The following is a 144,179-nucleotide window of genomic DNA, read 5'->3' as shown; positions in this document are numbered from 1 at the left end:
ATCTGCTCTGCAGAACATCTTTCTTTCTTTTCCCCCTGTTCAGAATGAACTTTAAACAGCTGTGATTAGTGGGAGGAACAGAACATTGCAATATAAAATTAATTGCTTCAACCTACATTGTTCTCTTCAAATCCACAGCTCATTTTCTGCTGGGCCAGGCACCACCTGCTCCCCCCAGCTCCCAACTTCACTTCCCACGCAACCAGCAAGATCAACGTAGGAGAAAGGCAACCCAATCATTTTGGACCTTGTTTGAGAACTATTATTCTGGCAGTAACTGAGCTAAGAAGGATGGGAACATGTCATTGCTGAGCTCTTCACAAAGATAACCAGGGGAAATGTGTCATAAAATGAATATGCTTCATTCCAGAGCTTCGCTTTAAATCAAACTATAAAAATCCTTTCTTTTAAATCACTTCAATTCATTCAGTTGGGGGAAAGTGCAAAGAGGTAAATAAATTCCCAGCAATAAAAATGTCCCAAAAACTCTCTTTGTTTAATTAAAACCTTCCAGTGAGGCTTTAAAAAATAAAATAAAAAATCTATTTGGCATTTTTTTGTCTGATTTCCCAACTTTAGGTAGTTCAAGTTCAGGATCACATCTCAGTTTTCTGAATTTGTTCTACATCTCAAGCACAGTATTTGGTGAATAAGTTCCACTGAATAAATGAGAACTCAGCTGGGTGCTTGCTTCCATGTGGTTGTCCTGATCCTAGACTGCAGGTGAGCAAAAGCCACCTGGTGGAAACCTGGGGTTACCTTGACAGTTATAGATCCGGTGTTCAGATCCAATGTGCCTGTGCGGGTTGGGTCTCTTAGCTGAAGTGGTTGGGCATCCTTCCTCTTTGATTTCTCTCCCTAAACTAAGGATGGGTCTATCTGTTCCCATTGCTTTATACAGCTGTAACTTTTCAAAATATGTGGCATGTTGTGTGACATCATGTTGAGTGAGGGTTTTTATTCCCCCATCCCAACGATTTATTTATTTCATTTATATCCTGCAAGGGCCCATGGACACAAACACATTAATAATAAATAAATATTTTTAAAGGACCCAAAACAAATAATAAAAACAGTCACTTCAGGGTTGCTGGAAAGAGTGCCTTTCAGCCCTCAAATGCCTGAGTAAACAGGAGTGCTTTTATGTTCTTCCTGAAAATCAATGAGAGAAACGCATGCACCTTTAGGATTCCACAAATGTGGAGCTGCCTCTGAAAAAATCCTGTCTTAGGTCAACCCCAACTGGGCGGCAGCAACATCCCCAAGGCTGAAGCCTCCATAGGCTATTGCATCACATGATGATACAATATGGGTAGGAGCAAGAAGCACTTAGCTATAGATTCTCTTCTACCCATTTTCACAGTTTGTTACTTCTTCCCACCAATTTGATATACATGTATGTATTTTGAGCATTCTGTGGGGTGTTGACAGTTGAGCCTTGTTATTGTTCCAAAGCATTTGAATTGAATTTTTGCAGAGTACCTGCCCAATAATCTCTGTTAGGATACTTCAACTGCATACTTAGCTGCTCTTACTCAACATCTTTCCCTTTGCATTATTGTGCATTGTTTTTGGTTCCCCGTTCTTCCGGCTGTATCACTATCTAATCTGATGTTGTCGGACACCACCCTTTTAATGGTTCCCTTCCATTATATTGATACCCAGAAGGTATCAATGATTTTCAGCTTACATTGCATCACTGTAACCCAGCACACATTGCTTTGAATCAAAGGAGCCTGGACTTGAAAGGCTCTGCAAAGTGGAAACAGGTGCACTCAACTGCTTAAACACTTTGCAAATTGTTTGACACGTTGCCACAGTAGCTTGATTCACAGTTGAAATTTGAACATTTGCATAACCAAAGTGAGTTCATAAATCATTTCAGACAGCAGAATTGTTGTCTTAGCTCTTTTCAGACTGATTGAAATGAATAATGGCAAAGTATTAACTACGGACAAAGCACCGCAGAAAATATACTGAGTTCATAAGTATATGCGATCATGAGAGCAATGTTAAGACTACAAATAGATTCTCTCATATTCATTCATAATCTAAAAAGACTTCTTCCAGCTATGTTTGTGTCTTCTTGTTATGTTTGTCCCTGCGTGGGATGGACAGTTTTACAAGTAATTGGTGGTTGTGGAACCAGTACGGGAGAGAAAAGAGAGATCCTAATATACTACGTCCAGAAAGCCCACATACATACAATGGCATCCTGTCCCTAGACAGTCTAGTCTTTAACCAGGGATAAAATATCAGTGAATGACTAGAATGGTCTGGGACCACCTCCTTCCACCTTCTGTTTGCTTCTGTGCAATCTGCTCAACATCTGAGGTGCTCCTCTTGGTTTCTCCCCGTCTGGCTGATGCCTGGCAGGTGGCCACACAAGATGGGTGCTTTTCAGTCATGGCTTTGTTGCTCTGGAATGCCCTTCTAAGGGAGACCTGCTTCACCCTATCACTGTTGATGCCTTCTCTGGTGATGAAAAACCATTATGGGGCCTTTCAGTAGAAAGTGGGTTTCACTGTTCTGATTTTCTGCTTTGCTTTTGATTTGTTTAGATCTTACATACAACATGCCTGCTGTTTTTGGATGTTTTGTTAGCTGGTGGGTCCTCTGTCTATTCCTCAGATGAGGATTGGAAAGAGCAGGTTGTATTGCTGCTGGCTAGCTTGTTGCTTGATACTGTTGGTTCATTCTGTGGGTTTTCCGGGTCAGTGCTTTATTTCTGGGGGGATGCAGGGGTACGCATACCCCTAAACATTTTGTGAATCTAAGTTTGGCCTCATTGAGGGGCATTATTTCAATATGAGTAGGAAAATGAAACTACCCATAAACACTGGTCCTGGTTATAATGCAAGTGCTTCTGTCTTGATTTCTAACATTTCTTTAATACTGCAATACCTGTTGCATTATGGAACATTATGGCTTTTATGCTGCCTTGTTGCACTAAATCTTAAATGGTGGGAAAGAACTGTATGCCAACATACCATGTGTTATTACATTGCAAAACTCACATGATTTTCTAAGGTAATGAGGTTGCAACCAGATATTTTTTGGAAACTGTTAACACAGAAATAAGTGGCAAATTTCCACTAGATTCCAGAAAGTGGAATTTATGTCATGTGAAAGATCACATAAAATGTGGAAATTATCAGGTAAGGAAGCATCAGGAAAATGGAATAAAGTGCTATAGCTGAATGTAGCCTTAGCCTCCTTTAGCAAAAAAAGTGAGACAGAATTTATTTTAATGATTGTATGAAATAATGAAATAATATCCATAGCAAATTTACCTTTTTTAATCTTTTAAATCTAGTTATTGGTGGAAATTTGTCATGAAAATAGGTGCACTTGTCAACACAATGTCTGTAGATACATGAAATGAATAGTTGGATACAGTCTCATCCTATGCATGATTACTCTGAAGGAGCAAATTCCACAGTGTTTAGTGAGACCTTCTATTAGTGGTGGAATGTCCTTCTCAAAGAGGCTCACTTCTCACTTACTTTGTATTTGCTCTATGCCAAGTGGCAGTGGGGAGTCCCCAAGTTTGTTAATATGCCCTTTGAGGGGTTTTTTTGTGAATTTTAAGGCTCTGATCTAGTAAAACAATTAAGACCAACTTGAGTTTGATTCTATTGATTTTCTCTGCTCTGATCTGCTTCATATTAAAACTGTATTTTTTCTTGTTTACACTGGGTATCTGGCATGTCAGTTTGCCTGCAACAGAACTTCTCCCACACCATCAAATCTGCTTCAGAGTTATGAGGGATCATCAAAAGGAGATTGGGAGAATATGGGAAGTGCAAAGGGTAGCTGAGGAAGAGGAAGTCCCGTCATGTTTACTGGTGTGACATTTAGTACCGTCCATTGTATTGCAATCATTTATTATTATTATTTGTTATGGGGGTTTTGGTTATGGGGCAGCTTACCATTAATAAAAAATGTGAAATAAATAAAAACAAAGTAAGTGTGTGTGGGACTACAGCTTTATTGCTATGTTGCAGGCATGTCAAATTGATTTGACCTGAAAATGGCAGGAGGAAACTCAAAGTTTACATTAAAGGCCCAATCACCAAGGAAGCAAGTTGTTTCTTGCCTTCCTTCCATCCCAGCAGCTGTTTAGCAAGCAACATATTCTCTCTTTTATCTCTAAGATAAGAAAACTATTTCTGACAATCATTTACTAATTTCCAGAGCCCTTTAGATCCTCAACTGTACACCAATGCCGAGTTTTATTGAAAAAACTCATGCTCCTTTTGCCATACTTCAAAGCTTATTTAAATGCAAATAGCAACCTTAAATACTTTCCACCCAAAACCTGATTGTCATTTGGAGGCCCGAGTGGTTTCATAAAACTGAGCAGATATGCAATTTAATAACTTGGGATATTCTCTCATTTCATGACCTTTATGAAACCAGTGATAAATCAAATACACAGTATGCAATACAAATACCTACAAATTTATTGTCAAGGAAGAAGCAATGACTCACCAAATCTGTGGCTAACTGGCATATCATACTACACTCAGTACAATGAGGTTTCCATAATTCCAATCTAATGGACTCCTCTTTTCAAGGAAGGATGAGGAAAAGCAGTTTGCCTTACAGTCTAACCCCATGACTTTCTTTTATTAAGTCTCAGCACCTACTGTCCTAGGGTCTGGCAAAAGCTACCTGCTCTTTCCCTGTCACCTGTCTATGATGGACAAAGGGCTACAAGATTTACTGGAAGAATGGTTTATGCGGAATTAGGGCAGCACTGTCTGCAGAAGTGTCTCTGTTTGCAGAGTAGACAATAGAACAAAAATGGAACCACAGGTCAGTAAGATTAGGAATGGATTTGGCTTTGATTTTTTTCTTTTTTTACTGCTTTTTAAGCAAATGTGGTACAGTTGCATATCTAAGAACATAAGAAGAGCTCTGTGGATTGGGCCAAAGGCCTGTCTACTCCAGCATCCTGATCTCTCAGTGTTCAACCAGACCTGTGGGAAGTCTGGAAGTAGGACCAGAGTTACAACAGCAACCTCCCTGTTTGTGATTCTTAGCAACCGGTATTCAAAGGCATGGTGCCTCTGACAGTGGAGGTAGAATGGAGTCATCATGGCTAGAAGTCACAGATGGCCTTATTCTCCGTGAATTTGTTTAACCCTCTTTTAAAGCTATTCAAGTAGGTTGCCATCACTACATTTTGGAGGAGTGCATGCCATAGTTTCACTAGATACTGCGTGAGGAATTAATTCCTGTTGTCTTCCCTAAATCTTCCAACAGTCCACTTCATACATGTTTCCCACTTGATAGGTACAATACTAGAATCCGTTGTACCTTCTGTTCTTGCGCTGCAGCACAACACAGACATTAATAGTGCTAGACATCAAGAAAAGTTAACCTGCAACATTAGCTATTAACAAAGTTTCTCCTAAACATAATGGAAATAAGGCCAATATTCTTCTAATTATTTCCCCCCTCCTGAAAATCTCTTCTTTACACACACACACACACACACACACACACACACCCCTACCTACCTTTCAACATAAAAAAATGAAACAAGACAGTGTTCAGTGCCACTCTAAATCACATGTGTTCGGATGAAAAACAGAACAGATTTTGTTTTATGTCTAGACCACTCTTAGATTAATGGAGATGAAAGCACAGCAGACAGTTTCTTTTGACATTTCATGTCCAGAGAAATGGTTGTGGAATTTGAGTTTATTTAAGTATGTAAAAAAAAGTGTAGTAAACATTGTATAATAAAGGAACTTCCCTTCTTCTGACAGGCCATGGGAAAACCATCTACATACTTTTATTCTGCGCCATAAGATCAGCTTAGTTAAAAACCTGCAATATTTTAAACAATTACTTGCTCCAATTGCATATACGTAACTTCAGCTGTTTTAGTTGATTCAAATAGTCAGCTAGTACAACACAGAGGCAGCAGAGTTAGAAACTGAGATATGAAAGCTAGGAGCTAAATGGCACCTTAAACCTAGGTTATGGGCACTGCAATGGAGTGTCTAGGCACACTTTTTTATAACAAGAATACAAAGCTGCAAATGAATGAACTGCAGCTAAAATCTTATGTTCATTTTTCGCATGGTCTCATCTGAAGACTGCAAAAAACAAAAACAAAAAAAGCAAAGCCATACTTCCCCTCCTTCCCCCCTAATATTCTTATTAGGATCTCTTTTCCAGTCTTCAGAGGGTGGCTGGAAGTGGGGAGGCAGAAAAACGTCCTTTTCTTCCAGCAGCGGCAGTTTTAATCTGAAATTTTCAGCTCAGTACCGCGCCCAGAGCTCAGAAACTGCTTGCAATTGATGAAATTCCCTATCACAAAACGTGCCTAAAACCACTGGAGTTTTGAAGGCTGAGAGGGAATTGTTGGTTTGAAAGCCCCCCTTCTGTAAATATGGCACAGCATATTGCAATAGGCCGACAGGATAGTCCTAAGCGCCTAGGGTTATTTATTCAGAAGTAACCCCGCTGAAATCACAATAAATTCCTCCCAAGTAAGTGCGCATAAGACTATAATCCTGTTCTGTAGGATCAGAACTTCTATCAGTGCTATGAGGTTAAGGACAGAGCCAGATGTTAAGGACAGAGCAACATCTGTGGTGGAGCTAGCAGCCTAGTCCTGGTCCTTAATTGTGTGTAGCTGCCTCACATGGACTTATGAGTGAAATGGGCTCAGCTCCCGTGTCTGATGCAGAAATCACTGGGGGCAGTCTTTTGAATCAGTCCTTGGTTATTCCAGTAGGGTACTGTTCTGTTTGTTTGTTTAATTTCTATACCACCCTTTATCCAAAGATCCCAGGGAGGATATACCCCTCGCTGAGCAGAGGGTTGGGCCCAGGATAAATATAGCTATCTCAAAGCAAAACAAGATAAGTGAATGTTGTTGTAGTAGAATGATGGATCACAAGTGGCTTTGTTATTCCTTCCTCAAGCCCAAAGTCAATTGTATTTTTCTGCTAATAACATTCATAAAGCCTCACGATGATGTATAGCTCCTGGCTAAATTTAACTTGTCCATTGGTGTATTTGTCTTTAGCTGTAACCAAACAATTGATGTCCTTACAACTACTTAATCTCTTGGTTTGACATTTTAAAAAATGAATCTGTAAAAAGAAAAGCTTTTTTTGCATATGACTGGATTGTTATAGCTGAGACCTTCTTGATATCCCCCCCCCCCTTTCTCTATATGGGATATATGATCTGCTTATGAAAAATATAGGCGTGACAGAGCATGAACATGCACAGCTAATAAATGAGCCCCTCCAAGAAATAAATATTTCTGGAGCATTAATGGGATTCTAATGTACCTCACCATAGCTTAATCTTAGCCAACACTAGCAAAGAATTTGGAAAAGTTAATTCATGGAAAATAAATTGATCAGGTTCTGGCCAAGGCCACATATATATTATACATAGTTGCCTGATACACTCACACTGGTGCTATTTTAATAAGAGAGCTAGTTTGAACCTTAAGCTAATTCAGAGGAGGTGCATTTTTTAGTTAGAAAATAATAAAACCAGCGAATCATGTTTTTGGAAGTCTATAAGATAAGGCAGGATGTGTCTGGGAAAGCCCAATGGCAGTCTGAGTTGTGGATTTGCTATTCTGATTTATTATAATGTCTCCTTGTGTCTCTTTTAATGTATGTGAAAGTAACAAATTAGTTATATGTAAATAAATAAATAGTGTCATTAAAGTGGTTAGGGAAATAATGCAATTAATCCATTAATATGGCTTTAAAGGGTATTTGTTTTGTCAAATATCAGCTAAGATTGTGGCACGGGTGCTAGTAATTTACATGCAATCAAAAGAATGCAAAGATCATTTTAGTCGCATGGATATGAAAGTAAGCTTTGCACAGAGTTAAGCACTGATGTCTAATTGTAATTAATGGGAGTTAGAACTGACTTGGACACGTGGTATAAGAGAACTTTGAAGAAAAGTAAGGGCTGGTGCTTTTGATCTCTCACTTCTGGTGTGGAGCTAGTACTCGAGGATCTCATTCATTTTTGACATCTAAATTTTGTTTAATGCATTGTGCCTTTTCATATATGTTTCCTCATTTTGACTCTTATAAAAGTTGACTTTGTCACCATTATGTAAATGGTTTCCTCGGAGCAAAGTGCCCTATGAACTAAACAAAGAAGAACCACCTGCCTAAAGATATTGCCATGTGTACACTCTGGTCTGAAGCATATTAAATCTATGATGGGCAGCCTTTGTAAGGGGTCTAAAAAAAGATAGTATGCCTCAATCACTTTGGAGAATGGCATCAGGCACATTACTTCTGGAAAAAGAACTCTCTGACACCTAGTTATGTGGGAGCCAGGGTGGTGTAGTGGTTAAGAGCGGTGGACTTGTAATCTGGTGAACCAGGTTCGCGTCTCTGCTCCTCCACATGCAGCTGCTGGGTGACCTTGGGCTAGTCACACTTCTTTGAAGTCTCTCAGCCCCACTCACCTCACAGAGTGTTTGTTGTGAGAGAGGAAGGGAAAGGAGATTGTTAGCCACTTTGAGACTCCTTAGGGTAGTGATAAAGCGGGATATCAAATCCAAACTCCAACTCCTCCTCCTCCTCTTCTTCTTCTTCTTCTATGTGCATAGTGAGGTGCAGGTTCCAGTGAAATGCACCTACATATAGTAGTATGAAGCAGTGGGTTGTTAAGTTAATAATAACAGCTAATTGATGGGGAAACATTTAATCAATGAACATCCCTAAGATGATGCTTTGAAGCTTGTGCCATCCAAGAAATTTACATTGGGCACAAGTGAATAGAAGGTAGATCCTTCCTTGTATGAGAAGCTCTGCAGGTTCATGGCAGGTGGCTTCCAGAACGAGTCTAAGCTCTCTCTGTTCTCACCTCCTAGAAGAAACAGTCTAGAATCTGGACTATGACAATTACCAGATATAATACGGGGGGGGGGGGACAGAATAGCCTACTTCAGGTGTTTGTCTTCTTTGTTCAAGGGAAGGGGGGAAGTCCTATATTTGTAGAAGTTCCCTCCACAATGTAGAACACTGATTTCTCAGGTTCTGTGTGGTTAAGGGAGTCCTCAGGGATAGAGCAAGTTCCCAGTTCAGACAATCTGCTTTTGCACATTTTCAGATATTCTTTAAGGGAAGACTTAAGGGAAATGGCCTAACAATTTACTCCCAGGGAAACACATTGCTAGGTTGATCGCTCCAAGGTTCAGGTGATGTATTGCTTCAAGTCAGCCCACAGGATGATCCTATTCAGAGAATACAACCTTTATCCAGTTGCACATAAGGCTGAGTGGCGTATTTTAATAGAAGCATCCCAGTTTAATGGATGCGGCCCTGTGAGTAAGAGGAAGATAAAAATTTGTTTAATGTAATATTAGGACATAATATTTCCTAGTCCCATCTTGCGCAGCATCCTTTTCCCACAGTTAGCAACCAGATGCCTATGGAAAACCCATAAGCAGGACCTGGATGCAACAGCAGTCTACCCACTTGTGGTACCCAGAGACATACCACCTTCCAATACTGGAGACAGGACACATCTATCATAACTAGTAGTCATAGATAGCCTTATACTCCATGAATGAATCTCAATTCCTTTTAAAGCCATCCAGTCTGGTGGCCATCACTACATCTTGTTATAGTTTTAGTATGTGCTGTGTGAATAAATACACACAGAGAGGCACATGGAAGGGAATTAACAGGTACCACATTTGCCCACAACTTGGTGGTCTTTTGCAAACTTGGTAAATGAGAAATGCAAAATGATTCATGCTTATAGGTTTATGGGGAAAGTATTCTTCTGCATCCTTGATGATGGTATGCCAAGGAGAATTCTCTCTCTCTTTCATATTAAAACTGGAATATTTCCATTCAGCATATATTTTATTTCACACTCATTCCAGCTTTAACGATGACAGAAATGAGAGGATATATATATATATATATATATATATATATATATATATATATATATATATATATATATATATAATCCTCATAGTTCCTGTCAGAACCTGTGTAATTTTTTTGAAGATTTGAAAAGCTTTAAGTCAAGGGTTTGATGGAAACAGCTTTTCATGACTTGCTTTCACAGGAAAAAGCCTTACAAGAAAAAAAGGAAAAAAATTGGGGGATATCCATCCAGTTGGGTGGCTGCTAGCCTCCTATTACTGAGTACAAGGCTGTATTGCAATGCATTATAGATTCATTTATTCATTTTTAGATCTTTTGTCCTTCTGCTGATTTACTGAGTGACTCTGTTTCAGCAATGTGCTGAAAAGAGAATATTCTGAAGCAAGAGTCACAGTTCTCAATGTAGCACTTTTTTATTCTTCTTATTAATGGTGTGTAATGAACAGGAATTTCATTACACTGGCCTGCAAGAAAGTGGAGAGGAAATGTGTAAAAGTTTTTTTCCTCCTGACTTTTTTCCACATTTGAGCCACTGCTCCATTCAACCTCCTCCTTCTACCACAGCCTTGTCACTTCCCCTCTCCCCTGCCCCCAACCTCTTATCTCCAATCAAGGCAGGGAATAAAACCAGAAAGACCATAAGGTTCCTTCCAGTTCTACAAAGTCATATTTGAATATGTCTTTAAAAAAATTTAAAGTTCTACACACACAAAGACATGCTAGAGAACGAGAATTAAACTGAACTTGATCGTTCTCTCAGTTACAACAGCGTGAATCTTTTCAAAATGGCGGTTCAAATCCTTACCACCCTGAGCTACACTTAAATCTATGGAGTCATGCCAGCAACGATCATGGCCTGATGTTCCAAATAAAATCACCTTTTTCCAAAGATGATTAATATTGTAGTTTTCAGTATAAGCATTAGCTTTGCCAGATACAAAGATGGTCTTGGAGGCTCGCAAACATCTGGGAACGTTTTATAAAGTGGATTAGAACCTGATGAGAATTGAAAACTTGTCTCATGTTTTGTCCAAAACTTCATCTTAATTAGGTTCATATTCCCTGCAAGCAGCCATATTTTATGTTTGTTTTGACATCACAGGCATCTGGTTAATTAAATGTCAGAGAAAGCAAAGGTGGTGGGGGAAAAGACTGACACAAATAAAATATGTACGAATGAAAGTGTATGTGTGTACGTGTGTGAGCGCATAGCACTAAGTAGCTTTCTTTCCTCTCAAAATCTTTCCTTTCCTCGTCATAAATGTCTTCGTTTTCATAGACAGCACCGACGGAGGTTACCTTGGGGAGTTTAATGAAAGAATAAATTAAATGAGTTGAAAAGCAGAATCTTTGTGCCTCGAATCTGTGGCATCTAATCTAGCTTTGCTTTCTTTCATTCTGAAGGTCAAAGGCTTAACTTAATCTATCCCATTTTATATCAGGGTTATTTTGGATGTATTTTCTGCATTAGTTTCAGTTGTTTCTAAAACACAGTTGTCAGGAGGGGAAGGCGGGGGGAGAAGCCTGGTGTATGAGCGAGATACAATAGAGAGGGCTGGCTGTTAATTCCATGTCAAGATCGCAGCTTGGCTGACCTTAACAGGTGTGAACGCTTAGCTGCAACCAGCTATGGGCTAAACTGAGTTAAAGCAAGATACACCATTAACCCCTTTTAACCTCATATTGTTAAATGTACTTAGAATCATGACAAAATGTGACAGGGTGCACACACACACAAAGAAGAGATTGTGTTTCCTTTTATATTTAAACAAATCAGCATCTAAATAATTATACAGACTTATCACTTCTGTAGATAAGATGCAGCTTAAACATTTGAAGCGACAAGATTAAGGCCGATGCTTTCCCAGTGAGAATTTAGTAGACATAGCAGTTAATATCGATAAATATATCAATGCAGGTATACATTCCCAATGCTTCTTGCAAATGTGATCTTGGAATGCCAGGGCCGGTCTATTTCACATATTATTTTACAGCACAAAGCATATAACGAAATCTGGCATTGATAGAGAAAAGCTGATGACTTCAACATTTCTAGAAAACGTATATCTTTCTTTCTGGGTTCCATACTAGCAAACAGGCTCTCTCGTCAGTGGCTGCCTTCTGATGTCTCAATGAAGAGTCAGAAAATGACAAAGTTGCTTAATCCCAAATATCCATCTGGCACAAGAAAATCCTTTCATCTGTAAAACAGCATTTTTCAGGGCCCTGGCAAGTCTCAAACTTGACATCGAAAACTTCAGGCCCTGAAATAGAACAACTTTTTTTTTCTATCTACCTAATCAATCAGTTCCATTTCAATATTTTGTCCACATTTACTAGCACAGCGCCTCAAAAACCTCAAAACCTCCAGATGTTTTCTTGTATTTGTATTTATTTACTCCATTTATTCATCCACTTTCACACACAAAAGTGTCCCGAGTTGACTTGCAAATAAGATGCAAATACATGAAAAAAAATTACAACAGCATATTAAACAATGGTAATAATAAAACCAGGTACCTAAAAATGCTCACCCATAAATATTTATAAAAAAGGACACAAGATGAGCACAACAAACAGGCCAAAAAAGTAACTCACTATACTCCAGATTAACAAACCTAGGCGAGCATTCTACATGAAAATAGGGACATTCTAATTTATTTTTAGAAATGTTAATAAGAACACCCAAATGCTTCCCAAGCTTTAGAATGATTAGCACTATTCTGTTTAACTACATACATTAGTAAATATTTCTTTCTTTCTTTAGCTAAAACACGAAGGAAGAAAATAGGGAGGAAAAAATTATCAAAGGCTTGCTATTCATTTTCTCTGTTATCAGCATGGGGATTCCTGAACTATGCAATAGCTTATGCAATTAATTAATAGGCAAATGTGAGTATTGTCCACACTGGTTTCATTCCAGACTGAGGTCACATCCACACAAGTGCTCTTATGTGACTTTAATCATCATGGATTCTCCCAAAGAGTCCTGGAAATTGCAGTTTGTTCAGGGTGCTGAAAGTTGTTAGGAAACCCATTACAAAGCTAAAATTCCCAGCACCCTTAACAAACTGTCCCCATCCTGATTTGCTTGTGAAGTGTTTATATGTCTTCCCATTAAATCATTCACCAATTCAACACTTTTCAATGCATTTCCCTATCCTTTTCCTAACCATGAAGTCTTCCTTTTTTTCAAGTGGATTTGTTGTGATAGGGTGACAGAGTGCTTTCATCAGCTTTAATTGCACAAACCTACATCTCCTAGTATGTGGTTTAATTTTCCCCCCAAAATGCCGATAGTCTGGATGTATCCTCAATGTTTACACCTGAAGCTAAGTTCTCTGTAACTTGAAAAATCATTCCCAATATTTTCAGTATTGGTTGGTCCAAAACAAGCTGTCCTTCAGCTGGAACAAACTAAGGATGGGATTCTAGAGTAAGTCTCATTGAACTTAATGAGACTTATCTCTGGGTAAACACACACAGCATTGGGTTGCATGAGACACTGGGATGATTATTAACAGCTTGCCAATAAGCCATTCTGCAGACATTACACTCAGCATGCAGTGTGGTTAATGCAATGTAACAGATGTTGCAGTGGCAGCAATGGAGGAACCAGTCTTAAATAAATCCTCCTAGTCTGGTCTTGAATAAATTCAGCTAGAATTAATTGACAAGAGCAACATAACGAGGAAGAAAAAGAACCATCAAAGTATTTTCTTGAAGGCCTCCTACACGTAGTATAAGCAAAACTGTGTCCTTGCACCTCTGCCATGATTTGAACAATTTCTGCTATGTCTGAAGGGCGTTCACAGGTTTGTAAAGAAGCAGTAACCATATCCCTAGTACCTATGATTAGGGACGCAGGTGGCGCTGTGGTCTAAACCACTGAGCCTAGGACTTGCTGATCGGAAGGTCGGCGGTTTGAATCCCCGCGATGGGGTGAGCTCCCGTTGCTCGGTCCCAGCTCCTGCCAACCTAGCAGTTCGAAAGCACGTCAAAGTGCAAGTAGATAAATAGGTACCACTCCAGCGGGAAGGTAAATGGCATTTCCGTGCACTGCTCTGGTTTCACCAGAAGTGACTTAGTCGTGCTAGCCACATGACCTGGAAAAACTGTCTGCAGACAAACATCGGCTCCCTTGGCCAGTAAAGCTAGATGAGCGCCGCAACCCCAGAGTCATTTGAGACTGGACTTAACTGTCAGGGATCCTTTACCTTTACTTTTTAGTACCTATGATTAGTGAATACTCCTAGACAAACATTCACCATTTAGGGCTGACTATTAGAAGTTACAGTAGCATAGCATCTTCCTAAGAGGTTTTTTCATTCCTGCCACTGCAACAGAAGTCACTGTGTTGGCAGCCCGGCCATCATCTTGCATCCTCCACACCCTAACCCAGATTTGATGTTGTTCTGACCCAAGGATGGTGGACCTCAGGCATGGGGCTGAATGCAGCCCTCCAAGCTTCTCCATATAGCCCTTGGGACCCTCCCTAGGTCACACACCTCTCCAGCCACATTCCCTACTGGCCCTGCTTTGCAAACTTCTTAGATGTTTTTGCCTGGCTGGGATGTGTCCTTGAACTCTGATAAGGCCTCTTGCTTGCCTTGATGGAAGATAGAGAGGGGTGTGTGAGCGAGAAACTAGTCCACTGTACCACAGTAAACTTTACATTAATTACTCTACCCAAATTTGCCTCTGACCCACCAATGGCATAGAATCAGAGAATTGTAGTGTTGGAAAGGACCATGAGAGTCATCTAGTCCAACTCCCTGCAATACAGGAATATTTTGCCCAATGTGGAGCTTGAACCCTTGACTCTGAGATTTAAGCATTATTCTTTCCTCACTTTTCTATCTAAGGCAAAAGTGAACTTCTAGCAACAGTATCTTTTGCACACACATGCACACACACACACTCACGGTGTGAAGGAATAACTTGGGGGGGGGTGTTTTTTCAGTCCACTGCTAACAACGAGTTTTTCCTTTTCTTCTTTCTCATGTGTGCCAGCAGGTGCGACCTGACATTCTTCAGGGTGGGGGAAAAAACCTTCACCTTTTGTGGCCAGAGAAAAGTACTGGCACATTCTTATCCTTTGATATGATGCATACTTCTCAAAATTCGCAGGAGAATAGAATTGCCACTCGGAAGGAAATGCTTATTAGAATACTGGGACTCTGTAGTATGCTGTGACTTAGATCTATTGCTAGTAACACATCAGGCAAAAAAATGTTCCCATTATGTCAATTGCAAATGAAAGCTACGCACATAGATTTCACAGAAATCACAAAGCAAATGTCCATCCATCATACTCCGACTTTGTTGTAATCTGCATCCATGTCTCTATATCACTTTAATGTCTCCGGGTTTTTTGATCTGAAATTGTTGACAACCTGGGAAACTAAAATAGTGTTCTATTCCAACCATTTCCTGTGAATGCTACTTTTGCATTTACTTAGCAATTATGGAGCACTTGGCAGAGTACAAAACAGAGACATGATTATATAGTCTCCGCTTACGTTCCAGGGGAAATATAAGAATGGCAGCTCCATTCTGTTCTTTTTCTGGAAAGGCAGACACATTTTTCCCCAGGACGACTCCACATTGACAATGGGGAAATGACTGTGTGGACTGCGCAGCCTGTATATGCCCCACCATTGACCCCCATCAGTGTCCTTCACTGAATGTACCAGTGGATACACCAGGCAGCCTAAAGCAGGTCTGTAGTCAGGATTATTATGCCGAGGGGGCCTGAGGGACTGAGGATGAATTGCAGGACATCCAGAACACACACACAGCTGGGCTCTTTTATGTAAAGTTCTTTGACTGTATTACATTTTAGTGTGCAATTGCATAGAATGCTGCATAACTCTTCCCTTTATCCTCCCAAATAAAAGGGCAAAGGATTACTTTTTAAAATGGAAGCTGAATATTGAGAGAAGGAGTCTTGAATATCCCTGGGGGCTAAAATGCCCCGGAGCTCTGGTTTCCCTAGTCTGAAACATTTAGGATGTGAAAACAACATCAAGTTTTATTAATAATATTTTCTGCAACAGAGCCTAGGGTGCTGTAGAACAACGGATGACAACAGAATTACATCAGTGGTTAAAATTAACATAGAACTTAAATATTCATAAAAGCAGTGTTGTTGTTTTTCTGGGGGGACGCATACCCCTAAACATTTTGTGAACCTAACAGGAGAAGAAACTAAAAAAAATATTTTTTTTAGTTTCTTCTCGATCATGGTGAGTCGTCAGTTCCGTTGAACAGCACGGTGAATCGTCAGTTCCATTGCTACCCCTGATAGCAGCCTCATTTCCTTTCCCAGTGTTTCCTGAGTCTCAGATGGAAGTAAGCATTTAATGTGTGGAGTAGGAGTTGGAATCTAGCATGGTGATTGGTCAGTTTCGTTGTTACCACCTCCGATGGCGGCTTCATTTCCTTTCCCCGTGTTTCCCGAGTCTCAGACAGAAGCAAGTGTTTAATGTGTGAAGCAGTGTGGAATGTGGATGTGTGGAATCAGGAAGATGTTAGTGCACACAAGCTCATGCCAATGTGGAAGTTACTGTGAGCTGTCAGCTGTGTAATATGAGGTAATGCATGTTCTTTGTACTATAGTCCATTTCCTGTATTTATTTTTCCCAATTTTAACTATAAAATCATGATTTTCTTGAGTCAAAATGAGAGTACCCTTAAACATTTTTTTTAGAAAAAAAGCATTTGCATAAAAGACACGAATCCATGCACTGGTGTTCAGGGCAGAGTTTACAAGATCCTACTGAAAAAGCTGGGTAAACAGAAACTATTATAGCTGATTCCCAAATCCAAACAATGAAGGGGACAGACACAACTCCAAGGAACAAAGAGTTGAGATCCAATAACAAAAAGGGATATTCACAACTACGTAGGTAATAGTTGTCCAGTACCTTTGGATCCCGGTAGGGCATTTTTTTGGGCAGGGCCATGCTACCCTCTCCTTCAAGGTGAAAGATACCATTCCCTCTCACAGTGAGACATTAACCAGACCCAGGCAATCCCTCATGGCTAGGTTACAGGAGCCAAGATGGGAGAGAACGTAGCAGTTATAATAGATGCAATGGATGAGCACATCTGAGCTCTGAGGTAAACATTGCACTATGTGGAGACCCCCTAGGAAAGAAGCACATTGCATGTTAACTGACACAGCAATAAATGGTTGCATTGGTACTTTTCCTACTTCAAGGCCACAAGTGAAGATGAACTTGCAAACACAAACACAACCTGCCAGCAAGTCACATATGTGTGGAATTTGCCACAAATTCTCCACACACGTGTCCCTCCATGTCGGCCTCCCATCTCCCTTTGATCATTACATAGAAATCAGTAAAAAAAAGGGGGGAGTAGACTCTATGGCCTTTCTCTTCAGACTAAAATTAAATAGCTAAGCTTGAAAAGGTCACAAAAACATAATCCTTCCCTGGGCCCTCAAGTGAGCTGCTACAATGCCCCATAACATACCTTAGGTTTGCACAGTGCCAACCTAACTATCCCCTCACCACATCTCCTCTCCCTCCCTCCCTCCCAGGATGCAATAAGAGCTCACCTGCCACGAAGCTAGTGACTAAATCTAGCAACCAAATAAAGTATTTTAAAAGACAGTTAACTTTTTGTTTTGTTTTAAACATGGTGCAAAATCCTATATTTGAAGGATAATGCATTCAAAGGCATGCCTATGGACTAATATTTCAATCTTATGCCTTGCCACAAAGTACAAGAACAACACCACTAATGTGTCAGATATCTCCAATTTCATGTCATTATGCATTTACCATCTCATGCTAAAATACTTATTGAACTAGCTATCCAATGTTATTTAAAAATGGGTTAGGAATGGAATGCCTGGCACAATGGAACACATGAGCGATCCCAGAGTTATAAATGATCGTTGGAAAGATGGATAATTCTTAGCTATATACAAAGCAAATGGTACCAGCTATGATCATTTATCGGAGATGACATCTGCAATTCATTCTGCTCTGTGCATATCTGAAAATCAGCTACATTTTCATTCTAAGTGTGGGGCAGCTCCACAGAGACGCAGTCTCAAGTCTCAGGAGAACAGGCTAAGTCTACTTAATATGGGGACGAATCTGATTTCCAGGATGCTATTTGTCAGTCAACATAAGAATTTAAGATATAAGATATATACACTTTGTATGAAAGTCCAATTATGGTTGCACATCTTCATTGCGCTTCAGCCTTGAGGTCCCAGCTGATGTTGAACTGCAACTCCCATCATCCCTGACCACTGGCTAAGCTGGACGGAGATGATGGTAGTTGTAGTCCGACAGCATCTGGGGATCTGAGGATGAAGAATGCTGCGCCGGATAAACTTGTAACTTTTCTATAAGCTTCACTGCTAGACCCACATTCCCTCCCTCTCTGTTTCACAGGATGAAATCTGTCAGTCCTGTCTGCAAGAATGTGCTACTTTCTTCCTTTCCACGTCCCTTTTGTCTTTTTATTTCATACCTTTTGTCAGCCAGTCCCCTTCCTTGCACTCGCATGTGCAATCAGACGAAGCTTCAGAACTGACATCAGCAGACAGAGACATGGCAGAGCAGCGAGGGAAAAGTAAAGTGTGAGAGGCTGAGTCCAGAAGCCCTTGGAGAGATTTTCTGTCAGGCTGTAGTGAGGAAATGCAAAGTACAGCTCTATTCTTTCTTTTTCCAAACGTCCAAAGGGCTTCCCTGCCCTCCAGATAGAATATGTGATGAGGCGGGTGGGGGACAAGTTGGACTGGGCTCCCATTATGTAAAATAAAGCCAGTTTTCATTGACATTTTCAAGACTGGCTCCAGGCCTGGGTTTGCCCTGGGAACAGTGTTGTCTGGTAGGCTGCCTCCTACCTCAGTGGTACCTGGGGACAGAGGTAGTGAGCCACCATTCAAATTTTGCACAGGCCACCTGAGATAGCATATACCTGAGTGACACTATGTCAGAGGCATTCTGGGAAATTTAAAATAGTGGGTTACAGTTCCAACACAATAGGGCGACAGCAGGCATCAGCTGCAGTGGTTCTGCTGTAAATTTGGATGGCATGGGCAGAATGCTACTACTACAGTGGTACTTTGGTTTTTGAATGTCTTGGAAGTCGAACGTTTCAGTTTTTGAACGCCGAAAACCCGGAAGTAAATGCTTCCGTTTTCAAACGCACCTCAGAAGTCAAACAGCTTCCGCTGAGTCCCCCCCCCCCGCCAATTTTCTCTATTGAATTTGCAGACCACCCTTTGTTTCTTGGTTTTTGAATGTTTTGGAAGTCAAATGGTCTTCCAGAACAGATTACGTTTGAAAACCAAGGTACCAATGTACTCCCCAAATCTTGGACCTCTTCTGGTTTGGACAGGCTCTTCCATATCTCAGCTTTCTCAAAGAGGCCAGCCAGCTTCCACTTAATAGCTTCATGCTCACATTATCCTTTATCAAGCCCAGTCTATGTTGTTATGACCACCATATGGAATTTTATGAAACTACCAGTAACCTGCCCCTTGATCAGTGGAACAGTAGGTTTCCATGGGAGTATGTAGTTCTTCAAAGGGAGGTGAGGTGAGAAAGTTGTGACGGTTTTTTTAACAAGGAGGGAGGAGATATTGCTTGCAGTGTAATATAACACCGTTTTCTTCTTCCTAAGTAAAATTATTTAGTACATCTTAGCTGCATTTCCTTGCCTTCTTTTGATTTCTGTCATTTTCATGCTACATGTCCTAACGATGTCTGGGAAGGCATTTTCTGGTATGCACTTCAATCCCCAGGAATAGAGGTCATTTCAGGCCATGGAAAAGGCAACCTCGGGTTTATTTCCTGCAGCTCGTGTCTGTTTTGAAGATGGTGTAGAATTCTGTCTTGCTTATTTTATCACAGCCCAGTGGCCAGAGCAGGATGCCTTCCTCCCAAACTTAGCCACTGTTCACAAATAAACTAACGGTCCCAAAGTATTTGTTTTTCAAATGTGTAACTTATTAGTGAGCTCGTTTATAAACTGCTGCCGCTGCTGTCCAAATCATTTGTTCAAAGGTCATGTTCCCGATTAAAAGAATAGGGATCAAAGTTATTAGAAGAAATTGTGATATGTGGGTGTGGGTGTGTAAATGAATCATTAAATGAGATTTTTTGACAGAGTTCAGAAGGGATTGTGGACTTCCTGTCTGACATCAGCACATTAACACCATGTTAAGTGGAAAATATATTAGGCAATGAAAAGCGTGGCAGGAAACCTCGGATAGTTCAGAGCTGAAATGCTGTTTGGGCGGGGCGGGAAAATCCACAGGTCAATGGGCAGATCTTTGTTTGAGAGGGGTAGCACTATTAACAGTATTAAGGAAGGATCCATGCTTAGCAAGGCTTAGAACAGGAGTGGGAAATTTGTGGTGCTCTGAATCTTGTTGGACTAGAACCCGTATCATCCCTGACCATGTGCCATGCTGTCTGCAGCTGATGGGAGTTGGAATCTAACTCTAGAGGGTCACAGTTCCCCTACCTCTGACACAGAAGATGCCAACATCTTGTTTCTCCATTAGGCAGTTGTAACATACAAGGACCTTTCATTGAAAAATGGAAATCATGAATAAAGATGGCTGTGGACAAGAAATGGAATGATGCTTAAGATTCAACTTTATGCACTCCTTACTTTATAGCAGTGCTTCTCAGTGCATCCTGAAGTGTTACTGAGTGGGACACACAATGTGGGTGGCTTTCCCCCACCCATTTGCCATGCGATCTTGTTGTGAGAACCCTTTTAAGAAAGATTCCTTTCCTCCCTATATGTTGTACTTAAATTCTATTCAAATACACAGTGCCTATACAGTGGTGCCCCGCAAGACGAATGCCTCGCAAGACGGAAAACCCGCTAGACGAAAGTGTTTTCCATTTTGGAGGTGCTTCGCAAAACGAATTTCCTATGGGCTTGCTTCGCAAGATGAAAATGTCTTGCGAGTTCCTGCGGGGTTTTTTCCCTCCCCCCCTTTTTCCCAAGCCGCTAAGCCGCTTAACAGCTGATCCGCTAAGCCGCTTAACAGCTGATCCGCTAAGCCGCTAAGCCGCTTATCAGCTGATCCGCTAAGCCCGCTAAGCCGCTAATGGGCTTGCTTCGCAAGACGGAAAAAACCGCAAGACGAAGAGACTCGCGGAACGGATTCTTTTCGTCTTGCGAGGCACCACTGTATATACCTTCATTCACTACCTCAATTAATATTTAAAATGAAAAATAAAGTAATCTTAACTAGCAGCCTTGTACCCAGCATTGCTTGGGAATAATAATAATAATAATAATAATAATAATAATAATAATAATAATAATAATTTATTACGGGCGGGCCTCCCCAGCCACTCAGGGAAGCTTCCAGCAGAATATTTAAAACACAATAAAAGATCAAACATTAAAAACTTCTCTAAACAGGGCTACCTTAAGATGTCTTCTAAAAGTCAGATAGTTGTTTACTTCCTCGGCATCTGGTGGGAGTGCGTTCCACAGGGCGGGCACCACTGCCGAGAAGGCCCTCTGCCTGGTTCCCTGTAACCTCACTTCTCACAGTGAGGGAACCACTAGAAGGCCCTTGGCGCTGGACCTCAGTGTCCAGGCTGAATGAGGGGGTGGAGACACTCCTTCAGGTATCCTGGGCCAAGGCCGTTTAGGGCTTTAAAGGTCAGCAGCAACACTTTGAATTGTGCTTGGAAATGTATTGGGAGCCAATGCAGGTCTTTCAGGACTGGTGTTATATGGTCTCAGCGGCCACTCCCAGTCACCAGTCTAGCTGTCACATTCTGGATTAATTGTAGTTTCTGGGTCACCTTTAAAGGTAGCCCCACATAGAGCACATTGCAGTAGTCCAAGCGAGAGATAACTAGAGTATGCACCACTCTGGCGAGACAGTCTGTGGGCAGATAGGGTCTCAGCCTGCGTACCAGATGGAGCTGGTAAACAGCTGCCCTGAACACAGAATTGACCTGTGCCTCAATGAACATCTGCGAGTCCAAAATGACTCCCAGGCTGTGCACCTGGTTCCTCAGGGGCACAGTTACCCCATTCAGGACCAGGGAGTCCTCCACACCAGCCCACCCTCTGTCCCCCCCCAAACAGTACAGTGTTACCTCAGGTTACATATGCTTCAGGTTACATACGCTTCAGGTTACAGACTCTACTAACCCAGAAATAGTGCTTCAGGTTAAGAACTTTGCTTCAGGATAAGAACAGAAATCGTGCTCTGGCAGCACGGCGGCAGCAGGAGGCCCCATTAGCTAAAGTGGTGCTTCAGGTTAAGAACAGTTTCAGGTTAAGAACGGACCTCCGGAACAAATTAAGTACTTAACCCGAGGTACCACTGTACTTCTGTCTTGTTAGGATTCAACCTCAATATGTTAGCCACCATCCATCCTCCAACCACCTCCAGGCTTCAAAGAAACCCCCGATAATCAGTGCAGTTTTGAAACCAGTGGTTAACATCAGTGGAGTTTTGAAAGATTCAGTCCACCAGTTTGATTCAAAATGGCATTCAATTGTATCTGAAGACAGAAGAAAACCTGCTCTTTGACCATACAGAATTTAGTTATGATATCTGAAGAGGTGTCCAAATGTGTAGAGAGCAGATGGGCAGATAGAGAGAGAACTTTCCAAAATATATAGTAGCAGATAATAATAACAACATATTTTTATGGTCGGCCATTAAAATTCCCAATTAAACTCCCAATGTGGCTTATAAAACATAACAGATAACTGCTGATGTGATATTATAGCTGGGGAGCAGACATTCTGGAGACTCTCCCACAGGGACGAGCCAGGCTGGGAAGAAAACTTCAATTTAAATTGGACATGGGCTGTGAGATATTTGGGTTTCAAACTCAGTGACTAGCCACAGTGGAATATAGAGAATATTGAAAGAATCTTGTAGGTAGGGGACTGGAGAGGGGTGCTTGAAGGTCACTGTCTGCTAAAGAAAATACAGTTATAAACAAAATCTTTGCTCCAAAAAGTGATGAATCACTGCTCCAAACCTGCTAACCAGGAGACAGGGTCTCACTGTACTTCCTCTAAAGTAAGAAGTAAGTGTGGGACTCAGAGGATTTCCAGCTCCGAAGGGATATCTGATACAATAAATAAATTAAAATAGAAAAAAAGTCTTGAAAATGCAGTTGTGACCAGCTAATGGGGAAAAGCAAAGGAGCAGCAGTTATAAACTAAATAGAATTTAACGTTAAAAGTATAGTTAGGGACATAGCGTCACAAGTTAAGGTAACTATAGCCAAGGTCAAAGGATCTGAATCAACATCTGTAATGATTGCCTCAGCCAAGTTTCCTGATGTGTTCATTTCCAATGGATAAGAACGGAGAGTAATCTGGGCGACCAACTTTTTGCTTTTGTTTCCCCCCCTTGTTTGAAGTATTTCTTTTCAGTGTGAGATACCACATCCTGATTACAAGTGTGCTCAAGGGGCATGTGATGGATAGAACTGCTTTGCTTCAGAGATCCCTGGTGAAGTTCCAGACAGACAGAAAACTCCCCTTTCCCTCCCTCCTTCCCCTCCCTCAAGTCAGGGAGACCTAAAATAATAGTGAAAAGGTTAAAAGGAAGCATACAGCTCCACATTTTACTCTAATAAAGCTGTCCAGTACCTGGCCAACTAACAGAACCGTTTGTTTAAAAAAATCAAATGGTAACTGCTTTGCTATATAAAAGCTGGCTTCAAATGGATGATAATAGTGTGGCTCTAATACATAATACTGTAGTTATCTAGATTAACAAACAAGACAAGGTTTTTTTAATCAAGTATATATCAAATATATTAATAAAGCTTGCAGGTGACAGGAGCCTTGAGCTGTTTATATAAGTTTCTATCAATGTAGGGAGGATTTTGATAATCAAAATCTTGGATAACTTTGGATAACTTAATAATAATAATAATAATAATAATAATAATAATAATAATAATAATAATAATTTATTATTTATACCCCGCCCATCCAGTTGGGTTTCCCCAGCCACTCTGGGCAGCTCCCAACAGAATATTAATAATAATAATAAAGTGACAAAACTAAGATATGGATTGGATAATAGATGCCCTAATTGTTTGTTTATAAAGATGTAAAGAATGAAAATGAAAGATAAGGAGAAGAGGGATGGGCTTAAGTTTATAGGAAATAGTTTAGTGCCCAGATGAATGATTATTTGAAAGAGAGGACATGCATCAAATTCTAGCCACATTTACACTCACATTAAATTTAAGTGGATGCATAAGTTTGACTCTGGATTTATTGCTGGAAGTTTATGGAAACTGTCACTTAAAAGACTGTGGTTGGTTTTCAACTAAGTTTTACTCAGAATAGACCCATTAAAATTACTAGGCCTAACTTAGTCATGTCCACTAATTCCTAGTCTATGTTACTAACACTCTGTTTCCTCTTCTTTTCCTGGACCTATGTTCTATGAAACTGGTGAGTCTACAAAAAAATTGGACACAGAGACATAACTAAGCAGATGGGGAAATATTCAAATGCACAAGTTTTGCATTTTGGTTTTTTGGCCATAGGACCATGTCCTGCAAATGGCATTTGCAGTAGCCATTTTTTTAGGATAGAATTTGATCTAGAGCTTGTCACAGCTCAGCCACCAAACCTACATTAGCATCACCATTTAGGATTGCCCACCTAGGTGTGGTGGGCCACACCCTATCCAGGGCCCAATACTAACGTCATCCACACTCAAAGCACTCTCGTATCTTTTTTAACAGTCATTGCTTACCCCCAGAGAATCCTGGGAACTGTAGTTTGTTCAGGGTGCTGTGAGTTCTTAGGAGACCTTTCAGAGAATTACAATTACCAGCAGCCTGAACAAACTACAGTTAACAGATTCTTTGGGCGAAGCCATGACTGCTAAAGTGGTACAGTCCTGGGCACTATAGTATGTTAAGGGTGCTTAGAATTATAACTTTCTGAAGAGTAAACTACAGTTACCAGAATTCTTGGGGGGGGGGGAGGCTTTGAATGTGGTTTGAAGGTAGACCATGAACACAGCCAGTATCTTGGTATCTGCCATTTTGTTGCACTTTTGGATGGAAAGAGCCAGATTGTACTTTTACAACTGAAGTAAGTCCAGTTGTAAGTCAACTTACATCCAAGTCAGGCTTAAGATTGTTTTGCACTGCCATACTGTCAGATCTTAAGCACAATAAAAGGACTTCTTTATTTTTCCTGTAGGGTATCGTTGAACAGGCCGGCTTAAGCCTAACGCTCGAATAACGAAGTAATGTTCAGGCACCAACAATTTATAGGCTGTGACTTCACCCCTGACATAATAAATGTTTCACTGTGCTGTTTCATTGCAGGACACTGATTTAAGACACCTCGACTCTGTTAATCTTTGGCTTTCAATTGTAGGAGAACAAATTGATTAAAAAGGTAAATAAATGCCGTGGGAGTAACCAAAGGGCCAGCCGTTACTTTCCAAGTCAGCATTTACGTGACTTGGGTTCATTTTGATGAGAATAATTTACAGCAAGATGAATAAATAATAGCAGCGTGTTCTCACTGTCTAAACACAATACATAATACCCTGGGATTTATTTATTTTTTTAAAAAAACCTCTGCTCTAATGACTGATGGTTGGCTTTTATGTCGTGAGCAACTGTGACAAGTAAATCATCTGAAAATAACAGACACGCTTAGCTTTGTGTAAACCACACTCCTCAAAGGGCATCCCAAGTCAATTTGGAGAGACACTGTGCTGCAGTAAACCAGTGTGATCTCTTTTCTCCCTTCTTTATCAATAGAGAGCCCCGCAGATGGTTTGCTGGGCTCACTGTCAGCTATTTACTACTACGTGGTTGGAGCCATCTCTTCAAAAGACAGGTGTATGTATCATGAAGGAAGGTGTACTTCTGGTTCAATGAAGCACAGAAATGTGCTGCATTCAAGCATTTGGAAGACGGAAACCGCCTTGAGCAGTTTCTGGGCTCACCACTGTCCTAGCATATACCATGTTTCCTACCACCATAACAAGGTGTGTGTGTGTCCCCTAAACAAGGACACCTCGGCTCTTTTTAGGTGACACCACTTCAAATATCCTGATGACAGCTCCCAGGGGCGTCATTTGTTGTTGTTATTTAGTTGTTTAGTCGTGTCCGACTCTTCGTGACCCCATGGACCAGAGCACGCCAGGCATGTCTGTCTTCCACTGCCTCCTGCAGTTTGGTCAAACTCATGCTGGTAGCTTCGAGAACACTATCCAACCATCTCATCCTCTGTCGTCCCCTCATATAGATATATAAATAGCATGGGGAACAAGATGGAACCCTGTGGGACACTACAAGGCAACTTGCTCAATACGGTGGTACCTCGCAAGACGAAAGAGTTTTCTGTTTTTTGAGTCGTTCCGCAAGACAAATTTCCCTATGGGCTTGCTTCGCAAGACGAAACGTCTTGCGAGTTCTTGCGAGTTTGTTTCCTTTTTCTTAAAGCCGCTAAGCCGTTAATAGCCACTAAACCGCTAAGCCGCTAAGCCGTTAATAGCTGCTAAGCTGCTAATAGCCGCTAAGCCGCTAATAGCCATGCTTCGCAAGACAAAAAAAACGCAAGACGAAGAGACTCGCGGAACGGATTAATTTCGTCTTGCGAGGCACCACTGTATTAGCCTTGCATGACTACTTTCTGGAAATGGCCCTGGGGGTAGGAGCAAAACCACTACAGTATGGTATTTACAACCCCCTCAGAGGTCCCAGAAATATACTGTGCTCAACAGTGTCAAAAGTGGCTGAGAGATCAAAGAGAAGTGCTTTTAGTTCTTGAATGAGGCTCTTTCAATCCCAGCCACTGACTTTTGAATATCGTCATGTCCCAGTCAACAAATGCCTCATATCAGCCGTTGCCAACCTGGTGCCCTTCGGGGGTTTTGGACTCCAACTTCCATTGAGCCCAGACAGTTCAGGAGTTGTAGTTCAAAACATCTTGAGGACATCAGCATGGCAACCCATGACCCAGATAGTTACTCTGAGATCGAAGCCTATACAGATTTGAGTCAGCAGGAGACAACTCTGGCTGGCTTAAGAAACTTTATGAGGAAGGTAAGAAAGAATACTACATCCTTTCAAAGGCATTGCTCCAGAAATGTTCACTTCTTGTTTAAAGTATCATCTTATTGTCATCAAGCAACAGGCCTTCAAAGCAACGTTAATATTTCCTCTTTCAATTGTGATCCTCACTACCTCATGTCTCAGCTATTTCGTACCAACATTTGACCTTCCTCTTCCTGCTGAGCCCAATATGGGGTGTCTGCAAACATCCCTGAACTTTCACTTTGGCCTGGATTTTCTTTGGACCCTGAAAAAGGTTCATTAATTTGAAACACATCAACGTGCATTCGGGGAAGGATTAACTCACTCAGCACTGGTGCTTGGAACAGTTCTGAAGAACATGATGTAACCTCTTGATCCAGAGATCTGCAGGAGATTTGAAAAATGACATTAAAGGCTTTCCACCCCCTGCCCCCGGTAGAAATACATCTAAAACAAACAAACAGAGAACTGCATCAAACTTCCAAATAATATTTTGGGCCAAGATTTTCAAAGGACCTCAGCATGGGGTGGATTTTCAAATGAATCCAACTCCCTCTGCAGCATGTGTTCTTCTGAGACTTGTGTACAGAGCTGCAAAGGGATTTGTGGCCCTTTAATAGCTCCTAGAATACTTATTTTTAAACTATGTGTGCAGATTGTGGAATATACTGATGTTGCCCTTTATTAGAGCTTCAGTGCCACCTTTTGTGGTGTATGGTGTGTTACGGGAGGGGTATTATTCCTTCTGAGGCAGTTTGTCCATTTTGGCCCCCACCTAGCACTCAGATCTCTCAGATCAGCTTTAAGACATGAATAAAAATGCGTAGTGTTATGCTCAGTATTTCTTTGGAAGAACCATCCAAAATCAAAATTGCAAGAGCAGCCAAGGCAATATGCTGAAATAGAATAGCGTCGTTCATTGAGAAATCATGAATTTCCAATATGCACTTGAAAGGGAAAGTAAGGATAGACTGAATGAAGGCTAAGCAATGGGCAATAGTGCAAAAACAAGCAATATTAGTACACAATAAAATAATAGCTTTGTGCATTATAATTTTGTGCAGTCTGGAGGCCAAGATGATGCAGCCACCCATTGAGTAAGAGACATTTGGGACTGTAAGCACAATGACAGCCCTAACTACTATTTCTAGCTGGAGATTCCGAGGATTGAACCCAGGTACTTCAGTGATAATGGTCAAAAGGACATTGAATCTTTTCTTCTTCTTCTTCTTCTTCTTCTTCTTCTTCTTCTTCTTCTTCTTCTTCTTCTTCGGCTGTAATTTTCAGACCCTACCTTAATATGTATTTTTGTTCGGTTCCTACTTCTCCTGTGTTCTAATGAATTAGAGATGTCAGCTTTAATGCATTGCAAAGGGAGACTCAGTGAGGATTCCGTTTGCAAGGGGATTTTTACCAGGTTGGTTCCTAAGAAAAACAATTTAGAATGAAACAGAGCATGCTCATTTAATAAAGAAATAACCATTTCATCTATAATTCAGTATGAATCCACCTACTGGTGTGTGTGTTTGGGAAACAAATTAACAGGACAAGTGCTGCCAAATCTAAATTAGCTTAATCCCAAAAGTAGATTGATTCATGGCTTATGTGCAGCTAACTGCAGAATGCTAAATGGCCCCACCTGTGCCTATATCCTCAGGCCCAAGCTTAGTCATCATTTCAAATGTCTTCCTGTTATTTACTATCTTTTAAATATAGGTATAGGAGCTTGATACATTGAGATGATAGGGGGCTATTTCTTCTCCTGAACCTAAAACTGCAATCAAGTTTAGATATACATATTGAGAGCAATGGATTACACTTGGCACTAAGGGACGTGAGATGCTGCCTTATACCAAGTCAGATAATGGTTCCATGATAAATATTAGCATTGTCTTCACTTACACACCATCCAGGCTCTATGGTTCCAAGCCAGGGGTTTTCCAAGCCAGCCCTAAGTGGAGATGTTGGGAGTTCTGCAAGCAAAGCAGGTTCTCTACCACTGAGCTATGCCCCTTCCCCCAAATATTTGGGAACCTGGGACCCTGCAGCTACTGTTAGACTCCATATCCCATCATTTCTAGCCAGCATGGCCAATGGTCAGAGTTGACTCTGTGAAAAAGTACTTCCTTTTATCTGTTCTGAAACATTGAACTTTTTTTGAATGACCCCAGGTTCTAGTATTATGAGAGAGGGAGAAAGACTTCTTTCTATCAACTTTCTCTATACCATGCACAATTGTATAAACCACTATCACATGCCTCCCTTACTCATCTTTTCCCTCAAACCTTACAAATGAAAAAGCCTCTAAAATTGGTCATGGGGACCAAATTGTTCAACTGTGCAGGAAACAATATAGCTGCAAAAATTGTCATTGGGTGAATTCCAGATAAGCCTGAATGATCGCTCCAGGTATTTGCACACTTTCCAGAAAAGGGGGGAGGGAATGGCCCTGAAATCACAGATAGGTAAATATTCACATTTTGTCCCATGAATATTTGAGAAATCAACTACAGTATTTCTTGTTATCATGACCAAGCAGTGAATGTAGGGAGAGTTAGGTCTCAAACATCATTGAAGTAGGGTTGCCATATTTCAAACAGTGAAAATCCGGACAGAAAAGTTGAGCTTTTCTTGGCCAAAGTTGTTGAGACAGCTGGATTTCAGGTATGTCCGGGAAATCCCATATGTATGGCAACCCTTAATGAAGATTCAGCCTCCAACGTCAAACCATCTATCTTAAAGATCAGTAACAGATGGCAAATAATTGGTCATGGATAAGACCCATGTCAGTTTTCTCCATTGGTTTTGGCTGTTAAAAATCTAAAATAAAACGACAACAGAACATAACTGGAGTGACTCAGGGGGGGAAATAAGGTCAAATAAGAGGCTGGCCCAGAGTTTGCTGGAAAATGTTCAACTGGTTTCCGGTACAGAACATGTTACCATAATTACCAGACCACTGGGCACTCCTCCTTATATTTAACTTTCTTAGTGACTTAAAAATAATAATAATCTAGGCACATGGATATGAAGCTATGTACCTTACTTGATTCGTATTTTCTTTTACTTCATCAGAGGCAGCGTAATACCCAGTTCCCACAAACGACAGAGGAAACAATTTCTTGGTGTTCCCTCTCTTGGGCAGTAATTACAATTTGCTTGGAATGCAGTTTATTGTGATTCATTAAGCACACTTCCCAAGGGCCTAATTGAGTAGCACCTACATAAATATCTGATCCGGTTAAATTCTTGGAGACGATCACAATGAAAATAATAGTAGATAGAACATTAAAAATGTATGGAGATAAAATTAACAGGATATCAAAGTTTTCACCGTATATCACATCTCAATTCAGCCCTTATTAACGCCTATGAGAAGACTTTGACTTGAAAGATATTGAATAAGTTGTTGAGTGATACTTCCATTTTTGCACAGGTATGGTGAATAGCAGGCCAGCTCTACTAGAAATGCAGGGTTCTGGTGGGTGCAGTGAAAAATTCAGCTAGAATCACCTTCCCTAATGTTTCATGTTCATTTAAGGCAATTCCTGATCAATATATCTGCATTCCAGGCTGTATAATAGAGTTGTTGTTTCCAGCCTCCAGGAGAAAACCCCCAGATATGTTATAGACTGAGGTGGGGAACCTGTGGTCTTCCAGATCTTGATGGACTGCAGTTCCCATCATTCCTGGCCATTAGGCCTGCTGGCTCCAGTTGATGGAAATTGGACTCTGAGAACATCTGGAGGGCCACAAGTTCTCCATCCCTCTTATAGACAAAGATAAGGAAAACCTGAAAATGAAACCAGTTTCTTCATTTTATTTACTTGTTTGTAAGTTCATTAAGTATAATTATGCCATATTTCTACAAATGATATTCAAAAGAGATAAGAACAAATAAGACATCATAAACATAACATGCAATATTGTAAAAGTCACAATGTACTGCCAAAATGAAGAGCGATGAAAGTAAATTAAGCTAGCTGGTAAGCAAAAATAAGTTAAATATTAAAAAGTCAGCAAAACAGAACAGGGTGTGCCTGGTACCAGAAGAAGAAGAAGAAGAAGAAGAAGAAGAAGAAGAGGAGGAGGAGGAGGAGGAGGAGGAGGAGGAGGAGGAGGAGGAGGAGGAGGAGGAGGAAACCATGTATATCAACCACTGAAGCCTCCTTCCCAACAAGCAGTCACCTGATAAATGGATGTGGTAGCATCTGGAGAAGGGTTCTTTAACAAAGATTGCAGCTGCAGTTTCACAAGAATCACTCAGGTATATGGACATCTACAGGGTGGTTGTATGATACCTCAAGTTTCACAAATGATATAAATGAACTCTTCTTTAAAATGAAAGTTGGAGCTCTGATGATTATGGTTCACATTAGGGGGCAACTCCCCCTCCCCAATGTGAATGCCCATGCTCAGGCACCATGGTCCAAAAGCATTTGGGCTTGGTAGCTCAGAAGTATCACCTTTATATGCACCTGGACATACTGTGAGCTAGTGAAGTTCTTAAAAAAAAAATGTTTATAATGACAACCCACCCCATCAACAGGTTCTTTGCCAGATTTTTCACTTTTTAATGGTAGCCCTGTGTATCACACATTACGACCTCAGCCCAGCATCTCCACTCCCATTGCTCAGCCCAGACACCGAGGTCCAGTGCCAAGGGCCTTCTGGCGGTTCCCTCATTGCAAGAAGTGAGATTACAGGGAACCAGGCAGAGGGCCTTCTGGGTAGTGGCGCCTGCCCTATGGAACGGCCTCCCAGCAGATGTCAAGGCAATAAACAACTACCTGACTTTTAGAAGACATCTGAAGGCAGCCCTGTTTAGGGAAGTTTTTAATGTTTGATTCTATTTTTAACATTCTGTTGGGAGCCGCTGGTGATAACCACGGTCAGTTCATTCAGTTCCAGGAGAAAATGCAGCTGCTGTACAAACTTAAGTTGGAAAAAGTCAGTGCAAGCCTGTCTTGGCCATCCAGCAGCAAATGTAGATTGAGGACTACCAGCAAGCTGCCCCCTTGATTCCTGCATTGCAGGCTTTAGATGACGCATGGAGTTTTCTGCTGCTCCAGAGAAGCGGACACGGAGCAATGGATCCAAACTACAAGAAAGAAGATTCCACCTAAACATTAGGAAGAACTTCCTGACAGTAAGAGCTGTTTGACAGTGGAATTTGCTGCCAAGGAGTGTGGTGGAGTCTCCTTCTTTGGAGGTCTTTAAGCAGAGGTTTGACAACCATATGTCAGGAGTGCTCTGATGGTGTTTCCTGCTTGGCAGGGGGTTGGACTCGATGGCCCTTGTGGTCTCTTCCAACTCTATCATTCTATGATTCTATGAGTCCCTCCCAGCTCTACAATTCTAAGAGTACAATCCACTCTGTACAGGTTTTAGTGTCTGAGGACTTCCTGTGACCAACTCTTGAAGGTTTGTTCCTTTCTCCTTTGTGTGTGGGGAAAGGGTACTGTGGTTGATTGATGGTAAGGGAAAGGAACCTATTCTAAATCCCTTATTGTTATTGCTACCCCAGGATCAACACTGAAATAAAAAAGAGATTCTAGTGAGGAGGAGACCATCTATAATTGAGTCAGACCATTGTTATATTTAGTTCCGTCTCTTCCACACCAGGGGTAGCCAATGTGGTACCCTAGCCAGCATAACTAATGACTAGGAATTATGGGAGTTGTAGTCCAATATCAGGACGTGGGTGGCTCTGTGGGTTAAATCACAGAGCCTGGGACCTGCCGATCAGAAGGTTGGCGGTTCAAATCCCTGCGACAGGGTGAGCTCCCGTTGCTCGGTCCCTGCTCCTGCCAACCTAGCAGTTCAAAAGCACGTCAAAGTGCAAGTAGATAAATAGGTACCACTCTGGCAGGAAGGTAAACGGCGTTTCCGTGCACTGCTCTGGTTTTGTCAGAAACAGGAAAAATGTCTGAGGACAAATGTCGGCTCCCTCGGCCAGTAAAGCTAGATGAGCGCCGCAACCCCAGAGTCGGTCACGACTGGACCTAATTGTCAGGGGTCCCTTTACCTTTACCTAGTCCAATATCAGAGGAGCACCACATTGGCTATCTGTTGCCTATACAGACTGGCCCTGGAAAGCCACAACCAGTCGGTGTAGACAAGACTAAACCAATAGTGGGAAACAGTTAAAAGGAAGCTTTCTATGTTCTTTTCCAGTTGTGAATCCTCATGAGCATTTTAAGCTCTGATGTGCATGCTGCCACAGACCCACGTCTCTCTCTTTGCAATGTTCTTTTATAGTCTATTTATGCATCATTGTCAGGTACCAGACACACAAAGTTTTGTGTGGTGCTGTCTTTTCTTCTCTTTTTGCCCCTTGTTCTGCCTGAGTTTGGCCTTTTGCATTATTATTTTTTTCTAGTTATCTTGGGTTATGCTTCTTGTATGTGCAAGTTTAATTGCATGAAGAGCCAAACGTCAAGGCACTTTTAATTAATGCCTTAAGAAAGGTATAAACTGGAGCTCAGAAGATGAAAGCTCGGCATTTGACTAATTTAACTAAATCACACATTCAGGCATCGCCATAGCTATAAGGACAAGACCCTTTGCCAACTGTTTTTGCACACTTTGAGAATTATTCTCTTTTCTTCAGAGAGTCTTATAATATCGACATTAAAGTAAGCTCCACAGTGGACTTTCATGTTCAAAGTTCTTTTCATTTTCCCCCCTTCTTCAGATCTGATTAAAACCTTCAAACTTGCAAGTTGACATTCTTCTGCATATTGGAAAGGAGCGGGTAGGGAAGAACTGATAAATCTTTCTGCCTTTTGGGATCCCCCTGCATGAAAGATATTCTGCAGTGCTACAAAATATGCTATGGTATTCACCTAGAAAAGCGGGTGGTGGTTTTAGTGGGGAATGTGGTTGAGGCAGACAGACAGCATTACACTGAAATTTATAGTATTATCTTCTAGGCACTTAAAAAAAAATCCACATTGTTGTAATATGGAATTTTCCATGTCTCATGTCACTTGATTCCCAGTATAAGAACTGCTCATGTTTAACTCAATCAGATTGAAGGATTTCATTGGTTATATTAGCCAGGCTCTTCAGAATGCAAGGATTCGAAGACTCCATTAAACCATTATGAAACTATTAATCTTAGGGTTGTAGGTTAGAGCCCCACACTGGGCAAAGGATTCCTACATTTCCAACTCTACAGTTCTATTATTCCCTGAACAACAAAGCTGAAAGGGTTCTGACCTAGTTTTTAAAAAAATCTACCCTGCCTTTTCTCCAGGCAGCTCAAGATGGTAAACATGGCCTTCCCCACCAGTCTTCCATTTCATCTTCACAATAATCATGGGAAGTCCTTAAGGTGGGAAGACAGTGAGTGGCCCATGCGTGCCCTGTGAGCTTCATGGCTAAGGGAGAATTTAACCCTGATTCTTCCTGGCCCTAGTCTGATACTTTAACCACTTCAGTACATGTATAGGGTCATACATATAACCTTATGCTACCTTCCTCCCTCATGAATGGGTAAAGTTTTCGTAACATGTGCATTTTAGTTATAGATATTCATGTTTTACTACTTACTTAATTGGTTTGTGTACTTGTAAAATAGCAAAGAAGCCTATTTTGCCATCAAGCAGTATATAATTAAATTGTTACCACCATTATTATCTAATAAAAGGTAGCAGGAAATTCTTGTTTGTGATGAAAAATGACCCATGCTCTTGCCACATGTAAAGTGTGGTTGTGTGAATTCACCTTGGCTTTCATGTTGGAACTGAAGACTGCCTAGGATCAGTTCTTAGAAGCTTTGCTCCCTAATCCTAAGTAGGTGAGGACTGGATATTTGTGCATACTTACATATTCTGGGACACTTTTCTTCACTGCTACTCCACATGTTGCAGAAATCAATGGCAATTATGGGTCCTCTTGAACACATTAAGCCCAATTATGCATCCCACAAAGCTATGGTACATTTCTTTCTTTGTACATGAATGTATTGAGTGTTTTCCTCCTCTAGTTTATTTAACTGTTCAGTTTAAAAGGGTGTATATGACCTGAGGCATCCTGCATAGTACATCATAAATGAAAGTTCCAGTGCAAAGCAGAACAACCTTAGCTAGAAAACACAAACTCTTGCCTGATGAAAAACAAACTAAAAAATGTGTTGCACAGTAGTTAGGACATCTTGGCAGTGACAATTCATGTACCACTAACAGCTTATGTGGTTTTGAGGCTTTACAGCCTTTGGGTAAAGAATTGTTCTGAGTTCTGCTGGTACTGCTATTGCTTTGAGCGTCATCACACATACTTTTTCATGGCATTAAATCATTCTTTTATAAACAATGGTTTATAATAAAACTGCTTCGTTACCATTGGACCCATCCCAAGCTCCTTGACTCTAAAATAAGGGTAAAGCTGGGACAGAGATCAACTATACAGAAATATACAAATACCAGAAGGTGGGCCGTATTAGCTGGGGAAAGCTAATATTTTGGCCCTGGTTTTATTTTTCTGTTGGAGGAGGACTATTTAGCATCCCCATTATACTCTCTCTAGACTCACCACTGGTGATAAGATTCTTTCACAAGCCACTGTAAAGGACTTCTATTAATGGAAATAGAAGTGATGCAAACTGTAATTTTCTAGCATCAAGAATGAATAGGAGAATTTCTTCCCTCAGCTAAATATTCTGATTCCTGCAATGTGAGCACCAGCTATGAAGCACATATTTGAAGTTTAGTCCATATTTTCCATTCTGATGATAGGGAATTTTTTTAGAAGGGCATTAGCTCAGTGCTAGAGTATCTACTTTGACCACAAACTTGACATGAGCCAACAGTGTGACGCGGCAGCTAAAAAAGCCAATGCAATTCTGGGCTGCATCAATAGGAGTATAGCATCTAGATCAAGGGAAGTAATAGTGCCACTGTATTCTGCTCTGGTCAGACCTCACCTGGAGTACTGTGTCCAGTTCTGGGCACCACAATTCAAGAAGGACACTGACAAACTGGAACATGTCCAGAGGAGGGCAACCAAAATGGTCAAAGGCCTGGAAACGATGCCTTATGAGGAACGGCTAAGGGAGCTGGGCATGTTTAGCCTGGAGAAGAGGAGGTTAAGGGGTGATATGATAGCCATGTTCAAATATATAAAAGGATGTCACATAGAGGAGGGAGAAAGGTTGTTTTCTGCTGCTCCAGAGAAGCGGACACGGAGCAATGGATCCAAACTACAAGAAAGAAGATTCCACCTAAACATTAGGAAGAACTTCCTGACAGTAAGAGCTGTTCGACAGTGGAATTTGCTGCCAAGGAGTGTGGTGGAGTCTCCTACTTTGGAGGTCTTTAAGCAGAGGCTTGACAACCATATGTCAGGAGTGCTCTGATGGTGTTTCCTGCTTGGCAGGGGGTTGGACTCGATGGCCCTTGTGGTTTCTTCCAACTCTATGATTCTATGATTCTATGATTCTATGATACTTTGCATGCAGAAGGTCCCAGGTTCAGTTCCTGGTGTCTCTGAGTAGGGCTGAGAATGTCCCCTGGAGAGTCACTGCCAGTCAGATGAATCAATGGTCCTATGAGTGTAATCATAGGGAGATTATCCCTGTATATGGATAATCTCCCTATGGGCTGTTGCTGCCATTTTGTGGCTGGACTTGCCCTCCAGCTGCCATTACATCATTTGCCCTGGCTGATGGGAAACATCGTTCCATTATAAGTTTGTTTATTTTTTTAGTAGATTCCGTAAACCTGACATTGTCCTAATTAGTTTATTTGAAATATCTGGTTGGAAATTTGCAGCATCTATCTATCTATCTATCTATCTATCTATCTATCTATCTATCTATCTATTTTATATATTGCCCTTCATCCAAGGATCACAAGGCAGTTTTCAGTGTAAAAGCACAAAAATCCATAATATAATAAAAGACAAAACAATAGCGTCCCCCAGTTTCAAACGGCATAGATTGTTTAATTGGCCAAAATCAACCATTGTAAGATGGTTTTGTAACAGTGATAAATCTAAGGTAACATGCTTTGTATGCTACTGTCAGACAGGCCCTCTTGGTATGCAACAGCGGGGGTGAAGGGAAGGTGATAACACTTTCCCTGAAATTTTAATGTCTGTTCAATTTGACCCACAGATTCTAACCTGTAGCACATTCCAGTATGCATAAGCAATTCCATACTCTGGCTTGATTAGGTGGAGGTCCTGAAAGGTAAAATGAAGGTTAGAAAGGGGCCTCACAGAGCAAAATATGTGAGAAACACTGGTTTGCTTGGCCAATCTTATGGGTGTATTCCTTCTGTGATAAGTAATGGTCAAGAGCACAAGCAGTGACTCATTTCTTCCAGAAGAGTCATCCCAAATGAATTTTTATCCCAAATGGCTGTTATCTATCTATGAAAGAGGGGCTGTTTAACTATCTCATATACAGTTGATTTATCTTCGTAATGTGGAACCTCTTAATGACCTCTCCTTACTTACATTGTTAAACTTTTATTCAAGTACAATTTGAAGCCAAATAAATAATTTTAAATATTTTTAAAGGTCTGATATCACTATAATTCTACTATAGTGAACTCTTGGCTTCATTTATGGGGTTGAATCTAAATTAATATTAATATTTCTTAATCTTTTCCCCCACACAGCGCTATGCATGTTTGATCAAAAGTAAGCCCCTCTGGAACTTATTCTCCCTGAGTTCAGTGGAACTTACTCCCAGGTAAATGCATACAGTGGTACCTCGGGTTAAGAACTTAATTCGTTCTGGAGGTCCATTCTTAACCTGAAACTGTTCTTAACCTGAAGTACCACTTTAGCTAATGGGGCCTCCCGCTGTTGCCGCCGCACAATTTCTGTTCTCATCCTGAAGCAAAGTTCTTAACCCGATATACTATTTCTGGGTTAGCATAGTCTGTAACCTGAAGCGTCTGTAACCTGAAGCGTCTGTAACCCAAGGTACTGCTGTATTGGACTGCAGCCTTCATATTTTCCAGTATTTACAATGAGAGTGAATCTGAGGCTGTGTAACACAATGTTTCATTCTAGAATCAATGGAGATGGAGTACTTGTCCACACACAGCCTAGATCTATTGTATTCTTTTTCCTTTTTGCCCTTGAAAAGTGCTTCTTGAGAAACTGGCTTCATTCCAAATATGAAATATCACTGCATATCGCTTCTTGCATTACCCAACAGTGTGCTTATTTGAAAATGTATGTAGGGGGTCTCGGCTATTGGAGTTGTATCCTCAGCAGCCCAGAGATACTTTGGGTGGATGTATAACAAGATTGTAATCACTCCTTATTTGTTCACCTGGAGCATTTTCAGGGAGACAAAAACAATGATAACCTAAAGAAGGGAAGGGTTTTAAAATACATTTTAAGTACTCACACTCACCCTTTGGATGGCAGGATCGAGAATCAATCTAGACTGAAAACAGCATGTTGAGGACAAGCATGAACAACTCCAGATTGAGAAAACCTGGTTTTGTGCTACACAAGTGTGCATGTGCTCAAAAATGTTCCAGAATTCCTGTGCTCCAAAACAGCATAGAATAATAATTAAAAAAATCATTTCATAGTCTCTGGCAAAGTTATTTATTTGTTTCTGTCATGCTTAATTTTCAACCAGTGTTTGAATTTTTGGAGGAAAAGTGGGGGCCATTCATAAGACTTCCCCCCTCTTTTATCCCCATCATGGCTCCTTTAGGCTTTTAAAGACATAGCTAAGGGGACTGCAACAAATGTTAAAGGGATGGCACACCCTCACACACATATTATTTAAACACTGCTTTCAGCCACTAGTATATTGCCCTTAACTGGGCTTGAATCTTTGCATTTTTGGATGCTTGTTCTAAATCCTTACAACTAAGGGAATCAGTTCCGCCACAGTTTTTCCATCTGCATATGAAGAGTAAGACTGCCAATCAACCAGACCCAAGTTGACCGATTTTTGCTTTTACGATTGTTACTAGAAAAGCAAAGGAGCAAAACTGCTGAGTGTGTGTTATCACCCAGTGATAGCCTGGGCAGCAAGGTCAGCAGCCAGCTCTGAGTGCTGATATACATTGAGCAGTTTGATACTGACACAGTACAGAAGTAGCCAATCCCCATTCTGCTACTTCACGAAACTGTCAGGGAAGGTTCTTGGGTTCCCTTCCTTTGCGCCTCAGCACTCGGAAGCTCAAGGTGCTGGGATTCAGATATGGAAATGTTAAATTCGAAATTATTTTGCATCCTATAGTCCTGAGAAGCATCAGAAACCCATCATTAGCCTTTCTGAGTTCTGAGTTCAAGCTACCACTAGTGATCTGCTAGCTGGTTGCTGGGGAAGAAGAAGAAGAAGAAGAAGAAGAAGAAGAAGAAGAAGAAGAAGAAGAAGAAGAAGAAGAAGAAACAGCATCAGACAAAAGTGTACATATGAGGGTCAGCAGTAAATTCAATAAATATCTTAGGAGAATAAAGTCATTCCATATAGTTACTCTATACAGGTCAAGCAGAGTTCTTGGGTGAGGAAAGTGTACAAGTGCATGAGGCCATCAGTGGAAACAGCCTGACCCTTGTATCCACCAACTTTATAAATCCTAAAGAGTGGGGTCTCTGAAGCTGCTCTTAGGACCTGGGCGTATGGCTTTAAGAAGTCATTCAAGTGACTGGGTCCCAAACGGTTCAGGGTTTTAAAGATTAATATTGAAATTTTAAATTGAGCCTGGTAATATATAGGTACACAATGCAACTGTTGTGAAACTGGTGTGTTAAGATTAAACTACCTAGGTCCCACCAGCATTCTGGCAGTAATCAACACATGTGTAAAAGGTAAAGGTAAAGGTACCCCTGCCCGTACGGGCCAGTCGTGTCCGACTCTAGGGTTGTGCGCCCATCTCACTTAAGAGGCCGAGGGCCAGCACTGTCTGGAGACACTTCCGGGTCACGTGGCCAGCATGACAAGCTGCATCTGGCGAGCCAGCACAGCACATGGAAACGCCAGTTACCTTCCCGCTATAAAGCGGTACCTATTTATCTACTTGCACTTAAGAGTGCTTTGCTTTCGAACTGCTAGGTGGGCAGGAGCTGGGACCGAATGACGGGAGCTCACCCCGCCACGGGGATTCGAACCACCGACCATACGATCGGCAACTCCTAGGCGCTGAGGTTTTACCCACAGCGCCACCCGCGTCCAACCAACACATGTGTAGCCATGGCCAAACTGATTTCTCCAGACAGGGTCTCATCTGGAGATCCAACCTAAGCTGGTAAAAGCCATGAAAGTAAACTGCAAAGAAGACACATTGTGAAAATAAGCAATTGCAATCAATAAATCATTGCAATCAATAATTCCCTGAAAGAAATAATAATGGCACAATATTGTAATGATGCGCCTACATAGCTCCCATATGCTTGAAAAGGTACATTTTCAGTTGTCTGGGCCTTTAAAGCAAAGGAACCCCCAAAATAACATGGTTTAAGTCCATAATCGCCATTTCTGAATATCCAAACAAGGATGTTCATGGTGAAATGCCAGATTTAAAAAATGTATTTTGGATTTAAATAAAAATCTGCTTTCTATTTCTTGGATAAGAAAGAGTCCGAAGTGTTCAGTGAAATGATCTTTCATAAGTTATTAGCATCATTTGAACTGAATTATTGCAGTCACTCAGCTCCATCTTCTGGTCTCCAAATGCACAACACCAGTTTTTTAATATGTACATGGATGGAGTGGAGTTTGGTTTTTGGTCTTATGAAACATTAGCAATCATTTATATTGCAGTGTTTAGTGTGCAAAATGCATGAATAGTCCATTCTCCTTTCTGAATCATTATCCCCCTTCCCTGTAAAGAAAACCAAGGCTAATAGATAGATGGATATATAAATAGTTTGTTCCACCCTTCCTACAAGGAGTTCATAATGGCTCGCTGCAATTATTTGAAACAGGTTAGACTCAGACGGTGACTTGCTTAAAACACCACACTAGAATCATAGAATCATAGAGTTGAAAGAGACCACAAGGGCCATCGAGTCCAACCCCCTGCCAAGCAGGAAACACCATCAGAGCACTCCTGATATATGGTTGTCAAGCCTCTGCTTAAAGACCTCCAAAGTAGGAGACTCCACCACACTCCTTGGCAGCAAATTCCACTGTCAAACAGGTCTTACTGCCAGGAAGTTCTTCCTAATGTTTAGGTGGAATCTTCTTTCTTGTAGTTTGGATCCATTGCTCTGTGTCCGCTTCTCTGGAGCAGCAGAAAACAACCTTTCTCCCTCCTCTATGTGACATCCTTTTATATATTTGAACATGGCTATCATATCACCCCTTAACCTCCTCTTCTCCAGGCTAAACATGCCCAGCTCCCTTAGCCGTTCCTCATAAGGCATCGTTTCCAGGCCTTTGACCATTTTGGTTGCCCTCCTCTTGACACGTTCCAGTTTGTCAGTGTCCTTCTTGAGCTGTGGTGCCCAGAACTGGACACAGTACTCCAGGTGAGGTCTGACCAGAGCAGAATACAGTGGCACTATTACTTCCCTTGATCTAGATGCTATACTCCTATTGATGAGGCCCAGAATTGCATTGGCTTTTTTAGCTGCCGCGTCACACTGTTGGCTCATGTCAAGTTTGTGGTCAACCAAGACTCCTAGATCCTTTTCACATGTACTGCTCTCAAGCCAGGTGTCACCCATCTTGTATTTGTGCCTCTCATTTTTTTTGCCCAAGTGCAATACTTTACATTTCTCCCTGTTAAAATTCATCTTGTTTCTTTTTGCCCAGTTCTCTAATCTGTCAAGGTCGTTTTGAAGTGTGATCCTGTCCTCTGGGGTGTTAGCCACCCCTCCCAGTTTGGTGTCATCTGCAAATTTGATCAGGATGCCCTTGAGTCCATCATCCAAGTCGTTGATGATGGACTCAAACCACTCACTAGCCACAAACCACTTTGTAACATCTTTTGATTTGGCAAACCCACCCAATGGAAGTGTGACTTTCAAGCTACATGCTGTTTGTTTGGGGAAGGGCTGGGCTTAGTGGTAGAGTAGCTGCTTTGCATGCAAAAACCCCAGTATCTCCAGGTAGGACTGGGAAACACCCCAGTCCGAAATGCTGGAGATCTGCTTCCAGAGAGTGTCGACCAAAGATTTGACTTGGAGTAAAGTTGCTTCCTAAGTTCCTGATTGTTCTCTGGTCCTGACTCCTGGCTGGTTCTACCCCTTCTGCATTCTTGTGTTGTCCTCTGATCGCAATTGTTTTCCAATTCTGATTTACAGCTCCCAGCTCCTAACTCACTCTGGACTGCTGCCCATAGCCCATCCTTGACAGTTAAGCAGGAAACTGGTAATGTTTAACTGTGGGTAACAGTTGTGTGTATGCTAAAGTCTGCTGAAGGGTAGTGAGACGAATGTTTGCAATGGAGGGAGCAGATGTTCCAGACTGAAAGGTCGACCCTGCTGTGAAGGCATAGCAAAATACCTATCTGTGAGGGCAGTGAGAGAGTAAAAAATAAATATACTATTTAATAATAATATTCACAATTGGAAATAATAATAATAATTTTTAGCAATGAGAAGAAAATAGAAGTATGTGCCACATAATTAGACTATTGTATTGCTCGCTGGTTGGTGGCTGCTTAGCACTTGGAAATAATAGTCATAATAGTAATGTATTGGACTGTGTACAATGTGATCACAAGAAACAAAATACTGATAAAGGCAGAAAGAGAAAACTGAACACAGTTGTAAAAAAGCCTAAAAACTAGAGACAAAATTGGCAAAATCCTGTTCAGACTTCAAAACCCCTAGGCAAACAGTTGACTCAATTATTATGATCATTCCTGCTCAGTATGGCAAGAGTTAGAAGAATAATAAGACATACCACCAGAAACAATAATATTAATCTCTTGTCGCCATACATGGCACCATGAAAATAACCAAACATAGTACAGAAATGGAACTGGTTGTATTTCACTAAAAAGGACACATCCAAACTTATTTCCCCCCCCCCCCAAAAAAAGAGAGAGCTTGCTTCATGATTCAACGAAGATGTTAAAACTTAGTTATTTAGCAGCTGTTCCCATTCCCTGTAAACTGCACGGCTTTTCGTTTATATTCCTCAGCTGAGCATTGTAAAGAGTTCATAGCTGAGCTATTAAAAAAGACCCCCTGGTGCTACTCCAGCTAGAATCTGAGCAGCCCGGATGGGCTAAGACATGCTTTCCTGTCAAAGTGACATCTCTGTTTCAGGCTGAAGAGAAATGGCAGAGTCACCTGCTTCTTGGGTTCTCACCAGCTGAAAACTCTCAGTGGATCTTGTAAGCTTGACTTCGCTACGGTGCTACATTTCAGACAGTAGGCAAGAAAAATGTGGGGTGGGGTGGGGGAGAGAAGGAGAGATGGCAGCTGTAGCACCACCTGAGTACCAACTGCATGAAGCATATAGGGTTGTTTATCTGTGCACCCAGGTAAGATTGAGTGCCTGTGCTGAAACTGCGTTTTGGCATTGTACTAGGGACAGAAGCCTTTTTTTCTCAATTGTGTGCATCAGGGGTTGACAGCATGACACCCTTGGGTGCCAACATGCCCACCAGTACCTCCTACTGCATGTGTGAAATCTCTCAGTGAATATTCCCTGAAAAATCCACAAAGGATACAAGACTGTTTCTTCTTTGCATAGGGGCTCACCTCTCCTACATCCTGAACAAGCCTGCATTTCTCTGGGGTTTTTTTCCATTGATGGGAGGAGAGGGCAGCAAGGCTGCACCATTTTGTGATCCTTATTCTTCCTGCTCTTTTTGATGCGGCAGTCAGTTTGTGCTACTTCACGCCCCTCCCCCAGTCATTTCACAACTGGGATCCACACAGCAATTCCTCAAAATATCAAATGGCCTCCGAAAGGTTAAGCACCCCTGGTGGACTGGTGCAGAGAGAAAGCCTACAAGGCTGGCTGGCTTCTGCTTCTGTCTCTTGCAGGAAAGGCTATATCTTATGACAAATAAGAACGAAAGCAAAATATTAAAACAGACATTCGTATGAATAGTCACAGTAAGAATAGCAGTGAAGATGCTTTCAGCAAATGTGAACAAAACTACCCAAAACTCTAAATCAGTGTAGAAGATGTGCTTTTATATTTGGAGAGGAAACACACATTTTTGTCTATTTCTAGATTGTAAGCCTCTTGGGACAGGGACCAGCTCACTCATTCTTTGTAAAGTATAATGTACAGGGATGAGGCTACATTATTAATAATACTAAAGCAACAAGCATAGGGAAAGAAAACAAAAGGTTTTTGTTTATTTTTTATTTTATTTTTTGTTAAAACAAAGCAGCATATACACTTTGGTGAAAAACCCACCTCTGTAATTTACATTACAATATCCATACAGAAAAACAAAATAGAACTCAATTAATTGGTTTTGCAAACTTCTGCAGCAATATATCTGCTCAAACAGATCTTATTCTGCAAAATAATTACTGTCCACTACACTCTATGACTGCTACTATTAAAAAGACTGATATTTTTAAAAATAGGGGAAATGTTTGTTTGGTGATTTGTTTATCTGCATTTAACTACTACTTACATTTAGTTTTCTTAGAAAGATGTCATTTACAAACAAAACTATACCAAAAAAAATCCTCTTTCCATGGCACAAACTAGCAATCTGCACAAGACTTGCAGAACACAGTAAACCAAGGTTTGGCATAGCAAGTTGTCTGAACCCACTCTTGTGACTAAACTTTGTTCTCACTAGCCACAAGCTGTAACCATAGTTTGCTCTTGCTTTAGCTCAGCATGGTGCTAGACCAAAAGGGAGCTTGCATGTTCATGCAGGCTTGCTAAGCTGTAGTTTGGCTTGCTGTTGCGTTGAACAAGACCAATATGTTGAGTATGGCTCCAGTGCTGTGAACTGTGGCAGCATGCCAGAAAACCCAAACAGGTAGGTGCAAAGAAGTTATCTGACTATCCGGCGTCACTGCACCCAGGAATTCAGCCTGCCAAATCATTTTTAATACATTTATTTAGAGCCTTTCTATATCACGTTCTCCCAAAGGTGACCTCAAAGCCACTTTGCATATAACAGTCACAGAATTTCAATGCAAATCATAAAAGGCAATAAAAACACCAGCCCTAAACAATGAAAACCAATTCATCAAGAACAGTTGAGTGTGTAAAGCTCTCGAAAGGAAGCAAACAACAGAAACTGGGCGTCTTCACACATTTCTTATGCTGGGCTCTGTCCAAGGATGCCAGGTGCTGATATCAGCCCTCTTTGCCATAATTACTCATACTCAGTGCTTTTTCTCTAAATAAAATAAAAAATGTTCTGGGGTAATCTCATTTTCCTACTCAGACTGAAATCCTGCCCCACAATGAGGCCAAATTTAGATTCACAAAATGTTTAGGGGCATGTGTACCCCTGCGTAACCCCTCTCCCAGAAAAAAAGCACTGCTCGTACTATTACTTGAGTTAGGTTGAAAAGCTTTTACTTGGTTCTTCTGAATTACAACCTCAATTATGCAAAAATAAGTTCCATTAACACTTACTGTAAGCTCTAGGCTCTTGAGACTGTGATCCTAAGCGTACTCACTCGAAAGTCATTCCTGCTAGCAACAGTGGGGATGTGTATCTTTAAATACGTATAGGGTAGGATCAGGTATCAAAAATAAGGTTTGACTCAGATCTAAGCCATGATCCTAGGCATGATTCTGCAGGGATTGGGGATCTCAGTTGCGCAGAAAATCCAGTAGGCTGAACTTCCCCCCTTCCCAGATCAAATGATGAACCATTCTTCCTGGATGGATAGACTGTGTGAACTTGGTTGCTGAGCCAATCCAGCCACATATCTACCTACCCCACATCTGATGTCACATATGGATGTGATTTGGAGGAAATAGCCTTGCAGGCCAAAATGGGCCCAGATTTGGCCCAGAGGCTGGAGGGTCATTACCCCTGACATATAATTGACTTCTATTTGAAACTGCAGGTTTCCATTTGGAATTAAGGTGCCAAGTCATGAAGTTCTGATGCACTGGAATCATGATTCTAAACACATTCCCGTGGTTGATTTCATTGGACCTACTTAAGTGTGTCAAGGATCAAATTTGTAAAAATTATTGTATTTTAATCCTATTGGCATCCAAAGTTCCTTCAGCAGCATATTATGTTTCTGAGCTACGTTCTAGCCATGGCTAAAAATATAGTGCAGGTTTCAAGCCTTATGCATGTTTTCCACTTAGAAATGGGAGGAGCATACTCTTTCAGCCAACAGAGGTGTTATGCTATGAAGAAATCTAAATGGGATGCATAGGAGGCCATTACACTGCTCGCTAATAAAACATATATAGCATTCTTCCTAGAAGTGAAGCGCAAAGCTGGGATCCCTCATGGTGAATGGACAACATACTTTAATATCCATACAGACTTTCAACCTGTCCAATAAGTCAGATATATCGCTTTCATCATATCTTCCTCTATGAATATCATAACTTGAAATATATAGTACAATGAGATCTTCCTGGCTCAGAATGTTTTATAAATGGAATGTCAGGTTACTCTATTATGGCAACTTTTTGATAGTAGAAGTTGCAGCCTGGTTGCTGCTGCTAATAGATCTGCTCTGAGAAAGAGGTTGGACCCATTTAATATAATCACTTAAAAATAGTAAAAATGCGTTGGGGTGGTCTCATTTGTAATTTTCTTCTAAATACTTGTGTCACTATTATTTACCTGGGACCTTTGAGACAGGATCTTCATATATACTTGATTTGCTCTACCTCTGTAGACCTGAAACACTCTTTTCGTAGGATCTATGTCCAATATTATTCTTTAGAAAAAAATGAAATGTCTTGGTTCAGTTTATTCAGTGTGATTATTTGCAGCCACAATACAATATATTAGAACCAAAACATTAAACTGAGTGCAGATAGATGTTTCTGGATTTATTCTCCAAGGTATAAAATATGAATGGTATAATTGTTGAACAGCAAACAATTCAACTAAAAACTCTTGAAATGTTATAACTGAAACTATTTTGATGAAATATTAATCTTGGTATAGTCCCTTTATTTTGAAAAAGGATGCAATTATTTTGTTCTCAAAACACATTATTAGAAAAGGAGAACCTTTACAGTTCAATTTCTGTCCTTATTCATGTTGTGCAAAACAATCTGGATTTTCTCATGAGAGATTAATGAACAGATGGGAGATCAGTGGCAGCAACACTCAGCATCTCATCCATAAGCAATGGGCATGAATGCGATCTAATGTCATTCTTTTTGGAGATGGCTTCATCCAGATCCAGCTGTTTGTCATTGATCTTCACCTCCATGCAGCCATTATAAAACACTGTTACAGGGGTTGCCTCAAGAGGAACATCTGCATTAAAAAAAATCAGCACTCTTTATTTAAATATTGATCCATGCTTCTTTTTATTTTTTGACATGTATGCATGCTAAAAGATGTATTCAGTTGTGTATCTCGTATTACGCATATAGAGACACACACATATTCAAATAAATGTAGAAATCAAACAAGAGTGAGGAATGTCACACACAGAGATTAAACAAATAAAATAACATGGAAGACAAACATTTCAGCTATTGGAAATGCTCTGCATACTCCTGACATTGGGCTCCAATCCTTTCTGCAAAACAGCGACAGTCTGTAGGTACCCATTCATAATGTGTTCATCACATTTTTTTGTTTTGTTTTTGTTATGGGTTTTGTTGTTAAGCCTCATATTGCCACAGAAAGGCACATGAACTTCAAGCTGGTACACTTCTCAAGGAGGCTAATGGGGTGGGGAGTTAATCTTACTAAAAAGGTCCTTCTCTTTATCCAGCCATTCCCAATCTCTTTTCTTAAAACATCTCATGGTTAAACTGTAGCCACATGGCTCAAACTATGAGGGAAACCTCCCTTAGGTGGCAAGTGATGGTAGAAGATTGAGATTTTCCCAGAGAATTTCCCATTGACAAAAATGTGACTCTAGGTGATGTGCCCTTTGACTGTCTGTTGTGTTGATTCATGTACCTGGATTATTTCTTTGTGTGTGCTAATTCTTTTCATGGTCCTTGAGAACTATGAAGCACGTGGTGGTTCCATTTGATTCTAATTTGCTCTTTTCCCATTACTTCTATTGCCAAGGTTTAGATCATCAGCATTATTTTTCTCAGCTGATCTCCCCTTTCTCAAATGAGAGGAAAACACCCAAAAGGGCGACTACTGACCACTGGATAGCAAACAGTATAAAACTTCCATACAATGTGCTGAAGCTGATTCCACCCATAGCTAATCTAAACTCAAAGCTTACTTGCACCAGCTAGGTAACATTGTTTATTAATGTTACCTCAGTGAATTTCAGTAGTAGATAGGTAGCCGTGTTGGTCTGCCATAGTCAAAATAAAAAAATTCCTTCCAGTAGCACCTTAAAGACCAACTAAGTTAGTTCTTGGTATGAGCTTTCGTGTGCATGCACACTTCTTCAGATACACTGAAGATACACTTCTTCAGATACACTTCTTCAGATACATGTGTGTATCTGAAGAAGTGTGCATGCACACGAAAGCTCATACCAAGAACTAACTTAGTTGGTCTTTAAGGTGCTACTGGAAGGAATCAGTGAATTTCAGTTATTCACAATTTCCAGGTTGATTTTTACACACAGCATTTTTACACACACAAGGAAGTTCACCAAATCATAATAGCAGGTAGCATTTTGGATGGCCTCTCATAAAAAGGCTTTCCTTCACACATCTCCAAATTATTAATATAGAAACAATAGGTTGCAAAATACACTAGCTTAGTTACATTTCGTATGTAATTCCTCAGACTAGCCAGTAGAGGACACTTAAAGTATGCTGTAACAGCTTCATAAGATTACAGAGTGGGGGAAACATAAAGGAGTGGGCAGGGAAGGAGGGAAAATAGGTCCCCTAGGGTCATGTCCAAAAATAGACTTTGTGAGAGAAAGTCCTCTTCTATTAGTGCTAGAACTAATGCAGTTTTAACCACTATTGCAATACCAGGTTCGCTAGAAACTATGCAACAGTGTTTTAAAAGAAACAAAAGGACAAATAAAATTGAAACAAAAAAGTATTAAAGCATAACTTAATTATTCTAATCAATTAAATTAATTAAAGGGAACAACACTTACCAGGAATGCCACCTAAGTAGGTATCGATAGAGCCATTCATTGCTTGATCAAGGGCAGAGAGCTCCTGTTCCAAGGAGTCAAGCAGAGTGTGTGAATCAGCTGTAAGTTCAAGCTGCTGTCTAGTCACTCTGAGTCTCAGCAGCATTCTTCCTGAGGTACACAATCGCTTTGACTCCAACTGGGCCACAATGACATTCTCAACTGATACAATAATATCCTATGGACCGGAAGCAAAGAATGGCCTTGTTAATTGAATTTATTTATTTATTTATTTATTTATTTTTCTATCCACAAGGAAACTCGAAGCAGTTGACAGTAGAACAGTAAAACAAAGACAGCGATATAAAAAATCCACAGAAAAACATGAAAAAAGTTACAACAAATCAACAAATGCTCTAATACCCTATAAATAAAATACCCAAGAAAAAAAATCACTTACCAAACAATGCACAATTCATAAATATTCAATCAATGCATCCTGACAGCAAAACCATGGTAATAAACAACAAGGGGACATGTACTTTGGTGGAATATAACCCCCAGCTGAAAATATACTGAAAATATTGCGACACACCATTAAAGCAGGCAAATCCACTCTAGAGCCAGCAGGAGCTAAACAAAAGCAAAAGAGGAGCCCTGCTGGATCACACTAAAGGCCTATTTAGTCCAGCATCCTGCTTTCACTGTAGCCATCCAGGTGTCTATGGGAAGGCCCCAGGCAGTTTAGTAACAGAATGGCCAGGCTAATCACAAGATCCTCTAACCAGGGTGGCACCCATTAGTACTCTTTCATCATAGGGAACTGAGTGCCATTATACCCCAACAGACCTTTATGGCAAGCCTGATGGCTCACACCAGGGGCTTCTCTAGACAACCTGTTTATTAAGCATTCAGCCTAATTTACTTGTACAAAGCTTACATAGTGGCTAGACAAGGTTCCAGTCTTTACTGAGCATTTGTTGTGATTTGTATGTGGGATGGATAACAGTGAGCACTCTTTCTGATTTGCGAGTGTGCTGGTTACACATTTTCCCGCTAATCATTCATTCATCCTATATTTTTCAGCGCCTTCAGTGATAACTTCCCCAATTGCAAAGTCTCAGTTGTTGCTGTTTTAAAGTGGATTTGATGCACCAGGGCAAGAGAGCGCTTTAACTGTGCAAACCTAGATTTACAGTCTGTGCTTGAATCCCTCCCACCGGAAAAAGAGAGACTGGGAAATAAGGAGAGGCAGCCTTCTCCATTCTCCAAACTGGCAACATAAAGAGATGAGCTGCTGGAGGCAACTGTCTCCAGTAATGGTTGTGACTGCAGCCCAGCCTGGAGAGTCCTCACAAGGTGACAAAGCTGTACTTCAATGCCAAGGGAATCTCTGGTCTACTACCTTTAGTTGTTACATGTTTTATTTTCATACTGTAGCACATGAGGAACCAACTGTAACAACGTTTTCAAATAACTTCAAGCTCAGCTTCATTATTTCTGATGAGGTAAAGCCCCTTTGCAGGACTGCACTAACTGTACTATCATCCAGAGAAGAGTTTGCTTTAAAGAATCAGGTCGTAAAAATTCTGCACATAGTAAGCTAGCAGGTCAAGGAGAGATTTGCCACAGCAAACTTTCAAGCACACCATCTCCCAAGGGCATTCTGGAGTGGTGCAGTCGAGAAAGGAAAGCTGCCCCATTGAGTCACCTCAGAGTTCACCACTCTCAGTGGAAAAGCTCCATTCACAATTCCAAAACCAGCCTAGTCATTCACAAGCCCTAACATTAGAACTGTCCCTGGAGTCTTCACCTTGCTTTAAGCCTCTGTGGGGTGGCGGGTGGAGGAGGATACCGAATTTCAGTCAGATCAGATGCCATGGGAAAGGTGAGGGCTAAAATAGTATCCACACTTTCCCTCAACAAATTACGCCCCCCCCCCACTCAGCAAAAAAAAGAATCTGGCCAGCTCTGTCCACCATTCACAAAGAACTACCTGTGTGCCCTTGGAGTTGGAGTCAACTATGGACAAAGCAAGAGGCACCGTTTCACCAGAAACCAAGGCAAGCAGGACTCCAGTGCCTGTGGATGGTCGGATGGCCAGGGTCATGTTTATTAACCAATCTTCGGCGTTGTTCAGGCTGCTGTCTGTTTTATTTTAAACAAATAAAAGAAGAGAAAATTGTCAATTTAGCAAGCCACAAAAGAATTGCTTTCTAGGTTTCTTGGAAAACTTGACTCTCTAACCAAATATTTAATACTGGGGTTTTGTCCTTCCTGAACTTTTTTGTTTAACGACCAGTATGTAATTTCCTCAGAGACCCCCCTTTTGATGGTTATAAGCCTCCCAGGAAGCCCTGATAAAGAACAGGGTCAGAGTGTGCCAATTGCCCTGACATACTTATTCTTGGTTATTGGTCAAACTGTATGATTGCAATGTTCACAGAAAATAGGTAGCTGTTGATCTACAGCACATCACAAGAAGCTTTTCACCCGATAATCTAGTTAGAATCACATCCTGACAACAATTTAGGCCGTCTAAATCTGAAGGACTGCCTACTTCCTTTTGCCTCCCTTGATGGTATGGTTTACAAGTGTTTACCTATATATGTTCCAAAAAAATATGTCCCACCTCTCAGGGCAAAAGCAATTATATATAAAAAAACCAGAATGCTGCTTCTTAAATATTTTGAAATGAAAAGGTGTCTTGAAAGATGGTAGGGTAGGAGCCACTATATATCTCCCTAGGAATGAAAAGGGGCAGGAGGCCTGTACTAAAAATGTGCTCTGACATTTCATCTGCCATACACAGAAGCAGAGCTGAGGTCTGGGAAATAACTCAAACTAAATACAGTGGTACCTCGGGTTACATACGCTTCAGGTTACATACACTAAAGGTTACAGACTCCGCTAACCCAGAAATAGTACCTCGGGTTAAGAACTTTGCGTCAGGATGAGAACAGAAATCATGCTCCGGCAGCGTGGCAGCAGCAGGAGGCCCCATTAACTAAAGTGGTGCTTTAGGTTAAGAACAGTTTCAGGTTAAGAACGGACCTCCGGAACGAATTAAGTACTTAACCCGAGGTACCACTGTAGAGGACACTGCCTCCTACTTTGGGTATTCTGGTACCACATCAAGCCTACCACCCACATGGTTAGATGGAGAACATTTTTATAGTTCCATTAATTTCACTGAGGGCAAAGTGAAAGGCAATGCCCTCCCCTCTCTGTGTGCTGTTCCTTAAATATAGTAACTAAAAGGTAAAGGTAAAGTACCCCTGACAGTTAAGTCCAGTCACAGACGGCTCTGGGGTTGCAGCGCTCATCTCACTTTACAGGCCGAGGGAGCCGGCGTTTGTCCACAGACATTTTTCCCGGGTCATGTGGCCAGCATGACTAAGCCGCTTCTGGCACAATGGAACACTGAAACCAGAGCAGCGCATGGAAATGCCATTTACCTTCCCGCCGGAGTGGTACTTATTTATCTACTTGCACTTTGACGTGCTTTCGAACTGCTAGGTTGACAGGAGCTAGCACTGAGCAATGGGAGCTCACTCTGTCGTGGGGATTCGAACCACCGACCTTCTGATCGGCAAGCCCAAGAGGCTCAGTGGTTTAGCCCACAGTGCCACCTGCGTCCCAAATGACGCAGCTACCCCAGCTGAAAAATGTTTTCAGAGAAAGTGCAAGAATTACTTACTGTAGTTAATATGAAACTTTGCTGCTCCAGTGCCAGGATAGTAAGATCCTTTCCCAACGCTTACTAAACAGTGTTTGCTTTCTTTCTGTTGAATGATGTCTTTTACACCAGAATTTCCCTGATTCAACAAGTTCCAGGCACGAATACACCCATCCAGGCGTGGGTTAATCTGAAGAAGAAGTTGCAGCATTGTTTGTGGCAATCCACAATGGTCCAGAAACATATCCCATACTACATGTTACCAAATGTCATCTAGACACCTTTTTCTTTCTTTCTTTTTTGGAAAAATTTAATTAGTAAGTTTTATAAATATGCCAAATAGTATAATTTTATATGCTAACAAAATTGTAAATGGTATATTATATGTTGTTAAATTAGGACATTGAGGTTTAATAGGAAAGTAAGCATTTTTTTTCAATTTGCCCAAATATTTCACCACCAACCACAAAAATAGAGAACACGGGCTCTCTATTTCCCACAGAATTCCCACAGACTTTATATCAGTACCCAGGATTTCCCAGATCATGTACTTAGCTGCAAAATGAATTATGTTCCTAACTTGCCATAAATCCAACAATGTATACTATAGTTTCCGCCCTCTACAAGAATTGATAAATGTCACAAGGTTGGCACGTCAGCAGAAGAAAAGAATTATAGGTGAGACAAGATAGGTTCATGATTCTTTTTCTCTTATTCTAAAAATGCATAGTCACCCTGACACAGCAATTGCAATGAGCATGTGCAGTGCTATTTGAGAAGGGTCTGCTTCCACCCCCATCACAGTTCAGGAAAGAAAGAAAAATCTGCTTGGGATCAAGAGTTTTTTGTCCATCTCTGAAGTAAGATACAAAATGTTTTTTTAGATCACACAGTGAGGTTTTATCCAGCTAAAGAACTGTCAGTGCCTGTGTGGTGCAGTTCAATTTTGCTTTCTGCTCTTTCTTCAAAGAGGTGGATTTTATTTTTATTTTTAGTCAACTGGACAGCAAGCTATACAAGAGCGATGAACAAAAGGACCTGAATTCTAATTTTTGGACAAGCCAATTTCCATGTAACTCTCGTAAAATAAGAGCTTGCAGTATGGAGACAGCTTTCTGTGGGCTGACTGGTTCTCAGAAAGAAACTTTAATTATATGCCCATCAAGCTAGAGAGCCCTCAATTTAAATGTTCCATAGGGCCAGTGTTCACACTTATAAGGTTTTTAACCTGTGTGCTGGTTTCTTTATGTGCAGTGTTCCCACACCAGGACAACTTCCATTGTGACCACAGTTTGCTTGTATGCAAATGCTGCACAGGAATCTAAGAACCCTTTAAATTCCTTTCCTTTCTACCAATGTTGCTGCAAGAGTCCAGGGGATCAGTGTATCTGGCTGTTAATCAGAAGGTGAGGGGCTGAGCCCACCCAGGGCAGGATTCCTGCATTGTGTGTGCTTGGACTAGATAACCCTCTCCAATTCTATGATGCTTGGAACTTAAAAGTGCTTCTTTTATCTGTCCCTTGTTTTAGGGCCTTTGCAGGAGTGGGTTCAAGGATATGGAATGGCTGGGGAAACACAGCCAGATGGGTGGGGTATAAATAATAAAATTACTACTACTACTACTGTGGAATGTCCTTCCTTGGAAAACTCAGCAAGCTCCTTCTCTTTCGATCTTTAAGTCAAAACACTTGAATTTCACTGGATTTTTGGACTGTTTCTAAGTTGCATCCTGCTGCTACAATTAGTTTACTGTTGCTCTGATAACCTGCACTTTGTTTCCTTTTTCTTGCAGTAGCGTATATTTATTATGATACATACATATATATAGAGAGGGAGAGAGAGAGCGCAAACTGCTATAATGTGGCCAAATGGCAGGATACAAATCTTCAAAATAAATAAAACTAGCACAAAACGGCTAGCACAAATTGCAAATCTGTTGCAAATCTGGTGTTTCCAAGCCCTATTCTAGTCCTCTCCATTACAACACTCAATGAGCTGAACCACTTTTTCTTCCATTCCAGGATGGCTTCCCCTTTTTTTGAAGTTACATGAATCTGCAGGAGTAGACACAATTAGTTGCATGCATCCTTGAATACTTGTTTCTGTTCAAAGTTTCCCCAACTTGAATGCCTTTCAAACTAATGTGTTTACTTTTTTCTTTTCTTTTTATCTGGGGTCTGGAATTACCTGGAACAAGGAAGGCCAGACTTGTAGATTAATCTACAAAGTGGATGTGTGTTCTAAGAATAAAACTAAATAATGAAATTCACAAATCTACCTGAAAGGATAATCTCTCACTGGCCACTTAAATGCAGTGGTACAAAGCTTCGTAAAAGATCTCAGGAAATATTGTCCATGATGATGTTTTTAAGGGGGGGGGAATGCATTAACTCTAATTACAATAAAGGAGATAACGCAACACTTGATGTGTGACATTGGCACTGAAAACAATTACCGGTTTAATGAGAGTGTTGTCCACTTTGCGAGGTAGTCCTGCAATATACACCTTAGTCTCCAGAAAGCCATTGGAGGGCTTAAAAAGATTTCTTGGGCTATTGATGCTCATAACTGCTTCTTTTGCTATTTTTACACTGATGCTGTGCTCTAGTTCTTCCACAGAGATCTAAAGGTAAAAGAAACAAAGATACTTATGAATGTTGAGAGAAGTCGTCCCAAACCAACAAAGGGGATCTGTATTCGGAAAGCATTCTGCTTTGACTGGCACAAGAAAAAAGGATGTCAGTTTGGTTAAAAAAAAAAAAAACCTGTGTCCAGCACCCAGAGTGTGTGCACACTGATAGTATGTGGATACATCCATATACAGATCCATATACAGAAGTGTTGGGAGCATGGACTTCTCCACCCCGAAGCCTTGCACATGAAACAATATCCACACAAGTGCATGTGCTCGCAAAGGACAGGATCTGCTAGAAGTGAATTTTCCAGCTTTTCCTGCCATTCTTTAGAAAATGCCAGTATGAGCTCCTCTTGTCTGAATGAAGAATAGGAACTGTATCGAATCTTAGACTCAGAGCTCCAACGGAGGGTTCTTTTATTATGAAGACATGGAAGTATTTTGAGGACATGAAAGTATTTTGTGAAAATGACAATCTGAAGCTAGTATTGCATATTCATCAAGGGGCTTTAAAAGTGGTGTCTTCTTTTATAAGCAATTCAATGTTCAGTTTCCTAACTCATGGGGGAGGGGGCTTACCATGTGCCACAAACCATCGTTAATGGCTTTGCCACCGCTTGTTACTTTGGCTGCCAGTTCATTCTTGAATTGAATTTCAATCTTTCCATCACGCAGTGCAAGCAAAAACCATTCTGTGTTGTCGTGGGATTCGGCATACAGTATAACACCCTCATTATCGTAAGTCCGGAAGTCAAATTCTGCAGAAAATCTGGGTTGTTAGGAAGGGGGAGAATGAAGTATGACTGATAAAGGAACTGGATCTGTACTTTAAGAACTTTGTAACAGAATGACAATACAATTAATAAATGGTACTGATAGGAGAGCTGCACACTTTTATTCAACAGCCGCTGATAATAGAAGTAAATGTGCATTCATACTGCTATCTACTTAAATGTGCACTCATACTGATATATACTTACCTTGTAACTTCTGGCAATCTGAACCTTAAATACAAAACAGGGATCCCTGAAAATTGCTCTGCCAGATAAAGCAATTCATAATACTTTTCAAGATTCAGGGCGAGACAATTCTGCACAACCTAGACATAACAGAAAATGAAATATTACATTATGGTTTGATCAAGTGAGTCCACATTTCTGTTCTGAGCCAGTTTTTTGTAATTTATTCCTAATCAATAGGATGAATTCAAGCAACTACCCCCTCCCCAACTATCTCCATGTATGTTGGCTCTTGCAGTCACCATGCAGTGAGGAGGTTTTACACATAAGCAATACTATTGATTATACTGGAATGATATTTAATTTAACTGGTTCCTGGTACTGAATTTCCCACACATTAGATTTGGAAACAGTTTCTACCCACTAAAGGGAAGACTGTTAATAATCCTGCCCAGATTAACAAAGACTTCTGCTTATTCTGCCTAGTATTAAAAAATAAACCTGTGAAGCTGAAATCTTCTAGGGCAATATTTACTCGGAAGATAAATGGCCTGCTTGCCAGTTCCATTATCTTCAGGGAAAGGAATCACACCCCAGGTTGCCTAATCATTAAATCACAGTTAACTACCACTCACTAGGTTCTCTTAAGTATGTTCAAGTACAATAGCAACCTTTGATCTGTGAACTATTTAAGCCCCACTACATTGAACTGCGTCAAAGCTTGTTTTAAGTGGTAGCTGTCTGAATACATTTCAACATGCCCAGCCTTGCCAAAGAAGTATAAAGGAAGCTATTCATAGAGGAATGTTTTCATTGAAATCATGCACAGCCTCATGGTTTCCTCAGCAAGAAGTGTGCATGTTAAACTGCTTTGCCCACTTACTACACCTCTTACGAATTTGTAGCTTGCTGCGAGAGAATTAAATTATTTTTGAAAAAGTGGAGCCACATGTTAACGTTATAAAACAACTATACTAGTGATGGATAGTACAAACACAGGCTTTGAACCCATTATTAAACACTTACTTTGGAGAACTATCTGAAGAAGTGTGCATGCACACGAAATCTCTTACCTATAACAAACTTAGTTGGTCTCTAAGGTGCTACTGGAAGGAATATTTTTATTTTGGAGAACAGAGAAAGAGACAATCATTTGCAGGAGTATTGAAAGTGTTATGATATGGACATGCCATTATTAATTGTTTTCCCCTTGTGTTGTCTCCGGTCAAACAGGATTTAGAAGTTTTTGAAGTGCTAGAAAACCCCTGCAAATTTAATTTTATGGTTACACTCAATGAAGGGTCTCCATCAATGACCTCAGGGCACAGGTAGGTATGTATGAGATGAGACGTTCCTTTAGGTATTGGGGTTCCAAGCCATACAGGGTTTTATAGGTCAAAACCAGCCCTTTGAATTGGGTCTGGAAATGAACTGGAAGCAACTGAGGTAGGGAGCAAGGACCAGCTATATGTGGACCCAGTTTACGTTCCTCTGCCATATTCTGGACCATTTTGGATAAGTGGCTGGTGCATGTGTGGTTTTTCTCAGCATCATTGGGGATGAATATTACTTTCCAAGGAACGTAAGGAGGGGATACTTCACCTCACAAGTTTTCATGTCCTTAGAAAGCTTGAAGCCCTTCTTGCCATCACAATAGCAGGTGTAGCTTCCAGGAGTATTGACACACATTTGGGAACAGGCATTTTCAGCACATTCGTCCACATCTGCAGTGAAATGGGAAAAGACAGCTTGACATTTGCACTTATCACGAGCCCAACCTCCTGGGAAGCAAACTGACACTTAAGTGGCATGAAGCTCAGGCAGTGTTGGGATTGCTCAACACATCCACTGTTAAGTTACATGGCATGGAAGTTCCAGGTAATGGCTCGATGGTTCCCGTGCCTTTTTCCAAAAATGAATTTGGCATTCATCTCCTGTAAAATTGAATGGTCTGTGGACAACAAACCCAAATGCAGCCTACCAGTTAGGTATTGTGGCTTAGCAGATACTTCACCCACACTCCAGTTTTGTAATCCTAGACTACCACCACCAACTTCATCAAACTTTGTTACAAGTTTTGCCAGGCTACTGCACGTATATTTTCATGCATCTTAAGGTGCAGCATGCATGAAATTTCACATTATGTGTAAAGGACTATAGGCAAATCTAACTCCCTTAGTCCATGTTTAGCTGAAAAAAGAGAAGGTTAAGAAGAGACATGAGAGTGTCTTCAAACACCCAAAGGGCTGCCATGCAGAACATGCGGCAGACTTGTCCCTTTAGATGGCAGAATGAGAATGAATGGGTGGAAATTGCAAGGAAGCAGATTTCGGCTAAGCATCAGGAGAAACTTCCTAATGGTAAGAGCTGCCTGACAGTGGAACAAGCTGCCTCGGGCGGTCCTTTGCTGGAGGTACTTCAGTGCAGAGGCTGAGTTGCAATCTGTCAGGGATGCTGCAGTTGCATCCTGCATTGAAAATCCTGCACTGAGCAAAGTTTTGGATTTCAATGACTTCTAGAGTCCCTTTCAACTAGTGGAGGCGGTCCATTAAGATGAATGAAGCACTCCTCCACCAACCTCAGTCTGCCCTCAGCCAGCCATCACCTGCCTGCCTTCTTATTCCAGGGAGTTGGCACTGACTGTCTGCTTCCTTCTTCTAGTTGTGGTTTTGCCCTTGTAAGAATCAGCAGGGAGGAGGATGGGGAATAAAAGCAGAATTAGTTGGCTCTGCCAATCCTTGGTTCTGGCTCCACCTAGCTTTGGCCACCTTGCCTTCTGCCCTACCACCCTTAATGGGAAACAGCCACTATTGCTTCTAGCTCTAGGCTTCCAGTTTATGTGGCTGTCTTTCTCAATCACGGCAACTCAAAAGCAGTTTCCCCAACCATCCACACTCCATTCATACAAATATGTTCTTGTTGGCATCCGTCTGTCTCGGGAGACAATGTAAGCACCTAGAAAATGTCTATGGTGGCTGTGAACTGCATAACCATGACTAACCGTTGGAGAAAAATATTCACAGAAATGAGCTGCAAAGCTAAAAAGTAACAACAATAATAATCAGAGCGTAAATTGTGCGAGCAAGCTCAGACCAAGGTGCCTTAACCATGATATGATATATTGCTATTTTTTAAAAATGTAGCATCTCAAAATGGTCCCTATTATATGCTCAAAACACTATGCACTGCATACATGCATGCTACCTTTGTAAAGCAAAAATCAGCTCGGTACAATTGCAGTGAGAGATGAGTGTGCGTGCCAAATTGCAAAGCCCAGGGGGCTTGGGAAGCATTCATTCAGAAAAGAAATGTGGGCTGACCAGGGCAAAACACATTTTGTCCTGACTGAGCGAAGCTGACTCCGTTCTCTGCTTTGTTGGCTAAGCACAATAAATAATTTAGAAGTGCAAGGCTGTGTGAAAGACAGCATTAGTAACTTGCCTTCTCTGAGAGTAAACAAGACTCCCACTGCCTGAGAAGATCCCACTGGGATCAAGCCCAGGAAATCTTGCAAATCCTGTTCCTAAAATATCACGCTTGCATGATAAAGACTTATCATGCCCTGAGATGTATAAAATTTAAGTTGCAGAGCTTGGTTTTGCAGCAGCCTAAGCATTTATGTGCATTGTCTGACTCGGAAAGCTAAAAATTTCCAGTGTATTCTAAACTGCAAAGTAGCTATAACCCTTCCACAGCTGCAGAAAAATATTGCTTTTTGCAATATTTCTGCCTCATTTTGGGTCACATAAACATGGTAAAATATAGTTTAACTGACAGAATGGAAGCTACTTAGAATTTAACTAGGAAGATCTCATTTACTTAGATAATAAATTCATTGACTAAGGGTGGTTTTACACTTTACACAGCAGGTGCCAGTTCTGTGAATACATGAGCATTACACCAGTCTTTCTGCAGTAGAACTTTACAATGTGTGGATGTCGTACCAATAGCTTTAAAAGCGGGTGATTAAGCCTTTTCAAGCCAGGTATGGCACTCACCCATCAGCAACATGCGGTTGTGGTATAGGGGGCAGAGTCAAAATGGGTGTGCCAATTTGTATTTTATAAATGGGAAAATGTGGAGTTCCTTTTGACAACACAGAATCATAGCAGGGGACCTGCTATGAAGAGTCTTCTTTTTTCAATAAAAGTTTACAGAATTTTGGGACGTCCCAGAAAACCCTTTGGCATGATGGTACCACAAAGGAGCTTTTGCGGGAGAGGCAGGTGTAGCCTGTGGGCCACAGCTTTAAGCATTCATCATGGTACCATGATTGGAAATATCTAGCCTCTGAGTGGCCATTGCAGCAGACTCCAGTGTAATACTTGGTGTACTCAAGAAGGTCACATCTGCCACATGAAGTATGAAACTGCTTTAACCAAACCAAATTAGTAAAATGTTCCAAGAACTTTGGAAGGAAGTTTGCATGGCAATCTGTGTGGTGTGATGGCTACTGGTTTTGGGTCTGGATACAGAAAAGGCACGTCCAAACTCCTACTCAGTTTTGAAGCTCAGATGGTGCTCTTATAGTTCAATTCTCATTATGTCTACTCAGAAGTGTGTCCCACTGAGTTCAAGTTTGCTCGTTTCTTTCTTTCTGGCATTTCTACGTAGCCTTTCAAGATCAGTTTTTGAGGCAATTTAAAATAATGTTTAAAAAAATAGCATAAAGGTTCTTTAAATCCTTTGGTATTGAAAATGCAGGAACAACTTTCTCTAAACCTAACTGACACCAGAGTTGTTAGGAAGCAAAAAAATATGGCTTGAGCCTCCCTAAGGAAGGATGAGATGCAAATAACTCAACAGTGGAAACAGACATCACTAACCACATGGTAAAAGATTACACAGGGACAGAAGCTAACTGGACTGGGAGGTGAATCTTACTTCAGCACTGACTATAGGACACTGCAATTTTGAACAGTAGGCTGGTTTAGGGGGTGCTGAGCAGGCCAACGTTGCTGCTTTAAAATGTTTTTATTGTTTTATTCCCAACCCCGTCAGCTGATGAGACCTTGGGTGGCTAGGACACACAGCTCTGTCCTACATCTTACTGCTACTTTCTGCCCCTCTGGCCTCTGCATTACTCTGCCGAATGATAGGGTTAGCCCTAGAGGAAGGAAGGCAATAGTATAGGGCTCACTACTTCACATGTAGATGGTACATACAGTGGTGCCCCGCAAGACGAATGCCTCGCAAGATGGAAAACTCGCTAGACGAAAGGGTTTTCCGTTTTATGAGCTGCTTCGCAAGACGAATTTCCCTATGGGCTTGCTTCGCAAGACGAAAAACGAAAACGTCTTGCAAGTTTGTTTCCTTTTTCTTAACACCGTTAATACAGTTGCGACTTGACTTCAAGGAGCAACTCATAGAATGCGGTGTGGTAGCCTTTTTTGAGGTTTTTGAAGACTTTGGTGATTTTTGAAGCTTTTCCAAAACTTCTTTTAAACTTTTAAAACTTTTTTTTTGGGGGGGGTTGGATTTTGGGTTGGGGTGTTTGGAATTCAAGGACTTGGTGTTGGGGAGGGGTTTGCAAAAATCTGGAAGCTTGTGTGGTTTTTTTCTGCATTTTTATGATTTTCTGTGACCATTGGGCCACTCTGCTGTTTTTTTTAAAAAAAAATCTGGATTTGAATTTCTGTGTGGTGGGTGGCTGGGGGAACAGTTGAGGAGGGGGTTCTTCAGCAAGAAGCAAAGAGTGGAAGAGGAACCTTCTTTGAGTTGTCACCCAGAGTCTTAGAAAATGTACTGTACACTTTGTTGATTTTTAAATGTTTTTCTGTCATGTTTAGAAACTTAATTTATTGTTCCTTCAATTTTTGAAATGCTCTTTACAGTATGTGTGACTTTAAAGAGCACTTAATAAACTCTTGTTGTACCAAATTTGGCTTTGTTTGGACTTTTTTTGACCATAGGAACACATTAATTGGATTTCAATGCATTCCTATGGGATTTCGTGCTTCGCAAGACGAAAAATTCGCTAGATGAAAAAACTCGCGGAACGAATTAATTTTGTCTTGCGAGGCACCACTGTACAGATATTTTTCTGTATTCCATATATTTATTTGACTTCTTCGCTGCTGGGTAGGCGTATGTTGTATATATTGATGGATATGGTGTTTTCCTTCTTTCAGCTTCCTTTATGTTTTAGAAGCAAGATGGTAGAAACTCAAGAGGGCTAATTTAGGTGGCATAGTCCCAATATTATGACATTTGCAATCTGTGTGAAAAGTAATCTAAACTGCCTATGCATTACTAAAAAAAATATGAACTCTATAAAACAAACCACACACAAAATAAAAAAATTCCTTCCAGTAGCACCTTAAAGACCAACTAAGTTAGTTCTTGGTATGAGCTTTCGTGTGCATGCACACTTCTTCAGATGCATGCACACGAACGCTCATACCAAGAACTAACTTAGTTGGTCTTTAAGGTGCTACTGGAAGGAATTTTTTTATTTTGACTATGGCAGACCAACACGGCTACCTATCTGTAACTGAAACCACACACAAACGAACTAAATAGAATGTGGAAAATCTGCAGAAAATAATGATGAATATGTCAAGAAAGGTAAGGTAAAACATCATTTAAAAACAAAAGTTCTACCTTCACACTTCTTTGTAGTTGAGTTATAGGCATAACCTGCTGGACATTCACACTCGTACTTCCCAGGAGTATTCTTGCATTGTGCTGTCCCACAAATCTTTGGGTCCAACATGCATTCATTCATGTCTGTAAATGCAAAATGCTATTATAAATTTCCCACAAAAAAAGGAATGGATTGATTTCTGCTGCTATTGGCTATTGTTTCTTGCCACTTGCCCCAGGGGTAGAAGGGATCTAAAGAGACAATAGGAAATGGTGAAATAAGCAAAATGTGAACAGCATAAACCAATCATGGCCAAACTTGGCCCTCCAGCTGTTTTGGGACTACAACGCCCATCATCCCCAGCTAACAGGACCAGTGGTCAGGGATGATGGGAACTGTAGTCCCAAAACAGCTGGAGGGCCAAGTTTGGCCATCACTGGCATAAACCATAAACTCACAGAATCTAGACATTTTAGTATTTTTTAAAAAGTTGATAGCCATAAGAATGGGCAGTTTTCCAGAGATAATTATCTTATTTTTCATATTTTCTCACAGTGCACTATATTTTCCTTGCATGTGCTTACTCATGTGGCAAGGTTCCATGCGATCAGGCTAAGCAGCTATTTTTGATATTGGAAGTACATGCTCCCCCATTTCCTTTTAATTAAGCAGTACGATTGCTATCCAGGGCCCTGCGTGGGGTGGATGGTTCAGCAGCAAGCTAGACAGATGGCAAATTGTGAACACATGGGTCACACCAGGCATTAGTGTAGCCTTCCCTCTGCCCCTTGTTTGACCCAATCCCATCTGTTAATAGACTACATTTTCAAAGAAGACCAGTGGATTTACTGGTATGTGCCAAAACTCTAAGGCTTTGCTACTCCTGAGGCCAAGGTTGCTAATACACACAGTTCCATTTAAGATATAAGACAAACATGTTGAAACTTGCCCATATGGACCTTAGCACTGCAATCAATAGGTATAAATCCTGTTACATAATAAGATTGTCTTTTTGTTTTATGTGTTGCTGACATTTCTATGTTGGGCTTCTTCCTTACCCTCACAGTCCAGTTTATTTGGATGTATATAATAACCATCTTCACAATAACAACGGTAGCTTCCAGGAAAATTAATGCAAGTTTGACTACACCCTCCATTTCTGTTTGTTAGGTCTTCACATTCATTGATATCTAGGGGAAAACAAAACAAAATCTTCACTAAGAAATTGCTTGCATCAGTAGTGCTTGTTTGATATGGAAAGATATATTTAAAAGTGAGCCAGCTCTATTTTCCACCGTAGGGAGAGAAAAAAACCTGCGATTACGTACCCTCTTCACATTTCTCTCCTTGCCATCCAGGTTTACAGACACAGGTGAACTTGGCTTGCCCATCTCTGCATTCCTTATAACCTTCTTCATTGCATGGCAGTGGAATACACTGGTCTGATATTACTGCAAAGGCAGGTAGACAAAGCAGAAAAAGTGTCAGTCTTATGATCCACCTTTTCTTAATCTTCATAGTTCATCTTTTCTCTAAGAATGGAAAAACTTTATCTACAAGAACAATAATTGACAAAGCCAATTCAGCCCTGAAAAATGTATTTTATTCCTTGCGGGGTCTTTGGGCACAGCTAATGGATGCCCGTTTGACATAGGTTTTATTTCCAACTTCTTTCACCGGTCTGAATAATAGTAAGCTTCCTATTTCTGATGAAGCGAGTGGAAATTCTTCAAGAGTTAAGGTTGCCCCTTACATATGCGGCCTTTAGGAATTAGATCCAGAGACATTTTTTTACTCCAGCCCTATAGAAACAGTTGATATAAGACATAATCTCCTGCTGGATCTCATTTTGTTAGTTTTGTTTCTTCCAATCCTTCTTCCTTTGAGAGGAAAGGCAGGATATAAAGCTAATAAATAAAAATAATATATTGTTAATGTTAAGAGCATTGTGTGTGTGTGTGATATATATATATATATATATATATATATATATATATATATATATATATATATATCTAAATGTGTGCTGCCCTGGGAACCTTCAGGTTGAAAGGCAGGCTAAAAAAAATTGAAAAATTAAAAATACAACACAATACAAATAATAGGCCTCCCTTCCTGACCAGTATATGAAAGAATACAAGAACAAACAAAAGTTAAGACACCAGATTGCAGAACAATGAATTTGAGAAATTCATTCTGCATCAGTGTGTGTGAAAGAACAGAATGGGCAGATCTACATCAAACATTTAACCAATGTACTGCACATTTAAATCATGTGACTTTCCCCAAAGAATCCTGAGAATTGGAGTTCCCTCCTCATAGAGCTACAATTCCCAGCATCCTTAAGAAGCTACAGTTCCCAGGATAGCACCCCCTGAGTTTTTACGCATTTCCCCCCAAGCCAGTTTCGATCTAAAATGAGAAAAAGAATGACCTATCTGTGTTTTAATCCAGTTATGCTTACACAGCCTGTAAAAGCTTCTTCCTGAGATTCCTGTCAAAGAGCAGCAAAAAGAGAAGGGGGAAAGGAGAAAACCAGGAAGTGGTGGTGGTGGTGGGGGGGAACTGTGACGTGTATAAATGTAACAGAGAACACATTAGAAAGCTGTTGCTGCCAATAAACATGGTAATATTTTTCAATACATCCACCCATTAATAATTTGTCCATCCTGCAATTTCCAATGCATTTCCCTGTCACTTTCCTAACTGCAAAAGTCTTTTAAAGTGGATTTATTGCACTAGGGTAACAGAACACTTTAATCCATTTTAATTGCACAAACCTAAATACCTGGTATGCACCTGAATCTTTCCAGTAAAAATAGTGACAGTCTGGAGGCAACCATAGTGTCCCTAAGCTTTGGGATTCACCAAACCATGAGATCAAGTGTTATGATTTCAGGTGCATCAACCAACCACTTCGAAAATTCTTATGTGGCAATGCTAAGACTTGTGGCAATGCTGAGACACAAAGTGCTTGCTGCAGGGCATGGGGCTTCGATACTCCTGGTACATCACTGCTGCTGCAAGCCCGGTGCATCTCATATTGCAGGCACCCCCAAAGTCGGCCCTCCAGATGTTTTGGGACTACAACTCCCATCATCCCTAGCTAACAGGACCAGTGGTCAGGGATGATGGGAATTGTAGTCCCAAAACATCTGGAGGGCTGAGTTTGGGAATGCCTGTCATATTAGCTTGAGATGCTACAGAATTTTCGGGACTGGATTGCCAGGATATGAAGTCGCAGTTACAACATTTTTTGTTGCTGCTGCTTGTAATATCGTCAGAGCTTCTCCAGTGGGTAATCTGTGACAACCGTTTTATGGCACAAGCACGTATGAGGAATAAAATTAACATCAAGTACAGCGACGCTCCTCACTAGAGACTATTCAGCAAGATAATTTGCTCACACTTCCCTGCCACTCCCCAAGAGCCTCTAATGAGAGTAAGAGAGAGAGAGAAACAAGGGATGAATAAGAACACACTTTAATTTGTGACTGCAGGCATGCTAGCACAGCAGTCTGGGAGCCACGCTCCATCTCTGACTGCACGTGTGATAATGATCAAGGATTCCTTTTTGCCCTTATCTGTTCTCAAGGACAAAAGACAGAGACAGATGCTGACGGATTAGAATGTATGCTTCGCTTGGGATCTCTTTCCAAACACCTCGAAAACGTTGCGATAAGAACAATGAGAAGCAGCATTTACAGCAAAGGAGAAAAGTTGCTTCTGGGGGATTGCTTCCTACTCATGTCTTACACCATACTTTGGATGTGTTTATTTATTTCATAGAATCATAGAGTTGGAAGAGACCACAAGGGCCATTGAGTCCAACCCCCTGCCAAGCAGGAAACACCATCAGATCACTCCTGACATATGGTTGTCAAGCCTCTGCTTAAAGACTGGACTTATTTGAAATAATCCATATATTGCCTTTCCAGTCACAATGGTTATCAAAGCTGTTTGCGCCTGATCAAACAGACTGAATGAACTGCAACGTTTGGAGTTGGAACTTTTAAGGATAAAAAGAAAGGAACCACTAGAATCAGTCAAGAATTTAGTGCAATGGTCTCCAACTTTTTCAGACCCCTAGAATCAAATTCATGTTGTAGAAATTGACCTGTTATTGGGGTTCAGGAAGGGCCTAGACAGGGCAAGCCCTCAACATTTGTGGTAGCCCTGTTAAGGGAGATGTCGTCCCTCTCAGAGTATTATGCCTCAGACTGCACATGCACACCACAGCCCAGTTCCTCGACCCCATGATGAAAATAAACTCTGGGACTTTGTGGTCAAAGTTCTTAGATACCCAGTCAAAGAAGACTTCTTGCAGACGGCATGGAGAGCTAAGATGGGGCCAAAACAGTGATAAAATCATGATATTTCTTGACTACATGAAGGAGGCCCAGGAGACATTTTGTGGTGCAGAAACACAGCTCAAGAGCACAGCATCATACTGAATTATCTTCATTAAATTTCCCACATTTTTCTGCGTCAGCATTACTAGGAGAGTCCAGTCCTTTAAGGACCCCAATGTGGCTGAAGACTTCCTCAGCAGCGCTTGCATAGTCCTATGAAATGCCTCAGAATAAAGGTCAAGTTCTCTTCCTGCTGGAAAAGCACTGGAGAAACTGAGTCTGTGTAGACATTACTGGCTTAAACCGCAGCCGCGTCATTCTTTTTCACAAATTGGATTGAAGACGGTTTTGGGGAAAGCACACCCAAGGACAGCAATGCACAAGAAATGACAGGATAGATAAAGGATAGATATGGTTCCTGACTAATGCTGAGTGCACTGGAAGCAGAGTAAACAGAGGGGGGGTTGGGTTTACACAACATGAGTAACTGTGTTATCTGCAATCTGTATTTCTGGTAGACCAAGTGGTGTCAGTTACAAGAAAGGCTGGGGCAGAAAAAACAAAGGTACCTCTGGACTCAGGAGGTATGGTATACATAACCACAAATGCTTACCTTTCACACAGGACCTCAGGTCAGCTGGAATCCCAGATGTCTGTAATGGACTTGTGAAAATTTCTGTTCGAAATGAAGCCAGGCAGTCTGTGAAAGCACAAGCAATTTTAGATGTTTATTTATTTACTATATTTATGGGCTGTTTTTCAGGGCTGTCCCTCTCAAGGAATATTAAGCTGCATATTGAAAGACAGTAACCACTACAACCACAATCTACTATTCTAAAGATTCTTAAGGACGGTGTTCCATATGCAGCTAAATCACAGTGGAGGAATTCTGGCATTGTCTTGCTTCAGACTGTAGAGGACTATTGGTGAGTTGCAGGGAGGTTGCTTTTTTAAAGGCATCCCACATACAAAAAGAGTTTGAAGTAGCCTTCTCCCTTCCATGCTGGCTTTTCATATGCACAGGTAACAATAAAAAACTTGACCCTCCACCTGTAGACTGAATGTGAAATGGTAGAACCATGTGGTTTTGCTGTTTGCGCAGCTCAGGGCTCATCCACACTTCTGCTTGTGCTGTGATTTCTAGGCACAAGTCTGTGATTTGTGGGCATGGGTCTAAGCGGGCTTCCCTGGGGAAAGGGGCAGGACAAAAAATCAACAATGCTCAGACCCGTGCCTACAAATCACGGACCTGTGCCTAGAAATTGTGGCACAGATGGAAGTCCTGTCAGAATCAGAAGAGGCGCATTTCTTTTTCATTACAAAAAAGATCATAGGACTGGAAGAAAATGAAGGCCACCCAGATGTTCAAACTAAGTTCCTTCAAACGCTAGAAATCTATAAGAGCAAGTGATGGGTAGCATATTTTGCTAGAGCATGAATAATATTATACTCTTTAGCAGTGTTTTTTTCCCAGAGGGGAATCCAGGGTACACAGTACCAGCACCTCTTTTTTGTTGTTGTTAAAAATTGTGGCACTTGCTGTGACAACTTCATGGCAAGTAAAGGTAAAGGTACCCCTGCCCGTACGGGCCAGTCGTGACCGACTCTAGGGTTGTGCGCTCATCTCACTCAAGAGGCCGGGAGCTGGCGCCGTCCGAAGACACTTCCGGGTCACGTGGCCAGCGTGACGAAGCTGCACTGGTGGGCCAGCACCAGTGCCGCACACGAAAACGCCGTTTACCTTCCCGCTATAAAGCGGTACCTATTTATCTACTTGCACTTAGGGGTGCTTTCGAACTGCTAGGTTGACAGGAGCTCGGACCGAACGACGGGAGCTCACCCCGCCGCGGGGATTCGAACCGCCGACCTTACGATCAGCAAGTCCTAGGCACTGAGGTTTTACTCACAGCGCCACCCGCGTCCCTCATGGCAAGTACTGGCACCTATTTTTCCAGAAAAAAGCACTGATCTTTAGTGGTAAAGTTATGTAACATTGTTTTGGTACTCCATATCTGACTATTTCTGCCTGGTTTCACAACTGATAGCAATCTAATTCTGGCAAAGAACAAAATACAGTGGTGCCCCGCAAGACGAATGCCTCGCAAGACAGAAAACCTGCTAGACGAAAGGGTTTTCCGTTTTTGAGCTGCTTCGCAAGATGATTTTCCCTATGGGCTTGCTTTGCAAGACGAAAACGTCTTGCGAGTGTTCTGATTTTTTTTCGCTTCCCCCCCTTTTTCTAAGCTGCTAATAGCCTTTTAGCCGCTAATCCGCTAAGCCTTTAATAGCCGCTAAGCCTTTAATAGCCGCTAAACCGCTAATAGCGCTAATCCGCTAATAGGGTTGCTTCGCAATATGAAAAAAACGCTAGACGAAGAGACTCGCGGAATGGATTAATTTCGTCTTGCGAGGCACCACTGTACTAAATGTGCTAAATACAATTAAACCATTATTATTTTTTCTTTTTTTAAAAAAAGCATGTCAAGATGAGGCATCGGATCAAGGCCTGTATTTTAAAATGAGCTTAAAGATATATTTGCAAATGTTTGTATGTTTCATGCCAGGCAGAAAGCAGCTGGCTAAGTACTTTGGCAGTTGTTTATCTTCCTGCTCTCCTGAACAAGGGCCCCCCTAATTTATAGCAGTAGCAGGAGACAAGTTTCTCAAAGTTGTAAAAAGGAAATTACAGGCTGGGAGCAAATGTTACACTGACCCTACATATTACAGAATACAATCAAGCTGCAAAAATACTAATTAAGAGTTGGTAAATAGTAAGATTTATTGTTTAACAGAAAATAATACCATGAGCCATTTGTTTTAGCCATTTGTTTTGGAATGCAGGGGCAGCAGGGGCAAAAGGTGATCTGGTAATTAAGGTGCCTTGTCGAGGCAAATGTAAGATATATGGCTACTTGTCTGCCATTTATGGATAGAAGGAAATATAGCTCTTTGTCTCCCATAAAAGGTAATAGGAAATGGGTGTATCTTTTATGATTGGTTCTAGCAAACAGCCAATAGGAATTTCAACCAGGCTGATTGGACAGAGGCAGCCAAAGGAGGAGCAAGGGGGCTGGGCTGAGGAAATATAAGTGCTGGCCATCAGGGCTGGAGGCAGGCAGAGCTTTGGTAATCATATGCCACTGTGCCTATCATTTATTTGTCTGACAAATAAATTATTATTTTAATTTCTCTATTGCTGCGTTGAATATTTCATTCCAGCTAAGCGTTAACCACAAGCAGGGTGCTACAAAGACAGTACAACATTATAGTGCACCCACCAACAGAAAGCTGACAAATCACTCCCAAGAACAGAAGGTGGGTGTAGACAAGGAATATGATTCCTCAAGCATAAAAAGAGTGCTTTATGCTGTACAAGGAAGGAAAGGAGAAATCTCAGAGTAATCAGCCATTACAGCCCAAAAACTGGCTAGTAGTGCAACAATCCTAAACACATTTACCTTGGAGCAAGTCCCATGAAAGTCCCAGCTAAGATTATTTCAAATTGTTCATTGAATCAGGCACCAAAGACAGCAACACCTGGCTTGCTGCCATTTCATGTGTCCCTCAATGCCTTTAGATCAATCCCCACACTGCTAGGCCTACTGTGGAGTGAGACACAGCCTCAAAGCTGCTGCTTTATTTATTTGGACAAAAAAGAAGTGGTCCTGCCCTTCTATCCCAGGGATGTGACCTCCAGGGCAGCTAAGGTTACAGTACAACCATTTAAAATCACACCAACAAAAAGCAATATCCTTCAGCCTGAATGTCACTCGATAATCAAACTTTGCCAGTAGCAAAGGCCTGTTGAAAGAGCAGCTTTTTTTTTTTTTTTACTTTTTTGCAGAAGGCAGGGAGAAAAGAGGTCAGCCAGGTTTCCAGGGTAAGGAGTTTTGGAATCAACAAAAATGTCCCCATTTATGCCAGATGCATACTTACTTTTTGGGGGGCACAAAGCAATGCTTACTCTGATGACCACAATGAAACTCATATGGAAGGAAGTTGCCAAGGTAACTACAGTGGTACCCCGCAAGACGAACTCCTCGCGAGACGAAAAACTCGCAAAACGAAAGGTTTTTTCGTTTTCGAGTTGCCTCGCAAGACGAATTTCCCTATGGGCTTGCTTCGCAAAACGAAGCTTCCCCCGGGGACAGCGGGTCTTCTCTTTTGAAGCAAGGGGCGGCGGGGAGAAGCGATCTTCTCCCCGCAGCCCCAGGTCCGGGGACAGCGGGAAGCGCTTCCCGCTGCCCCCGGACCTCTTTTGAAGCAAGGGGCTGCGGGGAGATCGCTTCTCCCCACCGCCCCTTGCTTCAAAAGAGGTCCGGGGACAGCGGGAAGCGCTTCCCGCTGCCCCCGGACCTCTTTTGAAGCAAGGGGCTGCGGGGAGATCGCTTCTCCTGGTGCTCCGAAGCGGGGCGGGGGGCAGGGAACACCTGCCCCCACCGCCCGGCTTCGGAACGCTGCTCCGAAGCAGGGCGGGGGGGAGGGAACACCTGCCCCAGCCGCCCCGCTTCGGAACGCTGCTCCGAAGCGGGGCGGGGGGGAGGGAACACCTGCCCCCACCGCCCGGCTTCGGAACGCTGCTCCGAAGCGGGGCGGGGGGGAGGGAACACCTGCCCCAGCCGCCCCGCTTTGGAACGCTGCTCCGAAGCGGGGCGGGGGGGAGGGAACACCTGCCCCCGCCGCCCGGCTTCGGAACGCTGCTCCGAAGCAGGGCGGGGGGGAGGGAACACCTGCCCCAGCCGCCCCGCTTCGGAACGCTGCTCTGAAGCGGGGCGGGGGGGAGGGAACACCTGCCCCCGCCGCCCGGCTTCGGAACGCTGCTCCGAAGCAGGGCGGGGGGGAGGGAACACCTGCCCCAGCCGCCCCGCTTCGGAACGCTGCTCCGAAGCGGGGCGGGGGGGAGGGAACACCTTCCCCCACCGCCCCGCTTCGGAACGGTGCTCCGAAGCGGGGTGGGGGGTGGGAACACCTTCTCCCACCGCCCCGCTTCGGAACGGTGCTCCGAAGCGGGGCGGGGGGCGGGAACACCTTCTGAAGGCTCGCGGGGGGCAAAAGTCTTTGTCCCCCCTGCCTGCCTTCCCAGGGGCTTTTAAATCGCCCCGGACAGCGGAGAAGTCCTCCGCTGTCCCGGGGTTTTTTAAAATGCTGGGGGTGGGAAGAAAAGCCCTTGTCCCCCCCCCCAGCCTTCAGAAGAGGTCCGGGGACAGACTGTCCCCGGACCTGGTCTGAAGGCGGTTTCCCTAGGAACGCATTAATTGATTTTCAATGCATTCCTATGGGAAACCGTGCATCGCAAGACGAAAAACTCGCAAGACGAAGAGACTTGCAGAACGAATTAATTTCGTCTTGCGAGGCACCACTGTATTTCAATTTGTAGGTCCCATTTCATGAATCTTTCCCATCTGATTGCCACCACATGGGGAAAGCATGTGGAAAGCATGGGTGGGTGGGTGGGAGTATTGCACCTGCCAGGCCTCCTCAGCCATTCTGGGCAGCTCCCAACAGAATATTAAAAACATGATGAAATATCAAACATTAAAAACTTCCCTAAACCAGGCTGCTTGCATATGTCTTCTAAAAGTTAGATAATTGTTTATTTCCTTGACATCTGGTGGGAGGGTGTTCCACAGGGCGGGTGCCACTACCGAGAAGGCCCTCTGCCTGGTTCCCTGTAACCTCACTTTTTGCAGTGATGGAACCACCAGAAGGCCCTCGGAGCTGGACCTCAGTGTCTTGGCTGAACAATGGGGGTGGAGACGCTCCTTCAGGTATACTGGACCGAGGCGGCCGTTTGGCGAGCTCTTTAGTTAGTCATCTTTCAATGACATAATTGCTCCCAAGAAAACTTTCAGATGCAGTTTCTTTCTCCATATAATTGCTATTGCAGACAGAAGCTAGAATGCAGGGCAGTGGGTGATCTCATAGGGAGATGCTAGCCTTGCTGGATTGAAGAAAATATGGCATTAACAGAGAACTGTTCTGTGCTGTGCATCCTGTTCTCAATGAAAAACATCCCATATAGTGTCACAGTGGGGCAGCTATAATGGGAGATGCTGCCCACACAGACGAGTACTTTTATGCTTTGCAAATATAATCACATTCAGCAGTCTCACTGACTGCAAACCATTTCATTGCAGCCACCTTCCACTTTTCTCCTAAAATCTTTTAAAGAAAAAATGTTTTTTTTGCCATCTAAATGTTAAATAAGTAAATAAATTTGCACTTTTTAAAATGAAACTTACCTAAATATCGGGGGTAGAAATAATCCTGTGTTTAAAAAGAAAAAGGAAGAAAGACAGATCCCATTAGAATGTAAATCAAATAGGAGGAACAGCTTAATTGTTTGCAATGCTTAGGATGATAATTAAAATTTGCTTGTGCTGTAACTGTAATAGGTCATAAAGAAATTGATTTTATCCATTTTTAGTATTTGCCGCTTGCTTAATAGTTTAATTATATTGTTTTTTAATGCAACTCACAAAATATTTATTAAGTAAAGTGCGGCAAAGCAGCCTAACTTTGAAAAGACTTCTTGAGGAACCAACAAACGGAGATCAGGTTATCCTTTCTAATTATGTGGCTAAGAACCTGTAACTGAGCTCACTATTCAATCTCATTTGTGATTTCAAAGAATGAGATAGGTGCATCTTTGCTTGGTCACTCTAGAACCTGGAGGTTCCATAATTTTAAGGTCACACCTTTAAGACATCAATGTATACTCTGTATAGTCTGAAATCATGGTCGAGTGCTAAGGGCCACCTGACATCATCATCATCATATATATATATATATATATATATATATATATATATATATATATATATATTGCTTTCGTATATATATATGCGCCACCCATATGACTGGGTTGCCCCAGCCATTCTGGGCGGCTTCCAGCAAATTAAAACTTCAATAACAAGAGCTGATAAAAGCTCTGTTGCATGGTCATTCTCTATCAAAGTGGAACAGGAGTGAAGATGAAATGTGAGCAATAATTAAATGACACAAGAGCCTTATAAAGAGCAGTAGAAATCTGAACTAAAGCCATAATATGGAGAAATCCCATATACCGTCACTTGCTGAATGATGTGAAAGTGTACATAGGATTTGGATATACTATTCAAACCCTAAACAAAGGCTCCTAGTATTTAGGTTTGCTGGAAAATTCAGAATAGTGTATAAATATGTGCTTAATGATAGATGTAAAATAAATGTATGTACACATATTGAACATTAGAAGGGAATGTTACTGGCTGCCCTTACACCGCCAGGCTTGGTTCAAGTTTCTTGCATTAATTTACAAGACCCTTAACAACTTGGGAACAGCATACCTCAGAATGTCCTGCGCTGTCACCAAGGTATTTTGGGGAGTCACTGTTAGTGGTCCCCTGCGGCTTGGATACATGGCTCATATCCATCAGGAGCCACACATGCACTATTGTGGGCTCAATTTTGTGGGACTCCCTTCCAGTTAAGGTCAGATATTTCCCCTCCATGTTAAACTTCCAGTGCTTATCAAATGCTTACTGAAGGCTTACTGAATTGAATTCTGATTTTATAGTATTACTGGTAACTCGTTTTTAGTCTTATTGTACACCAGTTAGAGACAACTGTGATTAACTGGTGTACAAATTGTTGAAATAAATAAATAAAAGTTCTGCCTTGGTCACACCACACCTGGAGTACTGTGTCCAGTTCTGGGCAGCCCATTTTAAGAAGAATATTGACATGTTTTGAATGTTTGCAGAAGAGGGTGACCAAGATGATCAAAGGTCTGGAAACCAAGCCCTATGAGGAGCGGTTGAGGGAGTTGGGTATGTTTAACCTGGAAAAGAGAAGACTGAGAGAAGATGTGATAGCCATCTTCAAATGTGTAAAGGACTGTCACATGGAAGATGGAGCACGCTTGTTTACTCCTGCTCTGGAAACCAACGGTTTCATGTTATAAGAAAGGAGATTCCGACTCCTCATCAGGAAGAACTTTCTGATGGTAAGAGTTGTTCAACAGTGGAACATACTCCTTCGGAAGGTGGTGGGCATTGCTTCACGGGAGGTTTTGAAGCAGAGATTGGATGGCCATCTGTTGTGGATGCTTCAGTTTAGATTCCTGCTTGCAGGGGGTTATATGATTCCTTAAATCACAGAAGCAGGCTATGCTCTACCAAGACTACTTGCCACCCTTAGTAACTGGAAACTGTCCATAGTCTTAAGAGCTCTTACCGTTTCAGGGTTATTTTCAAAGACCTCTCTGGCTTCTTCCTTGTTGCAGTATTCTTCAATGCACTCCCGCTCCAAATTTCCCTTCTTGCTTTCTTCCATAAAGGAGTTTGCTCGACGTTTTCTTGCAAGAAACTCTGATGCATGATGCTCAGATAAAACTTAAAAAACAACAAGCATTTTGCATGTAAGAGGCTCTGATGTGCAACCAAGCAATGTCTTAGATTATAACAAAGATTTAAAGTTAAGATTTTGGTGGCCACGTGGACCACTATTAAAGCAGTATAACTAATTAAATGTCAGCATTGCTTTGTTTTGTGTGTGTGTGTGTGCTAAAAATCCTAACCCATTGAGAACTTGATAAACATATTAAGAACACGACAAATTCCGATAAAGCCAGCTGGGATAATGAAGAATGAACCTATGGAGTGCTATGAAGATTGGAAAATCTTCCAGAGAAGCAGCCAGTTTCTGGTCTAGTCAATTTCACATGGCTACAGAATTCTTGTTTCCAGTCAGTTAGACGTGAAACTAAGTAGACCTGAAGATGCCTTTCAGGACAGCAGCAAGCAGGAACACTCCATACATTCTCAATGGAATAGACACCATACATTTAAAGCACCTGGCTTTCACCAAAATGTACTGGTAACTGTAGTTTGTTAGAGATGCTGCGAATTGTAGCTCTGTAAAGGCTAAACTATAGTTTCCATGGTTCTTTGAGGAAAGGCATGTGCTTTAAATGAACAGTGTGGGTGGGAACAGGGAGGTGGAGCCCAACAGCCTAGCACGTTTCCAGCACCTATAACCTGTCATTTCATACAGAAAGTATCATGGTGACCAGGCTCCTCATGTGATGTGCATCCACATAAGAGAGAACACTGGCCACATCCATGCCACACTAACAGTCATGGAGAATCTTGGGAACTGTAGTTTCTCAAGGGCACAAGGATATGTAGGCCTGGTGGTTAGCACTACAGTTCCCAGGGTTCTTTGGGGAAAACCATGACTATTAAAGTGGTATAAGTGGTCTTGAAGGGTATGGTGTGGATGTGACTACTGTGAAAAAAATAGCCACTCTTGAGTTTCCCCTGGCTCAGGCTGGGGGACAAACCAGGCAGGGGATAGTTAGTTGGTTTATCCTGGTGATTAGGCAACCATCTACAGTATACACAAGGAAAGGTAGTACTCTGGTTTTGAGCACCGCCTTTCATTTGCAATCCCCTCTAATAGTAAACACAGGGGGCTGAGCACCAGCAGAAAAGGAGCCAAAAGACCAGCCACTGAAAACTATGAGAGTGGTATCAAATTGGGGAAAATAAGGATCACCCCACCCCTTAAAAACAAAACAGCCCAATGAGCACTGAACTGCTTAGCAGCCACAGACTATTAAGTGACAGACAGAAAATGGCATGGAATGGGGAAACTGATCAGCTGCCCCTCTGCAGCAAGTTTATCCACCTACCCACCTACTCTACCAATGGATTGTCACTGAACAGTTGCTTGTGTTAGTTATATGTCAAAATGATAGAGAGGATAACTTTAAGAATACTTAAATAAGCTGTTTTAGAGGGAATCTGCAAGCAATGAAGCCCGTGCAGCAGGAATGAACAAGCTCAGTTTCCCACATACTGGGCAGGGATGTATAAAAGAGGCCCATGACAGCAGAGACTGATTGGCATGCAAAGCACTCTAGGGAGAGAACAAGGATACTAGGCTAAACTAGGCTCAACTTCTTCCTACTGGCTTGGACTGGACTGGTCTGTGGGTATTGATATGTATATGTGAGAAGGGTTAAGAAGATTGGATATTTCTAACTAGGTGACTGGGTAAAATGAACAAAATATTGAAATAGCCTTTGTATACCTGAGACACAACTGAGTACTGTAAAGAAAAAAACTACATTGGCAAATACAAAAACAGCAGATTTGTGCCTGTACAACTGTACAGCAAGACCATTCCATAGTTGTGTCTGTAATGTGGGATTATCTGGAACTGTGCATTCTTTCCATATTTTTGCCTTGTTAATAACGTCCTGTGATTAAAATCCAAATAGTGAATAGGCAGGAAGGCGACTAGTAAAAAACTTCCATAGCCCTATGTAAATTTTCGTAGACTCTTCTTTGTATGGTTTTTTAGACTGGAACTCAAGATATTTTACAAATTTTTAAAAAGTTATAAAATTAGTAAATGAATGTGCTTATATCTGTAGGATATAATTGCATGGCTCATAATATAGCACTAGCAAAATGTGCACACCAGTGTTTACTAAGAAAGAAAGAAAGAAAGCCTGCCACCTAAAACTAAGTAATAAAATGATCTGTTGAGCCTTCCTGGGGAAGGTGTAGCATAACTTCAATGCCACTAGCACTTCTTCAAGCACTATAATCTTATATTCCTGACAGAGGGAACATGCAGCAATATATCATACAAGTGGGCCTACAATAGATAGTTATGGAGTGCTCCTATTCAGGGTACCAGACATGACTTTCCCAAAGACACACCATCCCACCACTACTGCCTGGTTTTATATTCCCCATCCCACAACAGACACTCAGCATCCCGTGGCCACTTAGAATGTAAAGACTGCTTTGAGCTGCTTTGGGGTGTCTCATCTCCCTGGTTAGACTTTCTTCTCCCTCTGTATTTTTTTAAAACTTCTGCGAAACTTGGGTTTCTCTGAACCCTGCTGTTAATGGTGCTGTTTTGGTTACTTAAGGAACAAAAGGTTACTTAAGGAACAAAAAATATATATGTTAGGATACACAGCTGTAGGATATACAGCAACTGCTGCTAAAAAGGTATTTTAAAAAATCAATTTTGCTAGTCTGAATGGTTCATAGCATTTCTCCATAATCTGGAGCATTATTCAGATAATAGACAAGGACAGTATTTTGGATAAACAAGGCTGCATTTCTAAATAAAAATAAAACCCTATTTCAGTGGGACAACTTCTGAGCAAATAAGATTTGGTTTGGGCTGGGGGGGGTTGAGCAGGAACTCAGGGGAGCTGAGTTCCCTTAACTTTTTAAATTAAATAAATAATTTGAAGGGGGGTCCTGCGGGGGCTGGAACTGATATACCCCCCAATGCCTGAGCCAAAAATCAATAAAGTTGTTGCCATTTCTAATCCAGATAACTGTCTGCTTGCGCTTATTAATCACATCTTACATCTAGCCATTGCTATATGTGTATGGCATTGCGACTGGCCCACAACAAACAAACAAACTTGTAGTGAGTCCTCCCACCCTTTTTTTCCAGAAAAAAAAGCACTGGCTTGGGCTTTAGGGTTAGGGTTGAAAGTCACTGAAAAGTGAGTCATGAGGCCTGCAAATCAAATGAGATTTGGGCCCTTTCCAATCAAAACTAGAGAGTATATTTATTTCTTATCTATTTGGGAGAATTTCTATACAGCTCAATATAGAAAATGCTAGCAAATGGTACATTTTGAGTCTTGAAAGAACATACAAAATACAGAAAAAAACTGTACAGTGGTACCTCGCAAGACGAATGCCTCGCAAGACAAAAAACTCACTAGACGAAAGGTTTTTCCGTTTTCGATTTGCCTCGCAAGACGAATTTCCCTATGGGCTTGTTTCGCAAGACGAAAACGTCTCGCGACTTTGTTTCCTTTGTCTAAAAACAAAGACATGTTTTGTTTATAAAGTTAATTTATTTTCCCTTCAATTTTTGAACTGCTCTTTACAGTATGTGTGACTTTAAAGAGCAGTTAATAAACTGTTGTTGTACCAAATTTGGCTTTGTTTGGACTTTTTTTGACCATAGGAACGCATTAATTGATTTTCAATGCATTCCTATGGGATTTCGTGATTCGCAAGACGAAAAATTTGCTAGACGACAAAACTTGCGGAACGAATTAATTTTGTCTTGCGGGGCACCACTGTACAGTGGTACCTCGTTTATGAACTCAATCCATTCTGGAAGTCAGTTCTTAAACCAAAACCATTCTTAAACTGAAGCGTGATTTCCCTAATGAAGCCTCCTGCTGCCGGTGCCCTTCCACCATCCGGCTTCTGTTCTTAGACTGAGGTAAAGTTCACAAACTGGGACACTACTTCTGGTTTTGCGGAGTTCGTAAACCGAATAGTTCGTAAACAGGGCTGTTTTTAAACCGAGGTACCATTGTATAGCATCTTCAATAGTGTGGACAACAAGAGGGCAATAAGAAAGAAAGAGAATAAGAAAGTTCTAACAAGGGTCTAAGAAGGGATGGGAAACTTGAGCTCTCCAGATTTTGCTGAACTACAACTCCCATCATCCCTGACCTTTTGCTATGCTGGTTGGGGCTGGTGCAAGTTGAAGTCCAGTCCTGGAATGCCTGGTACACAGGAAATAAGGGAGTCCCTCAAATACGCTGGTCCCAAATTGTGTACAGTGGTACCTCAGGTTACATACGCTTCAGGTTACATACGCTTCAGGTTACAGACTCCGCTAACCCAGAAATAGTGCTTCAGGTTAAGAACTTTGCTTCAGGATGAGAACAGAAATCGTGCTCCGGTGACGCAACAGCAGCAGGAGGCCCCATTAGCTAAAGTGGTGCTTCAGGTTAAGAACAGTTTCAGGTTAAGTACCGACCTCCAGAACGAATTAAGTACTTAACCCGAGGTGCCACTGTAGAACTTCAGTATCAGCAAGACCTCAACCTGGCTTAGTAGCACAGTGGCAGCCAGTGCAGTCATTTCAGCAACATTATATGCTGATGACAGGTTGTTCTAGTCAGGAGTCTTGACTGCTGCACTCTGAGCTAGCTGGAGAGACCAGAGCAACCAGTAATCGATCTCTGACATCACCAATGCCTGAACTGCTGTGGATACAAGTTATCCCTGTCCAGGAACAGCTGAAATTGATCAGAGGTACTCCTCGCCACCTATTTGACCTAGCCATCTTTCTCAAGTCAACAGGGCACTTGCTATTGGCTTCCAAAGGACATGGACTTCATAGTTCAATAAAACAAAAGTAAAAGTGAAACATTTTATTAGCCCCATGTTCAAATCATTGAATGCTTTCAGTTACAAATAACTTTCCTTCCAATGCAGATCTTTTGAGGCAAAAACATTTTTTTACAGCAGCATGGCATACACTGCACTTTCAAGATATATCTCAGTTCTACTAATACAATTGTAAGTTTTGCACAAGTTGCTTTCTGCTTTATAAAAGTCAGTTGGCATTTGCTTGTTGGATCCTTGTCTTTGTTTAATTTGTTGAAAATCTGTTTCTGTATTCTGCCAGAAATAATATATCCAGGAAAGCAAATCTATTAAGATTTATAACTTTGAAAAAACTTTTCTATGTACAGCATATCATTTCTGAATGAAAGCAATTCCAATCAAAATGTCCATCAAATAAAAGTGTTTTCCCATAGATCGCTGTGAGATGCAGCCGTTCTAATAAAACTTGTCAGACTTCTACAATAAAAATAATAAAACTTTTCTGCTATCTTAACCCCCCCCCCAGCTTTCCTAGCTATGTAACATCATTCTTTTAATTTAATTTCAAGTCTTAGTTTTGGATACCAACGTTGAAAGCAGAGGTAAATTCTGTGTTACTTGAAAGCTAATATTTCTGACATTTTGAACAAGCAATCCTAAACACATTTACCATGGATAACAAATCTCTCCTCATTCTCCTACATTAGGCTAATGGGCATTGTGGTCATAGGCTATGAAAATGCCTTTCCTTTTTGCCCTCAGCAAACTTTTTGCCACCGCCCCCATTGTGCCATAGTTTAAAACAAACTATGGTTTATTGTGAATGAGCGGTGTGCTGTTGCATACTGCTGAAAAGTTCCTGTGGAGTCCTCCTCTGCTTCTGTTGCTACTGCACCAAGAAAAAAACCTTACAAATCCATCATGGTTTGCTTAGAAACAACCCATAATCTGAGTCCACAGTGTGGTGTGTGTGCATGTGTTAGGAGCATCATGGGAACTTTTGAGCAGCATGCAACAGCACGCTGCTTGTTCGCATTAAAACATAATTTGTTTTAATTTAAGCTGTGGTTTAAGGTGACAGGCTACTATAGTATACCTCTTTGTGACAGAAAAAGCACAGTACTTCCAAAAGAAAGAAAGAAAGAAAGAAAGAAAGAAAGAAAGAAAGAAAGAAAACCAAGAATGTAATGGTGAAAGAATACTGCCAAAAACTCGGACAAAAAGAGAACTGACTCTTGATCAGAAAAAGAAACATTATTAATTTTTGTTATTATCCTGTGTCAGATATTGCATAAACATTCAGCAGCACAGCATTGTTTTTTAACTGACCTCATTATTTTGCAGTAGTGGAAAACATGTTTATTTGTCAGTATTACTAATTACTTCTTCAGCACATTGATTGCTTCCTAGTCCTTAGCTCTGCTTTGCACAAAAACTGATTGCTTCAGGATGGGGGATGGGGATTTATTTGAGCAGAACAGGGTCACTTTTCCAACAAGAGCAGCTCTTTACAATCAAAATCAGCATCTCTCAGCCATATCTGATACAAATGAGCCAAATCAAGTTTACAGTTGTCCTCCACACACATTCTGGAGAGCAAATTTCCTTGAACTCAATGGGATTTACTCCTGAGTAAACACACAAAGAAAATGTGCTGCATCTCTACTATTGCAGAAATTTGTTGATGCAAAGATACATGCTTCGCACCCTTTTTGTTTTTAGAACGGTTTTGCAATTGTCATTACACACTACAAGCACCCAGCTGGAGCAAGAGGGCACCGGGACACAATTCTGAGTTTCACTGGAAAAGCAAACAAAAACGAACTTTTAACTAAAGTTGGGAATCCAACTGATTTTACTTACATGTCCTAGCTTCAGAGAGAGCGATCGCTGAAATATACAGGCAGGAAATAAACAAGCAAGCCACGCAGTGAAGCCTCATCCTTTGGGGGAGTAGCTGCAGTGGGTTATGTAGGGCGTGTGTATCTGTTGGGGGTTAGGAAGGGGAGGGGGCTATTTGCATTTGCTGACAGGTCGCCTTCTTGCTGCTGCTTCTCTGTTGACACCGTGCCTGGAATCAGGGAGGCAGCAGCAGGGAAAATGTTCAGACCTCCCCCTGCTGAGGGAGGGGAGGGAGAGGAGACTGGCTGGGGGCTGGAATCTGGTTGCATACAGAGGCAGGACATTTCCAGGAAACATTCCTGCTGCATTTCACATGATGGTGGGTAAACAGGAAGCACGGGAGGGAACCTCGAGTCCATATCCCAGGGGCCGTTGAACCTCCCTGGTGCTAGTTTCCAGCAGCTGACTGGGAAAGACGGGAGAGAGAGAGGAGGGATACAGTATTAGAGACAAAGCTGCCTTTCCATCATATGTTTCCCCACTGGTTTCTTTAGCATTGCACTGCATCACCGGCCCACTGGCCTTATCCTGCTCGCTCCCCCCCCAAAAAAAAATCGAAGGCTGTTACTTGCCAGGTTGAGTTTATGTTTGACTAGACTTTGGTTTCTATTTATGTATTGATAGCAGCTAGTCTTCAGAAGGTACTGGAGACAGAGCCTAGCCCATGGGTAGGCAAACTAAGGCCCAGGGGCCGGATCCGGCCCAATCGCCTTCTAAATCCGGCCTTTTCCCCTTCCAAAATATAGTCAGGCCCCCCACAAGGTCTGAGGGACAGTGGCCCGGCCCCCTGCTGAAAAGTTTGCTGACCCCTGCTCTAGCCACTGAGACTAGCAGTCATTGGAGAGCCTCATCATCCTTGTATCTGTCCTCTTTTAAAGCCATCCGAGATGGTGACCATCACCACTTCCCATGGAGGTGTGTTTCATTGTTAAAACAATGCTCTGTGCAACATATTATTTCTATCTTATTTTTCTATCCAGGTGCTCAAGGTTGTGTGCGCTTTCCTCCCCTCCGCCTTGTGTATTCACAACAGCCCTGTAAGGTAGGCTACGTTTTAAGTTACTGTGTGTACATAAGCTGACGTTCTTGTCAGTCAATTTGAGATGGGAATCCAGGGAGGGACCTAATCCACATATAGCGTACTAGCCCAGGGACTCCTGCTGGCAGGAAGCCCATTCCATATGATGTAGGCATTGGACTTTTAGGGAAGAATTATTATTTATTGGGTCACTCCCTGCCTCTCCGCCAAACCTACCTACCCTACCTCGCAGGGAATTAAATGAGAACTATGCGTGCCACCTTGAGTTCCTCGGGCAAGAACATGGGACATAAATGCATTTTTTTAAAAAAGTGTCGACTGGTGGTAACACAGGATTTACGTGCTTGGAGAGAACAGTCTCATACGGCGAGAAAGCGCCTCTCAAAAGGCAGCCTTTGCTGCTGCGCATCCGCATCGCGCGCGAGCTCTGGTCACCCTGGAAACCCTTCCCCGCCTCCTTCGCAACTAATGGTCGGCGGGCAGCCGCCAATCCAGCCGCCGCCCGCTCTCCATTGGCTCCTTTCCTTTGCTTGCCCCCGCCCCCGTTTCCTTCGCTCCGCTCTCCTGGTAACCATTGGAAACCGGTTTGGTTACGCGTCCCTTGCGCGCCCCGCGTCGTTATCGGCCTGCCTCGGGGACCCGAACCAATAAGCGATCTCCCGAGGCGTCACGTGAAAGAGGGGAAGGCGGGGCGAAAGCAGCGGGGGTCACGTGGCTCCGTTGGAAGGGCCGCTCTTGAGAACCGGCGGCCGCTTTGGGGGCTCCCGGAGTGACGGTGAGACGGAGAAAGGGCGGTTAGCGGGGAGGGGGGGAGGGAGGGGCCGGCGAGTCCCGCGCGGCGCCTTCGAAGAGGACCCCCCCCCTCCGCGAGGGTCTGGCTGTGATGGGGAAGCCGGGGGTGGCGGACCTGTCTCGGTGTGTTGACGTGCTCCTACCTGAGGCGCTGGTAAAAGGGGCTCCATGGGCTCGGGCCCAGATGCCTTCTGGGCGCCTGGTTAGGGAAACGAGGCTCAATCCAGTGTGGGGTGCCGGCTAAATATTCCCAAAGGTTAAAATCCAACCTCTGGGAATATTTTGTATCCATTATCTAGGGAAACTTAGGATCCAGCTTGCTCCTCTTCACCCTGCTACAAAATTGTGTATCTGGTGCAAAGCGATGATGCTCCACTACACTGAAAACAAAAAACCCCTGCTTTTTTAAACTGCAACTTTTTCAGTGGGTTAGCCACTTGAAAGCCAGCCTTATAAAAGCTGTTGATTTCTGAGTTGGTTTTGGAATAATAAAGTTTGGTGATTCGTTATTCATTGTATCCCCTCCTCCCTTTTTTATTTTAGGTGTAAGACAGCATCCGAGTTGCTCATGTCTTGGAACTCCAGGATCCGTCTACATGCTGCGTCCGTAATTCATTTGGTGTGCTGAATGGCTGTTAGATAGGGATGTATAGTCTGATGGCCAATTGTTGCAACTGGCTAAAGCGGTGGCGAGAACCTGTCAGGTAAATTACTAGACGTTACAACCATCTCCTTTTTAATACCTTGAAGTAGTCTGAAGATTGTACTATGTCTGGCAAGTGTCACAAAGAGGATGAGTATATCCAATGCAGTTCTACTTGTGCAGCAGACTTCTGCTTGTGCAAAGGAGCTCTGGTTTTCCTACAGGCCACTGCACAAGCTCAAAATTTGTTCCTGGGATTCCTCTAGAACAGATTTTAGGGTGAATGAGAACAAATTGTGCAGGTGGAGTGCCACTCATGCAGCACTGGATACAACCCAAAGGCTTTATAAACAACAATAGCACAACCATTTTGAAATGGCATATTTTTAAAACTGTAAACTGAAGAGGGTAAAAGAAATTGGTAACTTTAAATGTGCTCTTTGAAAGGGCATGTGGATGTGAAAATACAATAGACCTTTATTAGTGGCATTCATGTGCCTGTTCTTATTCCCCAGTCTTATTTAAAAACTTATTGGAACTATTTGGAGGTAAAGGTCCCAGTGTCTCTCCATTTTCACTAACCCAGGGCTTTATTTGAACCAGTATTCAGTCTCTGTAGCACTTTCTGCTGGAGATTAGTTCAAGAACAAAGACCTCTGGATATGAGCATGATGTCTTTGTTAACTGGGGGAACATAATCTGTATGTGGGGAAATGTGGTGGTTAAAGGCATGGCAACATGGCACAAGGAAAACCGCGACAACATTTCTGTTCAGTGCTACAATTGACATCATCTATCCACATTCATCAAGAGGCAAAAACAGAATCCCACCCTCTTTTTTGCTGAGAAGCGCTGATGTGCTTTTTTTTTTTTTTAGCAGAAAATTGATTTCTTCTACCCAACGCAATATCCAGAGCTTTCTAGTTCTCCCTTGGTACTTGTTTCCAGTGCCACAGTATGGCCCAATAAAAACACAGGTATCTGAACATAGCACGAGAGGAAAGCAACACAATGCTCAAAGAAATTTCAAAGTTTGTACAAATGTGGGGGGGAAACTTGACAAAAAGCATATTTAAGTACACAGGGAGACCTCTGCTTCTTCATACTCATGTAACTGCATCTCAGGATCCCTTTGTGCTCCAAGTCCCTTCTCAAAACTTGCATTTTTCAGGAAGCCTTTGGAGTATCTCCCCTAGTCACACTACCCTATGGTATGAGTAGCTGAAATTTTTTGCATATTCTTCCTCTATTTTCCCAATGCCTCCATTCCCAATTCTCCATTTCTTCCATGTAAGATTACAGTTATGAATGGTGCTGCATATAAATAATAGGTACCTGGTGGTGTTGATGATTCTCAAAGATACATTCAACCCCACCCCCCACCCCCCCAAAAAAAAATCTGTATGGCATTCAGTCAGGACAAAGTCTGAAAATATTTTTTCTTTTTATATAATTCAAAGGAGTGTGACATTAATCATGGTGGGTCTTGATAATGCTGGAAAAACAGCAACAGTGAAAGGAATCCAAGGAGGTAAGTAATATCTAAACTATTTTTGTATTTATAAAAGTATTAAAATGAGCTTTTTAAAATTATGTTTGCACAGGAGGAATTTTTTAATTTATTGCCCTTGGCTAAAACAAGGCCAAGACTGCAGTCCTAACCTCCGTTATCTGGGAGTAAACCCCATTGAATTCAGTAGATTTACTTCTGTGTAGACATGGTTAGGATTGTGCTGCAAGATGCCATATAATGCTAGTAAATACAAAACCCCCAACTGAATAAAAAAAGAATTTGTGTTAATGGCTATACTGTTTAATTACGCTCAGGATATTTAACACTTTCAGGCATACGTTACAGATACTGCACTTCGTTACTTCATTAAGGAGGGACCAAATACAAATGAGATACCAAAACCACATATACAGTGGTACCCCTAGTTGTGAACACCTCTGGATACGTATCCTTCGGGTTACACACACGGCAAACCCGGAAGTAATGGGAAATGTTTCCGCCATGCATGCGCAGAAGCTGCACCTCTGGATGCGAATGTTTCAGGGTTCATTCGGACCCCTGGAATGAATTAAATTCGTATCCAGAGGTACCACTGTAGGTCTAGGAAAAGCTATGTAATATAGCAGGATAATTGCTTTCTGTTTGATGCCACAAGTTGCACTTTTTAAGCTGAATGTGGATTCTTTTCTAGTTGAAAGTAAAACTTCTGTTGTATGGCTGTGCCCCTCCTTTGAATTCTGCTTGGGCTTATATTTGGAGATGCCATAGGCACTTGGGCTGCAACCTCATGCACTTACCAAGGAACAAGCCCCATTGAAAACAGTTGTGCTTGCTTTTGAGTATGCCTTCGTAGATGGTGCAGTGAATCACTGTCAGAACATCTCACTTTTTTGTGAGCATTGCTTTCATTTGTTTTGTACATCGTTAGCCACATGCACATTTTTAGTGCTTCCAGAGCCTCTGGATATCACTAAAACTTTGGGAGCAATGTAGATGCAAAATGAGGCTGTTACACTCAGATATATGCACTTCAATATATATATATTACTATTGCATGTTTCCAAAGTAAAGGGTTTACAGACAGTTGTTGAAGACTGGTGCCTCTATCATGGTAGAGAAAAATAGTTGTTAGGAGTCACCTTGCGTCATAAAATGGAAGGGAAACATCTTTGGTAAGCATTTGAGGAACTGCTGACATAAATTATTTTTTAATTACAGCACATATATAAAATATCCACATTAATGAGGCATTTCACATTTTAGTTTAGGATAGAAAATCAATGGTTCCCTTTTGCCCCCCCCCCCTTTGTATGTGCAGTAACTCTTATTTGCTGAAATGCACAGTAATGAGCAGACATCAGTAAATTTTACCTAAAAATCAATGTTGTAGGTACTACCTTTTTATGATATTGACTTGTGATATAATTTGGAAAGAAGGAAATTGTATGTGCATAACAAAGTATTATTCTAATGATATTTTTATATCCCTATTTATAACTGGGAAGGTACCAACAATTTGCCAGATCACCTTTATCCCTTCAACCATAAAAATCTCTCTTAGCATCACTTTCTCTCCTCTGCCATCTCCAATAAAACAGCATGCAAGCTTAGCATCAAATAAAATTTCTGTTTCAGCTGGGGAGAAGTTTCAGAAGTGTCTGTTCTGAGTGCTTGACAGTTTACTGACATACATGAACACATTGTTTTGGATGAATCCAGTCCAGAATAACAGTGTATTTTTCATATGTGAAATAGTGAGTATCTTTTCTAGGTGAAAAGATCATATGACTTCAGTATGACCCAGATCTAAAGGGCCCATGGGCAAGGGCTTTTCATTTTCAGCATCTCAGTGGAAGCTCCTGACAACTGAAAAGTCGTTGTGAACATCAGGGTATTCCTCATTATGGTTCTCAACTGAAACTGGTGAAAAGAGAAAGTCACTTCACTTCTCCCCTGCCCTGAAAGCTCTTGGCATGGGCATCTTTTGGCACCGTGATGCCTGTATCTCCAAACAAATTCTCATTCTAGCTTTTCTTGGGTTATGAAGCCCTGGCAGAAAGCATGCCAGCAGCAAATTATCTTCATTTAAAACAAATCTGGATTGAAATGTGGGAATATGAAATCAAGTGAAACAAGATCATTTTAATATGAGGAGTTTGTCACCTCCCCCTGTCCTTATTGGGTTGATTCTTCAAGGGTTCTACTCAGGGTATGTACCTAGCTCTCTCAGTTCTTCATAAACGTGACATTGTTTTGCATATGCAGTAGACATTATTAACACGAATTTCTAGTCCCACAGTGAAATATTGTCTTAAACATGTCCAGGATTTGTATAGTTCTGTTCTACAGGCTGAAATTGGTAGCCTACCATCAGTTAGACCATAATTCGCAGCAAGACAGGTGATAAGAAATTTAATTTGCATTCATTGTGATCACAGCAACTTATGCATTATTGTCTGTCCACGTGACATCTTGTGATCCATGTTTGTAATATTTGTAGCCATTATATACATAGAAAAACTAGAAACGGGTCTGTAAAATTCATGTTATTCTGATCCTGAAAGTAGATCAATCTCTCTTACCAGATTGATGGATATTCCCCCCCCCCCTTACCTCATCAAAAATAGGCTGGAGAGGAATAACATGTTGGGAATAGGTTTCCCTTTCTCCAAACTTGATCTTGAGTTGGAAAACATTACCCTCTCCTTACCTTTCCTTTATTTGATACTTTGATGATTATGGTTCCCGATATTCATGTTAAGTGTCTCTCTGTGTGTGCTCACACATGCTTGTGTGTCTGTTAATGTAAAAAAATATAATACTTTACAATTTTAAAAACCAGTATTCTGTTTTAAAGTGCCCACAGCCCCCCCAAAAAGATAATTGAAACTGTATCACAAGTGTCTCATAACTTGTCCTTTAATTTCATCAGAGTCCCCAGAGGATGTGGCCCCAACTGTTGGCTTTTCTAAAATTGATCTTAAGCAAGGCCGGTTTGAAGTCACAATCTTTGACTTGGGAGGCGGCAAGAGAATCCGGGCTATCTGGAAGAATTACTATGCTGAATCATATGGGGTAATATTTGTTGTGGATTCCAGTGATGTTGAGAGAATGGAAGAGACAAAAGAAACTATGTCGGAAGTTCTAAAGCATCCCAAGATAGCAGGGAAACCTGTACTGGTGTAAGTAACAAAAATCAAGAATTATTTTAAGTACTGATCTATAACTTGAATACAGTGGTGCCCCACAAGATGAAAAACTCGCTAGACGAAAGGGTTTTCCATTTTTGCGTTGCTTCGCTAGGCGAATTTCCCTATGGGCTTGCTTTGCAAGACGAAAACATATTGCGCTTTTTTAAAAAAGCCGCTTGAAGAGGCGCAGTTGCGACGGACCGTGCTTTGCAAGACGAAAAACATCGCAAGACGAAAAGACTCGCGGAACGAATTCTTTTCGTCTTGCGAGGCACCACTGTATATTTCCTAAAACATTGAGTTTGTGATACTTAAGTTGCCTTTAAAGTGGAATATTTTCTTTCCAACCAAACAAGCAGAGAAATTAAATTGTATTGTGCTGCTGTTGATGTCATTAGAAATGATGGCTTCAATATGGCAGAACTATTGTCTGTGCAAACACTCTTGAAATGAGTTATATAATTTCTGCAAACATTCCATTATTGCCTGTAGTGATAACTGTATAATTGTTTTGACGAATAACGATGTCAACACAAGTAGTATGACCCTTGTGTTGTCTAACATAAGCATGTTATTAGCTAACTGTTGGTATTAATGAGGTCTCCGTGTTTAACACCAGGGGGTGCAAGTGAGGCATTATCAGAAGAACCTGGTGTCTAGAAACTGAAGTTGTCTCATGCATAACTCTGTATCTCGGGATGTGTGCAGGTCTTACTCCAACATGTTCAGTGTAATGATGTAGCAGAAAGTGGATGCACTGCAATTTATACACCTGCAGAGTAAAATACCCTTCTGCCTTTCTGAACAATATGGTCATGATCCAGCCACGGTGAAGCAGGTTTAAGTCCATTTTAATGTAATGCTAATTTACATGTTCTTAATTCTTCCATTGAAAACAGTGGGGCTTGATAGTCTGTTTAAATTAGAACTATGAATTTAGAATTAGAATGAAATGAGAGAAGTGACACTCAATAGCAGCTGATAATATTTTGACCTGATAGGGCTGCAACTTTTAATATATTGTGTTTTCAGCACAACAGGACTTAATACATCACTTACTAGAGGGTTTATTAATTGACTGTAAAGTTGTGCTTAAAATATAATTGAACAAATGCCAGACATTTAGAGATGAATTTCATATTGTTTAATTATCAAAAAATCAATTTTTCATGTAATTACTAAAACCGTTAACTTGGGTTTTTTTGGTATTAATTACCCATGGGTAGTATTAATTTTTTGGTAACAAAATAAATATGAAAATTGTATCTGTGTGAAATTTGTGCTATTACAATGACTTTCTATACTGCCTCACCTGTGACCAATCTCACACCCTCCCTCATTTTGCACTCATTGTTCAGACACCAGTTGCACTACCCTAGTTACTCTTCCGGTTGGCAACTTAATTCTGATAACTGTACAAAATAACTGGCAGAGGAAACTGAGCAAACCATCCTGCCAATTGCAGAGAACACTGAATAATCTTTTATCTTTGATGCTGGATTTTTGGAACTCAAATGTGATTCAACTGACAAGGATTTCAGGAAATTCAGTTTGGAAAAAAATTGGTTGAAATATCTCCCTGTATATCCCAAAACAGGAGAAAGGCTCTCCACATCATTATACAAGTTATGCCTTAGTGAATCTGATTTTGCTGTGCAACAGACTGGATATTTAAAGTGTTCTAAGATCTGGCTATTTGAAATTTTAAATTTCATGTGCATTTTTTGAATTTTGGGGGGGAATATATATATACATTTTAAAAGTATTCGTGATTTTTTTTTAATTAAGCCCCAAAATACTGTTTATGATTAAAAGTCAGCAATGTTTCAATACTTTCTAGAAATTAAAATAGGGGCACCAGATGTGGATGGGGGCATAACATTTTTATATAATCTGAGAGGGGGCATGGGTTAAAGGTTCAGAAATGCTGCTTTAGAACTCTTTCCACATTTCTGTCTAGGAGCTTCTTGTTTATAGATAAATCCCTACAGGTGAAGATCTTGTCATCAGTTACTTCAATCATTTTATAATAAAAATTGTTCAGAGTTTTGTTTTGGAATGAGTTAGCTATAGCTGCCAGCTGCTATTTTTATTTCTTAACTTAATTATTGAGCAACATGTTTGGGGGAGGGAATTGATCATACTCCTAGTCCTACCATCTTCACTTTAGACAACTGAAATACTGACAACATTTTGCTCTAAAACAATTAGGGTGAAATGAATGAAGGTTTGCTTCTAGGCAATTTCTTGTTATGATCCCTTTAAGCTAGTATAAGGTTGTAACTTTAGGATGGATGGTTTTGCAGAAGAATATCTAACCTTTTTTATTATTATTTCTGGGCTACTATCTAGAATTAGATTTGTTTGTCTCTGTTGAAGTTTCAGTCAATACTTGCTGAAAGTCCATCCGTCTTCACTGGCCACAAAGAAAGAGTGAATGTCTAGTTTGTGTGTGTGTGTGTGTGTGTGTGTGTGTGTGTGTGTGTGTGAGAGAGAGAGAGAGAGAGAGAGAGAGATGTATGCCTATGTACTTGTATTTCCCTGTGACACATAATAACATACTTACCCGTTATCTCAAAAAACTTTCTGCACCTATTTGGTATAAAGGATTTGGTGGTGACGTGATCCGTCTTACTAGTGACCTATGTTAAATTGTAGAAACTGAGAACTAGATTGGCTCACCCACTATAATTTAAAAACACTGAAATGGTTGTGAGGTATCAGGCCCATGGATGCCCTCCTCTTTCATACTCGGGGCAAAAGCACAAGTAGTTATGTACAAAAGTACATCTTAGTTGTCCATAATATTTTCACTCGAAGTTTTGATAGATGAATATGTTCAACATGTTGATAGCTTTCTTCAGTATACACACGCTCAAAATTTCCAAGTTTGTACAAATACTGTATTTTTTTCCAGCTTACCTAGTGCAGCCATCTTTAACATTTTCATACCGAAAGCTCTCTCCTTTAAACCAATAGGTCAAATTGGCACCCAGTTTTAATTATATGTGCACACGCCTGCCCATCTCCCTCCCTCCCACCATCTCTCACCAAAGGAATTCTGGCAGATACTTAGTGGGCTGAATTTTTCTCTTTCACACCCAAGCTCTACCCTCCATTGCATCTGGTGACCTCTGTTAGGCTCCGCTTTCTTGTAGTCTAATGGCAGATTACTATACCCCAATCTTAGGTAAAATCAGTGCTATTTTTCACTTTTCTATGCCCCTTATTTATCTGATAAGAAAAACAAATGTTAAAGAAGCCCTGAAAGTGGTTTTACTATATTAGTGCATCTCATATGAAGTCAGAAAGAGACTGGTTGTGGGTCCTGATTTAACTAGTTGGAACAATTATTCTAGTGTACGTGTTTGTGCCTTTTAATATATTTTGAACAGACCATATCTGTAGCATTACTTTGCATGCTGTTTAGTGGCACCTAATTGTAAGCCACTGTTGGTTGGAAAGGCATGCTATACATGCCTCCTATTGATAGCATAACAGATACCCCTTAACTGCACCTCCGGCTTGGCTGGGGGAATTAGGATTGTGTTGTTGCACTAAAGCATGCATGGTTGTTGCATTAAAGCACGCACAGTATCTGAATGGACCTGCTGCCTATATGAATCAAAGATATTCTCAGACTAAGTGCTCTTCACCCAAAAGCCCCTTTTTAAAGTGATCAATATTTGTGACTACAATTCTAGTAACACAAGAAAAATACCATTCTGGTATAGAACATAGGAATTTAATATAGAAGGCTTAGTTACAAATACCTATCTGGCTATAAGGCTCTACAGATTACCTCTGGCATTTATATATCAGCCTAAACTATTTCAGAGGGATGTGAGGATTTCAGTGCTGAAAGTTGTAGATAAAAGTGAATACATTCTGAATGTGTGTTCTTGTACTGAATCAGTTAAATATGTTTAGAATTGCAATACCTTTTTAAGGGGATTAGAAGACTTTTAAAAATGTTTATTGATTAAAATCCTATACACAGAAATGAGAGTAAGTCTCATTGAATTCAGTGGGACTTGCTTCTGAGTAATTTCTCCAAGATTGTACTAGGAGTTCTCTTCTAAACCATATGGAGCTTTCCATCAGCCAGACTGTACTTTGGAGTCAGCGTTTGAAATTAGCTGAGTGCCAGTCACATTTTTTGACTGGCAACTGGCCTTTTGCGACTGGATGATGTCTGGGTGCCACCGTTGGCAACTAGCATCTCCTCCTGCCTGGCTGCAGTCAGCTGGTCTGCAGGCACAGCAGCAGCAAAAAAAGTGTGCATTTGTGGGGTGAATCAGCTTCTCTAGGGAGGGAGTTCCAGAATCTGGGAGCAGCCACCAAGAAGGCCCTTTCCCCCGTTCAGGCATGCCTGTGAAGGTGGTAGGACAGAGAGAAGGGCTTCATTGAAAATCTCAAAACCAGGTCATATTTGTATGAGGGAATACAATCTTTCAGAAAGCTTGGACATTAAGGGTTTTATAGGTCATAACCAGCACTTCTGGTAAGCTAGGGCCAGTGACACAGAAGCAGGCGGGAGATTTGATGTGCTATTCTGAGATGTGAGACTCTTTATAAATACGTTTTGTGGCCTGCAAAAAAATCCACTGTTTACTTCTAGATAGAAACATTTTTGTCCCTCTTGTCCATAAAAATAAACTTAGCTTAATGCTTTTCCGTAATCATAAACAATGTTCTCCTTCAAACGATGTTTGAAGCTTTGTTTTAGATGGCATCCTTGTCAAAGTCAGGAAGAGATAAGTGAGTAGCACATCCTTTCAGAAGGGAGCTTGTTTACCAAATCACGCAAAAGAATTATTCTGATGGGATGTGTGTGGTGCTGTAACATAGCTCTTATTCTTAAAATTATTTAATTACTTCTGAGTCTGAGGTTTCAAGTGTCTTTTTTGTAGCAATAATGACTAATAATAAAAGCAGAGATTTTTGGGAAGTAAATTCAGCAGTACATCCTGTACTTTTTTAGCAAATGTTCTGAATCACAGCCACATACAACTTGCAATATTGTAATATGCCAAGGCAAAAATCGTTGTCTGTTTTTTCTGAAAATGTTTAATTGTATCCCTAGGTTGATGTATGTTCAGTTGCAGGGGAGGGGAGGGGAAGGGAAGGTATTGCTAAAGCCAGATACTTCATGTACAGGGCCGGTTAAACAGAACTTTGCCACATAGATTAGGAGATTAGGAGCAGTGGTGAAGTAATAAGTAAGCATGGTTTCTGTACCATTTACGTAGTGGTTATTTAAATACTACTGAACCTTCCAAAAAGAGACTCCCATACCATTGATGTAATTATTTCAGGTACTTTTTCTAAGACTCTTTATGCCAGTGAGTGTAAATATCAGTTGCAGTCAGTTATAGTGGATCAAGAATGGTCTCTTACTTGTCTTTGCTTTTGTATATGCCTGTTCCTACAGTGTTGTGGACTATTCCATGCCGTGACTATTTTATTTGTCTCCAGTGTCAGTAGGAGGAGTAGGAGTACAGAGTCAGTAGGAGGCAGATCAAAGAGAAGGAGTATGACTAGGAAAGAATGACTGTCAATAATGTAACAGATGAGTTTTCTGATCTCTTTTTGTTTCAGTTCACGTTGGATTACAGTGGTACCTCTGGATGCGAACGGGATCCATTCCGGAGCCCTGTTCGCATCCTGAAACGAACGCAACCCATGTGTGCGGGTTGCAATTCGCTGCTTCCATGCATGCGCGTGACGTCATTTTGCGCGCGAGCAGCAAAACCCGGAAGTAACTCGCTTTGTTACTTCTGGGTCGCCGTGGAGCGCAACCCGAAAAGGCTTAACCTGAAGTGACTTCAACCCGAGGTATGACTGTATCTTGGTGAGCTATAAGCATGTTTAGCTGATAACCATTCCTGGGAACTCCATGGCAGTGTTTTTGTCTATGGCTTTCCATGAATGGGGAAGTGTGCTGATGCACCAGGAGGAAACAGTGGCTGCTTCTTTCCTCTCCCATGGTTTCACTCACTGTTGTGTCCAAATTTGAGCTTGTGGTTTGCCTGACTCCAAATGATCCATTAGCAGTAACTTAGATTTATTATTGGCTTACTGCTCGAAGTGTGTTTGGGGGGGCCCAGGATCCTAGGTATGCAGAACACTAAACCAAGCCATAGCTTAGCTCTCAGTAGCGTAGAGGAGTTTGGGAGGAACTTAAGTGGCTGCAGTTTCATCACTGTGCAGCAGCACACTTGCTCATTCACAGTAAGCCACAGTTTGGCTTAGTGTTATATGTGAATGAGACCAGTGTAGGAAGAAAATATAGCCATTACACTAAGGAGCTATAATGGTTGGTTGCTTGAGGGGGTGGAGAAACCGGGTGTTGTAAAAATAATTGAGGGAAACTCTGTCCTAGAGTCTTATAAGGATAACCAGTTCATCCCATAAACCATACTTTTTACCTCCTTAAACTGAAAAGCCTTTGCTTTTAAGTACAAAATTTTGTAAATGGCAAGTGTAAAATCCTTGGTGTTGTATTGCTATGTTTTTGCCACAGCTATTCCTTCAGGTTACTTTAAATTACAAGGTTGCATGAATGTAAATACGCTGCTGTTGGAAGAAAATGTTATATGAGATTTTAACTGGACATGCTTGGTCTGAAAAACCTGACTAGCTTGGTAGTGACTATTGTGTGCTAGTCTTGCAAAATGGGAAGGACTGATTTTTTAAAAAAATGCTGCCAGGGTGGGGGAGAATTTTAAGTGTCAGGGTTGAACAACAGCATCAGCTGTTCATGCTTTCCTTTATTAATTGATACAAGAGTCCTAAATTTTACGTGTCTGGTTCAAATTATTGTAGAGTCAATTCCCATTTTGTTCTCTCCAAAATGGGGAACAGTGGCTTAATCTCTGTGAACAGACCAGGGTATTAAGATGGATCTGATCTTGTCTTACCATCCTGGCTTGTTAACAGATGAGTAAGTCAGTCATGGAAATAAGCCAACAAAAGGAAGGTGCTAGCCTGCTACAAATTTAGCATCTCTTCATTTCCATGTTGTCCATAGAAGAAAAATCCCATACAGTACTTGGCAGTTCACATGGGAACTTAGACTTCTAACCTCTTGGCAGACTTGTTTTTTGTTCTTTGTTGTTGTTTTTTTTAAAAGCCTTCTATTAAGCAGACTAGATTCCACTAGCCTATTTCATTTCCCTACTAGTCACAAAGGGTACATTCTTCTTTGTCTGATAGCACAGAGTTCCCTGGTTGGGACATAGGAAAGAACTCTGGGCTTTTCCATGCACAAAGTGATTTAATATAATGCTACCCTCTAGTTTTGTACCAGCAAGGAATGATTGTCCAAAGCTAAATGGAAGAGGGAGTGTTCTTTGCTTAGCCCTGACACTTATTCCCAGATTCATAAGCCATGGTTTTTGAAAGGTTGTCTGAACCTGGTCTGCAGATGGGGCCAGATCTCATTTGCTCCTTTCCATGTTAATTGTGGGGGACACCTAGCCAGCACATTTTGTACTAGAATTCAAAATGTAATGCTTGAATCTGCTCTGAATGTAGTCTGTATTCTTAAGCTTCATTTTAATATGACGTGTATGAAGTACTTATCAATTACAGTATATTGCATATAATAAAACCTTTATAAAATCGGTCTGGAGCAGAATAGTCAATATGTATAATTTTCTTGGCCTGACAATGTCCAGTGACTTTTCTTGCATACTTAGGTCAACAGTTATTTTCCTGTTTTAAGGCCTGTTTAACTTTTAACTTTCAGCTACACATTTCAAATACGTTACTGCCTTTCTTTTCATATAATTACAACAAAACGTGTTTTCTTTATATAGTTTTCTAATATGTAAATTGGCAACATGGTTTAATTTAATCTTCGCCACACATACTTTTCATTCTTGTCTCACACTAGTGATAGATTTGCACTTTATGTAACAAACTGTATATATGGTAATAGTCTTTTTACTTTTCTATTCTGAGTAAAAATAAATTAGCTTTTAAAATAAATTAAATTAGTATTTGTGAAATGTGGTAATTTGACAACTATGGAGAGCCAAAGCTGCTGGCAGCAAAAAAAGGTCTTCTGCAGACAATAGCTCTTTCGTTTCTAAATAATTATGACTCCAGTGTTAAACCACATTCAGAGTAGACTCAATTGTAATCAATTGACTTAAGCTCCTTAATAATAAGTCTTTAGTTTTGTGTTTTTAGTAGTCAGTGTCATGTTACTGTGTTCTGGCATAATTGTGGGGGGAAATATATTTATGAGATGACCACAAGAATCTCAAGCCCACAAACGGACCGATCCCTTTTATGGTCTAATTGTTGCAATGCTTACATAAACAGATGTTATGCTCAGGGTCAAAGAACCACATACCTATTTCTATGTGTCCAATACAACTTTCAGCTTGTGTTGTATGCTCTATGGCAAAACATTTGTGAACAGAGAGAACTTTTGAAAATAACTTTTTTAAAAATAAAATGGCTTAGTGGATAGTATTGTGATTCAACCAGAAAAAAATCTATTGAGGGTGATGAAGCCTTTGGACATGCCTAAAATAGATCTTTTGGTTCTAGCCTGTGGTATGATAGCAGCTTATACATGCCCTCTACACCAGGAAACTGGAACTGGCCACAAGGAAGGGACAAACAAATTTCCCCCTGTATAATGTATGAAATAGCCTTTCCCCCCATTTTTATTTTTTACCTTTTTGACCCTAGTCTTCGGATGAAATTAATAAACCTGTATTGCTAACACTTGTTTAACAGACACAGAAAAGCTGTGCTGCGAGAATAATTCCCTTCTTGGAATAACAAATGTTCAAAGTTGGTTGAAGCATGCTATGCATTTGCACCAATTTTTGTTTTTTTTAATCATATATATTGAAGAAACTTATTATGTTTTGAAAGTATAAACCAAGACCTTGGTTACAGATGCACATCTCCCAAAATATCATAGAACTGTTATGTTTATACAAATGACATGGAAGAAAATGTGTAACATACAAAAATAGCTATATCCTTTACTGCATTCTTAAAGATTTTACACATACAAAGTTTTTGTAACAACCTTTCCCCCTTTTAACCTGTTTCAGTGCAGCTCCTTTAGCTGAACAATCTATTTCCCTGTTCTTCAAATAGTATTTTGTCAAATACCACAGTCACAAATTATTTCAAACTCTTTGTTCTTAGAAAAGCCAGACAACAGAGGAATGTGAACTCGCTGCAGATTTGCTGAGCACATTCTGGATGACATTGTCCTAGCATTTATTACACTGGGCATGCAGTTTTCCTTCATCTAAACTGCTGAATAAAATTGCTTAGGAGCATACAGTCACTTCCCAAGGAAGTGAATCGAATGTGGAAGCGAGTGCTGTGTGGCACGTGGTTGCACCTGTTGTCACAAGCACCTGTTTGACTAGTTCCTGTGACCGGTAACAGAACTCCATCCTGCTACACCCAGCACTACCTTGTTCCCTTTTTTTGAGAAACTCTTCACTATTATATCAAAGTCCACCACTAGATCTTAAAAAGCAATGGCATGGGATGAGGGTCAGAAAGTCTGCCTGTTCCCTTGTAAGTCACCCCTTTTGTTCCTTAGATCCCCTGCCAAATTTGCAGCATTCAGGGTATGTGAAAAAGAGAATGTTGAATCAAACTGTGGCTTTGCCTGATAGTGCAAACCCCCGCCCCCAGCAGGGTCACCTATGTTCTTTACATACTGGATTAGGGCTATTGCAAAGAACATTTAACTGCCTGTATCCCCCCCCCCAAAAAAAAACCACACAAAAAAACCTATTAACAGCAGGGGCAGCACCAGCAGCATATTGCTCTGCATGGATGCTTCTTTCGATACCTTGCCGCCAGCCTGAATTTCTCTGTTGTCGTCTGAACATAGTCCTGAGTTTTGACAACTTCCATTTCGATGCTGTCGATCATTTCACCTTGTTCTTCCACCAAAAGTGAGATTTGGACAAAGAGGCCCTTCAAGTCTCTCACCTGGTTCTCCAGATTGACCAGTTCTTTGTGTCTCTGTTCAATCTCAGATAGCTGAGCTTTTGTGATATTGACCTCGGTGAGCAAGTTTTCGTTGAAGATTTCCCATTTTCCTTGCTGAACCATGTCGTTCACTTCTTCCTCGGAGACTTCTTTTCCAGCCACTTCAAGCTGGCGCACAATAAAAGCTTTGCATTTTTCTTGCTTGGCTGTTATGGCGGCGTTGTACAGAAACATGATATTTTGGAAGCGACGGAACAGGACCGCCCGCTGAGCACTCAGAACCCTTATAATGGCAGATGATGAACCATGTTCTTTCTCTGCTTTCTTCAGTGTTTTTGACAAGTCGTCCAAGCACTTGCTAATGTGTTCTGCTTGAACCTTTATCCCTTTTGTGATGCTGCACTCCTTTTTAAGTACGCTGAATCTCCTCATGGAAGCCACTAGGCTTTTTTGCTGCTGGCTGAACTTTTGGACGTCTGCTGCCAAATTGTTAATATCATTGTGAAGTTGCTGGATTTCATTCAGGTACCTTTCAGTTATGGGCTCCTTTTCAAAAATGACAGCTGTTTGTTCAAGTTCTTTTTCCTCTGCCACAACACTAGGAGAACGACTGTTTTCTTCTATTAATTGCAGTTCCTTTGCTCGCAATTTAAGCTCTTGAAGGCGGTCTTTCATCTTCTGTAGAGTTTTCTGTGGTTCTGTTCTTTTTAAAACCAGACAGTTGTGTAAACCTAAGGATTAAAAACCACTTTAGTAAGCTGTTGTTTACCCACAGACCTATTACAAGGATGGCAGAAAACCTTTAACGGAGAGGGAGGGGGAGTCAGAAAAATGCAGCAGCATAAGCTACCATAAATAGGTTGCACATAAAGCAAAATTTATTTTTCCCTTAGACATGCTCTTTGAAATACTTGGTCCACCTCAAGATTCTTCGAAATGTGCAGGAAATACACATAATTGTTGACTGTCTAATACTGGTCCAATATTGTACTACATCTTTTTATTATTATTATTTTGTGTGATGTGCAGAAGGAAAACTCAAGTGGTCTGCAAGTTGACAATAGTTTGAAAATTACATATGTAAACATTTTTTTAAAATCCTAATCATGAATTGGAGACTTGCATGATCTTTCACTTCTTACCTTCTCTCTCCAGAGCTACCATGGTGCAGTCTAAACTTTGCAGAGCTAACTGTTTGGTGTGGTGAAACATTGTACGAAAGTAAACAATAACCATGTCTGGTTAGAATGTACTCTTCTATATTTATTAATAAATACAACTGTATTTATTAAAGGAATGAAATGGGTAAGATAATTGGTGCAAGAAATCTGCATGGAAATCTGCTAATCATGACTACAAAGTCAGAAACATTAGTTCTGCACTTTGGAAAGAACTAAATCTGTGACATTAAAAACAAAAAGCTAGTTTCTTTTTTGGCATGGAAGCAGTCCAGTTATTTTGTACTTCCCAAGAAGAGATACAGCTGTTGCTTCTAAAATCTGAAATGCTTGGAAAACTTAAAGAGTCATTACTTTAGTTTGGAGATGGTGGATTATTTATATCAAGGATGGGGAGCCTTTTTCAACCTGTGAGCCACATTTTCCAGGGAATCTATGAGAGGGTTGGGTGGGATGACAGGCAAAAGGGAGTGAAATGATGGCTTGAGACTCTTACCTTTTTGTACATTAGGCTTTGTTGCATCCATGCAACAAACACACAGAGGACCCTACATACTTCACTTTATCCAGGCAAATGAACAGAATTCATGGAAGCATTCTAGTCAGGCAAAAGCAACTGAGGGCATGGAGCAGAGCTGGTGAGAAGGGGTGTGGTCTGCAAAGGTCCCAAGGGCCGCATAGCGCATGCTGGGGGCCATATTTGTTCCCTGGGCCTGAGATTCCCTACCTCTGCCTTACATAATTTAAATATCTATATCCTCTTTCCACCCAATGGTGCCCAAGGTTGCAAACAATAAATAAGATAAAACAACCATATGAAGTATAAAACAGCAGATAAAACAGGCAGATAAAAATACAGGTCTTTTAAAAAATAATAAAAACCCAGCCCATTATATTGGAAATTTGGCTATTTTAGGGATTTTTTTATTACACATCTGTAAATGGTGTCTTGAAAGATACACATGCATGCACACACCACTCCCAATTTGAATAACTTTTTTTAAAGAAAAGAGTGGCTCAGCCTGTTCAAAGGATCAGGCATTGCCAATGACATTACCAGAATGTGAGTAGGATTATATATAAAAACTTGTTATTCACAAATGCTTTATTCTGTACTGGACTGAGGGAAGTAATATCAATGTCTCTTTACTCTTCAGTTTCTACTCTCTGAAGATTAAATAGTTTGTTGATTGCTGACTAAGGATCCAATCCCTTGGGGGAAATCTTCTATTCATGTTTTTGACATTTGCAAATGAACTGTTCCCAGTAGAGTGTGCCCTAACATGCAGTCCCATGGCCCTTTGATAAAAGTGTGCATCTCACAGGATTATGCTCCAAATTCCAGCTCTTGTGATGCTTGTTTTTCATTGAAGGGTTTTATTTGTGGAGAGATGGGTGGGAAAGAGAGGTAAAGAAGAAGGTTTATGGCCTTGGAGAGAAAGAAGCAAAAGTCTTGGTAGGCTTTCAGTTTGACTGACCTTTTGGTGCATTGCCTTCATGTTAAGGCTATGCTTGCTGGTTTGGTTCACTCTGATTTTTCTGTTGTTTACCACATTTCTGTATGCTGCTGTGTAATCTATGGTGACCCTTTATTGTAACTATATCCTGTACCCATATGCTGTGGACTTAACTGTGAAATCCGGATAAGGATTGGGTGGCAAGAGCTGTAGGCTTTGAGCTGTACTCAGAGGGATTTTCCATACATTGGTTCCCTCGACATTGCTGCCTGAATACAAACTTCACTTTTATATGAAGCAGGAGGTTGGATACTTAAAAACCACTTACTATGTTGTTTGGCCAGTTCACATAGGACACCTAAAGTAAATGCATTTGCAGTTCTAGTGTCAGGACTTTGCACTCAGTTTGGCTAACACACACTGTGTAATGAGTCTACTTATGTTTCAGGACCAATGGTAGAATGCTTCCATGCTGAAACAGTTTCCAGTTGTCTCAGTTGGCAATTGTAAACAGTGGAACTTCCCTAAAGTGCTTGGTTCAGGAATAGTTCCCAGATCAATTAATGATTTGGTTAGAATGCAATACATATTTTAATTTAATAAATTGGGTTTGGCAGCAGTGCTTATCTGACGCCATGCAGACTGTGCCTTTAAGGAAGGTGGTGAGTAAGTACCAGCAATATGGCACCTTGTTGTAAGCATATTAATGAAACCATTTGAGCACCTGAAAATTATATAGCTGGGGTTTATGGCCTGAGATCTGTATTTGCTTGTCATATGATTCTGTGGGAAACACCTAATTCATAGATACAACTGCTGAGTATGTCCTATTAGTCCCTTTTCAAATGTGTTTTTCTCCCTCCTTAATACTGAGGTATAATTTTCTGTGCCTCCTTGTATCATTCTCCTAAAGTGCAATCTCCAATCCCATTTCCTTAGAATACCATGAGTGTTCTGGAACTTAATAGGCAAGCATATTTCAGTACCAGTTGTTGGAAACTTGCAGTCTACAAGAAAAATAAGCTGTGTTCTGATAATACATTGCAAAACGCTGTGACTTCTAGAGCAGAAAATTTTATGATGACTTTCTTCAGTAATGTTACAAAACTGCTTGGTACAATTTAGCATATTCTTTTTTTAAAAAAATCAGTTTGGTGCATGTAAAAATGAACTGATGTACTAAATTGAGACTTCAGGGTACCAACCTGAAAATATCTCTTAGCACAGTCTAACACATCCCTGGCCAACATTAATTTAGTATGTCTAACCACTTAGTAATTAAGTGGCAGAACGATAGTCTCTATTTTGTCACCTACAGAAAACACTAACTTGGATTGCATTAAACTGAATTAATGTAAAACTGTAATTCTTGAAGCCTTGTTATTACGGTTAAAAATAAAACCTTTAAAAGTTGGCTGTTGCTCATACGGTTTTTAAGAGGCTCAGTACTCCATTGCTACATCTCTCTAGCTGTGAAACACAAGTCTACACAACAAAGAATAGAAAATGGCTGTAATAGACTTTGCACTAGCCTCTTTTGCTTCCAGGAACAATGCAAAACTCTGCTTTTAACTCAATATGATTGCCCTCGTTTTAATTTAAAAAGCCTTGCGCAGTTTGGGATCAGAGTATCTGCCCCCGTATGAATTTGCCTGAGTGTTAAGATCTTCCTCAAGACACTATTCTGTTGGTGCTCCCATTTCCAAAGGTGAAATGACTAGCAGCTGGGATAGATTTCTTTAAATTTTTGAATAGTGTTATCTCATTCTGGGTGCACTCTTTCTGAAGGCCACCCTTTCCTTTAGGCATCCGGACAAACTATTTTTTAACAAATTATTTTTTTTTAATGACAATTTTTATTTTTATTTTCCCTGTTACTTGCTGTTTTGGCATTTTATCATTCTGCTGCTGTTGCTTTCTAAAAAGTATGCAACAGTTTGAGATGTTAGGCTAGTATTCTTCGAATTCATCCCACTGGGGCAAGGACTCCTGCTGTCTCAGTAGAACTTCCTCATCATCTCCTCTCCTCTCAGGCCCCCCATCTGCTCCCGAGGATTGGGGGAACCCCTAGAACAGATTTGCTGGCGCACAGGGTGAGGAAAGGAAATGGAAGTTCTATTGCACCAGCAAAAGTCCTTGTGCAGCAGCTTCATTGGCCACAACTTTATATTTGCTGCTTGCTTTATCATTCTGTTGTAGGCTGCTGGGATACAAGAAAATTTAATTTAAATAAAAAATGTTTGAAATTGTAAATATATCCTCTCCTACCATTCTATTGCAGTATTGCGCATATATATACATACATACATACACAATATCTTGTGAAGATTCTACATTGCTTTTTCTATGGCAGAAGTTTGCATTCTCCCTACCTCAATCTTTTAAAGTCTCAAATAAGGAATAGAATATCTTCATTTTTCAAGAATAGCATTGCCCTTGTATTCAAGATTGTTGTTGTTGGACCAGGGTCAACACATGTATCATTTTTACAACAGCTTTATTATATAACAAAGTATTGGATGAGAGTTGATTATTCCAGAGGTGAGAACCAAATGATACAGGGTGGAGATCACTAAATGAATACTCCCAGAAAAGGCAGTGTGATTCAGAAATGAGGAGGAGGAGAAGCACTTCGTAATAAGAAACAGCTCATAATGAAACCAGAGCTTCAGTTGCCAATCGGCAGCAACAAACTTGAAAAAACCAGCACCATAAATGTATGCCTTACTTGGAAAGAACCATAAATAAATTGAGTTAATGTTCTTGGTGACTGGAGAAATCAATTGTATTTGTAACTGCAACTGTACTGTTTGTTGAATAAAGTTATGAACAGTTTCATATGGGCTGTGCCAATACTCTTGGAGGTAGGAATTGTTCTCTGCAAGAGTTTTGATTGTCAGTGCAAGACAGATTTTGTGTTGCGAGTTTTGCAGGGCAGGCATGATTTGTTCCCTTGTTGACACTTTCCCTGGTAAACAGGGAGTCTTAAACTGTTTCAGCTGCTTAACAAAATGTCTACTTCTATATTGGTGAAATACTCTAAGGACTTGGATACCCTGCAGTTGAGCTAGTCATTGAAATCTTTACAGTGGTTATTGCACATTTAATCAGGCTAAGAGATACAAAATCTGTTGATAACTTAATTTAATGTTTCCTTTGAGTGTTTGCAGTGTTAACATTGCAGCATTTGTCTAGAACAGTCTTTCCCGAACTGTAGTTTGAAGAACCCTGACATTCTCTAGGAGAATAACAAGAATGGCAGAAAAGTATTTCCGAAAGGCGGGTCCCCAATGTATGAAATGCTGCAGGTGTTTTAGAGCTGCAGTCTTCAACCTTTTTAGACTTGGGATCCATTGTTTAGCCCCAACAAGGCTTTCCAGAGCTCACTTCTTAATGTTTTAATGTATATTTCTATGGTGGTAATGTTACAGTTGATACCCACTTTAGGTCATGCTGTGACTTACCATCTGAAGACCAGCATTCTGGAATATAAAGTGACTTTGGACAACCTGGCAGTGAAGGCTCTTGCCAGCATGCCCTGATTATTATAGAATACTCTCTGTTTTGAGGGGAGTTGTTGACGGACAAGTTGGTGTACAAGGCAGTTTCTGAATGCAGAAAATATGAAAAGCCGCTATCTAAATTCAGAGTACAGAAACAGAACATTTTTAAATCACTTGTAAAGCCAGACTTTATAGAAAATTTCTAATGTATCAATGAATTGCCATCTGAGGCATTACATTGTGCTAACCCTGCAGCTTGCAGCAGGCAAGTTTAGCTGAACTTTTTTAAAAAATCATGTTTTAACCTTTTATAATAATACCCCAGCTTTTTGAGGATTAAGGAAATCCTGGAGTAAAGTTTCATTACATCTGTTATCTGTGAGCATGACCTTTGACTACAAGCGTTTCCACATACAGTACTCATATTTTTTTTCATAATTGTAAGATGATGTCATTTCTGTCAAATGTACACATACACTCCCTTTCCCATGATTCCTAAAATAAAAGTGCTGAAGTTCTCCAACTGTAATAAAGTCCCCTGAGGCTCTTACAACCTTTTTCTGTTTCCTTGATTCCACACCATATTCAAGTAGGTATATTAAGCATACAAGTAAATAAAACAAGAATCCTTCACGCAGTGTTTAGCTACGTATTCTTAACTTTACAACCACCCTCCTCCCAGAATATAGCTTCAAGTATATATTTTGCTGTGAACCTTCCTTAGTTTTAAAATGAGGAATTTGTGCAAAGAATGGTTTTATTGACTTGGAAAATTAAAAATGATCTTTTAAGCTGCTGCTGGCATGCTTCCAAATGAAACGAGTTTGGGTGCATAAAACATGCCTAGCAGATTAGTATTCATGTACCTAAGTAATAAAGCTCTACAAACATATCTATTGGAAATGTTTTCAAACTTTGCAGAGGGCAGACGTCTCCTGTATTCTTAACACATCTTAACATTGGGGGCTTTTAAATTACTCAGTGTTCTACTTTGTATTATTTGATGTAAAATAAAACCGAACTACTTACCTTTTTTAAAAATCCTGAGTTGCTGGAAGCCTCTTTAGGAGCTGGTGCTTCAAGATGCTTTGCAATATCCTTGTGAGGGTAAATAACAGAGCAGGAGTGCGATTTCCATTAAAACAGTTTCTGCTTACTTAATCTTCCTAGACCTTAATGATCATTGGGAAAGTGCATCTTCGAAAGCCGGGGAGTATGAGAGCCTTCACTAGTTACGTTGTACAACAGAGCAAATTGCTTACTTTACGCTTGGGGAATCTGGTTCTGCCTGTTGGAAACCCAGCCTTGCTTTCAAGGCGGGCCATTCTATTCTAATGAGGCAGCACCAGGAAGTGCCATTGCCTGCCTTCCTCCTTACTGGACTTGCTGGTTTACATTGCAAATGCCTGTTGCTTAATATGATTCTACTCCTAAAAATAAATCCCCTGAACATCGGATACTTGGCATGCAAATAAGAGGAATTTTTAGACTATGCATATCAGTGCCAGGGATCACAGATAATATAGAGGGGAGGAAATGCTGGGGTCCTCAGAGGCCAACAAGCATGCACAAAGTGCTATCGTGTGAATGTACAGAGTGACTGATCCCTCCCCACTCCATGCCATCCTTTCACATGAGATGCTGTGTGTGTGTGTGAGAGAGAGAGAGAGAGAGCGCACGTATGCAAGAGCAAGATAGAGCGCCAGCCCTTAGGAATAGCTATCGTGCAGGCATGAAACACCATACAGAGCTTTTGGTTCTGGCCACTGAATATACACAAGTTTGAACTCTACTTAAAAATAACTCTTTGAATTTGTGCATTCCTTTTGTTGGAACAATTTACAACAAAACGATAAGCTTGACATTCACCTTCAAAAAAAATAGAAGTGTATACTGTGTGTTTTAAGAGTAATTAATACAATGTTATGATTTTCCTTTTCTGATAATTAACTATTATGTGTAACTTATTCCTCTGAGGAGTAATTATTGTAAATGGGCAATATCGGAGACTGTCACTGCCTTCTATTGCACACATAAATTGAGATTTTCTCCTGCTATTGCTTGTTGTCTTGTACGTTTACTAATGTAAACAGCGCTGTGGCATCTTCTCACTTGGTGGCTTTCTTTTTCTTAGGTTAGCAAATAAGCAGGATAAAGAAGGCGCCTTGGCAGAAGCAGATGTAATTGAGTGTTTATCTCTCGAAAAGCTTGTCAACGAGCACAAATGTCTCTGTCAGATTGTAAGTGCATTTTAATAAGATTAATTGTAGGTTCATTTTAATAAGATTGATTAACTTCCCTAAACCTGATGTGTGAGCAGAACTTCGAAACTAGAATTGTGTAACCCCATTGTTCCCATCCACTTTACAATCAGCCATTTTCTCCTCTTCTGGGCTCCTGAGCTCTGGTTGTGATTGCTGCACCAGTTTTAATACAAGACAGGTAGACTTGCTTCAGTGGCTTAATATCCAAGCTGTAAGGAAATTAAGGCCAAACCCACCCTAGCCTTTGCCACCAGTCAAATGCTTTAGGCTACTGTCCACTGTAGTGTCCATCATTGCATTGAATTTAACTGCTGCTCTTGAGCTTTAGTAACTTATTTATTTAACAAATGTTGCTCATAAAAGGTGGCGGCGGAGTGTGGTGGGGGATCAGTAACCTTTAGAGTAACCGAGTGGAATAGTTTAAGCAATGGCAAGTCTTCCCAACATGTCTTTCACCGTATGTTTTATTCCAGGGTTGTGGTATTTGTTGGAACATTTCTATCTGTGCGATATGCTGGTGTGCACTTATTCCAAACACATGGGAGCGGGGCTAGTAAGCTCAGCCCCACAACCGTCCTCACATGCCCCTTGAATGCATGGTGGGGTCATCCTTTCTCCCATTTTATTCTTTGACATGGCAGATTCACTTAAGATGACAGTGCTTTAAATTCCATTAATGTTATGCCACATGTGTACTGCTTTCGAAGAACCCTAGTGAAAAAAATGTCCAGTGTCTAAATCCTCATTTAAATTGCTCTTGTACCAAATTGCCAAAGTGATCATTTTCCTCATATATTGGGAATATATATGAGGGCAGCTTCTGGGAAAGCCATTTTTGGAGTGTGTAGGCAAACCTGCACCAGCATCTCTCTGGATTGCAGCCTTTACAGTTCAGTACGGAGATGAATCAAAATGTGTATGAGTTCCAACTGACAAGCACCTGTATAATTGCCAGTGAGCTAGGATCTCTTCGTCCATGTTGATAGTAATTTAACAATATAATGCTGCTGATTTTTCTCTTGCCTATAGGAGCCTTGTTCAGCGATCATGGGCTATGGAAAGAAAATTGACAAATCTATAAAGAAAGGTTTGCTCTGGCTGTTACATATTATAGCCAAAGATTTTGATGCCTTACATGAACGAATCCAGAAAGACACCATAGAGCAAAAAGCAGCTGAAGAACAAGAGAAAAGAGAGCGGGCAGAACGAGTGAGGAAGATACGGGAAGAAAGGTATGTTTGTTTTGCTTTATAAGAAGGGACTGTATGAAAGAACACTTAAGTTTTTTAAAAAAATATATTTAGTTATTTAAAGATTGTCATTTGTTTAGTTTGAAGTAGCATAATAACTTTCATTTATTTATTTTGAAGTAACGTAACAACTCAAAATAACATAATAACGTATATTTACTTAAAAATATTTATTTTGAAATAAATATAGTAGCAACCCCAAAGGGAAATAAAAACACTTTACCAAGATATGTAAGTAGTTACATAAAACATTTTTTCTACTGGCTTTCATCATACCAAATGTCAGTGTTGTGTACAGCATGAAACAACATCGCATCTCAGACAGGTGTAATGTGCACAACCTTGTTTACTGATGTCTTTATGGGTGCCCTGGAGGGGAACAGTCAATGAATCTTCCATGACAATGTTAAAGTTACTATTTAATTGAACTAGAAAAGTACATGTGTTGGAGATTGCTAAATCATCAAATCATAGAGTTGGAAGGGTCCAAGGGTCATCTAGTCCATCTCCCTGCAATGCAGGAATTTCAGCTGAAGCATCCATGACAGGTGGCCATCCAACCTCTTCTTAAAAGCCTCCAAGGAAGGAGAGTCCACCGCCTCTCGTGGGAGTCTTGTTTCACTGCCAAACAGCTCTTACTGTCAGAAAGTTTTTCCAAATGTTTAGTTGGAATCACCTTTCTTGTAAATTGAAGCCATTGGTTTGAGTCCTACCCTCCAGAGCTGTTAATTGTCGCTTTCCAAGTGTATTGGTAATCATGTGGTAAGGTAAAGGTAAAGGGACCCCTGACCATTAGGTCCAGTCGTGACCGACTCTGGGGTTGCGGCACTCAACTCGCTTTATTGGCCAAGGGAGCAGGAGTACAGCTTCCGGGTCATGTGGCCAGCATGACTAAGCCGCTTCTGGCGAACCAGAGCAGCACACGGAAATGCCGTTTACCTTTCCTCCGGAGCGGTACCTATTTATCTACTTGCACTTTGACGTGCTTTCGAACTGCTAGGTTGGCAGGAGCAGGGACCGAGCAACGGGAGCTCACCCCGACCTTCTGATCAGCAATTCCTAGGCTCAGTGGTTTAACCCACAGCGCCACCCGCATCCCAATCATGTGGTAGAAGTCATCAACTACTTCGTCAGAACCTGGAGCATCATTAGAGTGAGGCTGTTACAGTGATGCCTGCTGTGGTGGTGCCTGCTGTTCCTTGCAAAATCTTAGGGCTAGGTTCAGGTTCTTACATGCTGTTATTATGATGTGCACAGCATTCTGGAGTAAAACAACCACAAGTGATTTTATTGATGGAACACATGAGGTTTTTACTTTTTTAAAAAAACCAATCTGTGTTCATAATTCCTTAACATGCCAATCTTTTCCATTGATTTGTGTTTTATTCAGCACAGGGTGTACTGTTCACACATTAAATGACCACTCTACAGTACAGCGCTCCGGTATCATTTAATCAGTCCAGATAATAAATGTATTTAAATGCATTGTGCTTCAGTGCAGTTTCTAAACTTTAAAAGCAGCAGAGAAACATTGTGCTTACACACTGAGCATACAGAGTCCATGTGCTCAAGCATCTTGCTTGCTTGCTTGCTTGCTTGCTCTAATGACTAGGCATGGTCATCACATTGAGGCTGCAACATTAACTCTACTTACCTTGGAATAAGCACCATTCAATTTAGTGGTAGTTGCTTTTGAGTAGACATGATTAGGTTCGCCCTGTATGCTTGTTTTTGGTAGAAGTTGTAGATGATGTAAGATTGCACAGTATCAAGTTATTTCCATGACTGCATGCATTTGGGAGCACTTTTTCTCATACAGGAAAGCATGTAGGGTAAAGATTAGAGGCAGGCAGCTGCAGAAAATTCTGCCTGGTTCATCAAGAGGTGGTAAAAGGCAGATACTTTGCACCAATTTTTCTCACTTCAGGTCAGCATCCTAGAAATGGCTGCTCAGTAGTCTCGTGTTCCTATAGTTTTCTGTTCCTATTCTATGATAAATAAGGTGAAAATAGTACCATGATTCGGAGAAAGCTTTGTAGACAGAATTCCTGACAGTGATCTCTTTCCAAACTGAAGCTTGTTGATATTTTGATCATAGTAATGACTTGTTTTTCAAATCTCTCTGCTCTCCTCTTTCACTTCTGTCCTCATGATTTCTACAGTTGCTATCTCTAGGATTGAAAATATATTTTTTAAAAGCAAACAATGGATATACAGTATTACAAGTCTCTGTGGGAGTATTGTGTTTGCTTTTTCTGGTCATTTTAGTATATGGTGTGCAGAAACATAGATGAGATAATGTAGGAAAGATTAAAAATCCATGTAATAAGTAATTAAGTTACAGTGAATGCAGCATGTACATTGATCATACACCAAATCTCTTACGAAAGTTTTCAAAACTATAACAAAAAATCAATATGCTTCTTGTTGCTTGCACCTCTCAGAAAAGTGCTTTGAAATACAGATTTGGTTCCAGCAGAGACTTTCCACGAGAATAAGTGCATCTAACTGGATCTAACTCACAAGTCTTGTATACTGAAAACTTTATATGATTGACAACCATAACCTCCTTTCCTAATTCTCCCCCTTCTACACAAGCCTCTTTGCCACTGTTTTTCCTCTTCTCTCTCCTCCCCACCTTTTTCCTGGCTGCCCCCATGCCTTTATTTTCCTTTTGGTTCCTGACTGCTGTTTGTCTGAATTAAATTGTCCAGAAGCACCACATGGACTACCTCCAAGCTAGTCAAATGATTTCCCTTTATAGAGTGTGCTGTATCAGAGGTTCCCAAACACACTCAACTCCCTTCTATCTATCTTCCTACTCACTGCACCTGGTAAATAAGGCTGCCCTTGTGTGCTTTCAAAGAACAGGCAAGTCTCAAATCATCCAAAATAGGTGCTGCTAACAATACCACAACAACAAAATTGGAGAAACCTGCCATGAGAATCAGGTGGTGGTCTTGTGCGCTGTAAAATATTTGGAAAATATAGGGATATTGAATTTTATCTTTTTCTGATTTGCACTCAATTTTTTGCCTTAAGGATAGAACAGAATGCATGTTCAAATGCATATTGAAAGCTGGTGGTGCTAATAGCTAAAAGAGTGCGTGCCATCAGCCAGGACATTTCAGAATTGGATCTCATTTCAGCCCCTGCTGGCTGGCCTCAAAAAAGCCAGTGCTCTCACCTTCACATTCGTTCTTTGCAATTTGAGGAATAATACACATTTGTTACAAGGGGTGTTGTAAGGATGACTGACATAATGTACATGAGATGCTTTAAACACTTATAATGTGCTAAGGAGCATAACCTAAATGGCATTTCCTTTGGAATTGTGTGGATTGAAGATCTTCTGTGTTTCTTTTTTAAAATACAACAACAATAACAAAGAGATCGGAAAGAGCGAGAAGAAGCAGAACGAGAAGGAAGAAGTGTTCCTAATGAGGATGACTCTGAACCAATAAGAGGCAACCCATTCCAGCCTATATCAGCTGTAATCACTGAGGTGCGTTTTAAAAAAAATGTTTTTGATAATCCATATATTTGAGACTAATACTGTTCAATAATGGATATGGATTCTGAGTCAGTGTTGATTAGAAGTGATTTTTCCTGCTCAACCTTCCCCTTAACAGAAAACGTATTTGGAGTAACACAGATCAGCAACTGCCCCTACCAATATCAAGAATCCTAAATAAGTGCTGGTTTGGGTTTAAAAAGAAGGTCTAGAAGTTTTAAAAGAGGTACATTGCAGTATACGTATTCAAGTAAGGGATTTTCAACATGATCATCACCATTGTTTACTTGGATTATTAACATTGATTAAAATATGTTCCCACAGTCAGACTAAATAGTCAATGTATAATATTAAAAACTGGTTTGTATCCAGTGCTGTGTGAGCATGGTGTTCCACTTGTGCAAATGGACTTCCTTTCTTCTCCTCTTCCCATGTGTCTCTCCTTAATCTGCTCCAGAGAGTCCCTCAACCCAGTGGAGCAGATTTTGAGGTTGAATGTGGGGGTGGCGGGGGGGGGGGTGGCAAGGCAGAGGAGGGGGAAGTTCTGTTGTGCAAATGGAACTCTGCTGTACAAACTGAACAGCAGCATTGGCTACAACTCAGTATCTTAAATAGTCAAGCGAAGACTGTGGTGGACATCTTGTTTGTCGGTTCTCCAAAAATTAATCCCAAACTATTTGGTATTTCATATTATAGTACTGTACATATACAGTCCAGTACCCCTCTTCTATGTCTGCACATCAGGCAGCAGCCCCTTGCAAGTAATGCAAACGAGAGTGCCATACTTAGGACTGTAGGCTTGGCTCCTATCCAGGAGCACCATAAACTTCTGCTGCTGCACCAGGTTTGGCACTCATTCTATAGGATAGCCATCATTGTTCTAGGAAAAATACTAAGTATGGGCTTGTTACATCTATGCAATCTAACTTTTTATAGATACTTCATTTCTGTGAGCTTCTTTGAAAATGTATATGCTCCTGCTTTTCCAAATTTGCTGAAAACATAAAATATAATTCAAAACAAATACAAGTGTTAACAAAAGAGCTGCATTAAAATCAGCTTCCATGTACTCAGACTACTCTTGATTGTTCCTTTCCTCATGAGCCAAAGACCTTTGGAAGCATATATTAAGGTCAGAACTGCCTTCATAATAGCAGCACTTTTTTTTTAAGTTAAACTGGTTTAGAATAATATTACCAAAAAATGTCAGCAGCTCAGCTTCCGAAATCAATGTAAGTGATTAAAAGCTTAGTATTCTCAGCAAGGAAGAAGCTATATTACAAAGTCTAAGTACATTATACACAGTGGTTTGTTTGTGGAATCCCCCAGTAATCTCTGTGTACATACACGGGAACTAAACTAACACTACTGAAAATATTTGTAAAGCTGAACCTTTAAATGCCTGACATTTAAAAACAATTAAAATGTAAAGTTGAATATAGCATGCCTTTACTAAGAATGCCGAAACTAATTAATATTCAGAGATTAAGTCTTCTATATCTGAAGTTTCATTTTATATTATTGATTATCTATGATCTAGCAGAAAGGATGGTGTGCTACCTAGGAGATTAATAAAAAAATCTAGGCTGACTGTGAACTCGCTTCAAATAGAGGCACCCTTTCTCTCTCTGAAGATTTATTGCTGAGCTGAATGTAAACAATTATAAAACGTTTTGCTTAGTTTGTGCTACAAATGATTTTAATAATAATAATAATAATAATAATAATAATAATAATAATAATAATAATATATTTTCACTGATCCTTGCAGAGTTGTTTGTTTGTTTGTTCTTCTTTTTGCTGACTTTTCCACTGTCCACCCCAAAATTTCATGTCTGCACTGCTGGTTTACAAAAATTGCATTTTTTTCTTTGCTTTGTTAGAATGAAAAGAAAATTGAACAAGAAAAGAAGAGGCAGCGGGAGGAAAATGAGAAGTCTTCCATTGCCTTGAAACCTAAAACAGATCAGGAGCAAATGGACACTCGGAACCTGAACAGCCAGCGATCAAATGAGAGTAGATTGGTAGAAGACTATAAATCTGCACTAACACAACGTTTGGAACATGAAGATGAGAATGACCAGCAAATCTCAGAAAGTCTTGACTCTGGTGATAATGCCACTTTGAATTCTGGAATAGGTGGGTTGAGTTTCATGCTCGTAATATAAACACTGGCTTCACTTGCTAGCCAGCTTCTATTGTGTTTGCCACAACTCCCCTTCTCTAGCATGTACTCTAGCATGCACATAATGGTTGGATGAAAGGAAGGAAATATTTTTCACTTGCACTACAGTTTGGAGAAGTGAAGATCCAGCAGGATAGCTGCCTTTTCCTCCTGCTTCTGATTAAACAGGATTTGGGAGAAATGTAGGGGTTCTTACCTCGTTTGCAGAAGATAAATGGCATAAGAGATTCCTGCTTCCGTACTGTAGTGTAATTTTCAGCTCAGAGATGAAGTGAATGGGTTGGGGGTTTAAAAGCTGCTCTAAATCCTTCATCTTTGTTAGCAAAGGGGGCCCTTGTTGAGTGGGTTTTTATTTTTAATTCCTTCGTAAGCTGATGGGTTCCAGTTATGATACCATGTTACAAATGTTGCTCTTAAACTTAGATTGGACTGTTTTAATTGGATAATAGGTATACAATATGTTTCTGTAGTACGTTATGATTAAAGTTTGCCATGTTTATTTAAGGGCAAAGTTGTAATAGTATAAGTTGTAACTTATTATAAGATGACATCCCAACATCATGCAAGCAGACAGTCACTCATGCAATGGAACTTCACCTTTCCCCATACCGTCAGATGGGAACAGTAAAATTTTATCTTTTATTCTGAATGATGATGATGATGATGATGATAATAATAATAAAACAAACCCAAAATAAGTTTGCAATTCTCTGTACAGTGGTACCTCGGGTTACATATGCTTCAGGTTACATACGCTTCAGGTTACAGACTCTGCTACCCCGGAAATAGTGCTTCAGGTTAAGAACTTTGCTTCAGGATAAGAACAGAAATCGTGCTCTGGCAGCACAGTGGCAGCAGGAGGCCCCATTAGCTAAAGTGGTGCTTCAGGTTAAGAACAGTTTCAGGTTAAGAACAGACCTCCGGAACGAATTAAGTACTTAACCCGAGGTACCACTGTATATTTCACAGACTGCACTTGTGCTTGTTCTGAGCAAGCAGGCATTGGATTGATAGGGTCATTCTGGTTAGAAGTTGGAACCTTGCTCATCCTGCCTGATGGAAATTAGCAGGGAAAGTCAAAAGTCTTACCATGCAATCCTAAACACCCTTGGTGGGGCGTTCTGCTTTGTGCTGTTAGTCAGAGGCTCTTTAATCAAACGGATTTGTAAAAATGTTACATGAAAAAAAATACGAGGCACTACACTTCTGTAAAACAAGAAAATCCTTAATAATTTTTTTTAAAAAAAAAACACCTAACCTTCCCTCAACATTGTGCCCCCCAGGTGATGTTGGGTTAAAACTTCCATCAGGATGTTCCACTCTGGTCTGTGGTCAGGGATGTTGGAAGCCGTAGAACAAAATATTCAGCGGGCACCAGGGTAGGGAAGGCTAGCCTGAAAATAGTCAGGTATTCCCAGATTGGCCTGCTTCTTTGGAGGCTCTCCCTAAGATGCTCCCATTATCTTAGGTGAGAGAAAACTGTAAATAGCCTTCTTGATTATGACAGCCAGCTTTGAAATGGTTGTCCCCAGGGAGGCTTGCCCAATGTCCATGTGGATGTCCTTTCAGTACCAGGTGAAAACTTTTTACCGTATTTTGCGCCCCATAAGACGCTCCGGCCCATAAGACGCACCTAGTTTTTTTGGGGGGAAATAAAGGGAAAAAAATATTTCCCCCCCAGGCGCGGGGCTGGGGCAGCCCGAGCGTCCCCCGACCCCAGCCCCCAAACAGGCAGCTCTCTGCAAGCCGTGGGAGCCCAGCGGTGGTTCCCGCTGCTTGAGGAGAGATCCGCGAAGCCTGCGCGTGCTGGGATCAGCGCGCGCAGGCTTCGGGATGCCTGCAACTCTCCCCAAGCAGTGGGAACGTTCCCGCTGCTTGGGGAGAGATCCGCGAAGCCTGCGCGTGCTGGGATCAGCGCTTGCAGGCTTCGGGATGCCGGCAACTCTCCCCAAGCAGTGGGAACGTTCCCGCTGCTTGGGGAGAGATCCGCGAAGCCTGCGCGTGCTGGGATCAGCGCGCGCAGGCTTCGGGCTGCCTGCAACTCTCCCCAAGCAGTGGGAACGTTCCCGCTGCTTGGGGAGAGATCCGCGAAGCCTGCGCGTGCTGGGATCAGCGCGCGCAGGCTTCGGGATGCCTGCAACTCTCCCCAAGCAGTGGGAACGTTCCCGCTGCTTGGGGAGAGATCCGCGAAGCCTGCACGTGCTGAGATCAGCGCTTGTAGGCTTTGGGATGCCTGCAACTCTCCCCAAGCAGTGGGAACGTTCCCGCTGCTTGGGGAGAGATCCGCGAAGCCTGCACGTGCTGGGATCAGCGCTTGCAGGCTTCGGGATGCCTGCAACTCTCCCCAAGCAGTGGGAACATTCCCGCTGCTTGGGGAGAGATCCGCGAAGCCTGCGCGTGCTGGGATCAGCGCTTGCAGGCTTCGGGATGCCTGCAACTCTCCCCAAGCAGTGGGAACGTTCCCGCTGCTTGGGGAGAGATCCGCGAAGCCTGCGCGTGCTGGGATCAGCGCTTGCAGGCTTCGGGATGCCGGCAACTCTCCCCAAGCAGTGGGAACGTTCCCGCTGCTTGGGGAGAGATCCGCGAAGCCTGCACGTGCTGGGATCAGCGCTTGCAGGCTTCGGGATGCCGGCAACTCTCCCCAAGCAGTGGGAACGTTCCCGCTGCTTGAGGAGAGGTCCGCGAAGCCTGGAGAGCGAGAGGGGTCGGTGCGCACCTACCGCTCTCGCTCTCCAGGCTTCAGCGAAAGCCTGCATTCGCCCCATAAGACGCACCCACATTTCCCCTTCATTTTTGGAGGGGAAAAAGTGCGTCTTATAGGGCGAAAAATACGGTACTTCTTTCAGGGCTTTTAACTTCTGATAACGTCGTTTTTAATGTTGCAGTTTTATTTGCTGTTTTTATTTGATTGTCGTTTCAAAGGATTACACTGTTTTTACCATTTGGAAACTATAAGCCATTCTGAAAATAGAAAGGCGGGATACCTATTTGTTAAACGAACAAGTAAACATTAGAGTTGGTTAGATGCAAATGCTACATTGCAAGTGTTGCTTGTGTTTTGCTTTAGAGAACAGCAAAAAGAAAACAAAGAAACTAAAATTGAAAAGGAGTCATCGAGTAGAACCAGTCAATACGGAAGAGACGGTTTCGCCGAATCCTACACCAGTAGCACCTCTTGCACCAGGTTTGTAAACATGAATAACTACTGGTATGTCAGTTTCAAAAAGACCATTTCACGTGACCTTTCAGATAATAGGAAACTAGATCTCACATAGCTTTTTTCATGCAAGACAGAGCTGTTCCACTAGGCCTTTGGCCAGGGCACAGCCTGACTCCCTCCTTTGGCAATCTTCACAGAACTCTAGCCCAATGGTTGTCATCAATTTGATTTGAATTAATTTTATAATGAAATGATTTTAGAATGTTGTATTATTTTATTGTTGTTAGCCGCCCTGAGCCAGGCTTCGGCTGGGGAGGGTGGGATATAAATAAAAATTTATTATTATTATTATTATTGTAACATGCAGGAAATTTTAAGAATAAACCTGCCGCTGTTGGATTTTATTCCAGAGTGAACAATACTCTTGCTAGGAGGGATTCCCCCCACCCCACCCAGCACACACTGGGAGATAGTTGGGAGCATCATTTTACAACTCCTGGAATTAAGATGCTTGAGGAATTGGATCTCCATTCCCATAATTCTGACAATAATTGACCTGATTCAAAACTCTTGGAGTTAATGTAACACCACTTTTTCCACTTCCCAAATGTTCTGGTGACAGTTCTTGGTGAAAGCCATATTGAGATATTGAATTGAAATTGAAGGAATATACAAGCATTTGTGCCCTTTAAAAAATAATAATCCTAGATTAATGGGAAACATGACAGAATGAATAATAAGTGAACAGATGTGAAAGTGACACAGATTAGAAATAGTCTGATGACTGTGGGCATATAGGGAATCTCTTTCTCTCCATGCCCTGCTTATAAGTTTCCCAGAAATATTGGCTGGTTACCGCTAGAGACAGAAAACTGGATTAAATGGCCCATTACAGCTGGTACTTGTCATTAGTAGCAACAAAAAAGGAGCACGACTGTTCTTACGTTCTTTCTCATCCCTGGCAGCTTGTTTTAAAATGGAATTTTCAATGCACAGTTTATTTATATTATGAATTTCTCCCCAACACCCTAGGTCTCTGCAGACATGTTGTGTTTGGTTCCCACTGACACCTAAAGGAAAATGTTCAGTGAGATTGTGTAATTTGCGTATTTTGATTGTCTCGGTGATATGTTGTTTGTTTGCCTTTAAATATATGCGTGTAACCTTTTCTGGGTTATGAATGAATGAATACATTCCATCTTCACAAAGATGAATGTTTGCATCAGTAGATTTCTGTTTGACAATGTGGTGTTGCTCTTTGATATTCTTTTTCCTGTAGTTGGCTGGGAAACTCCTACTAAAGTTAACAGAATTCGAAAACTTGAACCTCTTGGTGAAACCCGTCGTAATGGTAATTTCAGAGGAGATCACAAATTTGTTGGTTTTCCTCAGAACCCTGTTCCATTTTGCATGCTGGCTTTTTCTTTCATTTCAGCTAACCATGTGCAGCTTTAATAGCATATTTTTTCAAGTTTTGAAAAGAGCTCATTCTTTGTTCTAGCTCCCCCTCTCCTGTTTAAAGCAAAGTGTGGGCTGCATCTTGCTTATACAGTATTTACTTCATTCTGTTTGCTTCAATACAAATTGGTCTCTGGTGTGCCCCTGCACCATGATTTACAAATAAAGCAACCAGCACCCCGTGGTAACGGATCCAATTGCATATAATACTAAATATGTATTTAGGTATAGACCAGAGAAAAAAAAATGAAACAAATTGCATATATTGCCAGCTTTACATATATCAATGAATTCCTAAAGCTCAGGTGGGGTGTAGGGATAAATCTGTTTTAAAATAGACCTTTGTTCTAAATCTCATTGATTCTACAATAAATGAACCGATTCTTTTAAAAATTCAGCTGCCCTTTTCTTCTTCTCAGATGACTTATGGAGGGAAGGTATTTCAAGACCTGTGAAATACATCTAGATGCTTTTGCGCTATAGCATATCCTCATTGCTTAAACATTTCTACTGAGCAATATTTCAAAAAAATGGGGATGCCCTTAGATCAGTGGTAAAGCATATGCCTTGTATATACAAGACCAGACCTCATATCTCTACTTTAAAGGATTTCCCCTAGAAAAGGCTGCAAATGATTTATGTCCTAGCGAACTGCTACAAGCCAGAATAGGTAATATTAAGATGGATGAAGATTCAGGTAGGTAGCCTTGTTGGTCTGACGCAGTAGAAATATATATAAAAAAATAAAAAATTGTCCAGGAGCACCTTAGAGACCAACTAAGTTTGTTCTTGGTATGAGCTTTTGTGTGCATGCACACTTCAGATACCAAGATGGATGAAAGCAGCTTCATACATTTGCAGAACTATTATTTTTCCCAAAAAGTTAAAAAAAAAGTTAATACTTGTAGTGGTAAGCACAAATACTTTGCACTGTAATGAAACGGTTACGTAATATGCCTTTCCACAAATTTGTGTAACAAAATGCATCTTTCTTTTTAAGGAGTATAAAGAGAAGAAAGCAAAAGAAAAGAGAGAACAACAGAGGTAGGGAGGAGAGTGGAGGGCTTGCATTTACTGATTTCATTCCCTTTGCTCAAAACAAGGCAGCCCGATTTGTGGCTGGAGCATGAGAATAGAAATCAAAGATATATATATATCCTTGGACCCAAAACGGAGCGACTTTCCCTCTCTTTCTGATGTGTAGAGCCAAAATGGAAAATCTTCTCATGCAAGAAATACTTCTGATTGCACTTGGTAACTCAGCTTGGTGAATTGCTGACACAAGAATGCATATGGTATTCATCACCCATAGATTTGATTCTCAGAAATACAGTTAATAATGCTTATCTGTCATTGAGTTCCTTGCATTCTTGTCCGCATTTCATTAACGAAGACCCACAACTTAGATTTGTGATGATAAAACAGAATCTGGGAGCAAACAGAGAGTCATGTACCATGGCTTTTTTGATGCTACTATGGGCACTAATGAAAGTTTAGAATCTTCTGTTAGAAAGTGTGCATTTGCCCGAATTCCAATACTTTTCAGCTTCAGGAGAAACAACAGACTTCATCAATCCTCCAAAAGGTTTGGTCTACACTTCTCATCACCTTTAGTCAGCATGGCCAGTCAGGGCTGATGGGAATAGTAATTAAAAACATCTGGAAGGCACAAGGTTTTGGGGATGTTAAGACAATTTCCCTAAAATTCAAACCGTTTTAAAAACTCCCCTATGCAAAAAATGAAAGAAAAGCCATTGGATTCATGTATATTTTTACTAGAGAAAACTATGTAGCAAATATTTATGACAATACTTAACATCACGTGACGTCATGTATGAAAAAATAATTAACTTGACAAACTGAATCAAAACTAGGGGGCGTAAGATGTATGTAGCTTACCAACTATTTTTGGTGCCACAGATTCAAAAATATCTTAAGAGCTGCTTGCATGCCCTTTTCCTGTTTGCCCTCTCACTTTCCTGCTGAGCACATAAACCAAGTTTTCTTTTTCTTACTTGATAATTTTGCACGTATTAAGCTTGCATGTCTCACACATGGATTTTTTTAGAGTGTAAAGATGAATGTTTTCCTTCTCTCTTAGCTATATTTATTAATTTGGCTGTGGGGGGTGGGGTGTCTCCTTTTTCCTTTTCCAAATCCTGTTTATCTTAGGAAACACATTGTATTGTCTTAAAAAAAGAACTCCCCAAATGACTATTCAGAAGTGTACAAGCAAATCTGGAACTAGTGTGTCTGGACAACATTACAGTTGAAGGTGTCCACTTAAAAGCCCCTACTATCATTTGCTGCTGCTTTGTAGCTAACTTTGTTGATGTGGAAAACAGTGGAAGAGAGGGAGGAACCCTGCAGTTGAATGGTCGCTTGAAATTCTTCCTTTCCCTTTCTTCATTGCTCCTGGTCAGTGTGGGCTTCACATGGTTAACTATAATGCAGTTGGGGGAAATAGCAGCAGCAACAGTTTGGGGTGCGCCTGTGTATATAATCAAAATTATCACCCCAACAATTCAGGTTAGACAAGTTTTCAATTCTGTCCCTTCTTTTTTCTTCATATTACGTTTTGACCCCATTCCTATATTTCTTTAACATACTACAGTGGTGCCCCACAAGACGAATGCCTCGCAAGACGGAAAACTCGCTAGACGAAAGAGTTTTCCGTTTTGGAGGTGCTTCGCAAAACGAATTTCCTATGGGCTTGCTTCGCAAGACGACAATGTCTTGCGAGTTCCTGCTGGTTTCCCCCCCCCCTTTTCTAAGCCGCTTATCAGCTGATCCGATCAGCAGATAAGCCACTAAAAGCGCTAATCCGCTAATCCGTCAATGGGCTTGCTTCGCAAGACGAAAAAACCGCTAGACGAAGAGAATCACAGAACGGATTCTTTTCGTCTTGCGAGGCACCACTGTATGATTTTTCTCGCTGGAATACATTACCTGTAGACAAAGTATCTGCTGATGTGAAATGTTTCAAGCATTACCATTTTTCTTCCGCAAGTCTTCATGACAAAATAATGTCATTAGGAGAAATTGCAAAATATGGGTTTAAAAAATTATGGGCAAAGGTATACTTTTTCAGTATTGTATGTTTTGCCATGCCCCCATACTTAATAAACCAGCAGACATTGGTGTTCCGCTTCTTCAAAAGAACGGCTAGATATAGATATATGGCATTTTATATATTAACTTGGTTTCTTTTCTGATATGCGTTAGATTTCTACGGAAAGCCGCTGCCTCCACTGACTATACGGCAAAGACCTAACAGCGATACCCATGAAGTAATTTCTTAACCAACAGTCATGTGGCGGTTTTTAAAGAAGCATGTATCGTGTAAAGGGAAGACCTGTATAAGACACTGTGTTCTTGTTTCCAGAGACACCTGCTTTTCTTAAACGTTGCTGGGCAAGGACAGTAAGGCTGCCTTGATATCTCAGCCGTGAATCCTATTTCCTTCTTGACTCACCAATTCTTCTTCAGGGTTAATGTGGAACAAGAGAACTTACATAAGTAAAACTCTTGGGAAATGGAACACTTTTTTTCCTTCCTGGAAAGGATAGTTGCAATCCTGAAGAAAACATTTTCAAGACCAAATGCAACTTAACTGTGCACGTGCAAAGACTGTTTTTAAGTTTGGCTTAATACAACAAGGAGACTTTTTCTTTTGTTCTTTTTGGGGAGTTGTAAAATACATGCATGTTCAAGTGGGGGGGTATAAAGTGTACATTTTAACTATTTTTATATTTTTCTAGTATTTTGTTTTAACAGAACTATTTGGTTAACAGAACTATTTTGAAATATTAAAGTCCATAGCTATATTCATAAGCAGAACGTATTTAAGAATGTCACATTTTCACAGCAATTCACTCTTGCATGTGATTTGCCTCACAAATTGTCTTGTTACTTTGCCATGCTCTGATCCGCCAAGAAGAAATGTGAGTGCAAATGGATGTTGTACTCATGTCTTTAGTGAACCACAGCTAGACTTCCTGGAATTGTACCATTTCTATCTTCTGGAGGCAAGATTTCAAACAGATTGTTAGTAATAGTCTGTGTGCAATGACCATTCTTGGAACTGATTTTTCATTTCTTCCTGTTAGATTGTGTTGCTCTTGTGCAACAAATGGAATTGTATCCAAAATTATGAGAGTTTTCTTCATGGAATCATTTGATTTTGACTATAGTAACCTAAAATGAATTATCTGAGAACAAAAGCCCCAAGGTCTAAGGATGGAAACTACAAGCAATAAAAAGTTGAAAATAATTTAATTTAAATTAAATCACTTATTACAGAAATTGGGAACCTGTCACTCTCCAGATACTGTTGGACTAAAGCTTCTGTCATCCATCACTTTGCAGCTGGCTGAGAGTCGCAGTCAAATAACATCTGGAGGGCCACAGGTTTAGTGTGTATGCATTTTTCTTAAGATAACATTGAAATGGTACTTTTTCACACTTTTGTGTTCAGATTTCTGCATATGAGAATATATGATCAGGGAAGCCACTGTACATTTAAGTGTGATGGGCAGCTCTGAATATTCTTGTACACAGTGGGTACAAATTCACACTAGCATTAAAGTGAATAAGGAAGTCTCATCTCCTATTGGAGCCCTCTGGAGCTCTGAAAACTGTCATGTTCTGACAATGTATTTCTAAACTTTTAACAAACTGGACAGGAAAGGAACATGAAAATATCTCTTTGGTACTATGTTTATGTGTGTTTGGATATCAGTTAAAGAGAATACCTTGTACACCAGAAATAAAACTGACACAGTTGAAGCCTCACATTTGACTGTCAACTTCTGTGAATTTTGCGTAATTGTAAATTTCATTCCTTGAAATATGTTGTTTAGTCGTGTCCGACTCTTCGTGACCCCATGGACCAGAGCACGCTAGGCACTCCTGTCTTCCACTGCCTCCCACAGTTTGGTCAAACTCATGCTGGTAGCTTCGAGAACACTGTCCAACCATATCTAACTTAAAACTTGTGTGAATATAAATTTTATTTGCATGTGGATGTAGAAGTTATCCATCCACTGACTGATTAATTCCCCTTGCCTGGGAAAAGCAAGGAACCACAGGACCAGCTCTTACCACATCTGAGGATAATCCTGTCTTTTTTGGGGGGGGGGTATTTTAACTGTGTTTTTTGTGATAAAAACATGCTTTGTCCAAAGTGCTGGTAGAGCATGACAGCATTTTGAAAAGCATTTATTTCCTGCATTTTCTCCTCTCCCAGGGATCTCAGAAGTGGCCTACATTCTTAAGCCTCCTTTAATTCCCCATAACAACCTGTGAAGTAGGGAGCTACTGTCCTGCCCAGCCCAGCACCACGCTGCTTTCCCCTCCGGGTCGCTGCTTCGAGCCCCAAATCGGGAGAAAGATTCCCTCCCCTGCATGGCCCTCGAAACCCTGCTCCTTTCGTATCAACTGCAGGGACAGAAGTCAGCGGGTTGCGAAGCCGCTCTCGGCCGCGGGAGGAGCGGCTGCAGCCCCGCCCTTCGTATGACCCGGCGCGCTCGGCGATGCCATTTCCGCTGCGAAGGGCACGGGGCGCCATGCGTGCGCTGCGGCGCTTGGGCCGGCTCGCCCGGCGGCTCCGCGGCTGGGTAGACGTCTGTCGCCGGAGAGACACCCACTCTTCGGCCGAGGAGCAGGTGAGCGCCGAGCGGGCGTCGCCTCCTCCAGCAGGGAAAAAGGCGCAGCCCGGGCTTCCTGGCCGCTACGGGAACCAATCGCAAAGCAGAGCCTTCCCGGCCGCGCGCCGCTAGCTCCTCCCCTCTTCCCGCAAGGGTTTCAAAACTGGAAGCAGCTGTAGACGCATTAAAAAATATAGATTGAAAGATGCAGCGCCAATTTCCGGACTCGATAAAACTTTTTCTTTTCCCCTTAAAGGGCTGCCCCACCCGTTATTTTAAAGCTGGTGTTCGTGCCTCCCCCCTCTTTCCCCACCCCGCGTCGTAGCAAATAGGCGAGGCGCTGCTGCTGTTCTTGCACGCGGGTCTTTCATTAGAGTTTCCAAAGCTGCAGCCCTGCGCGTTTTCCTCACTTGGCTGCGGTTGGGGCTTACTTCGAAGGAGACTTTCAGAGCATTTCCTCGCGGGTAAAACGGAAAGCTTGGCCTTCCCGCGTGTGCGTTAAGGCGTCTCTACGCGACCGAGCAAGGGGTTAAGACGCGTAGGGACCCTGCCGGGTTGTTTGGTAAGGGGAAAGGTTTGCCAGGAGACCCAGGATCGGCCCCGTCTCCAAGAGGCGACCTTAGCACTGCGTTATATTTCTGGATTGCTGCATGCTGCTTGCTTATTTACTGAGCTTCAGCGTCCACCCCACCCTGCAATATTCATTTCATACCAAGTTGCACAGCCGCTCCCGGGCAGCCTGAACTAGAAAGAACTGAAGCCCTTTCCCCACCCCGGCTGCTGTTTTATGGTTGAGGCGCACACGCCGGTGCCCTCCCTGCTCGAGCAAAATGTTGATTCTTCTGCCCTAGGGGGCATTTAAAATGGTTTCCCCTTTCAGAACTGGGAGATCTTTTTTCACAACTGATGAAATGCAGCTGCCGGTTTTTCTTTTTTTATATATCTCTGTGAACACAGTAAAAGATGGGGAACAGAATTCTGATAAATTCACCACCACCTGTCTCCCAACTGGGTCTGAGTGGAGAGTAAATCTGCCTATGGTATTTTAAGTAGCCATCTTCAGGCATAGCCAGTTCCAACTCCAGCCATGTTTATTTATTACATTTATATCCTGCCTTTAAAAAGCTCGAGGCGGCTTCCTTGGTTCTCCCCTTCCCCATTTTATCCTCCCCTTCAAGCCCCTTAATTAATTTTGGGTAGAGAGACCAAGTCACCCAGGGAGCTTCATGGCTGAGTGGGGATTTGAAGCTTGATTTTCCCCGAGCCTTGTTTCTTGCAATCCTAGTAACCACAATGGTTCTGCCTCCATCCTTTTACCTCACCCACCAAGATAAAGAGAAACTGGAGAGAGGCATCTGATTATCTGTCTAGAATACCTTTCCCCAGTCGAGTGACCTTCAGATGCTTTGCACTTCAACTTCCATCAGTCCCGGTTAGCACAGCTGGTATAGGAGATTATGAGCAGACTGTTGGCAGCAGGTGTTTTAAGAGGTCCATTTGCTCTAACTCTCATTCAAGAGAGAGGGTGGGGGTAAGCAAGTAAGTAGAAATGATGGATTCTGTGTGTATTTTCTTGGGGAACCAGGATTGGAAAGATTGGGCGTGATGCATCCTTGAGAGAGCAGTAGTATGTGTACTGCTTCCTCCTGCTGCTTGTGGTCCAGCAAGGAAGTTTGGGCAAGGGGAATCTGCCTTGTCCTCTCACCGGCTGGCTCTTGTATGGATGATGCAGCATTGAGGACTTGGGCCCAGCGACCTCAGCCCTTCCTGACAAAGGCTGAGGTTGAGCATGGCCAACCCTGCTGTTGGGCAGAGTGAGGCAATCACCTCAGATGCAAGTACTTGGAGGAGGGAAGTGTCCTTAGCACTCCTGAGCCTCTGACATTTGATCTCCCTCTGCTGGAGATCAGAGCCACACACACACACATCCAGGTGCAGTGAATGATGCCATTCTGTTGCCAGTGTTGTCAGCTTCCATACATGGAATTGGGGACAAATGGAGCATCTTGTCCTTTGCCTCAGGCTGCAAAATATTTTGAACTGGTTCTGTGGACAGGCAGGAAGAAACAGTCTTTTGCTTGCTTATTCTAGAGGTTTTTGTTGCTGCGTTTGCATTTTTCTAGAGGTTTTTTACTGTTGCTTCTGCATTTTTATATTTGTAAATGTATTGTAAGATGCTTGGGGGGAGGGGAGGGGAAACCTCCTGGTAAGATGCAACTAGCAAGCCAATAATAATAATCAACTTACAGTGAAATCTTAACCATGTCTACTCAGAATTAAGCATTACTTAATTCATCAGGCCTCTCCTAGGTAAGTGGGGTTGGAATACAGTTATTTTAAAGTGAAGTGGAAGGGGAACTTATTCACAATTTTTTTGTATTAACCTTTTAAGAATCCATGTTGGCGTAGAAACATCAGTTACTTGTTGAGAATACAGCTTATTAAACTGTTCCACATAGAGTTAAAGTATAAGTACAGTACAGCCTTTGGGTAATTGGTATTCATATATGCTTTTTTTGTCATCTTCTCTCCAAGTTGGAAACAAAATCAAAAACAAAGCTTCAAAAGAAAATATGCCAAGTTGTTCTCAGTCATTTTGAGAAACAATACTCCAAAGAGCTGGGAGAAGTGTGGAACTCAATCAGGTCAATTTTCTGTTTCTTTTCTCTCCCCCCACCCTCCCCCCTTGTTCAATTCACCATAAAATAATTACAGTAAGCATAGCTCTTCAGAATGCAAACTAATGCAAAGTTTTGAGTTTTCAAATGTGCTTTCTGTTCCCTCAGTCTTTTATACTGAGAAGGCGGGGGACAAATCTGATGACTACATAAAAAGGGGATGACAAAGTTCTTGGTTTTTAGGGGCTAACATCGCACCCTCCAGTTGTTGAACTTCAACTTCCATCAGCAACAGCCAGCATGACCAGTGGTCAAGGATGCAATGCAGGGGATTGGACTAGAATGACCATCAGAGTCCCTTCCAACTCTGCAGATCTCTGATGGAAGTCAAACAACATCTGGATGGCACCATGTTGCTCTATTTTTCATGAGTAGTCAGGGTCTGAAAGTACATTTTGCCATGTGCCTTATTTATCTAATTATTTAGGAATACGTACCTTGTTTTTCAAAGCAAAAAAAACCACACACCATTCACATAGCAGTTCATCGGTGTTCTGGTTTCATAATAAGATGTAGAGTATAACTGTTAACAACTTGAAAACATTGTTACTGTTGTTTTCCCTTGCAAATGAAATTATGGGTAAGCATTTGAATATACCTTGATTAAATTTGGATCACCAAGGACTGGAAGAATTGTCCCAGGGATTTGATATGACCCGTTCACTGCTAGTTGGCCATCCCTAATGTAAAAGAAGAGTTCATAATTAGGCACAGGAAGCCTAGTATACATGCAAATGACACAGGAACATTTCTATTTAATACAGACAAATGGACTAAATTCTATGTTTGTCTGGGTTTGCTCAGCTAGGACTAAGCTGTGCACGTTTAAAAAAAAATGCCTCTTGCAATGTAAGATAGCCTTTGGGGATTTGCACAATGCCTTTTCTTTGTTTATAGATGATGCAAACTAACCTGTACATCTGGAATAATGCTTCTGGGACAGAAGAACAAGGCTGACTTCAGCCTAGAACTTTTCATTTTAGAAATTTCCCTGAGCTTCACTTCAAACTCTTGTGTGCTGTTAAGAACATAATAAGAGCCTCCTGGATCAGGCCAGTGGCCTATCCAGTCTAGCATCCTGTTCTCCCAGTGGCCAGCTAGTGAGGCTGAGAAAGTGACTTGCCCACCCAAGCTGACCCAGAAAGCTTCATGCCATTCAAACCTATGTCTTCACCATCACGACTAACCGCTACACCACTCTGACTCTCCTGTAATACCACAGAAAACAGAAAATAAATCATGTGATCAGGGAGAAATTCAAAAGCAGTTTCTATAATCCAACTCACACTAAGAGTGACTCATTCCAGACTAAAAATTAGGTGCAATATGTTATCCTCCTGTAGCCTTTCATTCAGTGTATTGATCCAAATGGTGGTGATGGAAATACATTTGCATGTAATGCAGTCTGCAAATTAACTGTAGCCCATGATTTTAGCATAAATCTCTGCTTGGTGCTGAGCTGTTTCCTCTCCCCTTTTCCTGATGCTGACACACTTTTGTCTTCTTATCCCAGTGCATGCCTATGTGTAACATGTATATTTCTTTTTTAATCTCCAGTCAAGTGCTTTCAACACCTCAGTGCTGGCAGTATGCTGTCCTCCTTAATAAATTCAATTTTTCCTCTGAAGTGGAGAATGACTTGCGCTTAAAGGGCTATCGCCTCATTTTCCCGGAAACTTCGTCCTGTTTTCGGCAGTCACTCAAGTGTTACATCAGTAGCAGTCCTGGAAGGTTCCCTGCTCAGAAACACAGAGCTGGTAAACTGAAAGAATATTACCTGCTGAATGCAGCGTCAGTTCTGGCTGTGCTGGCCCTGGAAGTTGAGAATGGAGAGAAGGTTTTAGATATGTGCGCTGCTCCAGGGGGTAAATCGATAGCAACGCTTCAGTATGCTTGGCCAGGTAAACCACTGCACTCCTAAACCAATTAGAACACACAAATTGGTTGCTAGATTGCTTAAATTACCTATTAAGCAGGTTATTCAGAGGCATTCGTTAAGAAAGCTCTTGCGGCATCCTTTCCCCTCCCTATTGCAGTCAAAACCCAGCACATCAGGAACTGGAATCGGAGCTGTCTAATTTTTATTTCAAACGCAATCTGCATATTATGCCCTTGCTGCCTGACACCAATTTTTCTGTGCATTAGTCTGAAGGCACATGAAAAGAAGTGCTCTGCAGTCCTTTGATATTTTCACATCATCTTTGTGATACCCTGGTACTCTAATTTTGCAGGGTCAGCTAGAGAGGGAAACAACGCAACCTTGGCATGCTCACGAGGTGCTGATACATTAAAAGAACGCTTCCCAGTTTGTTGAGTGCAGGAGGCACATGAAAAGGAACAGAGAATGTAAGAGGATTAGCAGGGCCAGCACTACTACAGTGGTGCCTCGCAAGACGAAAAGAATCCGTTCTGTGATTCTCTTCGTCTAGTGGTTTTTTCGTCTTGCGAAGCAAGCCCATTGGCGGATTAGCGGATTAGCGCTTTTAGCGGCTTATCTGCTGATCGGATCAGCTGATAAGCGGCTTAGCGGCTTAGAAAAAGGGGGGGAGGAAAAAAAAACCAGCAGGAACTCGCAAGACATTGTCGTCTTGCGAAGCAAGCCCATAGGAAATTCGTTTTGCGAAGCACCTCCAAAACGGAAAACTCTTTCGTCTAGCGAGTTTTCCGTCTTGCGAGGCATTCGTCTTGCGGGGCACCACTGTATTTGGCAGACTGGGGAGGCTGCCTCAAGCTGCAGATGTTTGAGGGGCAGCAGCAAGTTGATTGGAGGACAAGACTTTGTGGCCACATACCCCATCCTATACTCCCTTAAGCTAGCCTGCTGCCCTCAGACCTGGTGAAGGATGCTGTCCTGTCATAACCCTAGATCATCCCTTCCTGTGGGTGCTTTGCAATAAAAAAGGGACAGTAGATGCTTCATTGCACACACCTGGAGTATAATGTAGTTTGCCACCAAATGCAATTCTTACAATATTTTTATACTACTGTCAATATATGTGTTCCAGAAGAGACTGCTCGACCATTTGGCTGGATCAGTGGTTCCCAAACCTCCATCTCCCACCCAATAACTTGAAAATGTTTTTTCTGTGTGTTGTAGCAAATGTAATGCTCTGTGCTAGGGCTGTATGATTTTTTTAAAATTATGTTTTTATTGCTTCTTTAATTTCTTACATAGAATTCAAATGGTAATACAGTAAAATGCAATGTGAAAAATAAAAGAAGCAAGTGAAATACAATTAAAATCAGTATTGATATTTAATGTGAAGGATTTGCTGTCTCCTGTCTTCAACCACAAATCCACAGACACACTGTTGACCACCTGAATGAAGCTCGTGGACCAAGCAGTGGTCCACGTTTTGGGTACCCCTAGGCTAGATCACTGTTCAGCAGTGATGGGTTCCACTCCTCGTATTGTGTACTGTCAAATCATCTGTCAATGGGCGAGACCAATCAATTGATTGTGTCTCCACTACATGCTGATGTGTGTGTTTTTAAATTAGTCCTAATTCTTGAGATAATGTTGCTACTTCTAGCTTCGGCTTCCGATTTCACAGGGATTGTTCTGATGGTCTGGTTTGCATGCCACCTTGGCCAGTTTGTTGGGACAAGTGGCAAATTGACTGCATGTATTAACTTATCTGAGATTCTGTTTCTTTAGGGCTTCTGCACTGCAATGAGTATGACCATTTGAGATCACGCTGGCTGAAGCAGACACTAGAATCCTTCATCCCAGAATCTTTGATGAGTCTCATTACTGTTTCACAGTTGGATGGAAGGCAAATTGGAAATCTTCAGCCTGAAGGCTTCGATAAGGTATCTCTATCATGGCTGCTAGCTTCATGGGGCTCCGACTCTCTCATTCTCCCATCAACCCCTTTTCAGTTCAGGGATATCACAATTCTCCGTGATGGCTCTTAAATAAAATAGGAAGATAAAAACTGTAATTTATTAATTATGCATTTATCCTTTGGGTTGCAGAGGGTTCCATCAGATCTCTCATCAGGGCACTGATATTAACATCATTTTTTCAGTTTATATCCCACACTTCCTCCAGAAGGAGCACAGGGCGGCAGACACAGCAATATTATAATATTTAAAAAACAAGTATGCCTTTTCAAGCTATATGATTCTCTAAGTTCTGAGTTTTCAATAGCAATTGAAGACGTTCTTGCTCACCCAAGCTTTTGAGGACCCTTGAGCACCAGCATAAGGGCTCGCTATTTATTATTAGTGTAGTGTATAGTGTATATATTTCTTACATAGTTTTGTGAAGCTTTATTTTTTTAATGGTTGTATGCTGCTTTGATACCTTTTGTGCAAACTGGTTTAGTAACTTCTTAATAAACAATTTTGTTTTGCATTTCCATAAATGTTTGCATTTGAATAAAATATATGTAGTGCTTGAAATGCAGGGGGGGGGGAATATTGATTTGCAGGGAGATGGCACTGTCATTGGGTGTATTCTCACAGTACAGTGGTATCTCAGATTACATACGCTTCAAGTTACATACGCTTCAGGTTACAGACTCCGCTAACCCAGAAATAGTATATCGGGTTAAGAACTTTGCTTCAGGATAAGAACAGAAATCGTGCTTCGGCGGCGCAGCGGCGGCAGGAGGCCCCATTAGCTAAAGTGGTGCTTCAGGTTAAGAACAGTTTCAGGTTAAGAACGGACCTCCGGAACGAATTAAGTACTTAACCCGAGGTACCACTGTATGAGATTTTTCTGTCCAGAGTTTCCGTGTTCAGTTTATTTTTACTTTGCTATTGGTCACTCAGGTACTAGTGGATGCTCCATGCTCAAATGACAGAAGTTGGTTATTCTGTTCCGATACCCAGCAGGCTACCCTACGATTAGCACAAAGGAAGGCATTATCTGCTATACAGATACAGCTGCTAAGGTAAGAAACACAAAGGAAGACGACTGAAATTCAATAACGCTCAGCCCTGCACTGAAGGACGTGCTGAATTGTATTCTGAGGCTCGGTGTCTGTCTGACCCATATACTATCCTCTCCATATGCAGCCACACAGAGCCAGTCATCATTTAAGACGGCCTACAGCTACAGTGTCGTCTCCCAATAACTGGCATGGTTGAGAGAGAGAGATTCTGCTCTTCATGCTGAGCAATAGGCCTTTAACTAGGACAGTCACAGGAGGCAGAGGAACAAGTTTGCGCTTACTTAGCTTTTAATGTGCTTCAGTACAACACAGTCTCCTAAACCTTTTTTTCAAAAAGCTTTTTCTTTACCCGTAGAAAAAATAATACAATTTTTTATCACCTCAGTACGGTTTGGGGGACAAATGTATCCTAAGAAAGCCATAAAAAATACATTATCTGAGTGAAGGTATGAAATGCAAGACCATTTGCACCTGTATTGAGAACTTTCCTTTTCCAATATAACAATATTGTTGCCTGTAAGTCAGCAGGTCAACAGTACCCCACAATGTTAAGTATGTACACCTACAAGAATGGCATGTAGAGTCTAACTGACCCTGCAGTTTCCAAAATGTGAAATAGCACATTGCATCATTAACATGCATAAAACATTGGCTGCTGCATTAATTTTTTTGCCTTTGCCCTTCTCTTGGTGTCCGCAGTGGTAGGGCATTACTCTTGACATTTCAGGTAAGCTGGGTATGTTTCTAGACTCAGCCTAGGATTTAATCCCCTCCAGATCTGTTAGGAAGAGTTGGTTTTGGGTTGTTTTGTCCATTGTAGATTGTTCAGTTTCCAAATAATACCCGCATTTAAGCAGGAAATGTATACGTACTATGTTAGGAGAGGGGAACCACCATTGGTCACCATCTGATCATGCATTTGGAATTATCCACAACATTTTCTGTTTCATTATAATAAAAAACAATCTCATGCTTTCTATCTGATTTCTATCTGAAATTGCTACATCGTTATGCATCAAAGGGAACAGAATCGCTGTTCTCCCTGCTTTTTTGGCACATAACAAAAGTGTTAAGTCTTCTAAACCAAGAAAGCTGCTGTTGACACTTCTGGATTTGTAGACAAGGGTTTGTGGCCACATTTCTGGTTTGATTGTTTTCCAGAGTCATGTTTTCCTTAGTCAACCTTCTGACTGGCGGCACACTGATCAGAAAGCTGTTAGTTGTTATATTCTGTGCAAAACCCTGTAAATGGGTTCTAAAGTTTCTTGTTCAACCAAGCTGGCCGAGATTATGAGCCGCTCAGGCTGACTGCTCACGAAGAGGCTTGAGGCAACTCTCAACACTACATTTCGGAAAGATCTTCCTGTAAACAGAAGAAGGGGGTCACCTAAAGCCCCTTGATGGGAAATTGCCATTAAGTCTGGCCACCTGTTGAGATGAGGGTCCATGTCTTTCAAACATTTATAGATGCAGTTGGCCTCAAAATGATCACAGAAGCAGAATCTGTATCACTCAACATAAATTCTAAAACTGGCTATGATGGGAGAGGGACGGTTTTGCTGGGGCACAAGGCAAATTCTAACTGAAAAAAAATGGTTTTAAAACTTGGATCAGATTTGCTTATTTGTATCTAATCAGGTTCATATGTGAAAGGGCTTACTTATCTTACTACAGTGGTACCTCAGGTTACATACACTTCAGGTTACATACGCTTCAGGTTACAGAGTCCGTTAACCCAGAAATATTACCTCGGGTTAAGAACCTTGCTTCAGGATGAGAACCGAAATCGCGCAGCGGTGGCATGGCAGCAGCGGGAGGCCCCATTAGCTAAAGTGGTGCTTCAGGTTAGAACAGTTTCAGGTTAAGAACGGATCTCCGGAACGAATTAAGTACGTAACCAGAGGTACCACTGTATTCCCAATTCTTACCAAATACGTTAATTTAACCAACTTTGTAATATGGAATATACTCCATAGTATTCCATGTGTCATACAGTCATACCACATGTTACGTTTGCTTCAGGTTGAGCGTTTTCAGGTTGTGTCCCACGGCGACCCGGAAGTACCGGAAAGGGTTACTTCTGGGTTTCACCGCATGTGCAGACACACAAAAAGATGTCATGCGCAGAAGCGGGTTGTGTTCTGCTCATGTTGCGAACGCGCCTCTGGAACGGATCCCTTTCGCAATCAGAGGTACCATTGTATTTTACAATAGGGCATTCTAGTTTTTTTAAAAAAAACTTTGACTGCTCACATACTTCTTCATAAAGAAAAATTATGTTCTATCCAGAGGAGACATTTCCAGCTGGGATCTTACCCTAAGAGCATACTCACAAATGCTCCCAGTGGACCCTATACCATGTATGCTCCCAGTGGACCCAGAGACCATGTATAGCCCTGGTGCTGTGTTTTATCAGTGTTCCTAGCCAGATTGTGAGGCCAGCAGGAGAGTAGTGGTGTTTACATGGTCTCTTTCCAGCAAACATTGGGCTTGGATAGTGTTGACCTGCACTATAAACAGGAACCCATTTCAGGCCATTTTCATTGTTAAAGCCTGCTGTAGGTGATCTGGGAATTGTAAGTTTGGTTTGTACAGTGCTGAAAATCTTGAGGGTGGGGATCTAGGCTGTGTGTGGAGTACTTAGCCAACTCTCAGAAGTAGAATTCCCAGAAATTCTCAAGAAAGAGGAGGAGGGAGCTGTAATAGATAAACAATTAACAGGAAGGATTTTTTTTTCTCGCGCTTGATTAAAACAAGTGGGTTGGGTCCAGAGGACACTATTCCTTCTTTGGTACCATCAAAATAAGTGGGACTAATATCCTGATTTACTGTATGTGGGATTGCAACTTTCATCAGCACTTGGTTATTGCTAGCCAAACCCATACAATTATATTAATTTTCCAAATAATGTGTTCTAGGTTTTTCACCTATCAGGAAAATTCATGGCTTGAATTAGGTGTATTTGGTTTACTGTTGCTTATACTGCTGCCCTTGCCTTATGTTTTACTGAGGCAAGTAGAAATGATTAGAAATGTAAAATGTAGAGCCATATAATATAATAAGGTTATATGAAAGAGGAGGCCAATGAGTTAAGCAAGGATTTCACCCCCTCTTCCTCATTCATTTTCTCCTGCTATATATTATTTTATGGCTATTGATCAAATACTAAAGCTTTTTAATGCAGTGCTATGTTTCACCTCAGAAGTATCCCAGCTGTCAGGATGAATTGAGAGAGAAATAAAATAGTTTGTTTTCCTAAAAGTAGTGTTCTTTATGGAACGCTCTCATAAATGGCAGCACAAGAGAAGGTTGGGGACTGTTTTTCCCCCTTTTCTTTGCATGACTTCCTCAAGAAAAGGTCTACAGGAAGCTTGTGATTTATAACAGAAATATGAGTGTCTTATTGCAGTAATGCATCATGTCACCCATTTCCTTTGGAGAAATCAATCACATTTAAAACACTGACCTCCTTCAGTTTTCTCTTTCCAATATTTGACATGTAAAATCCAATTTGTGAACTCCTGGCTCAAGGAAGCATACATCATTCAGTGAAATTTTTGCAAATTTGTATAAATCATTCTAGATTATAATGCTGAAGTGGAACATTCTTGACAGCAGGAACCTTGTTGGTAGAGAAAAATCCAAACAAACCAAAATTGCCCATCTCCCCAAAGCACATTTAATCCAATTGGGCCTGCTGTCTAGAAGAGAGAGAAATTGTGTGTTTGATGAAAGCATACCAGGCTACAGCAATAGCAGCTGCAAACCAATAACTTTTCTGCTATAGTTTTGAATATTAATTCAGCCGTCCACCTCTTGTTATTCATAAATAAATAAAACAATAAATGCATTGATTAATCCATTGTTATACATCCCTTTTCTGTTATGCCTTCTGGCTAAAACAAATAAAAGTAAGTTATTAATACTGTAACATTTCACTGTTTTGCCATGAATCAGCAAGACTCTGAAACAGTGGGATTTTACAGCTTATGTGTGTGCATGAGATCACTCCATGTGGTTTATTACCCATTAACATCTTATTAACACGCTGGCTAAGGGCTAATGTCCTGGAGTGAAAATCACCGCCATTCTGCTTCTCCTTGGGTCTTGCTGCCGCGCTAACCAGGTCTAGGCTGTGGTTTGGCTTAGCGTTACAGTCAACCCTGAGCTTGTGTTCATTTCTTCCAAACAAATTTTGGTTACAGCTCATGGTTTGGCTGGAGGGACTGTTGGAGGGCGAGTGTGATATTTGGCTTCCCACTTCACACAGCCCTCTCACTTGTTGAGGTTAGCAACAGTCAAGAAGGGCTGGCATGCTCACAGCCCTCGGTGTTTAGTTGGCCGTGAAGAAGGCTAGCTTCAACTGTGCTTCCGGGTCTGGATTGCAGGTAACCGTAGCTTGCTAAATTTGGGCATTATAGTAACCTCAAAGTTATTGGAGACCAGAAAGTGAAGGAGTGAATTGGAACTAATCAGGGAAAGAAGGAGGGTGAGACTGCACAGATTTGAGGCATAGCACTGGTAGCCAGATTGTGGTTTTCCTATGCCATGCAAATGGGCCTAACAGCTCACTTCATTTTGATCAAAGAATCACAGTAATTTAGAGCTTTACTTTTTTCCACATGTTATAAATGGCTGCAAGGCTGGAACACACAGTGGGAGAAGTGAGTGATGTACAGTCAGGCACAAAGTACTGCTGTGATCGTTTAAACGTTTCTCTAGGTATATTTCTATCTATAGTTTGGACAAAGTATGGCACCAGTTTCTGTGTGGTTTGGAGTTACGAATATTAATTTAGTAGTCTATATCAGATGTTCCTTTGAATCTTTCATTTCTTTAAAGGCAGGCATGGCCGAGTGTTAATTGGGCATGTTCTTAGGAGAAGGGGTGGAGCTACATTTATTAATTCATTGCATTAATCACCTTCCTAAGATCCTAGGGTGATATACCATAAAACAAAAATAGCTACAAGATACATCAACCATGTTTTCAAAATACATATTTTTTCCTTTCACCTTGCACTACTTACGAGAGAGTGCTGAGTTTTAGTGCCCATTCAAACTAAATTTTGGACAATGTAGAGAAATTTAGTGTGAAGCCCCATCGCCCTAGCAGAAGCACTTACATGGGTTTCCGCTTGCGGGACCAGGTAGTTGACTCTAACTCATAGTGTGTTACAAGGGTAGCCAATTTGATGCCCTCAAGATGTTGCTGGGCTACAACTCCCATGAGCTTCATCATGACCAGCAGTCAGGAATGATGGGAATTTTTTCAGTATTTGTTTTCTATCCCTTGGGTCTATTATACCTCTCTTGGTTTGCCTCCATCCAGTTTTCCAAGAATGCTGTCAGTGCTCCAGATAAAAGATATATAGACTGGACTTAGGTTTGGAATTTAATGTACGTTTGGATATAAGCACCATCTTATAAGAGGCGCTCCCCCTTCTCTCATGCACGGGATGAATGCCTCTTCTGTTGCCATTATGACAAAGAAACAACACTTCAGAAACAATGCTTTTCAACCTGTATGCAAATTTAATGATGCAGCTAAAACTCATATGATCAGTCGGGTTTCAGCCCTAGCCACAGTGCCCTGCAGCATCCCTCAAAGCCTCGTTCTTTTTTTACACACATACACAAATCCTTTTCGCAACATGCACACTCCCATCTCTGTAAACTGAGAGGGTCGACAGATTCCCCACAGAAGCCCCCCTTTTTTGCCAATGCTTCCCTCCTCCCCCAGGAAACAGAAGAATCTTTCTTTTTCATTTCATAGGTTGAAGAGCTACACTAAGTTACAGAGCTTCTTATACACCCTTTTAAGACCAACGGCTTTAAGGGCAGCACTATTGTAGCTATACCAGCTGGATAAACTAAAATGTAGAGGTTAATCAAGATTGCAGCCTCTCTGTCTCTCCCCCTCCTTCCCCAGGCATGGTCTGTTTTGGATAACAAAAATTAGATGAAAACAATGGATGGCTATGTGAATGATAACAGTTCAGCTAATATTTCAACTTCATATATATCCCTTTCAACCTAAAATGCTCTTTTCTCTTGGCTGATTTTTATACAAAAGGAGCTAGCATCACCTCCATAAAGAGAGGTGAGACATGTATGACGCTTTCTGGCACTGTTTTTGGCACATCACCCATGCCAGCATGTCGCCACGCTTCAGAGGCATATGATAAATTGCATATTGTGGATACAGAAGGGATTTTCTGGCCTTTTCGGATTGATTTTGTATGGGAGGGGAAAGCCTACAATAACTGGGGAATGTAAGTGGAGTGACTGTGATGTGGCTAGGACAGGTGATCTTTAAAAGGAAAACAAAATCTATGATCACTTTCATAAGAAGGAATGTGGGGATGAAAGTAAATGTGATTTTGGCTGCTTGAGTGGCTTAGAGGGGATTGCTTTTCTGCTGATCAGAAGCAGCCCGGCATTCTCAGAAAACGACTTCTAATAGCAAACACGAGATGGCAGCGTTGAAGTACAGCATAATCTCTCATAACTCAGCCTGGAATTTTTGCTTTCTCTTTTTGCTGCTGTTTTAATACGAACAATGGATAAATTAGGGACATAATTAATGCTGGTCCTTCTAACAGGATAAAGAACATGTAATTAGTCTCTCAAGGAGTGGGCTGAGGAAGTGGAGTTTGTAATGTGAATGACTGTGCCAACTCTATTGCCCTATCTGTATGTATGTATGCCTATCTCTCTATACAGTGTGTGTGTGTGTGTGTGTGTGTGTGTGTGAGAGAGAGAGAGAGAGAGAGAGAGAGAGAGAGAGAGAGAGAGAGACCAAGAGCAAATAAATAGCAATCTATCACAAAGTTGAATGTGCCTTTATGTGAAGGAGTTGATTTTTGGCAACTCCTAGCAACAAAAGATTTTTTTTTGGGGGGGGGGGTGAGCTGACATTTAAAATGTTTTTCAAAGTTGCTGAGAATTTGAAGTGATACTTATTGCTCCTATATTCTCTTTTGCTTTCCCCCCCTTTCTTGCCTTTCTTTTTTCTTTTCGTGTTTGTTTTCTCTCCAGCTACTGCTAATGGAAGCCTTTAAAGGATATTCAGAATGCGTTAACAGCTTTTAAGTCTTCAGAGCGCTTGGGATAAAAAAATGTTTATTGTCCCATTTATAACCATGGCTTAAATCCACATTCTTCAACTTCCCTGCTTTGTGATTGATCCATTTATTGTGTTCAACGGTCGTTCTTTGAGCTGGTGCTAAATTTGCGATTAATTGAGCCTTGCTTAAACTCATAATAATGCTGCGTATAATTTACATAGCCCTTTCCTAGAGTGCTTAAAACACTTCACATTTTATATCAGTAATCCTTAAAGAATCCCTGTAGGATTGACCAGTATTATTACCATATTACAGTCTGTGGGGGAAGTAAAGGGGTGATTCAAGAAAGTTGGTTGTGCTTAAGTTTAATTAAGAACAGTGGCCCAAGGTAGTTGCAACTTGTATTCCATTGAAATCACTGAGAAACAAGTGCAACTAAATTACTTTGGATTAGGGTCACATCTACACCATACATTTAAAGCACATGGTCATCCCAAAGAATCCTGGGAACTGTAGTTCACAGACCTACAGTTTCCAGTACCCTTCAACCACAGTTCCCATGATTCTTTAGGAGGAAGCCATGGGCTTTAAATATATGGTGTGGATTTGACTCAGGATACAGATATGTTTTCTTCCGCCTCCTTCCATCTCCCTGTCCTTTCTATCACTTCTCCCTAAAAGTAGTCTTAGTGCCATTGGCACAAATCAGCCAAATGTAAGAGTATGGCCTATATTACGTGATGTCGTTTCCCAGTTTGTTGGCAGGTTACTGCTATGAAATTTTTGTTCAATACAACTCTTCAACAAATTGAAACTTTCAAATACACTGTATAACCGTTTGTTGATGGTTTATCATTTGGCTAAGTTCTGATACACAGAAGCCAGTTTGACCTTCTCCCTCGTATTCTACAGCACAATTTAAATAGTAGTATGTAATACCATTCCCAATAACAGCAGTGTATGAGGATATGTAATATTCCTGCATCAGGAGTGTATGTGGATAGTCTGCCCATTGAGCCCTAGAATGCTATACTGCTTAAGCAAGCTGGTGCCCTCAAAATAGGTACATTGTAAGATGATGAAATGAAAAGGCGAGTTTCTAGTGAAAAGCAATATTGGGTGTGAGTTTTGGAAAGAGATGCACCATAATCGATGTTTAACAACTAATTGCAAACACAAATGAGGACTTTTTATGAGCATGTGACTTCATTTTTTAGTATGCATATCTAGTTATAGCAGTTGCACAGTCAGCATCACAGGTATAACACGATGCTGTTAATAATAAAAAGAACCCCAAAGTGCTATTCTAATAGAAAATTTAATGATACAAAATTAAGACTTTAAAAGTATTTTCTCAAATAACACACTAATGGTTTCTGTAATATAATTAAATCGGATTTTATATTCCTTAGTTGCATGTTAAGAAGTGTATGACTTGCTGCTGATAAGCTAGGCAATGTCCAGTCCACAGAAAGTGTGGCTCTTACTACAAGGCTTTCTCATTTGAAGTGCATACGTTGAATCAATCCAACTCAACATTTCCTATTCCTTGCACACAGGTCTGCAATTAAAGCCTTGCGTCCTGGAGGATCTCTGGTTTATTCCACATGCACTCTTTCTAAGGCGGAGAATAGTGATGTCGTAACACACATCCTCGACTCCTGCAGCAATGTTTGTCCAGTGGATATGAGCGCCCTGGCCAGTTCTGCATCCCAGGAATTCACTCTCGCTTCTGGTGTCCAGCATCATGAACTTCTAGTACTTCCAGAAAGGGGGAAAGCTTGGGGACCAATGTATGTAGCTAAATTAAAGAAAATGTGATTGATATTCTTCTTGTGGTTGCAGTTCTTTTAGGTCATAATGACCAATCCTTTTTTTCGGGGCAACAGCTTTTTGAAGTGAAAACCTGAACAGGAGATTGAAATCCAATCCCTTCTATTTGCTGGCAGCATCCCCCTCCATTTTTCTATTTTGGTACCCAATTGGAAGATTGAGGGAGGAGCAGGGGGATGCCCAATGGGACATACAGAGATGTGTTTTCAGTAATTGCCCCAATTCTGAATCTGAATTTTAAGCATGTTGAAGAACACCCAGTTCACTAGTCTGTGGGCCATGTGTGTGCACTTGCCTGTAGCTTGTAACGGAATTGTCAGAACTTGAGCACTCATTTTAAATCCAGTTAAAATGTATTTGCATGTAGAAACTTATTTGAACACAGGATGACACTAAGAGCAAGCAGTTTAAAAAGATGGAAGCAATTGTTTCATGTATTCACAGCACCTCACTACACAAAACAGGGGAACATTTCAGGAACAAACCCCTGCTACGAATTCTATTTTTCTATGAGAACAGCAATGGAGACTTTGTATTAGAACCATAGAATTGTAGAGCTGGATATTCAGGTGGCATCTTCTAGTTCTGCGCACACATTGAGCAGTGGACAGCAAGTTAACACCTAGATCGCACTAATCTATACTGCAGTGTCGCCCACACCCTGCAAATAGTGACAACCGGAATCCCTTTTGCCCAAGATCCTTCTGCTCAACTGCAGTGCTCAAATTTGGTTTGCCAAAATAGTCTTGTTTTGGAATTGCTTCACCAACCTTCCATTTCCAAGGATGTTCAGTGAATCCTAAACAGCCGCCATCAACCTCATTTAACCGGGAAAAGTTGCTGAGCAGGCATCTCTTTAGCTAGCTCTAGAAACATTAACTTTCGACTGCTTATTAGCAAGTAAGTATGTTAAATAGAAAGTTCAGCCACTGGATAGCATTTCTTTTGCACGCAAAGAAGTAACTTGGGTTTTGTGATTTTCAGATGCCATGTTGCTGGAACAGTTTTCAGGACAATGAGAGACTGATTTAAAGTTATTAACGTTTTATTTTCCACTATCGCACCAGATTATGCATATCATTGTGCACTTTTAAAAAGTCAGCGTCTGGTTTATATGGAGAATTCGTCCCTTTATGGTGAAGCTGTGTCATGTGCCAACAAAATCAGTTTTATTATGAAGTAACTTGTTCCCTTAGAGGATTGTTTTCTGCCTCCCTTGGAGGTTGTAGATGACACATGGAGACCAGCTTATTGTTACTGCTTTTACCTCTGTCAGAATATGCAATGAAAGAGTTGATTGTGTTGAAAGGCCTCTAAAACAGCAGATTGTCAAGCAAATGTGGTGCTTTGGCATGGAGTTTGGAGACATAAATGCATCTTATCTGGCAGCTGCAAAACAAATACTTGAAATGAAACTAGGATGACAAATGGCAGTAGCCGCCACACAGTGTTACAAGAGCATTTCTACGCAAATTCAGCCATAATTACTGGTATAAACAATCCTGAACAAATGGCTTGTCTAAAGCAATGTTAGTTCTATTCTGAATGCAAGAGAGGATGAAGAAATGGCACTCTCAAGCAAATGTCCAGTCATAATGTATGAATTATTGCAAAACAATACTAATATTTATTTCTTCAGTATTGATCACCCGCTCATCACTGAATATTTCAATTTTAAAGCAGGGAATGATAAAATAATAGCAGCGTGCCGAAAATAATATACAAATATTACAGAATCCATAGAAACAATCAATAAATAAATTAACAGCTCCATCATAAAACAAAACTGAACTGATGTTAAGGCAACAATTAGCATTTCCAATTTAACCAAGTATCTGGATATAGAAAATAGGATATTCAAAGTGAAACAACCAAACGGCCTTAGCAGTTGTTCCCATCCCATCTCTCAACTGGAGCAACCCACTCCCCTTATTTTTCACATAAAGAAGGCTGCACTCTGTGCCAACAGATTTTCACTCTAGAGCTTATGAGCAGCTTCCCACCCATCACTCTCAGTATCCAATCCAGCTAGGTTTTCACTCCTAGTGACATCAACCCTTGCCTCAATTCTCCCCAGCAAAAACCTCCCACCTTTTTCTACAATAGCAATAGAGAAAAATACACAAGAGAAATAGAGTTGAGATACCCAAGTGATGACACCAAAGGGGCACAACCCCTGGACTGTAACTTCCATTATTGGTCATGGTGGCTGGGGCTGAGGAGTTGGGAGTCCAACCGCATCTGGAGGGTCACAGCTTTCCTGTCCCTGATACACTATGCTGTGCTAGATGGACCAATACTTCAATAGACCAAGGCCACTTCCAATGGACCTGTGCTCCCAGGCCCTTAGGATTTCCCACAAGGACAGCCTAAGACTCATATGCAGAATGGCTCTCCTAAAACCTAAGAAGAGTCTGCTGGATTAGGTGAGTGATGTTAGAATTCCTGCTCCATGATTGCAGTCATGGGATTTTTGTCTATCACATGACGGTGCATGTTTTGACTCCACAGAGTGGGAAGTGATGGAGACAAGATGTTTGTGTTACTGTGTTC

General features: G+C 41.1%; 4 protein-coding genes across 4 annotated transcripts; 2 read left to right on the top strand and 2 right to left on the bottom strand.

The window, feature by feature from the left end:
- Positions 1–46,793: 46,793 nt before the first annotated feature.
- On the bottom strand, positions 46,794–82,586 carry PROS1 (protein S). The gene is made up of 15 exons (XM_081198986.1): positions 82,325–82,586; positions 75,519–75,676; positions 73,544–73,568; positions 67,915–68,001; positions 64,278–64,400; positions 64,008–64,139; positions 62,967–63,092; positions 57,966–58,087; positions 56,385–56,503; positions 55,984–56,173; positions 55,225–55,392; positions 52,791–52,959; positions 51,087–51,238; positions 49,112–49,328; positions 46,794–47,331 (listed from the first exon to the last, which is right to left on the bottom strand). Exons 1-15 carry the CDS (start codon positions 82,401–82,403, stop codon positions 47,144–47,146), a joined length of 2,055 nt encoding a protein of 684 aa, XP_081055112.1. The 5' UTR covers positions 82,404–82,586; the 3' UTR covers positions 46,794–47,143.
- A 1,437-nt stretch (positions 82,587–84,023) lies between these two features.
- ARL13B (ARF like GTPase 13B) lies at positions 84,024–124,291 on the top strand. The gene is made up of 11 exons (XM_081199022.1): positions 84,024–84,178; positions 84,738–84,898; positions 86,298–86,368; positions 89,283–89,532; positions 107,801–107,906; positions 108,960–109,162; positions 112,571–112,685; positions 114,578–114,833; positions 117,947–118,063; positions 119,319–119,390; positions 122,723–124,291. The coding sequence occupies exons 2-11, from the start codon at positions 84,840–84,842 to the stop codon at positions 122,797–122,799; spliced, it is 1,326 nt and encodes a 441-aa protein (XP_081055148.1). The 5' UTR covers positions 84,024–84,178; positions 84,738–84,839; the 3' UTR covers positions 122,800–124,291.
- STX19 (syntaxin 19) lies at positions 98,007–107,440 on the bottom strand. The gene is made up of 2 exons (XM_081199070.1): positions 106,696–107,440; positions 98,007–100,259 (listed from the first exon to the last, which is right to left on the bottom strand). Exon 2 carries the CDS (start codon positions 100,201–100,203, stop codon positions 99,328–99,330), a length of 876 nt encoding a protein of 291 aa, XP_081055196.1. The 5' UTR covers positions 100,204–100,259; positions 106,696–107,440; the 3' UTR covers positions 98,007–99,327.
- A 725-nt stretch (positions 124,292–125,016) lies between the features above and the next one.
- Positions 125,017–141,620, top strand: NSUN3 (NOP2/Sun RNA methyltransferase 3). The gene is made up of 6 exons (XM_081199037.1): positions 125,017–125,163; positions 127,681–127,790; positions 129,381–129,724; positions 131,482–131,636; positions 132,603–132,724; positions 141,353–141,620. Exons 1-6 carry the CDS (start codon positions 125,032–125,034, stop codon positions 141,612–141,614), a joined length of 1,125 nt encoding a protein of 374 aa, XP_081055163.1. The 5' UTR covers positions 125,017–125,031; the 3' UTR covers positions 141,615–141,620.
- Positions 141,621–144,179: the final 2,559 nt, after the last annotated feature.

Source organism: Podarcis bocagei (assembly GCF_964188305.1).
Source record: "Podarcis bocagei genome assembly, chromosome: 6".
Classification (NCBI taxonomy): Eukaryota; Metazoa; Chordata; class Lepidosauria; order Squamata; family Lacertidae; genus Podarcis; species Podarcis bocagei.
This window is presented reverse-complemented; position numbering and strand designations above follow the sequence as displayed.

Bases quoted from the DNA above. Each gene is read 5' to 3' on its own strand.
- STX19 (XM_081199070.1), bottom strand. From the start codon at position 100,203: ATGAAAGACCGCCTTCAAGAGCTTAAATTGCGAGCAAAGGAACTGCAA.
- ARL13B (XM_081199022.1), top strand. From the start codon at position 84,840: ATGTATAGTCTGATGGCCAATTGTTGCAACTGGCTAAAGCGGTGGCGA. The intron at 84,899-86,297 runs GTAAATTACTAG...TATAATTCAAAG, and splicing joins CGGTGGCGAGAACCTGTCAG to GAGTGTGACATTAATCATGG. The intron at 107,907-108,959 runs GTAAGTGCATTT...TCTTGCCTATAG, and splicing joins ACAAATGTCTCTGTCAGATT to GAGCCTTGTTCAGCGATCAT.
- PROS1 (XM_081198986.1), bottom strand. From the start codon at position 82,403: ATGAGGCTTCACTGCGTGGCTTGCTTGTTTATTTCCTGCCTGTATATT. The intron at 63,093-64,007 runs GTAAGGAAGAAG...TTGCATTTACAG, and splicing joins AAATAAACTGGACTGTGAGG to ACATGAATGAATGCATGTTG. The intron at 47,332-49,111 runs GTAAGTGTTGTT...TTTTTAATGCAG, and splicing joins CTACTTAGGTGGCATTCCTG to ATGTTCCTCTTGAGGCAACC.
- NSUN3 (XM_081199037.1), top strand. From the start codon at position 125,032: ATGCCATTTCCGCTGCGAAGGGCACGGGGCGCCATGCGTGCGCTGCGG. The intron at 125,164-127,680 runs GTGAGCGCCGAG...CTTCTCTCCAAG, and splicing joins ACTCTTCGGCCGAGGAGCAG to TTGGAAACAAAATCAAAAAC. The intron at 132,725-141,352 runs GTAAGAAACACA...CCTTGCACACAG, and splicing joins ATACAGATACAGCTGCTAAG to GTCTGCAATTAAAGCCTTGC.